The following is a 144,179-nucleotide window of genomic DNA, read 5'->3' as shown; positions in this document are numbered from 1 at the left end:
TTTTTTTCGATGTGTAAAGGAGGCGTGGATTTTTAAAGAAATATTTTTTTTCGATGTGTAAAGGAGGCGTGGATTTTTCAAGAAATATTTTTTTCGATGAATTTTTAAAGAAGTATTTTTTTTCGATGTGTAAAGGAGGCGTGGATTTTTAAAGAAATATTTTTTTTCGATGTGTAAATGAGGCGTGGATTTTTAATAAAAATATTTTTTTCGATGTGTAAAGGGTGGCGTGGATTTCTTTAATAATCCACGCCACCCTTTGGTGGCGTGGATTATTAAAGAAATATTTTTTTCGATGTGTAAAGGAGGCGTGGATTTTTAAAGAAATATTTTTCAAGGACAATATAAAAAGGCGTGGATTTTTAAAGAAATATTTGTTTTTCGATCTATAAAAGAGGCGTGGATTTTTAAAGAAATATTTTTTTCGATCTATAAAAGAGGCGTGGATTTTTAAAGAAATATTTTTTTTGATCTATAAAAGAGGCGTGGATTTTTAAAGAAATATTTTTTTTCGATCTATAAAAGAGGCGTGGATTTTTAAAGAAATATTTTTTTTCGATCTATAAAAGAGGCGTGGATTTTTAAAGAAATATTTTTTTCGATCTTTAAAAGAGGCGTAGATTTTAAAGAATATAAAAGAGGCGTGGATTTTTAAAGAATATTTTTTTCCATCTATAAAAGAGGCGTGGATTTTTAAAGAAATATTTTTTTCGATCTTTAAAAGAGGCGTAGATTTTAAAGAATATAAAAGAGGCGTGGATTTTTAAAGAAATATTTTTTTTCGATCTTTAAAAGAGGCGTAGATTTTAAAGAATATAAAAGAGGCGTGGATTTTTAAATAATATTTTTTTCGATCTATAAAAGAGGCGTGGATTTTTAAAGAATATTTTTTTCGATCTATAAAAGAGGCGTGGATTTTTAAAGAATATTTTTTTCGATCTATAAAAGAGGCGTGGATTTTTAAAGAAATATTTTTATCGATCTATAAAAGAGGCGTGGATTTTTAAAGAAATATTTTTTTTCGATCTATAAAAGAGGCGTGGATTTTTAAAGAAATATTTTTTTTCGATCTATAAAAGAGGCGTGGATTTTTAAAGAAATATTTTTTTCGATCTTTAAAAGAGGCGTAGATTTTAAAGAATATAAAAGAGGCGTGGATTTTTAAAGAATATTTTTTTCCATCTATAAAAGAGGCGTGGATTTTTAAAGAAATATTTTTTTCGATCTTTAAAAGAGGCGTAGATTTTAAAGAATATAAAAGAGGCGTGGATTTTTAAAGAAATATTTTTTTTCGATCTTTAAAAGAGGCGTAGATTTTAAAGAATATAAAAGAGGCGTGGATTTTTAAAGAAATATTTTTTTTCGATCTTTAAAAGAGGACTAGATTTTAAAGAATATAAAAGAGGCGTGGATTTTTAAAGAATATTTTTTTCGATCTATAAAAGAGGCGTGGATTTTTAAAGAAATATTTTTTTCGATCTATAAAAGAGGCGTGGATTTTTAAAGAAATATTTTTTTCGATCTTTAAAAGAGGCGTAGATTTTAAAGAATATAAAAGAGGCGTGGATTTTTAAAGAATATTTTTTTCCATCTATAAAAGAGGCGTGGATTTTTAAAGAAATATTTTTTTCGATCTTTAAAAAGGCGTAGATTTTAAAGAATATAAAAGAGGCGTGGATTTTTAAAGAAATATTTTTTTTCGATCTTTAAAAGAGGCGTAGATTTTAAAGAATATAAAAGAGGAGTGGATTTTTAAAGAATATTTTTTTCGATCTATAAAAGAGGCGTGGATTTTTAAAGAAATATTTTTATCGATCTATAAAAGAGGCGTGGATTTTTAAAGAAATATTTTTTTCGATCTATAAAAGAGGCGTGGATTTTTAAAGAAATATTTTTTTTGATCTATAAAAGAGGCGTGGATTTTTAAAGAAATATTTTTTTCTATAAAAGAGGCGTGGATTTTTAAAGAAATATTTTTTTTCGATCTATAAAAGAGGCGTGGATTTTTAAAGAAATATTTTTTTCGATCTTTAAAAGAGGCGTAGATTTTAAAGAATATAAAAGAGGCGTGGATTTTTAAAGAATATTTTTTTCCATCTATAAAAGAGGCGTGGATTTTTAAAGAAATATTTTTTTCGATCTTTAAAAGAGGCGTAGATTTTAAAGAATATAAAAGAGGCGTGGATTTTTAAAGAAATATTTTTTTTCGATCTTTAAAAGAGGCGTAGATTTTAAAGAATATAAAAGAGGCGTGGATTTTTAAAGAATATTTTTTTCGATCTATAAAAGAGGCGTGGATTTTTAAAGAAATATTTTTTTCGATCTATAAAAGAGGCGTGGATTTTTAAAGAAATATTTTTTTTCGATCTATAAAAGAGGCGTGGATTTTTAAAGAAATATTTTTTTTCGATCTATAAAAGAGGCGTGGATTTTTAAAGAAATATTTTTTTTCGATCTATAAAAGAGGCGTGGATTTTTAAAGAAATATTTTTTTTCGATCTATAAAAGAGGCGTGGATTTTTAAAGAAATATTTTTTTCGATCTTTAAAAGAGGCGTAGATTTTAAAGAATATAAAAGAGGCGTGGATTTTTAAAGAATATTTTTTTCAATCTATAAAAGAGGCGTGGATTTTTAAAGAATATTTTTTTCGATCTATAAAAGAGGCGTGGATTTTTAAAGAATATTTTTTTCGATCTATAAAAGAGGCGTGGATTTTTAAAGAATATTTTTTCGATCTATAAAAGAGGCGTGGATTTTTAAAGAATATTTTTTCGATCTATAAAAGAGGCGTGGATTTTTAAAGAATATTTTTTCGATCTATAAAAGAGGCGTGGATTTTTAAAGAATATTTTTTTCGATCTATAAAAGAGGCGTGGATTTTTAAAGAATATTTTTTTCGATCTATAAAAGAGGCGTGGATTTTTAAAGAATATTTTTTTCGATCTATAAAAGAGGCGTGGATTTTTAAAGAATATTTTTTTCGATCTATAAAAGAGGCGTGGATTTTTAAAGAATATTTTTTTCGATCTATAAAAGAGGCGTGGATTTTTAAAGAATATTTTTTTCGATCTATAAAAGAGGCGTGGATTTTTAAAGAATATTTTTTTTCGATCTTTAAAAGAGGCGTGGATTTTTAAAGAATATTTTTTTCGATCTATAAAAGAGGCGTGGATTTTTAAAGAATATTTTTTTTCGATTAAGGGTTTTTATTTATTGTTTAATGGTCCAATTTGGAATACTGTTTAAGATGAATCCGACCCAAAGTCTGAGCTTACCTTTCTTAATATACAAAGACATTGTTGTTTTTTTATTTCCTCAATACTGTGCCCTGAATATCTTAAAACGAACTTTGTGTTTTTTGGAAATCTTTCAAAAAAATACTTAAAACGTGTCTAATCCAAAGATATATACTTTTTTCTCTAGCCATAGACTAAGTTAACCGCACACATTTTTACACAAGTACAACAAAAAATAAACATCTGATTGATTACTTCCACATAGGTATTTGAGTGTTGACACTAGGCAAACACATCAACGAATCAACGAACACACCACACATTCATGTTAGTCTGTATGTGTTGATGTAAGTACAAGTTATCGATTGAAGTGTACATTTTGGGATAAAATGATGGCTAACACTTAAATAAAGAAATCAAAGTTGCGTACTTAATGTACATGTGTGTGTGTGTGTGAGCAGTTGAGTGATTGAATTCTGTCGAGTGTATGTGTGAATATCTGTGTAACGAGTATTTGATTGAAATTTTGTTAAAGGAAAGTTATTTCAAGTTTTACAGAACATTTGGCATTGGCCAACAATATCCAAGTACCAGTAGGGTCAATAAAGACATCATGAGGTGGTATCCTATCCAATCTTCACATATTTACATTTCCATTTTTTGGAAAATGTGTATATGAAGAACATGTACGTACCAAAAGGAGGCAGAATATTTGACATAATTTCTAGTTTGTTCCATCCTTTAGGCTACCTCCATTGCCTATTTGCTTTACGCCAATACTCTGCAGCAGACACGGAGAGACAGTAAAAGTGACTGGCTGACTGACTGGTCATTGGATTGAATCCTAAGGGTGCGTATATTAAGATACTAACGCCCTTGTATTTATCGCCCAACATGATGTACGGCTTTCGTAAAGCCTCAGGAAAGATTTCTGGGTTTATGAACTTCATTGATGGTTTGAGTTGGGGAGGTTGGTTTCATGGTCTGCTGGTCTGTAATGTTACCCTTAGGCTGGATCCAATGTTAAACGGTTTTGGTGTTGAAAAAGTCATTTGCATAAGCAACTCTCTGCTTGGGCGTAAATGATTGACGGGCATACACAGGCATACATAATTATAATTTTATATATCATTCTCGTACTATCTACATTTAAAGGTTGCCAATAATTCTGAAGTTTACTTTCAATACAGTCAGAAATAGATCACATTTTTGAGTGACATTTGATACAGTGGTACATTCCAATTATGTAAGATTCAGGAATATTTGAGTGCAGGTGAATGTAGTAATAAAGGGTGGCCGTTTCATTCAATTAAATTTATTTGTTAAGTTTTTTTCAATAGTTATTTAATCACAAAATATTTTATTTTCGAACTAAAGAGAGGGATCTTTTTAAAATATTTTTTGGAACTAAAACAGGCGAGGGTTTTTAAAGGGGCATGTATTTTAAAAGCTTTTTTCTGATCCATAAAAGAGGTGTAGATTTTTAAAGAAAAAATTTTATCCAGAAAAGAGGCATGGATTTTTAAAGAAAATGTTTTTCTGATCCAAAAAAGAGGCATGGATCCACTAAAGAGGATTGGTTTTTTAAAAATATTTTTTGTGATCCATAAAAAAGGCGTAGATTTTTAAAATAAAATTTTTCTGATCCAGAAAAAAAGACATGGATTTTGTAAAGAAAATGGTTTCTGATCCAAAAAGTGGCGTGAATTTTTACAGAAACATTTTTCTAAACCATACAAGAGGGATGGATATTTAAAAATATTTTTTTTTTGATCCATTAAAGAGGAGATTTTTTATTTTTTTTTCTGATCCAAAGATTAGACGTGGATTTAAAAAAAAATCTGACACTAAAAAAATATATTTATCTGATCCATTGTTTTTTTTTTTTTGTAAAACAATTATTTTTCCAATATCCAAAATAGTATTTTTTCAAGTATTCAAAATATATTATTTTATAAAGAAATATGTTATTCTAGTTTTGAAAAATTTTATAAAAAAAAAACCAGTGAGCGGAGCAGTATAGTCGGACGGGGCCGACCATACGATACCCTACACAACTACCACGGAACTCGGATGTTTATTCCGATTCCCTTCACAGTGGGTTGTGTTGTGATGTTTGCCTATATTCGACTAGAAAACACACAAAAAATTAAGTTTTCGGTCCACTTCATCCCAAAATTATTATCTGATCATCGCCGAAAATTATAGGCGTTGTCTTTAACCATAATTGGAACTTCATGGAAAATGTTAAAGGGATCAGCGCTATATTTCCGCCCTCTAATGTGGCAGATAAATAATATCTGAATACGTAAGCACCTATAAATATTTACGTGTAACTCCCACATCCGAGTACATACGACAATAAAATTGGTATCAATTCAAAGGTCAACCACTTCTCTTGGATATACTATCAACTTCTCGGGTCTATGTCCTTCAGTGGAAAATATATACGCTATAGAATACAAATGTTGTCATTTTTCACACAAAAGTTAGGGTCCATATTGTTATGGTAAATATTTACCGATCTCTATCCAAACAGGCATGCTTATTTCTTGGCCCGATCCCCTTCTCCATGCAAAAATTCGCGGTGTTTGGGCCATAATTGCGGGCTCTGGAGCGACCAGAAAAACCAACAAAAATAAAGGTTTTGGTCCATTTCATCCCCTAAATATTAACCGATCTTTTCCAAAAACAATAGGGGTCTTCATTGGCCAGAACTGGTCCTACATGAAATATTTCGTGGCCTGTGTCGTGTTTACAAATTAAATGGACGGACGGACGCACATGTCTAGATCGATTCAGCTAGTCGAGATATGACGATCGGTATTCTTAAAGGTGGGTATAGGACCAATATTTCGCGGCGTTACAAACTCGCATTTATTATCCCATTTGGATTTAAATTGGCACAAGTCACTTATTTCGCCCAAGGACGAACCCTATTGAAATTAGAGAAAATCGGTTCAGATTTATATATAGCTCTCTAATATTAGTCCGATTGAGAAAAAATTTTGCACAGAATACTGAATCAGGTCCAGACTGATGTCTGCGAAGTTTCATAAAAATCGGGTCAGATTTATATATAGCTCCCATATACAGTTTCCTCCGATTTTTTATGAATGATGCACCAAATTCCTAATATTTGTCCGATTGGGATAAAATTTTGCACAGAATACTGAATTAGGTCCAGACTGAGCTCTGTGAAGTTTTGTAAAAATCGGTTCAGCTTTAGATATATCTCCCATATGTAGCTTCGTCCGATTTTTTGTGATTGATACACAAAACTCCCCATATTTGTTCGATTGGCACAAAATTTTCCACACAGTACAAAATTAGGCCTAGACTGATGCCTGGAAGAAGTGGAAGCAATTTTTCATTGATTTTAGAATGGTATGTGTATGAGTTTCTTCAATTGGTTCAAATATTTATCTAGATAGCAAATTTAATTTCGCCCGATTCCATCTCAATGGTATTCCAAAGATTTTATGTCTGTTCTACCTACAAGATATTGTAAATATTAACATCTGCTGTATGTACCCAAAGTAGTAAAGGGTATCATATAGTCGGCCCTATCCGATTTTGAAATTTCCTTACTGGCTTTTACTTTACAAAAAAACTTTATAAAACAAATATTTTGTAATGTATCCAAATAAAGTGTATATGTATTTAAATCTAGGTCATTTCATCATATTTTTTACATCATATGTAACTTAACGTAATATCTAATTCTGAAACATCAATATAATACCTTATAATTCCATAAAAAAAAGAAAAAAATTCTCTTGAAATCCATCAATAAATTGCCCGCATATTTCTCTAAGAAATTGCTACAAATCATTCATTTAATACATTTATTTGCATCTATACCTCTTGTTGTTGTTGTTGTCGTTTTCTTTCTTGTTGATTTGTCAATACGCAATCATAACTTTATTATCGCAAAACCAAAATCCCCACCCACACCTCACTTATTACAACTTTATCGGAATTCTGAATACACAAAAAAAAGTATTTCACAAGAAATATTCTTGAAAAGTAATTTCCTTTTCATCTCAATCAAATAGGACAACAAAATCGGGTGTAAGTGAAGGACAATAGCAGGTCATGGGGATAACTTTGCTATTACAACTGGTGGTGATGGGTGTTTGTTTGGATAGGAGGAGAACGGCAACAACAAAAACAAACTTTGTTTTCTGGTCCTTATCCGGTCCGAATCGATATGATTGAAGTGAACTCTGTAAAACTCTTTGACTCGGTACAGATGAGAGGCCAATCGAAGGAAAGGCGGACGAAGGGACAAGCAGTCAGTCATATTCTGTAATACAGTGGGGTACACGGGAAGTAAAATAACCAGAAATAGAAAAAAAACTCTTAAACGTATTTACTGGTAATCATGCGGGTTAAACTTTAGTCTTGTCTTTTTAATGTTGTTGTTGTATTTGTTGTTTGTTTTTATTCAAACTTCTATTACACAGATAAGAACACACAAAGGACGGGGAGTGGGGTGTAGATACAAATATTGATAGAAAATAATTCCATCATAAAAAAGAATAAATATTAAAAAGTTTGACCGTTGCTCTGGCTGTTGTCAACTTGAATAACAAAGCAATTTCGTTGTTTCTCTCTCTCCCTTTTGCCATAATCATGCTTTGTCTTCTTCTAACATCATTTTTAATGAAGTATGTCAAAGCGCTTGCGAGAGTGGGAGCTAAAATCATAACGAATATGGAAACGGTAAAAAATTGCTAAAGCAAATTTATTGCAAAAACAAAAAAAAAAATTATGGTCTTTCTCAGAGGAGAAAGAACTAAGGATATTCCAGTAAAGGAGAAGATGTACGTTATTGGGGTGTAACGAAAAAACGACTGAAAATTATTTTAAATTAAAAAATAATAATAATAAATTTGATTACCAAATACTTTGCAATTTCTGGGACCAGCCGAAGGAGTGAGATTAAATATATATATATATATATATATACTAGAATAACATATTTTAAAGAGTGGGTTCTTAAAAATCTAGCAAATTCTATACAAAATTTGGTGTAATTTTTTACCCTTTGTACTCTTGTAAAATTTCCAAATTTCAAATATAGCTTCACCCAAATCCAAATAAAGTAGCAGTTAGTAAACATTAATATAAATTGCCATAACTGCCTACATTAACAATCATAAATACGAATTTCCACACTTCCCACATACCACAATCTTAATTTCAAATTTTCAGGATTCTATCGGTTCACCTAAATTCAATTTGTTTCAAATTTAGTGTCATTTGATACACATGAAATCCAATGAAAATCTTATTACACAATTTCAAGATTTCAGCTCTATCGGTTAGCTGTACCAAATCCTTATGTCATTTAGTACACATTAGTAGACATTTCCAAAACTTCCTACATACTCCATTCGAATACCCCAACAGTGGCCCTAACCACAATTTGGTACAAATTAATACGAATGTCCAAAACTTTCTACATAGCCCAATCCTACAACCCGACTGTGATCCTATCTTCAAATTTTAAGATTCTAGCTCTACAGTTTACTCAAATCCACATTTGGTACTAGTTTGAACACATTAGTACAAATTTCCAAAACTTTCTACATATCCCAATCCTACAAACCAAAAATGGAACCCTAACTCAAAATTTCAAGATTCCAGCTGTATTGATTCACCAAAAATTTAAATTGTACAAAAGTTAGTACACATTTGTACGGATTTTCAAAACTTCCTACTGCACCCCAATCCTACACCCCCACAGTGATCCTAAATCCAAGCTTCAAGATACCAATTCTATCGGTTCGCCCATAATTCAAAGTACAAAATTTGGTTCACAGTAGTACAAATTTCCACCACTTCCTACATACCCCCGATTAGGATTCAAACTCTATCAGTTCACTCACAATTCAAATTGTTCCAAATTTAGTACACATTAGTACCAATTTCCAAAACTTCTTGCATACCCCAATCCTACCCCCTACACTGATCCTAAATCCAAGTTTCAGGATTCCAACTCTATCGGTTCACCCACAATTTAAATTGTACCAAATTTAGTACATAGTAGTACGAATTTCTAAAACATCATACACCACCACAGTGATCATAAATCAACATTTCAGGATTCCAAATCTATCACTTCATCCACAATTTAAATTGTACCAAATTTAGTATACATAGTACACAATTCTTAAACTTCCTACATACCCCAACCCTACACCCCCACAGTGATCCCAAATCCAAATTTCAGGATTCCAACTCTATCGGTTGCCTCACAATTCAAATTGTACCAAATTTAGTACACATTAGTACTAATATCTAAAACTTCGTACATATCTCAATCTTAAACCTCAACAGTGATCCTGACTCCAAATTTCATGATTCTAGCTTTATTGGTTCACCTAAAATTCAAATTGTACCAAAATTTAGTACCCATAAGTATTAGTTTTTTAAACTGAATCCAGACCCTAATCTCACACGCCTACAGTGATCCTTACTTCAAACTTCATTGTTGCCGCTCTATCGGTTCCCCAAATCCAAAGTGTACCGATTATAGTACGATTTAGTACTTTTCGTACACACAAGTAACAAATATCCACAACTACATTCATATCCCAATCCTACACTTCGACGGTTCTTTTAACTTCAAATTCCAGAATTCCAGTACGAATTGTATCTCCAAATTAAATTTGTACCAAATATAGTACCATATAGTACTTTTCGTACACATTAGTACACGCTTTCAAAACCATATCCTTAAATAGACTCTACTTCTGAACCATAATTCACACTCCAAATTTCAAGTTTTTAGCGCTAAATGCTACAGAATTGTACAAAATTTAGTAGATTTTCGTATTTTTCGGATAGTTATAGTTCGAATTTCCAAAAATCCTTTGGTACATCTATCCTACACTCCATCAACGAGTTCTACTTCCACCGGTTCGCCAAATAAAAATGGTATCACATTTAGTACGTTTTAGTACATTCTAGAACGAATTTCCAAAAACCCAGCCTTATCTGTCACCTTTACACCAAGAGTGACCCTTACCCAAAATTCCAAGATTCTAGCTTCAGCCGTTTCGTCTGGACGTTGATAAATCATTAAACCAATCAGTCAACCACATTACTCTTATTATTAGTATATATTAGTATAGATTAAATTTGTACCAAATATAGTACCATATAGTACTTTTCGTATACATGAGTACACGCTTTCAAAACCATCTCCTTCAATAGACTCTACATCTCAACCCTAATTCACATTCCACATTTCAAGTTTTTAGCTCTATCCATTCACATGCTACGAATTTGTACCAAATTAAGTACATTTTAGTACTTTTCGGAAAGTTATAGTTCGTATTCCCAAAAACCCTTTGCTACACCTATCCTACATTCCACAGTCAATTTCTAGCGCTTTACTCTTGGTATCACATTTAGTATACTTTTCGATACATACAGACATAAAATTTTTAAAAATATTTTTCATTAGTACAGATACATACATACATGGAATTTTTAAGCAAGCATAGACGTGGACTTTTTAAAAATATTTTTCAAGCACTATCTATAGGCGTGGTTGTACCACATACGCGGATTTTATAAAAAAAAATATTTCTTTTGTGCTGTACACACAAACGTGGATATATTAAATATATTTTTTCTAGATGTATCGAGTCATCCCATTACATTTCCCTCTTCAGTTTTATTTAACTCAGGAGATTTTAGTAATGGAGAAGTTTTTTTTTTAAGGAGGAGGAGAAGGAGGACATAAAATGTTGATGACTGACGACTACTAGAGATACTTACCCCAACACGTCCATTATCATATTCTCTGCTCGCTTGAATAGTCAATTTTGCTTTGGAATGCATGGCATCCGACAGTGAATTTCTTTGATGTGTTGACGATGATGTGGAACCTAACATCGAACCGTTCGCCTTCGCTGCCCCGTTGCCGGACGCCGATGATGATTTGCTGCGAAAGCAAAATTCTATGATGGCCACAAAGACGGCCACCAATAGACCGCCGATCAGTATGTAGAAAATTCCAGCTACATTGCTGAGCGATAATTCATTGTGTGACGTTTCCTGATTGTCCTTGTTGAGGTTGCATTCGGTTTTGTCATACCACCATTTATTGCGCAATTTTATCAGTTCGCCGTTTTCCTTTAGCGACAGTACGGCTAAATTAATTGGATCCCTGGGATATGGCACGGTAGATGGTAGGCAGTCGTCGTGGTCGTTGTCGTCGAGATGATTGTGAACAATACGTGGTAATAGTAATTGTAGTGTAGCATGGTCGTCGAATAGTTGGCCGACAACAATTGTTGTGGAACATACATAAGGCACAACGGTGGTTGTTGTTGTTGGTGTAGAAGCAGTTATTGCCATCGTTGTCGTTATTTTGTGCAATGACCCCCAAAGAAGAACCCAATGAAAATTACAATTGTTTTGTTGTCAATGTCCATGGTGTTGTTGTTGGGAGTGATGTTGATGATGGCCCCAGCCATAATAATGATGTTGTTGATGTTTTTTTGTTTGTTTTCGTCATGTTTGTACCACCAGAACGGAATGGAACGTGGACGATGTTGATGGTTGCAACGTTGTTCAAGTTGGATGTAAATGATGAATAACAATAGGTTTTGTTGGAAGTCGTCAGGACACCAAGACACCAAGTCATATCATAGGTTTGGTATACAGCAACCGACCAGGTCATTTCAATGTTGTTGGTAGTAGTTAATATAGGAGCGCGATTGAATGGAATGAGTAGTGGTGGTGGTGGTAGCAATTCACCATTCATGTTGATGACAATACACATATGAATTTATGATTTCCATTTTGTTGGTGTCGTTGGTTGTTGTAAAGTACCAACATAAAAATCATGATGCATTATTCCACAAGGATCAAAGAAGAATGGATGTACCGGCGAATATATGGAGAAGACGTTAATTTTACATGTACGGCAGGCGTAGAGAAACAGGCATTCCAAATGAATACGCAGCAAATTGTTGTTGAAATTGAAACGAGAAAGAATTCTTATTTTAATTGATGATCTTTGTACATGTCACTGAGCAATGACAATAAAGAAAGAATATGGAGAAGATGAAAAAACAAATGAAAATAGGAAAATACATAAAAGTAATAAGACAAAGAGAGCTAATGTTCGGAAAAGTCATATACCATATCATTTTGAAAAAGGTTGGAAATGTATCTTCACAAGGTGTACCACAAGCCTGTATATTTTTAAATATTTTCAAGGGGGTCCCGTGATTTTTTTAAATATATTTTTTTAATATTTAATCCACAGGCGTGGATTTTCCTACAATATTTTTTTTCCAAAACTACCACAAACGTGAATTTTTAACAACTACTTTTTTTCCAAATCTACCACGGGTGTAACATCTACCACAAGCCTGGATTAAAAAAATCTACCACATTTTGTTAACATGTACCACAAGCCGTGTATTTTTAATTTTTTCCAACATATAGCACAGCCGTACATTTTTTATTCCCTACACAACTACGTTGTCAGGGTATTATAGGTTTGTGCAGCCCAAAAGTTTGTAACGCCGCGAAATATTGGTCCTAGACCCACCTTTAGGTATACCGATCATCATATCTCGACTAGCTAGACATGTGTGTCCGTCCATTATAATTTGTAAACACGATGCAGGCCACAGTTATGGAACAATCTTCACGAAATTTTGCATGTACGATGGGTTCTGCCCAATGAAGACCCCTATTGTTGTTGTTAAAGATCCGTTAATATTTAGGGGATGAAATGGACCAAATACTTAATTTTTGGCGGTTTTTCGGGTCGCTCCAGAAGCCGCAATTATGACCCGTACATTGCGAAATTTTACATGGAGAAGGGCATCGGACCAAAGAATGAGCATGCCTGTTTTAATAAAGATCGGTGAATATTAAGCGGGTCAAATGGACCCTGTATGGCGTATATATTTACTCCCGGTGGACATACACCTGAGAAGTTAATAATATATCCAAGAGGAGTGGTTGACCTTTAAATTGATACCAATTATATGATCGTATGTACCCAGATGTGGGAGTTACACTTAAATATTTGCAGGTTTTGACGTGTTCAGATATTATTTAATAACCCATTACCACACTAGAGGGCGGAAATATAGCTCTGATATGTTTGAAATTTCCCATGAGATTCCAGTTATGGTCAAGGGTAACGCCTATAATTTTCGGTGATGGTCAGATAATAAATTTTTTGATGAAGTGGACCGAAAACTTAATTTTATGTGTTTTTTCGAATCGATATTATTTAGTAACCCATTACCACACTAGAGGGCGGAAATACAGCACTGATGGGTTTGAAATTTCCCATGAGATTCCAGTTATGGTCAAGGGTAACGCCTATAATTTTCGGCGATGGTGAGATAATAAATTTGGGATGAAGTGGACCGAAAACTTAATTTTATGTGTTTTTTTTTTTTTTTTTGAATCGATCTATAGGCCACAATCGAAAGCCGAACATCACACGGTGAAGGGAATCCAGACAAGTAATTAGAATGACTGTCACAAAATATGTCAGTGTAAGGAAGAGGTGCTGTTGACCTCTAATCGGGCAACAAGGTGTAGATATCACAAAATGTTGCACAGGCTTGGAATAAACATCCGCAGAAACTAAGAGTTCAGTGGTAGTTGTGTTGGGTATCTTATTGTCGGCCCCGTCCGACTATACTGTTCCGCTCACTGGTTCAAAAATACTTTTACAAAATCTACAATAGCCTTGACTTTTTAAAAATATTTCTTCAAATTATTTGTAAACTTTTTTCTAACCTACGACAGGCATTAATTTTTTAGAAATATTTTTTTTAAGGAATGAGATAAATTTTTAAATTTAAATTAAGAAGTTGAAATTGTCATACCTAACATAACATCCTACCTCCTCTATGTCATAGTAAAGATAAAGTACAATCGACTTGTAATAAATGAAAAAGCATAACAAACAGAATACGAACTTGCGAACGTACGGAATTAATCTTCCTCATACGCACACACACAATGTTTGCCTTATAAGATACCTGAAAAAAGGTACCAATCTCATCTCAGGCAAAAGTAATAACGAAAATGGACAACACAACACAAACCGAACTCAAATATAACATTCATTTCCATTCCATGGAAGGAAAAAAAGGTACCACCACTTCAGCTAATACGGGCGGGCTTAAGATTTACATGTAGAACGCAAAAGGAAATATTGAATGCATATAAGGTTTTCATATCTCTCACGTTGACCTCTTTGGTCCGTGTTTCGTATAAAATATTTATTGCCTTGTAATCCTATTACACATTTTCACATGGGTTTTGATGTTCATCTTCCCTCCCACACAACATAACCTGGTCAACAAATACTTTGGTACAGTCCACAAAAAAGATGAAAACAAAAACGAAATAAGAAAGGCTTCGAATGTCTTCTGCCAATTCATTGTGTACTCACTTGAGCGGTGATCCAATTGGTGTGGCTATACCAAACCCCTTTGTATCCAGATTACGTCCCACCTTCATTGTATCGCACGGCTCCCGGGCATTTACATATTCATTCTTGGGCGATTCCACCAGCAGGGCATATTTGCCTTTTGAGGTACGGACACGTCGTATGCCCTCATCGTAGGTGCTGACGAAGACATGTTTGCGTGAGTTCATATACTCCCACATTTTATTGTGCAAACCGATTTGGGATCTCTGCAAAGAGAAAAAAAAACACGAAAAGGAGATGAAAAAGAATAAATATAAAAAAGAATGTATAAATAAATAAGTGGTAAATCTGCAAAAATCACCATAAAAGAGAGGAGCAAAAACCCAAGCACTTTTTATGAATTGGCAAAAAATTAAATTTAAATTTATTTCTCAAAAATTAAGAAGCTTAGTGAAGTTCAATAAATTTTCTATATAAGGGGTTTTAGTCAAAAAGGGATGCTTAAGGAAAATGGTGTTGTTGCTGTTACTAAAAAAATATATATAGAAATATGTTTCCATTAATTTGCTTCTAATTGCTCTTTATCCAAATTCAAGAAGAATGAAAGATATACCGCTTGGCTTCAAAGTGAAGTTGAAGTCCGTATATAAGTGGGGATTTTTTAAACTATTTCTTGGAGGTCCACCTAATAAGGGTGGCTTTTTTAAAATTATTTTTTCAAAGTCCAACGGTAAGCGTGGATTTTTATACCCTATATAACTATGTTGTCAACTATGTTGTAACGCCGCGAAATAGTCCTAAACCCACCTTTAAGTATACCGATCATCATATCTCTACTAGCTGAGTCGATTTAGGCACAATAGAGGCCACAGTTATAGACCAATCGTCACGAAATTTTGCATGTAGGATGGGTTCTGGCCAATGAAACCCCCTATTATTTTTGGTAAAGATCGGATAAGATTTTGGGGGATGAAATGGACCAAAAACTTAATTTTTGTTTGATTTTCTGGTTGCACCAGAGGCCGCAATTATGGCCCAAACATCGCGAATTTGTACATGGAGAAGGGGATCTGGCCAAAGAATATGCATGCCTGTTTTGATAAAGATCGGTGAATATTTAGCGGGTCAAATGGACCCTGACTTTTGTGTGAAAAAATGAGAAAATTGTTATTCTATGGCGCATATATTTACTCATGAAGGACATAGACCCGTTTAGTATATCTAAGAGTAGTGTTTGACCTTTAAATTGATACCAATCATATTGTGGTATGTACTCGGATGTGGGAGTTACACTTAAATATTTACAAATGCTTACGTATTCATATAGTATTTAGTAACCCATTACCATACTAGAGGGCGGAAATGTAACCCTGATCGTCTTGAAATTTTCCATGAAGTTCCAGTTGTGCGCAAGGACAAAGCCTATAATTTTAGGTGATGATCAGATAAAAATGTTGGGATGAAGTGGACCGAACACTTAAATTTTTGGTGTTTTTTCGAGTCGATCTATAGGTCACAATTAAAAGCCGAACATTACAAGACAACCCACGGTGAATATCGCGAAATATTTCCAAGCTCAGAATATATAGAACCACAGAAAGTTAGAGCTCCGTGGTAGTTGTGTGGGGTATAGTATGGTCGGCCCCGTCCGACTATACTGCTCCGTTCACTGGTTTTAAAAGTACTTTTTAAGGTCACTAACACTAAGCGTGGATTTTTTTAAAATATGTTTTAAGGTCCAACAATAAGCGTGGATTTTTTTTAAATATTTTTTAAGGTCCAACAATAAGCGTGGATTTTTTAATATTTTTTTAAGGTCCAATAATAAAAAAACACGTATCTTTTTTAATTTTATATGCCAATTTAAAACCATGGATCAAAAATAATTCCTACAAATGATTACAAGATTAACATTTTTTTGTTGCCATAGAAATTTAGAATTTAAATTTTTTTCAACAATTTTCTTCTTATAACCCAAAGTAATGAGACTTTACTTAAAAAATTACATTTAATTAGAAATACTTTGATGTGTTTTATATTGTACTTTTCCGAAAAAACACAAATACTGAAAGTAAAAATCCAGGGCAAGACTACATTAAAAATGGCCTTATCAATTTTTCATTCAAACAAACATACCAACAGACAGACATCGAGTTTTCCCAAACACCATACTCTAACTTACTGAAAATTCAGACATATCATCATTAAATTAAATTAAATTCGTATTAGGGTAAGAGGAAGAAATACTCAGAACTACCCACACTCTTCTCCTTTCTACCATAAACAAATGAACATTTAAATTGACACACACCCTCACAAAAGTACACATGCACACACACACATTGATATGCCTCAATCAACTGTAAGAAAACGGAAAAGATTTTCTGAAAATCATTTCCCAGCAACAACCATCCGACCGACAGTATACTAAGACTGAAAATAAATCGGTTTGGGGTTAGCAAAACAAAAATCCAACATGTGTAAGGAACAAAAAAAAAAAAAAAAAATACCAACGAGTCAAACTCATTCCTTTTCGGCTGGTCCCACCACTTTTTTATTCCACATCCTGACATAGTAGCATTGAAGATCATTTTAATTTAATTTGCTTACAACCATCATCGTACCCTCAGTACACGACAAACATCCGCTTATGTCGAATGGCAGTTTCCGTTTTATACTCGTATGTGTAAATATAGGAATATAAGCTAGGGGGTCTTATGGAATAAAAAAAGAACAACAGGCAAACACACACACAGAGCATTTAGGTTTAGCAGAGGATGGGGTGTGGACATTGGGGTGTAAGGGAAATTTTTAATTTTGAAAATTGTCATGGATTTTTAAAAATCAAACTTTGCGAGATTTTCTTTAATATATATGTTCATTGAATAAGTAGGTATGCAAGAGGCGTGGATTTTTACCCCTTGGTGGACAATGCCATACTTTCCCCACTATATTGCCCATATTTTTTTTTTTTTTTAAATCAAAGAAAAAAATAAAAAATTGGCGGTTGGCAATGTTAATCATTTAATTTGTTCCAAGTAGATTTGTTTACATCAATTTTTGAATATGATATCTCTCAAATGGCCGCCTCTGGCGTTGATGACGTATTGTGCCCTTTTTGCTGCATTTTCCATCGTTTTTGCCAACATTTCGGCCGGAATAGCGGCTATTTCTTCACGAATGTTGTCCTTGAGCTCTTCTACGGTCCTTGGCTTGTTAACGTAAACCCTTGACTTCAAATATCCCCACAAGAAGAAGTCAGGCGGCGCCAAATCGGGCGAACGCGGTGGCCAGTCCAAATCACCACTTTTCGACATCAAACTGGGATTCAGCCTGACTATTTTGCAAAAACAAAAATACAGGGTTGCCCATTATTTTTTTTATCAAAGAAAAAAATAAAAATTTGGGGGTTGGCAATGTAAATCATTTAATTTGTTCCAAGTAGATTTGTTTACATAAATTTTTGAATATGATGGCCGCCTCTGGCGTTGATGACGTATTGTGCCCTTTTTGCTGCATTTTCCATCGTTTTTGCCAACATTTCGGCCGGAATAGCGGCTATTTCTTCACGAATGTTGTCCTTGAGCTCTTCTACGGTCCTTGGCTTGTTAACGTAAACCTTTGACTTCAAATATCCCCACAAGAAGAAGTTAGGCGGCGTCAAATCGGGCGAACGCGGTGGCCAGTCCAAATCACTTTTTTTTGACATCAAACGGCCCGGAAACAAATTCTTCAGAAAATCGATTGTTATGCGACTTGTGTGCGGTGGAGCGCCGTCTTGTTGAAACCAGAACTGCCTCATACGCTTTCGATGAATAATTGGCATCACAAAATTGGTCATCATGTCGCGATAACGCTCCTGATTGATGGTAACAGCATGGCCATTTTCATTTTGGAAGAAAAACGGCCCAATGACCGTTTTCGCACTAACGCCACACCAAACTGTGACTTTTTCGTCATGAAGAGGCACTTCTTGAATCTCCTGAGGATTTTCAGTGGCGTAAAAACGGCAATTTTGCTTATTTACGGTCCCATTCAATGTGAAATGGGCTTCATCGGACATGATAATTTTGTTCCAAAATTGCTCATCATCTTCGGCCATTTCGATGACTCTTTGGGTCCATTCCAATCGACGAGGCTTGTCCGCAGGCAACATTCTTTGCGTCAATTGAATTTTGTACGGGAACAAATGCAAATCAATGCGAATAATCCGTTGTAAAGTGGACCGAGCAATGCCCAACTGCTGAGAACGGCGTTTCTGGGATGTTCTTGGGGACCTCTCAACACTGACTCGTACGGCAGCGATATTTTATTGATCGACTTTTATATGGCCTCTTCGGATTAGAAAGAGCCTTACCAGTCGAAAATGTTTCGTATAAACGCTTAATGGTGTTCTTAGAAGGCGCACTTCTCACATTTTTTAATGTTTTAAAAGCACGTTGAGTTTTCACAATTGACTTCTTCTGTTGAATGTAAATTTCAACTATTTCAGAGCGCACGTGGCGTGTATTGGTTCATGGTAAAAATCTGCTTGGACTGACGCTTTAAACGCGGTATGTCATTAAGTGATGAGACATCTCTGTCAAAAGTTATGGCGTTGCCAGATGGGTCCGTCGAATATGGACAACCCTGTATATGTTTCGAAATTAACAGTAGGTTGGGATTTTTTAAGGTTTTTTTTTCAAGTATCTAAGATGCAAAAATTTTGTTTAAAATGTTTTAATTTTGTGCAATTATCCAAGATATCCTAATATATTTGTATATTGAAAGGATATCTCCACATTCCACATAGTTCAGTGCTCGTTGGTAAAATCAAGCAATTTATTAAAATCCCTTGGAATTTTCAAGTACATTTTTTTGATATCCCCAAAACAGTAATACACACTCTCACATGTAGCACATACAACCAACATAACATTCACATATGAATGTGAAATGTATAAAAGGAATGTGATTGCATGTGTGTGTGTATGCGTGTAGTTATTGTATTATACATTTATGTTTATGAGCATAAAAGATTATTTTGGCTGTACAAATGAGATAAATTTGACGATGGTAGGGAGTGAGGGAGGGAGGGCGGTTGAAAAAGGTTTATGGTAGAAAACTAACTGCATGAAATGTGCGAAATATCATGTTTACTGTTTTCTCAACACAGCATTAACAATTTTCTTGTGATTGGGTTTCCCTCTTTGTGTGGGATCACCAAAGTGAAAAATATGCTTATTTCTGATTTTTGCTGTTCATTTTTTGTTTTCCTTTTTTCGGTTTTCCGTTTTGGGGGCATAAAGTGTGGAAGGAATTTTTCATTATTTCTTTGCCATCGTTACAACCACAAAATCTAAGGGGTTCTTTGAGTATTTCATTGAGAGTTAATCAAGGATATCATATTGTACGATGTATAGATTCATGGGGGAATTATGTGTTCTTATTACCGTACATGTGAATGTTTTTCTTTTTTTATTTGGAAATTAATAATTCATAATTGATGATTGAAATTAAATGGAGATTACAATTTTCTTTGGCAAGGTAATGAAAAATTGATAAATCATTTTGTGTTTTTAGAAGAGTAGAGTGTATAATGTTTTTTTAAGGACCAACAACTTCGAGACTTTTTAAACAATATATTTTCAATTTAAGGAATATTTTCGTTAGGTAGGTCCTAAACAGCATGGGGTTTTAAAGAACATTTTTTTCAAGGACTCACACAAGCGTGGATTTTTTAACAAACGTGGATATTTTTTAAGAATATTTTTTCAAGAGTCATTTTTTCAGAGTGGATTTTAAAATAGATATGTTTTTAAGGGTCATAATAAACTTGGATTTTGTAAAGAAAAAATTTTCAAGGATCATAAGAAGCGAGGATGTTTTAAAGAATTTTCTTTCAATGATCTTAAGAAGCGTGGGTTTTTTAAAGAATATTTTCAAGGGTCATAAGAAGCGTGGATTTTTTTTAAACGGCGTGGATTTTTTCAACGGCCATAAGAAGCGTGGATTTTTTCAACGGCGTGGATTTTTTCAACGGTCATAAGCGGGGATTTTTTCGACGGTCATAAGAAGCGTGGATTTTTTCAACGGTCATAAGAAGCGTGAATTTTTTGAGCGGTCATAAGAAGCGTAGATTTTTTCAACGGTCATAAGAAGCGTGGATTTTTTCAACGGTCATAAGAAGAGTGGATTTTTTCAAAGGTCACAAGAAGCGTGGATTTTTTCAACGGTCATAAGAAGCTTGGATTTATTCAACGGTCATAAGAAGCGTAGATTTTTCCAACGGCCATAAGAAGCGTGGATTTTTCAACGGTCATAAGAAGCGGGGATTTTTTCGACAGTCATAAGAAGCGGGGATTTTTTCAACGGTCATAAGAAGCCTGGATTTTTTCAACGGTGGATTTTTTAAAGAATATTTTTTCAAGCGTGGATTTCTTAAAGAATATTTTTTTAAGCGTGGATTTTTTAAATAATATTTTTTCAAGCGTCGATTTTTTAAAGAATATTTTTTCAAGCGTGGATTTTTTAAAGAATATTTTTTCAAGTGTGGATTTTTTAAAGAATATTTTTTCAAGAGTGGATTTTTTAAAGAATATTTTTTCAAGCGTGGATTTTTTAAAGAATAATTTTTAAGTGTGGATTTTTTAAAAAATATTATTTCAAGTGTGGATTTTTTAAAGAATAATTTTTAAGTGTGGATTTTTTAAAAAATATTATTTCAAGTGTGGATTTTTTAAAGAATAATTTTTAAGTGTGGATTTTTTAAAAAATATTATTTCAAGTGTGGATTTTCATTTTTTTTTTCAAAGGTCGTGGGTTTTTTAAAAAATATTTTTCAAGCCTGGATTTTTTTAAAGAATATTTTCTCAAGCGTGGATTTTTTAAAGAATATTTTTTGAAGCGTGGATTTTTTAAAGAATATTTTTTCAAGCGTGGATTTTTTAAAGAATATTTTTTCAAGGGTCGAGGATTTTTTAAAGAATATTTTTTCGAGGGCCGTGGATTTTTTAAAGAATATTTGTTCAAAAGTTGATTTTAAAAGAATATTTTTTAAGCTTAGATTTTTAAAGAATAGTTTTTTAAGCTTGGATTTTTAAAGAATATTTTTTTAAGCTTGGATTTTTAAAGAATATTTTTTAAGCTTGGATTTTTAAAGAATATTTTTAAGCTTGGACTTTTAAAGAATATTTTTTCAAGCTTAGATTTTTAAAGAATATTTTTTTGAGCTTGGATTTTTAAAGAATATTTTTTTAAACTTAGATTTTTAAAGAATACTTTTTAAGCTTGGATTTGTAAAGAATATGTAATGGTAATAAAAAATGTTGATTGTTGAAAGAATATTTTTTCAATGGCCATCAGAAGCACGATTTTTTTAAGGAATATTCTTAAAATATCCATAATGAGATGCATGGGTATTTTAAGAATATTTTTGCGAGACCGTTGGATTTTGTTAAGAATATTTTTTTTTAATCACACAAGCAGGCGACTTATTTTTTGCAAGAAATACATTTTCGTAGATTATCATACGTTTGGATTTTATAATTTCTTTTAAATTTCCGCATAGCTATCAATTTACTACAAGCTTGTCATTGCTTTGTCTCACTCTTTCCCCCAGTTTGGCCCTTATGGAAATATATCGTTTTAGAATGACATAAAAGCATTATTGCATTGCCTTTAAAAATTCATAAAATCAAAACATTTGCAATACCATAAAATATTGCAAAAACAAAACACAACAACAAATCAGCGACACGTCAGTGAAAGCTAACGCTGAACGATATAACGTATGGCTCTGGTATGTTAATACGATAGACACCAGTCGACAGGACGATGACAGCGTCAACAGTTTTGCCATGATATGCGACACTCTCGCTCTCACTCTCATGCTCCTGCAGCAGCAGATAAAAGGGCTCAAACAAACCGGAAAATATTTCATTGCTGCTGCTGTTGCTGACAATTGCCAGGCCTTTAACTGGAGAATAGGAAAACGGGGTTAGCGGTGTTGGTTAGCTGGATGGCTGACTGACTGGCTTGGTTGGTAGACTCGGCTGCTAAACTCAAATATCTGTGATGTGGGCTTTGTGACAAGTAAATAGGCTTTTTGAAATGCGTGTCACAGCATACATTAAATGAGAGCGCAGAGATTGTCGTTTGCATTTCCTTGTCAAAACTAATTGCACCGCACATCAGTCAAATGTCACAACGGCGAAAAAACACAAACAAAAATAGAGTTTCTAGCTCCGCCGCCAGCCAGCCAAAAGTCCTTTTGGCTGTGTTTCTTATTTTCCTCAACTGAATGCAGTGTTCCACAAAATATTTGTTTTCTGTCTTAACCAAAGCCATCTCTGACATCTGGGTGTGTGTGTGATTGTCAAACCCAACCCCAAACGGAGCAAAAAATTCTCAATTTTGTTTTATTTTTTGTAGTTGGCTATGGGGATATGCAAATTGTTACGGATGCAAAATGATTGGAATGGAAGTGAGAAAGTAGAGAAATTATACTGATTGCACAAACGAAAAAGCCAAGTGACACTGCACTGCAACGGATGACGAAAAAGAAAGTCGAATGCATATCAAAAAAGAAAAAAAAACACAAATATTGGGATCAATAATCGAAATGGAATGCTGAGAAGAAAGTTGTCAAGAGACAAGAGCGGTAGAATGGTTTGTCGTTATAGAAAAGATTTCAATTTACTAAGTTTTATGATATCATACTGCAGACTGTGGCAACTTGAGTCCCAGTGTACGAGTGCGTTCATGTACGAGTGTGTGTACGTTTGTATTTTAAAAATTTAAATTGAATTGTCAAACAGAAAACTAAAATGTTGATGAACCCATAAGAAATGTGTCACATGGTTCAATTGCATATTGAGGAAATGGATTGTTTTATATAAAAGATTAAATTCAATCACAAGGAATAATGGAAGAAAATTTTGCTGACGGATAAGGCGATTCAGAAGCAAAGGATAATTTTTAGAGGACGTTTAAGGGGATATTTTATAAATATTTTTTTCTAGGACCCATACAAATATGGATTTTTTGAGGGATATTTGTTCACAGGAAAGTTTGGTAAAAGAGTATTTTTTTCAAGGATTTTTAAGCAATATGGGATTTTTTGAATATTTTTTAAATTAATTTCTGACATCAACAAAGGAGTGAAGATTTTAACAAATATTTTTTCTAGGACCAAAGATGCGTTAATTTTTTAAAGAATATTTTTTCTAGAACCAAACAGGTTTCGATTAAAAAAAAAATCAAGGAGCCAACAAGGCGTGGAATCAAAAAATCAAGGAGCCAAGAAGACGTTTTTTTCTAAAAAAATATTCCAGAACCCCTACAAGGTGAGAATTTTTTAATCAAACAATTTTAAAGGACCCTTTTTTTAAAGAATATTTTTCCTATGTTAACATAGGTTATCTTTAAAATATGTTTAAATGGCTACAACATTGTTAAGCATTGCTATTCATCCATTTGCCCCTCACGTTTTAAACCCCCAACAACTATTTAATATTACTCACCCGAAAGAAATCCCACGTCGAACCATGCAACAGTGTACCATATTGAACTTCTGTTTGCATAGCCAAATCCTCGGGGGAATTTATTGGTGTAACCATTCGTTCGACCGTAAGAAAAGCTGCCAAATTGGCTGTATACGATGAGATGAGTATGAGGGTAAAGAACCACCATACGGCACCAACAATACGACCAGATATTGAACGCGGTGATATGTCACAACCCTGCTGCATAAAGGCGGCCAATGAAAACCAAAACGAATTTAAAATGCTAAAATCATTGACAGCTGCGGATGCTGGTGGTATAGCGGGGCCGCCTACCACCCCCGTGGCACCTGGCGTTACGGCTGGCATCGGACCGGGTACTGGTACACCGCCAATGATACCCGGTGGTTGTTGATTGGCAAGTTGGTCATGATGAGCATGGTTTTCTATAAAAAATAAAGATAGGGGAAACAATTTTATTTCAGAAAAAAAATAAGCTGTCTTTAAATACAAATAAGGCATAATGTAATGGAAATCGTTTAGTAGTTTTTCATTGAAATCGTATGTGTTCTTTAAAACTGATGCCAAAATTTCTGTGCTGCAAAAAAAAAGTAAAAACTCGGAAAAGGGTGTGTTCGCCACGTCCCCCTTTTGTATGTATGTTTGTGATTTTTTATTTTTTTTTTGTGGAAAGGAACTTGGTTTTTGTCATTGCTCTTTCTTAAAACTCATTTCAAGTTGCAAGAGCTGCACCATATGAATTTCAACATCTGGTCGAAAACATACACAAACATATAGCCATATTGTTTGGCATATACGTCATGATTTAGAAACTATTCATTTAGCTGTACTTTTGCCTACATCTGCTGAAATTGGCATTGTTCCTCTGTGTGTATGACATTTTCTGGATTTTAAAATTTCTTTGAGAGATTTCCTTGGGCTTAAATACGCATGTTGAAGTATTTTATTTAAAGGGTGTAGAGCCTATTTTTTAAAACATATTTATGAATTGCAACCAATGAACGTGGAACTTTTAAATTTTTGAACAACTACCGAGGGCACTATATTAACCACTTCGAATGGGCGTGAAAATTTAGAACTATTTTTAAAAGAACCATCTATGAAAGTACATAAATAATAAATAACCAGTAGGGAAAGTAGTAAAGTCGAACTGGGCCGAGTATATGATACCCTTCACCACTTTGGGTATGTGCTACATATGTCTCCTAACAAAATCCGCCTTTTCGAAAGTACATTGACATGACATTGAACAAACTAGAATATGTGAACTGGAACCTATACTAAATTTCATTTCATTCGGGCAAGTTTAGAGTCGTTTGCGTACAATGGGACAAATTTATGTAAATCGATTTTATTTATAGTCTCAATTTGATACGTTTTTCGGATCAAACAGTGCGACATTTACCAAAAATCCATCGAAAATACAAATGGGAGCTACATTCATCATTCTACATTCAATTCAGTGCCCTGTGCCAAATTTCGTGCAAATCGAAGGCTATCTAGGGACTTTGGTGCATCATTTCTATTAAATCGGACGAAAATATATATGTGGGAGTTATATCTAGATTTGAACCGATTTTAACGAAACTTAACACAATTCAGTACGCTGTGCCAAATTTCGTACCATTTACATAAAATGCTATATATGGGAGGGTGCTATATCCAAATATGAACAGATTTTCACTAAACTAAGCATACATCACTCTAGACTTAATTCCGTACGCTGTGCCAAATTTCGTGCAAATTCGGACGAAAATATATATGGGAGCTACATCTAAAGCTGAAACCGATTAGCACACATCTTTCTACACTCCATTCAGTACGCTATGTCAATGTTCGTGCAAATCGAAGGATATATAGGGACTTTGGTACACCATTTACCTAAAATCGGACGAAACTATATATGGGAGCTATATCTAAATATGAACCGATTTTGTCGATACTTAGCACACATAATTCTATACCCAATTCAGTACGCTATGTCAAATTTCGTGCAAATCGAAAGATATATGGGGGCTTTGGTGCACTATTTACCTAAAATCAGACGAAACAATATATGGGAGCTATATCTAAATCTGAACCGATTTACCCCAATTTCAATAGGGTTCGTCCTTGGGCCAAACAAATGAGCTGTACCAAATTTCATCCAAATCGGATTATAAATGCGACCTGTACTTTTTTTACAATTTTATACCAACAGACGGACATAAAATAAAAGCAGTGAGCGGAGCAGTATGTCGGACGGGGCCGACCATACGTTACCCTACACAACTACCACGAAACTCTTACTTTCTGGATTTTTACTCCGAGTTTGGGCAATATTTCGTGATGCCCGATTAGAGGTCAACAGCACTTCTTCCATACGTTGGCATATATTCCGAATATTACTAATGTTTAGTACAATACTTCTAATTACTTGTCCATATTCCATTCACCGTGGGTTGTTTTGAAACTCTCGAAACTCGAAAAAACACAAAAAATAAGTTTTCGGTCCACTTCATCATAATATTATTATCTGATCATCAACGAAAATTATGGGAATTGCCCTTGACCATAACTGGAACCCCATGGAACAGTTCAAAGCGATCAGCGCTATATTTCCGCCCTCTAGTGTGGTAACGGGTTACTAAATAATATATGAATACGTAAGCACCTATGAATATTTACGTGTAACTCCCACATCCGAGTACATACGACAATATAATTGGTATCAATTTAAAGGTCAACCACTCCTCTTGGATATACTATCAACTTCTCAGGTCTATTAGGAGTAAATATATACGCCATAGAATACAAATTTTGTAATTTTTCACACAAAAGTCAGGATCCATTTGACCCGCTAAATATTGACCGACCTTTCTTAAAACAGGCATTCTCATTCTTTGGCCCTTCCCCATGTAAAATTTCACGATGTTCGGGCCATAATTGCGGCCTCTGGAGCGACCAGAAAAGCCGACAAAAATTTTGTATTTGGTCCATTACATCCCCTAAATATTAACCGATCTTTACCAAAAACAATAGGGGTCTTCATTGGCCAAAACCCATCCAACTTGCAAAATTTCGTGAAGAATGAACCATAACTGTGACAGGTGTTATAATTAAAGAAGTTTTAAAATTTGTAACATCCTTCCTCTCATTACCTCCCAAAAAATATTCAAAGATATGGTCTAGTGCATTTAAATAGTTCCACGATTCTCCCCATATGAATTTAAATTGCTTATGGCCCAGCGGCATTGATAGTAGTTATCTGCGGAACGTTACGTTTGCGTTTCCCCCTTGATATTTTAGGCGAACATTTTTTGTTTGGTTTCACAAACACATCCACATTTTGCAGTCCTTTCATAGCTCCAATAGTTTGAGACACGATACTGATATTTTGATGGCAATGCTGTGCCTTTGACTATTTTTTCCATGTTGTTTTTTTTTTTTTTTTTTTTGCATTTCTCACGACTTCACAGGCAACATCTCTTGTGTTGTTGAGAAATTCAACGACAACAACAGCAACAACTAGAACAGCTTATTCATAGCAATGATGTCTGGCTAGATGTTAACAAGTTGTACATATGGATGCTATGAATTCTGTGAATAATTTGTGTAAGTGTGTGTGCATGCATGTATGTGTTGTTCATTTGTTGTATTTTTGTTTCTTTGCTGTGAGAGCGAGTGTGTGTTGTTTGTGTGAGCATTGCCTTGAGGTTATCGTCGTGCTTGGCATAAAAATGTTTTATTTTCTTGTATTTCTTTTTTGTTTATTTTTGTGTTTTTTTTTTTTTGTTAACACACATACGGGCCTCTCTGTGTTTGTGTTGTCTTTTTGTTTACTCTGTACGTTTTTTTATTTCTTTCTTTTCAGTATCTTTACGCAAAAATTAAATTAAGGCTCACATTCAGGCCAGGCTATCATTATTGCAAACACATGTGTGTATGTGTTAGTTACTAATACATATGTATGTGTAAACATGCATTTACACAATTTGTGTGCTGCTATAAACCAGCATTCTACATAAGAATCTACTTGAATGTACAACAAATTCCGAAACAGCCGCCCTCGACTGCGCCCCTCCAAAAAAAAATGGACCTGCCAGCATAAGTCAATTTAGCATGCTGACAATGATGACGATGAGTGATTTGAATTTTCTGTTTATTTTGCTGTACATTCGTGTATTTTGTTGTTGTTTTTTTTTGTTTGTTGTTATTGAAGGTTGAAACCAAGTGGCAACATTTTCTTTTACACACACAATCGTATATAAATTTTTTTCATTTCTCTCGTCGGATGCCAGACATCGAAATGTCCTAGGAGGTTTCATGACAAGAGAAACACCAACCAACAACAACAGCAGCAACGTGATACAAGAATGTCACGCACAAGCGTGTATTAAAAATTACACTTCATGCGTATGACTTGTAAAGACGTGAGTAAAACACGACACAGGCAACACATTTATTTGTCGACATGACATTTGTTGCATAAAGATTTTGTTTTGCCCATTTTCCCCCTCAACTGCGCACAAAAATTAAAGAATTCCGGCGAGAATATTTTACGATAAAGTATTAAATTTTACTCAAGAGATAAAATAAAAAAATAATATAGGTTATTAGATAATTTATTAACCACATATGAGGATGCCAATTATTGTTATTATGAAATTGTTAAATAATTTGTTGTTTTACAGTGTTTAGAAATTAAAACATTTTCCCAAGGGGAAAAAACATATGCGGATTTTTTGAAGAATACTTTTTTTAAGAGACAAAAGAAGTGCAAATATGCTAAGTGACCAGGAGCAGATTGGTTAAATAATATTTTAAGGAGCGAAGTTGCAAGGATTTTAAACATGATTTTTAAAGGATAATTTTTCAAGGACTCATACAAGGCGTGGATTTTTTAAAGAATCTTCTTTCAAGGACTCATACAAGGCGTGGATTTTTTAAAGAATCTTTTTTCAAGGACTCATACAAGGCGTGGATTTTTTAAAGAATCATTTTTCAAGGACTCATACAAGGCGTGGATTTTTTAAAGAATCTTTTTTCAAGGACTCATACAAGGCGTGGATTTTTTAAAGAATCATTTTTCAAGGACTCATACAAGGCGTGGATTTTTTAAAGAATCATTTTTCAAGGACTCATACAAGGCGTGGATTTTTTAAAGAATCACTTTTCAAGGACTCATACAATGCGTGGATTTTTTAAAGAATCATTTTTCAAGGACTCTTACAAGGCGTGGATTTTTTAAAGAATCATTTTTCAAGGACTCATACAAGGCGTGGATTTTTTAAAGAATCATTTTTCAAGGACTCATACAAGGCGTGGATTTTTTAAAGAATAATTTTTCAAGGACTCATACAAGGCGTGGATTTTTTAAAGAATGTTTTTTTTTAAAGAATATTTTTTCAAGGACTCATACAAGGCGTGGATTTTTTAAAGAATATTTTTTCAAGGACTCATACAAGGCGTGGATTTTTTAAAGAATATTTTTTCAAGGACTCATACAAGGCGTGGATTTTTTAAAGAATCTTTTTTCAAGGACTCATACAAGACGTGGATTTTTTAAAGAAATTTTTTTTTTTTAATGACTCATACAAGGCGTGGATTTTTTAAAGAATATTTTTCATTTTTTTAAAGAATATTTTTTCAAGGATTCATACAAGACGTGGATTTTTTAAAGAATATTTTTCAAGGACTACCATAAGGCGTGGATTTTTTAAAGAATATTTTTTCAAGGACTCATACAGACGTGGATTTTTTAAAGAATATTTTTTCAAGGACTCATACAGACGTGGATTTTTTAAAGAATATTTTTTCAAGGACTCATACAAGGCGTGGATTTTTTTTTTAAAGAATATTTTTCAAAGACCCATAAAAGGCGTGGATTTTTTAAAGAATATTTTTTTCAAAGACTCATACAAGGCGTGGATTTTTTAAAGAATATTTTTTTCAAAGACTCATACAAGGCGTGGATTTTTTAAAGAATATTTTTTCAAGGACTCATACAAGGCGTGGATTTTTTAAAGAATATTTTTTCAGGGACTCATACAAGGCGTGGATTTTTTAAAGAATATTTTGTCAGGGACTCATACAAGGCGTGGATTTTTTAAATAATATTTTTTCCGGGACTCATACAAGGCGTGGATTTAAAAAAACGGGGACTCATACAAGGCGTGGATTTAAAAAAACGGGGACTCATACAAGGCGTGGATTTTTTAAAGAATATTTTTTTCAAATACTCATACAAGGCGTGGATTTTTTAAAATTTTTTTCTAGGACTTATACAAGGCGTGGATTTTTTAAAGAATATTTTTTCAGGGACTCATACAAGAGGCGTGGATTTTTTAAAGAAGATTTTTTCAGGGACTCATACAAGGCGTGGATTTTTTAAAGAAGATTTTTTCAGGGACTCATACAAGGCGTGGATTTTTTAAAGAATATTTTTTCAGGGACTCATACAAGGCGTGGATTTTTTAAAGAATATTTTTTTCAAGGACTCATACAAGGCGTGGATTTTTTTTAAAGAATCTTTTTTTCAGGAACTCACACAAGGCGTGGATTTTTTAATGAATATTTTTTTTCAGGGACTCATACAAGGCGTGGATTTTTTAAAAAATATTTTTCAGGGACTCATACAAGGCGTGGGTTTTTTAAAACATATTTTTCAGGGACTCATACTAGGCGTGGATTTTTTAAATAATATTTTTCCAAGACAAACAAGGCGTGGATTTTTTAAAGAATATTTTTAAGGACTCATACAAGGCGTGGATTTTTTAAAGAATATTTTTCAAGGGACTCATACACAGGCGTGATTTTTTAAAGAATCATTATTCAGGGACTCATACAAGGCGTTGATTTTTTAAATATTTTTCAATGACTCATACAAGGCCTGGATTTTTTAAAGAATATTTTCTTAAGGACTCATACAAGGCGTGGATTTTTTAAAGAATATTTTTTCAAGGACTCATACAAGGCGTGGATTTTTTAAAGAATATTTTTTCAATGACTCATACAAGGCGTGGATTTTTTAAAGAATATTTTTTTCAAAGACTCATACAAGGCGTGGATTTTTTAAAGAATCATTTTTCAAGGACTTATACAAGGCGTGGATTTTTTAAAGAATCATTTTTCAAGGACTCATACAAGGCGTGGATTTTTTTAAGAATCATTTTTAGGACTCATACAAGGCGTGGATTTTTTAAAGAATCATTTTTCAATGACTCATACAAGGCGTAGATTTTTTAAAGAATCATTTTTCAAGGACTCATACAAGGTGTGGATTTTTTAAAGAATCATTTTTCAATGACTCATACAAGGCGTAGATTTTTTAAAGAATCATTTTTCAAGGACTCATACAAGGCGTGGATTTTTTAAAGAATCTTTTTTCAAGGACTCATACAAGGCGTGGATTTTTTAAAGAAACATTTTTCAATGACTCATACAAGGCGTAGATTTTTTAAAGAATCATTTTTCAATGACTCATACAAGGCGTAGATTTTTTAAAGAATCATTTTTCAAGGACTCATATACGGCGTGGATTTTTTAAAGAATCATTTTTCAAGGACTCATACAAGGCGTGGATTTTCTTAAAGAATAACAATAACATCCTCGTGAGTTAAAAACCAGTAAGGAGAGTAGTAAAGTCGGACTGGGCCGACTATATAATACCCTTCACCACTTGGGATGTATTGTACATATGTATCCTTACAATTACATGTCAATGTGCCCTCGACGGAACATGCTCATGTCTTTCTGCAACTTATGCTAAATTTATTTTTATTTGGACAAATTTATGTAAAATCGTACGAATATATAAGTATATGTGGTAACTATTTCGAAATCTGAACCGATCTTCCCGAAACTTATCACACATCATTCTAGACTCAATTCAGTACGCTATGCCAAATTTAGTGCAAATCGAAAAATATATAGGGACTTTGGTGCCCCATTTACCTTAAATCGGACGAATCTATATACGGGAGCTATATCTAAATCTGAACCGATTTTTACGAAATTTAACACACATCGTTCTAGACTTAATTTAGTACGCTGTGCAAAATTTCGTGCAAATCGAAAGATATAAAGGGACTTTGGTGCACTATTTACCTAAAATCGGATGAAAATGTATATGGGAGCTATATCTAAATCTGAACCGATCTTCTCGAAACTTGACACACATCATTCCAGACACAATTCAATCTGAACCGATTTTTACGAAACTTAGTACACATCATTCTAGGCTTAATTCTGTACGCTGTACCAAATTTCGTGCAAATCGAAAGATATATAGGGACTTTGTTGTACCATTTAACTTAAATCGGACAGAAATATATATGAGAGCTATAACTAAATCTTAACCGATTTTTCCCTATTTCAATAGGGTTCATCCTTGGGCCACATAAGTGAGCTGTGCTAAATTCCATCCAAATCGGATCATAACTGCGATCTGTACTTTGTTTACAATTTGACATCTACAGACGGACGGACGGACATCCATAAATCGACTCAGAAAGCGATTCTATGCATGTTCTCAAAAGGAACCATGTGTCTATCTCGTTTCCTTTTGCCTGTTACAAACATATACACAAAGACATAATACCCTGTGCCACAGTGTGGTGAAGGGTATACAAATTTTATTATTTTTGTTATTAATTTGTATAACTCACCTGCTGGATATTGAACAATCCGCCATTCGTATGGTGAAAATCTCGATACAAAGAATAGAACAATGCTGACACCAATGTAGCTGAATATTACGCTCACCTGTAAATTGAAAAAAATATCATTTTAAAAATTAAAACTACAATTTATATTTATTAGAAAAACAGTTTTTTCTTTAAATAAGTTTTATTATATTTCTTTAAATAAATTAATTTTCTAATTTCTGTTTCCTTCACCTATAGTCCTATTATTTGAACATACTACATATATGTTGACCAAAAAATATATAATAGGCAACTAAATGCCATTGTTAGCATTGTAATATTTTCATATCTGTATTCTTCTTTCAGCTCACAATAAATGTCTATTCTACACATGGCTCTTGAAAGCTTGTAGTAATTTCTTTGTAATATACCCCAAGGTCTTATGTGTTATTATCATACCTTTGTTATAACTATGGGAGTAATAACCGTACAGATGTACACTCACACATATGTCCACACACACACCAACATTGATTGAAACAAATTATTCTAGTACATGTCCCTACTAAATGCTTATGAATATAAAATGGAATATCCAGACGCAACCCAACAATAGGTTTGTGATACCTTCATTAGCAACGACTTGTTTTCAAAAGAAAAGAGAAATTGAAAAACAAAGAGAAAAAAATTCTATGCAGCAAGGTATGAGGAATAATAAAATATCACATTGAGATATCACATAAAAGTAGACGAGGAATACACCGAACAAAAACTATTTATTAGATGAGGAAATTCAATAAGACCAGCAAACTGTGTGACACATGAACAGCTGTTGATATCCAACTAACAAAGAAGATACACATTATATTGTTCTTTCATTTTACAAATGACCTTGATATTAGGAATATTTTATTACCAAGCTTAAGCCAGAGGCAGAACGAGAAAGTTATAGAAAACTGGAGGGGTGCGTACACATAATGTATAACACAAAATAACAATGTGCAGAAAGCCATATAAAAATGTATAACATGGCTAATGTCATTTTATCTCCTTAACATACATATTGTATACACATACATACGAACGTACATATGAATATGTTAGTGAAAGTAGAATACAATCACTCCTACTCAGATATCACCGTACTATATTAGATATCATTGAATAATATTACCGCTTATGGGGGATCCTAGGACTTAATTTCACTGGTTACTGGTTACATTTTACCCAGTATACCAAGGATTATTTTCACAAAGTCCTTATTAAATATAACAATACATTCATGCATATATGTATTACAGTAAGGAGGAATATAAATAGCAACATTAATTTTGTATTGAATTTCGGTTATCGATTTTTTTTGTTATGAATAGAAATAATTTCAAACTTCAGTTTGCAACTAAAACGCAAACGGAGGGATTTTTGTGTGTCCGGTGGATTATTTTTGTAAACAATACAGGCCACAGAAAAAAAATTTTGCATGTAGGATGTTATAAATGAAGACCCCTATCTTTTTGGAAAAGATCGGTTAATATTTAGGGGATGAAATGGACCAAAAACATTATTTTTGTCGATTTTTCTGGTCGCTCCAGAGGCCGCAATTATGGCCCAAACACCGCGAAATTTTGCATGGAGAAGGGGATCGGGCCAGAGAATAAGCATGCATGTTTTGATAAAGATTGAGCGGGTCAAATGGACCCTGACTTTTGTGTGAAAAATGGCCAAATTTGTATTCTATGGCATATATATTTACTCCTGGAGGGTGTAGACCCCAGGAGTTGATAGCATATCCAAGAGGAGTGGTTGGCCTTTAAATTGATACTAAATATAGTGATGTATCTACTCAGATGTGGGATTACAGTCAAATATTTAGAATCCTTTATTTAGTAACCCATTACCATATTAGAGAGAGAAATATCGCGCTGATGGCTTTGAAATTTTTCATGAAGTTCCAGTTATAGTCAAGAACAACGCCTACAATTTTCGGTGATGATCAGGATACAATTTTGGGATGAAATGGACGGAAAACATAATTTTTTGTGTGTTTTCGAGTAGAGTATAAACCGAAAATCACAACACAACCCACCGTGAAGGTAATCTGGACAAGTAATTAGAAGGACTGTATTGAATATTCGAAAAAAGTAAGAAAGAGGTGTTGTTGACCTCTAATCGGACAACAGGGGGCAAATATCACGAAATACTACTCAGACTCAGAATAAACATCCTCAGAAAGTTAGAGTTCGCGGTAGTTGTGTAGGGTATCGTATGGTCGGCCCCGTCCGACTATACTGCTCCGCTCACTGGTTTTTTGTTATGAATAGAAATAATTTCAAACTTCAGTTTGCAACTAAAACGCAAACGGAGGGATTTTTTGTAAGGTGGATTATTTTGAAACAATTGTGAAGAAAAAATGAATGTATAGTTATAAGAAAATCTTTTTGCAAGTATCAAATTTAAGGGACCTTAATGAGAACAGAAGATTTTCTGAATGAACCAATCCTGAATTTTTTGCACAGAATATTATTACAGCCGATTTTTATACCCTTCACCATACTGTGGTACAGGGTATTATGTCTTTGTGCATATGTTTGTAACAGCAAAAGGAATCGAGATAGACCCGTGGTTCCTTTTGAGAATATGCATAGAATCCTTTTCTGAGTCGATTTATGCATGTCCGTCCGTCCGTCGGTTGATGTTAAATTGTAAACAATGTACAGGTCGCATTTATAATCCGATTTGAATGAAATTTGGCACAAGTCACTTATTTGGCCAAAGGACGAACCCTGTTGAAATTGGAAAAAATCGGTTCATATTTTATGATTTTAGGTAAATGATGCACCAAAGTGCCTGAAAATTATTTGATTTTTACCAAATTTGGCATAGCGTACTCAATTAAGTGTAAAATGACGTGTGCTAAGTTTCGTGAACATCAGTTGAGATTTAGATATAGCTACCGTATATAGTTTCGCCCGATTTTAGGTAAATGGTGTACCAAAGTCCCCATATATCTTTCGATTTGCAGGGAATTTTGCATTGTGTACTAAATTGAGTCTAGAATGAATGTGCTAAGTTTCGTGAAAATTGGTTCAGATATATTTATATATATAAATTGTGCACTAAACACCCAATTTGGCCCCAGTTTGGCCGACTGGCACACAATTTTATACAATGTACTGAAGTTACTACAACCTTTCGTGTGTCAAGTTTTCTTGGAATCGGTTTAGATTTACATATAGCGCCTATATATATTTTCAACCGATTTTAACTAAATGGCAAGTTTCCCTGAAATCGGTTCAGGTATTGAAATAATATAAATCATCTCTGGCAGCTTCATATATAATTTCGTTCTATTAATGTTAACAAAATTTAGCATAGGTTGAAGAATTGCATGTGTAGCGATTGATCTTGGTCGGTTTGCATATAGATAAAGATCACATATTTAAGTTCGTTTAATTTCACGTCAATGTTCCTTCGAAAAGGCGACGTCCGTCAGGATACATATGAGGAATATACCCAAATGGGTGAAGGGTATCATATAGTCAGCCCAGACCGACTTTACTACTTTCCTTACTGGTTTATAATAATATATTTCTGAAAATTCAAATAGGCAAGAATTTTCTGAAAGAATATTTCTTATATAGATATAAGAATAGATTTTTTTAAGAATGTTTTTAAGTCCCAAACTTGTGTGGATTTTTATGAATATTTTTTATGGTTTGGGGTTTTTAACCCCAAATATTTTTTTGCATGGACCAATACAGGCGTGGATATTTTAGAATATGTTTCAAGGATCTTTACAGTCATGGATTATTTAAGGATCTTTACAGGGGTGGATTCTTAAAGGAATATTTTTAAGGATCTTTACAGGCGGGGATTCTTTAAGGAATATTTTTTAAGGATCTCTTCAGGCGTGGATTCTTTAAGGAATATTTTTTAAGGATCTTGACAGGGGTTGATTCTTTAAGAAATATTTTTTAAGAATCTTTACAGGCGTGGATTCTTTAAGGAACCTTTTTTAAGGATCTTGACAGGGGTGGATTCTTTAAGGAATATTTTTTAAGGATCTTTACAGGCGTGGATTCTTTAAGGAATATTTTTAAAGGATCTTTACAGGCGTGGATTCTTTAAGGAATATTTTTGGAGACCCACAGAAGGCGTGGATTCTTTAAGGAATATTTTTGGAGACCCACAGAAGGCGTGGATTCTTTAAGGAATATTTTTGGAGACCCACAGAAGGCGTGGATTCTTTAAGGAATATTTTTGGAGACCCACAGGCGTGGATTCTTTAAGGAATATTTTTTAAGGATCTTTACAGGCGTGGATTATTTAAGGATCTTTACAGGCGTGGATTCTTTAAGGAATATTTTTTAAGGATCTTTACAGGCGTGGATTATTTAAGGATCTTTACAGGCGTGGATTCTTTAAGGAATATTTTTTAGGATCTTTACAGGCGTGGATTCGTTAAGGAATATTTTTTAAGGATCTTTGCAGGCGTGGATTCTATAAGGAATATTTTTTAAGGATCTTTGCAGGCGTGGATTCTATAAGGAATCTTTTTTCAAGCATCAATAGGCGCAAGGCGTAAACTTTTTAAAGAATTTTTATACAAGGAAGCAAAAAGTATGGATTTACTATTTTTTTCCAGGAAGAAAAAGGCAGGATTTCTTTAAGAATGTTTTTTAAGCATCAATTTACTGCATGGATTTTTTAAAGAATATTTTTTTCAAGCATCAATTCATGGAGTGGATTTTTTAAAGATTATGTTTTCAAGCATCAATTTCAGGCGTTGATTTTTAAAGAATATATTTATAAGAATAAATAATATTTATTGATATTTATTGAAGTATCAAGGACCAATGCGTGCGTTGTTTTTTTATAGAATATTTCAAGGACCCAAACAAGTATGGACTTTTACAAAAGTAAATATAATTTTTCAAGAACCCAAACAAATTGTTCATAAGTCTATATTTTACGACAACAGCAAAACTATGACTCATCGACCCCAAGGTGTTTGGATCAAGTCCGTTTTATACCATTTGCAGTGGATTTACAAGTGTCCGTCCAGTCATGGTGGTTGGTGTGCAGGATATGCCCGATATGAGCAATGTGTGTCTGCAACACAAATACGCTTATTGTTAATGAACCTTTCAGAGCGTGACTTACGGACGAGCGTGGATTTTTTACAGAACACTTTTATATTCACCTTACTTTGGGTGACTATTTTTAAGGACATTTTAAAAGGTTCTTGCTAAACACAGAATTTTAAAGAATATTGAATATTTTTTAATATATCAGAACAAATATTTTCGATAAATAAACTTCAAATTCGTATCCGAAACATTCATAATCCCAAAATAGAGAATGTTCATTATCTATATTTTGCTTTCAAATTCAAACATTTAGAAAAAAATATTTTTATTACCAGAATGTTTATCTTCACATGTTCCTTCTCAGTCCTCTTCCCAAATACCCAAGAGAATTCTCAGCTAACATTGCTTAGGGTTTGGTGACAAAAGGTACTAAAACAACAACAACGACATAAAAATAAATGTTATTCATTTAATTTATGTCAAATTACTTGTTGTTACTTTAACAACCCCCACATGCAATTGTACTTGTTACTACATTACACAGTATATACGGGATTTGCGCTTCTGTGTGCGTGTGTGTGTTAAGGATTTTGTTATTAGCAGCTCCGACAAGCTTACCCTCCCCTCACAACGAAAAAACGAAAGAAACATGTCTTAATGCGACAAAAGAAGAACTTCCCGAAATGAGCTTAAAAATACGACGGCATTCATGCTTGCTTATTCAAATCCAGTTAACTAAAATATTATTCATAAGGCTGATTATGTGGTTCGTGTAGGTGTACATGTGAAATTATATGTGTGTCACTAAGACTACTGACTGGCATACCAAGTCAAACACAGTCCCCTTGCTGTCAGCGCCTTTGTAGGTAATTATTTTTTGGGCTGTTGCTTTAAAGGTGCTCCTTCTGTGACGCATACGTACACATGTATGTGTAGCAGAGTTCATACAAACTCACTTATAAACAGGTAAACCTTAATTAGTATGAAAATTCATTTCAAGGAAGGGTATTTAAACAGCAGCAAAATTTGTTGGATGATGGCTGACAACGACCTTCTTCCCGTTATTACGTATTTCATGAGCATCTTGTTGTTGTTATCTCATATCCGTTTCCGTGATTTGTTGCTTTAATAATGAGTATATTTTTTATATTGCTGGGGTATAAGCCCATACAAAGCAGAAGTTAACAGGGCAAACGTATTACGACCTGCCGTGTAATGAATTTTTATTTAAATTCTAATTTAATGCATCGTTTTATAATTATTTTGTTATAAAAAAGTAACATTTTCGCAATTACGTTTTCGTTGTTGTAATCCCTGTGAGGCGTTGACAGAAAATGAGTTAGCACGTGAAATTAATGTTTGTAGTTATAAATTAAACGTTAAGTGGTAATGAACAACAATTTTAATGAATGGATGAGAAAGGGTGGCATTAATGAAAAATATGACCCTGTAGAATAATATATAAAAGCAGCGCTTAAAATTTAATTATTTTTCTTTAATAAATTATTGTGTTTAAACCTCTAATCCCTGGTATATCGACACAACATTTCAGTGTCTATAAGGGTCCTTGTAGAAAAAAAAATCATTCTCAAATATCAATGCGCAGCATTTGAAAAACCATTTTAAACCCGTAAGGAAAGTTGTAAAGTCGGACGGGGCCGACTATATTATACCCTTCACCACTTTGGGCATATTTTACATGAAATTGAACGAACTTAAATATGTAAAATATGGGAGCTATATCAAAATCTGAATCTGATTTTCATGAAATTCAACACACGTCATTCTAGACTTAATTCAGTATGCCATATTTCGAGCAAATCGAAGGATATATAGAGACTATGAAACACCATTTATTTTAAATCGGACGAAAATATATATGGGAACTATATTAAAATCTGAATCGATTTCACGAAATTTAACAAACATCACTATCATTCTAGACTAACTTCAGTGCGCTATGCCAAATTTCGTGCAAATCATAAATGTGTAGGGACTTTGGTGCACTATTATATATATATATATATATATATATATATATATGGGAGCTATATCTATACCTGAACCAAAACATAGCACACATCCTTTTAGGCTTTATTCAGTAAACTGCGCCAAAATTCCGTGGAAATCGAAAGATATTTAGGGACTTTAGTGCACCATTTACCTTAAATCGGACGAGATTATATATGGGAGCTAAATCGAAATCTCAACCGATTTTCACGAAACTTAGCACACAGCATTTTAGGCTTAATTCAGTACGCTGTGCCAAATTTTGTGCAAATCGAAAGATATTTAGGATCCTTAGTGCACCATTTACCTTAAATCGGACGAAAATGTATATGGGAGCTATATCTAAATCTGAACCGATTTTTTACGAAACTTAACACACAACATTCTGGGCTTAATTCAGTACACTGTGCCAAATTTCGTGCAAATTATAAATGTATAGGGACATTGGTGCACTATTTACCTTAAACCGGTCGAAAGTATATATGGCAGCTATATCCAAATCTGAACCGAAACTTAGCACACTTCATTTTAGGCTTAATTCAGTACGCTGTGCCAAATTTCGTGGAAATCGAAAGATATTTAGGATCTTTAGTGCACCATTTACCTTAAATCGGACGAAAACACACAACATTTTAGGCTTAATTCAGTACGTTTTGCCAAATTTCGTGCAAATCGAAAGATATTTGGGATCTTTAGTGCGCCATTTGCCCTAAATCGGACGAAAATATATATGGGAGCTATATCTAAATCTGAACCGATTTTTACGAAACTTAGCAGATATCATTTTAGGCTTAATTCACTACCTTGTACCAAATTTCGTTCACATCGAAAGATATTTAGGGACTTTAGTGCACCATGTACCTTAAATCGGACGAAATTAAATATGGGAGCTATATGTAAATCTGAACTAAATCAATGGGGTTCGTCCTTGGGCCAAATAAATGAGCTGTGCCAAATTTCATCCAATTCGAATCATAAATGTGACCTGTGATTTGTTTACAATTTAACATGGACAGACAGACGGACGGACATGCATAAATCAACTTAGGAAGTGATTCTATGCATATTCATAAAAGGAACCATGTGTCTATCTCGTTTCCTTTTGCCTGTTACAAACATATGCACAATATCCACGTTCTGTAAGGGACCTTAAAACGTTCCCTATGTTGGTCCTTCAAAAATTTTAAAGCTACGTCATGTGTTGGTCTTTGAAACATATTTAAAATAAACTCCGTCTTATGTTCGTCCTTAAATCCAGCCTTGTTTTTAAAAAAAATATTTTTTAAAAATCCACGCCTCGTATTGGCCCTTGAAAAGTATTTGTTTACAAATCCAGACACTGTATTTTTCCTTAGCAATTCCACGCCTTGTATTGGTTCTTTAAATATTCGTTAAAAAATCCAGTCCTTAAGGGGACCCCCATTCTCGGGGTCAGATTTTTTTTTTATTTAATTCGAATCTACACTAATTCAAGAATGTCCCTACAAAATTTCAAGAGAAAATCTCGAGAACTCTTGAAGATATAGCCGATTAATTGGTATTAACAAGCATTGATATTGATTTACCAGCCCATTGAAAATCTTGAAAAATTAAAATCGATAATGGGGGGACACTTAATTGCCCCTTAACAAATATTATTTAAATCCACGCCTTGTATTGGTATTGGCCATCGTGCTTTGCAGTGGTCCTTGAAAAAATATACCTTGTGGCTCTTTAAAATAATATTTACAAATACACGAATATTGCATTCAAAATAAAAACTTAATAAAAACTAAATTTCATATTACTTATGGTGCAAGCAATTTCTAAAGACCACTTATTGAAGTATAGATCAGTATTCTCTTGACGCTGTATTTACTTTAGAGACTGTTGTTGCAACTACAACATCATACAGCTGCTGTTCGCAATGTTGCAACAATCCGCTTTGGAATACAAATGAGAAAACTTTACAATTTACTTCAATAAAGTTTATGTTTGCGCTTTTCAGTGGTTGTTGCTGTTCTTGTTGGCGTATTGCCGGACGCACAACGCATGAACTTTTATAATCTTTTGTGGGCAATGTTTTATTCTTGTAGTTGCCAAGCTGCGAAAGTAAGACGACAAAGAAACACAAAACAGAAAAATAATATTGGTTCTGAAAAAAAAAAAAATGGAGAGCTTATAAACTTCAATATAGTAAACAGTACAGAAGTTGTTGTTGCTACTTCTGCTCAACTTTTGCTTCAAAGAATTAACAATTTAAAGCGAGAGCCAACCGTAAGAAAACGTCGAAATGGTTGCCATTAATACCCAGAAAAAAAGAAAAGGAAGACGAAATCTACGATGGACGAGGACAATTACTTGATTCATTCGATATTTTACCATGTTTGAGAATTTCATCATAAACCAACCCACCCCCTCTACGCCTTTAATCGTATGCTTTTTTAGGCCAAGATTTCATTTCATTTTATGAGTAAATTCTACAACAATGATTTCGTTGTTGTTGTATTTCCACAAAAGAATAACTAACAAAATTCAAATTGAATAAAAAAATATTTGAGAACCACCCCACCATTTCATTATTACGTTAGGTAATTGGCAAAAAAGCAAAGAAGAAAAAATATCTTTAAAACGTTTAATAGTCACCAGGGGAGTGAGAGTGTAATTTTGATAACAAAACAAAATTCTAGCTGCTGATATATGTCTGGAAAGAATTTTGTTGTTTTTTCTGTAATCACATAAAAATGGGGACAGAAATGAAAAAAAAAAAAAACGAAACAATAGACAAGTGCTTCATGGAAACCCTCCATTTATTTTACAATATATGAAAGTTGGTAAGATTTTTAAAGATTCTGTTGAGTCAAAGTCTACGATTTGTAAATTATCCGAATAAAAAAAACGGGGGGAATAGTTTTGTTTGCTATTTGAAGTATGTGGAATTTGTTTAGTTTTTGTGAAGCATAAAAATGATTTTGCAAAAAAGGGCATCACTTACTATCCTTTAAGAATTAATGTTCACTCCTTCTAGTACATCTAACATGAAGTGTTAACATTTTGACAACATGTAAACCAGCAAGGAAATTCGTAAAGTCGGACTGGGCCGACTATATGATACACTTCTTACTTTGGGTATATTCTACATATGTATCCTAAAAGACGTCGCATTTTCGATAGAACATAGACATGCAAATTGAACGATCTTAAATCTAAATTTAACCCGATTTTTTCGAAACTTAAAACACGTGCTATGGTAAGGACAGATTTCCATTTCAAAGGCACGAAAATACCCATGAACATGCAGAACAACAGCATGAACTTTGCAAATATATATATGAAGATTTAAAAACGAAGAAAAATATTTTACAAAAAATGTTTGCTGTTGTTTTTTGTGATCAAAGAAAAGTTCTTATTTTTGATGGCGGGCATGATCGGTTATATAGTGAATGCCAGATATGTCACAGACTGAGAGTATAAATCTGTTGGCAGCACCGGCTGACATCTTTTTTATAGTTTAATTAAATTTACTCGTTCTTTTTTAGTTTTCTAAAATCAATTCAACCGTTTTATCTTATATGAATATATCCTACTATAATTTTTGTTTATTTTATTGTAAAAATTCCACTTTTGTCAAATCGGAAAACACTATTGCTCTCAAAAACAAATATTTTTTTAGTCCTTACCCTAATTAATAACATTTTCCAACTAATATTTTCTAATTATTAAAATCCGCTTTTAATTAATGGCAAATATTTTGCAATATTAATTGCTATTGATATAAAATTCTCATGATTGTTATCGAAAAATGAAAAAAAGAAAAAATAAATTATTGGAATATATTTTATCCCTTAAATAAAAAACTCTACTTGAAAACAAAACGCTTAATATATATATATATATATATATATAAATCTAAAATGAACTGCCAACTCCACCCAGATTTCCTGCGACAAAGGATTCATAAAACTGAATACGCCCGGTGTTTGTTTGACTGGTTTTTTAATCATAATTGAGATGCCCAGCGACATAAATGGTTTGCTGAAATCAATGACACGTTCACGTTCGGCAGTAATTGTCATGGCAGCGATGGCAATATCCGCTTCCTGTTATAAATACACACAGACGAACAAAAATAGAGGGGAAAAAAGGACATGTAAATGTGTGAAAAACTGTAATGTTTTAATACAAAAAAATAAAAGCGAAACAAAAAAATTGTTCAGAGGGAAAAAAAGAAGTGTAAAGCTGGTCCTGATACCAGCTACAAAAAAGTGTAAAAATAAATAAAAGCTCACTTACCCTTCGCACCAGTTCGCCCACCATGCCATCCCAACCACCTTGGATTTTGGGATTTTCTGAACCATATAAATTATCCTTAACCAAACGCATTTCATCTGCAGGAACAGCAACAACAGGGAAATGATGACGACCAGGATAATGTATGAAAAAGAATTCGTAGAAATGGACAAGTGTTAATGATGGATGTTTAAATTAAATACCATTAACAACAAAAACTCTACCTAGGAATGGGCGACCACGTGACCACATGAGTCACGTGCCAGATCTGTACACTGGCCATCACCCTCACTGGGAGTCATGGGGTACGATATACTTATTATAAATTAAACGCTTTGTACTTACAATTAATGCCAAGCCTTTTGGCCAACAAATCAGCCAAGTCTTTACAATAGCCTTCAAAGCGATCATTGCCCACCAAGGTCTCACCACCAATGGGTCGCTTCTCCATTATGTAGGGCTCTTCCAGTACTGTCGTCACAATGTAAGTACGATTTTTCTCTATTTCGGCATGGGGCTTCAGGCGTACATATTTTGCCGACAGTGGTTGGAGGCCAGCCTCATCACTCCATTCGGCCACCTTGACCATGGCACTGTTAACGGTCATTTCGACGACATGCAGGGTATAGTTAACACGTCTCCCATCATCGTTGAATTTTATGTCACCGGTCAGACCTTCAATTTCCACCTGTAATGAAGCAGAAGCAGCAAATTGATTGGAAGCTATACCGACAAGAGAAGACCAACGAACAAAAAAACCAACACATCTATGACTTGACTCCTTAAGCTGTGAGTGAGTACTGGGTGGTATATTTATATATGTGGGAGTTGTTATAATATGTCGGTGTGATAGCATTCACACAGGACATTCAGGAAGCTGCAATAAATGAAAGGATACCGAGGACAAAAAAAACATACTGGGAATTAAGTAAACGGTAAATGACACATCAATTAATTTTTATTGAGCCTTCCAGACAATTTCATTTCATCGAGTCCTGTGAGACATAATTATGCCATGGATATTTAAAATAGCTGTCTTATACAGGCGAATGTTTTATTCTCTACTTATATTTTCTTGGCACGTTTCTTTTTGGTGTGATCGGTTTAAAATCATTTTTTAAAGATATTCTTGAAAGGAAAACTTTAAATGTAAAAATGTGAGAGTTGTACATAAGATGATTTTTCAAAGAAAACTACACCGATGGAAAGGTTCACTAATAGGCGTGGGTTTTTCAAAGGCCTTCTAGGTTATCCAATAGGCGTGGGTTAAAAAAAAAATTCAAAGGCCATCTAGGTTCTGCAGTAGGCGTGGGTTTTTCAAAAAAAATTTCAAAGGCCTTCTAGGTCCTCCAATAGGCTTGGGTTTTTCAAAAATATTTTTTCAAAAAAAAAAAAAAAAATTCAAAGGCCATCTAGGTTCTGCAGTAGGCGTGGGTTTTTCAAAAAAAATTTCAAAGGCCTTCTAGGTTCTCCAATAGGCGTGGGTTTTTCAAAAATATTTTTTTCAAAGGCCTTCTAGGTTCTCCAATAGGCGTGGGTTTTTCAAAAATATTTTTTCAAGGTCCTCCAATCGGCGTGGATATTTTAAATATATTTTTTCAAAGTACTTCAAAAGGTACTTCAATTGAAGGACCTTGAAAAAATATTTTTAAAAAATACACCACCGTCGGAGGACCTCGAAAAAATATATTGCATGAATTCTACACTTCTATTTTATAGCATTTTTAATAATTTTGAAAGACAATGCGAGCTATTAAATTCCACTCCATGTTTCGCTTCTGCTGATGTAAAGTGGAGTTTTCTCATTTACATAATGTTCGTAAAATTATTCATAGAAAAATTGTCCACCGGTTGGGTTTTTCCTCTCCACCACTCCACTTCAACAATCTACCCCTTCAGGTGTGTTCACACTCACACAGCATTATTAGTGTTGTTGTTGTTTTTGCTCTTACTTACCTTTCTCAAATAGCGTGAAATTTTATCACCATGCTCCCAGGGGGTAACCCAACCCTTGCCAGTGTTACAGTCCAATGGACGTGAAGCACTGCCGCCACCACCACTACCTCCGCCGCCCATTCCACCGCCACCTCCACCATTCTGTGAGCCAGCCATAAGACCGCCAGAATTTGACAAGCCTGAAGCATTAGCAGATGTGGAAGCTGCCGTCATAACTGTCTGGCCGCGACGGATATTGTTTCGAAATTGATCGGGTTTTTTGCGTAAGATTTTATTAAAGGCCTCCACCAAAACAAACACCGCATCGTACATAAGGGCTGCCTGGGCCTAGAGTAAACAAAATAAGAACGTTAATACAATATTCGCTTGAACAAGCATGTTTAATGATGATTATACGCCAATAGCGGCCATTAGCTGTGCGCAGGGAAAAAGGGGTGAAGGAGGAGACGACAAAGGCACGCAACAAAAAGCTACTGGGTGTTATGTAAATATTTAATGAGTTATTTTTGTAAACAATCTAATATCCATTTCATGTCATAACAAAAAATCCCAGCTAAAGAAAGGACGGCCGTGCCAATCACCATCAACATTATTATCAACATGGTTGTTGTTTTTTATTGTCTTTCGTTGATGATGATGATGTGGCTATTGTTGTTCATCCTACTTTACGCTGACAAGGATACTTGTCGTCCTCATCACCCCAAAAATATTTTTGACATTTGTTGGCTTTGTTCACATTGGCAACCACAATAACTTAGATTCAATTCCTCGAAATCTCAATTGTCAATTAGAAACTTACCGATATTGAATCTCTGCCGGCTCCAGTTGACACTGTCGGATCCAATCGTTTCCAGCTATCATAGAAATCCTTGACCAAACGGCGATTTGTATCGACCAAACGGAAGCCAGTTATGTTGATGGCACCGAATTCAATTATTTCACTTTCCCAGCGATCATCCATTACCTAAATCAAAAGTGAATCACCAAACACAGAGACAGACAGCAGCAACAATAACAACGGGGGAAAAAGAGAAACACGAAACATGACAAAAATGTGACAGCATAAATAAGAGATTTTTCAAGTGTTTGACATAGACATGTTCATACAAAAAAAGGGAGGGAATTTTTAGTGGGATATTGGAAAAAGGATAAAGGGAAGAAAACAGGAAGTAGTAACCAGTTTATAAGATTGTGATTTTTTTTAATCTGAAGTGTGTCATAATTGTCGTGAAATTGAGGAATATGAAATAAAAAGTCGACAAAAATTAAAAACCAAGATTTTTCCAAAAAAATAAAATAAAAATAAATCTCCGCATTGTTAATAAATATATTTGGAATTAAAAAAGAAATATTTTCAACAAATTCAGGCCCTTAAAATAATTTTTAAGAAATCCTTAGTTGTGGATCATTCTACACCCTTTGACTGGTCATTAAAAAATATAAAAAAAATCCACAACCAGGGTCTGTCCTTAAAAATATTTTAAAAAATCCACGCCTTTGGGTGGTCCTTAAAACTATTCCTAATTCTCAAAAAATATAAAAAAATCTAGCCTTTAGATGGTCTTTAAAAATGCTGCTTAAAACTATTTTTAAGAAGTTCCACACCTATTGCTAGTCCTCAAAAAATATTAAAAAAATCTCGCCTATAGCTGGTCTTTAAAAATGCTGCCTAAAAATATTTTTAAACCAGTGAGCGGAGCAGTATAGTCGGACGGAGCCGACCATACGATACCCTGCACAACTACCACGGAACTCAAATTTTCTGCGGATGTGTATTCCGAGCCTGGGCAATATTTCGTGACATTTGCACACTCTTGCCCGATTAGAGGTAAACAGCACATCTTCATCACACTGACATATTTTCCGAATATTACGAGTATTCAGTACAGCTATTGTCCAGATTCTCTTCACCGTGGGTTGTGTTGTGATGTTCGGCTTTCATTTAGGGTCTATAGATCGACTAGAAAATAACACACAAATTTATGTTTTCGGTCCACTTCATTCCAAAATTATTATCTGATCATCACCGAAAATTATAGGCGTTGTCCTTGACCATAACTGGAACCTCATGGAACATTTCAAAGCGATCAGAGTGATAATGGGTTAATAAAAAATATACGAATACGGAGATACCTGTAAATATTTAGGTGTAACTCCCACATCCGAGCACATACAACAATATAATTGGTATTAATTTAAAGGTCAACCACTCCTCTTGGATATATTATTAACTTCTCGGGTCTATGTCCTTCAGGTGTAAATATATACGCTATAGAATACAAATTTGGTCATTTTTCACACAAAAGTCAGGGTCCATTTGACCTGCCAAATATTGACCGATCTTTATGAAAACAGGCATGCTTATTCTGACCTGATCCCCTTCTCCATGGATAATTTCACGATGTTCGGGCCATTATTGCGGCCTCTGGAGCGACCAGAAAAACCGACAAAAATTTAGTATGTGGTCCATTTCCCCTAAATATTAACCGATCTTTCCCAAAAACAATAGGGGTCTTCATTGGCCAGAACCCATTATTCATGCAAAATTTCATGAACACACATGTGTAGATCGACTCAGCTAGTCGAGATATGGCGATCGGTATACTTAAAGGTGGGTCTATGACCAATATTTCGCGGCGTTATAAACTTTTGGGGCTGCACAAAGCTATAATGCCCTTACAACATAGTTGTGTAGGGTATAAAAATCCACGCATGAACATTGAAAATATATTTATACAAATTCCGAGCTGGAAAAACATTTCTAAAGCAGTGAGCGGTGCAGTATAGTCTGACGGGGCCGATCATACGATACCCTACGAACTAAAACGGAACTTTAACTTTCTGCGGCCGATATATACGCCAGATTGACATAGACATTTTGTGTGTCATTTTTCACACAAAAGTCAGGGTCCATTTGACCCGCTAAATGTTGACCGATTCCCTTCTCCATGTAAAAATTCGCTTTCTTTGGACCATAATTGCGGCCTCCGGAGCGACCAGAAAATCAGACAAAAATAAAGTTTTTGGACCATTTCATCCCCTTAATAGTAACCGATCCAAAAATATTGGGGGTCTTCATTGGCCAGAACCCATCCTGCATGGAAAATTTCGTGAAGATTGGTCCATAACTGTGGCCTGTATCATGTTTACAAATTATAATGGACAGACGGACGGACGGACACACATGTCTAGATTGACTCAGGTAGTCGAGATATGACAATCGGTATACTTAAAAGTGGGTCTAGGACCAATATTTCGCGGCGTTACAACATAGTTGTGTAGGGTAAAAAATCAATTAGAAATTTGAAAACTATTTCAGAAATCATTGTTTCAAACTTGAAAAATATGCCTGGACTTTGAAACATGTTTTTCTTTTAATTCTCGACTAGGGCTGATGATCGAAAATATATTTTAAAACTTTCTCGCCTATGGCTGGTCCTTAAAATATGATGTATGATATGTTTGTGTTTGCCCGTTTTTGTTTATTTGCTGGCAGAAAAATGGCCTTATTTGTTAATATCCGTTTTCCTGAGGATGTTTAGATTTTATGTGAAAATGTGTTTATTTCATATCCACACAGTTACATACCCACACAAAATGATAAAATGGTGTACATAAAATGGTGAAATGCATTCGAGAGGTCAAAAAGGTATATAGTGGACAGAGGTGGGAAGGGAGGGGGTATCTGCTAAATAATACTTGTTTATTTTACCACATGTCAGCTGGTATTCGAATGTCAGTATGGTTTTGTGTGTGTGTTTTTTTTTCTACTTACCAAACCACTGAGCAAATAGTGATATGTGCGGCGACCCAACGATATGTCCCGTACATGTTGGATTAGAATCTCTTTGGCCATTTCCGTTGGACAATCGAGCACAATGTATTTGTTGGTGAAACGACTCAATTCCTCCAGTGTGTGCAGGAAGTCAATGGCCATGGTAACATTGGCAATGCGCTTAACCATCTCAACTTGAAATGATTCATTTCCGGGCTTTAAGCCCTGGTAGATTTGTTGCAACCGCAAAAGACCTTGAATGGAAAGAGAGAAATAAAGTCGATATTAGATATGTTACAAATCCTGGCATACAAGAATGTTATTGGGGCCAGAGGGAGGGGATTATTATAAGCAATGTAATATGTCCGGCGTTTTGTGTGTTGCAGCCCAGTCAGAGAGAACACCAAATGTTAGCCATGTTAAAATGTCACAATGACAAGAACATTTTTATGTTTTGTTTCACAAAATACAAAAGGAAAAAGAATATCAGACAAAAAACCCGGAGCCATAAACAAAAGCAACTGGGGAAACAAAAGACAATAGAATCCCAACAAGCAAATGAATGGCGTCAAATCTAATCAAAGACTCATTTATTTCAATTTTCTATGAAAGTCGATAACCATTGTTTCCAATTGAGCACTACCACCATCACCATCACAACTACTACTATATTCTGGCCCTCTGTGATCTTCATGTGGTATGGCCAGCCATGCGACTGCATGGCTCGTTCTTACATCCTGCAAAACATTGATATCCATACAAAGGCGACGACTCACGTTTCCTGCCAAAGGGTTTTGCTGCTTCTGTTGGGAAATTCTTTTTTGTTTGATTTGGGATGTGTTGAAGTCATCATCATCATCCGCAACATGGTGCTTGCTTACGAATCTACTCTCTTTTTGGTTATGTGTTTGGTGTGAGTCCGAAGTAAATCTATGTATATGCCAACGTCAAACAATAACCATTTACCAGTGTTCGTGTTACTCTTGGGTATTTTTTTTCCTTAAATGCCTTGTCTTAACAAATGTTGTTATTTTAGAAGAGTCTGTGTTTCGTGTGTATGGATTTCACTTCATCGAAGCTACAATCCCAACATGTCGCTTTTTCGACTAGTGTTGGGTCCACTTGCTGCGTCGCCTCGGTTTTTCATCGAAAAAAAAATCCCAAAGAAAAGTGGTTACCATCAACACGTTCTTTGTTATGTTTAATCAATGTTGCTGATGACAATAATCTTCTGTATTGGGCATAAGGTGAAGGTGGTGGCCATGCCAGTGGGTTAGCTGGTCCATCTTGGTGATGATGCTTTTGTCTCTGTATGTCAACTGGTATTGTGTGCTGAGTTCTTTTCTCTTTTTCTAGTTTGTAGCATCATAACAGAACAATCGACTTGTCTTCGAATCTTTTTATCCTTGACTTTTCCAAATATGTAAGAGAGTTTTTCCGTCCGCAAAGGGGGAATAGGGAAACATTCACTTCTTCCTACTATGCTATGTAATTTTTTGGGCCAATTTTCTTTTCATAACTAGTGAAAGGAAACAAATGACAACAGGCCTGATTCTGTTTATAATATATATACAGACATGGACTTAAAAAAATAAGAATTTTTTCTAGGGACCAAAAATTAGATTTTTTCAAAATGTTTTTTTCAATGTTTGAACTATTTTTAAAATAAATGTTATTGTGTTTTTTTTTTTTTTACCCACGTCTATAATAATTGCGCACTCAAAAATATTAAAAAAAATCTGCGTATGTAATTGAACAATAACAACTTTTTTAAACCAATCATCGGATCAGTATTGTCGGACGGCCCGACCATACGATACCCTACACAACTACCACGGAAATCTAACTTTCTGCTGATTTTTAGTTCCGAGCATGGGCAATATTTCGTGATAGTTGCACCCTCTTGCCCGACTAGAGGTCAACAGCACATCTTCCCTACACTGACATATGTTCCGAATACTACTAATATTCAGTACAGTCTTTGTAATTAGTTATCCATATTCCCTTCACTGTGGGTTGTATTGTGATGTTCGACTTATAATTGTTTCCTATAGATCGACTCGAAAAAAACAAAAACAATTATGTTTTTTGGTGCACTTTATCCAAGAATTATTATCAGATCATCACCGAAAATTATAGGCGTTGTCCTTGACCATAACTTGAACCTCATGGAACATTTCAAAGCGATCAGAGCTATATTTCCGTCCTCCAGTGTGGTAATAGGTTACTATTAATACGTAAGCACCTGTCGTCTTGGATGTACTATCAATTCTCGGATCTATGGCCTTCAGGGGTATATATACGCTTTAGAATACAAATTTTGTCATTTTTCACACGAAAGTCGAGGTCCATTTGACCCGCTAAATATTGACCGATCTTTATTAAAACAGACATGCTTAATCTTTGGCCCGATCCCCTTCTCCATGCAAAAATTCGGAATGTGGGACCATAATTGCGGCCTCTGGAGCGACCAGAAAAACCTACAAAAATTAAGTATTTGGTCCATTTCATCCCCTACATGCAAAATTTCGTGAAGATTGGTCCATAACTGTGGCCTATATCGTGTTTACAAATACACATAAAGGTGGATCTAGGATCAATATCTCGTGGCATTACGAACTCTTGGGCCTGCTACAAAGGTACGTAATTGGGCGTTGAAAAAAAAAATATTTTTAAAAAATCCAAGCATTGAAGAGATTCACGCCTACTTTTGGACATTAAAAGAATGTTTTCAAAAAATTCACGACTACAGAAGAAAAAAAAATAAAAGTTCGTGCAAACAATTTGACCTGAAAAATATAATTGGAAAATCCACACGTATAACTGGACTTTGAATACACATTTTGAAAAAATGTACCCAGGAAAATATGTTAAAAAAAACTACAATTCGAAGAGGTTCTTGAATAGATATTTTTAAAAAATCGACTCCTATAATTCGACCTTGAAAAATAATTAAATAATAATTTGTAAAAAAAAAAAACTCAATTCTCCGAAGCGGTAATTCAATAAATATGTTTCAAAAATCCATACATATAATGGGTCCTTAAAACATATTTACAAAAAAAGTGAGCTTCATCACCGCTTCCAACTGGTCCTTAGGAATATATTTTTGAAAGAAATCATTCATGGATTTTTGCAAAATATAATTATGTAAAATCCAAGCTGACGGCATGTCCTTGAAATAATATTTAAAAATCATATCGCATATAAAACTTGTTCTGGAAAAGGATTTTTAAAACATTAAGGTTCCAATTAGGACATTACTTTTTTTAAAAAATCAACTCTTCCAAGCTTATCCTTAAAAGATATTTTCTTCCCAATACTACTAACCTAGACTGTTTCCATACATGTCTATATCTTTCATTTCCTCATATGTATGTCAATGTGTGTATGTATGTGCTGCTTGTGTGTGGTTTACACAATTCCGTTAAGTAGCTTTTGTTTTTACTATCGCACACAAAACACAAAAAGGATTTTAGATTTGTTGAAAGCAAACGTCATTGAGGGAACTATCATCCACGCACAGATAGTTTCATTCGTTCTTTGTTTCCTTTTTTCCTATTTGGCTTTTTTTTTTTTTTGTCCAGTAAACAAAGAAAAAGAGGAAATGAAATGTTCTCCATTTGTTACACTCTCTCTATGTGTGTGTGTTATTAAGTTACGAAGTTTCGAATAAACAGGAACTGAGAGCAGAAAAAAAATCAAGGGAGAGGAAAAAATTGATTTTCAATTTGGCGAAAATTTGAACAATAGTACGTCAGTAGTATGATTTCTCTTCGCTTTTGTTTGTATAAGGGATTGCCTCCCACTGGAAAATGGAAATGTATGCCAAATCCGTGATATGAAAAATGAAAACCCATATTTTTGTTTACTTATGGGAGAAAAAAAGGCACAAAAAGTGGGGCGGGACTTTACTTCAGTTTTTTTGCCATCAAAAAATTGACGCTGATTTCCTTGATGTAGATATGTAAGCCGGAATATATAGGTATATTCGTAAAAAAGGGAAATATTTGCATGTGTTGCTACGCTACACTCTTTTGCGGTCAACCACAAATGTATGTGTATGTGATGTGTCACATTTCATGTGCATGTATTTGATCCCTCATGCAGAAATCAATAATAATGATCATCATAATGATAAACTTTATTTGTGTGTAAGGAAAAAATCTATTTGAGCCGGAAAAAGGGTCAAACTTTTTGTGATATGATGCCGAGAAAAGTTTTTTTTCCGATTATTATTAAAGGGACAAAAGTTTTTGATCCCAAGCTGATGATTGCGTTTTGCCTTGTGCCCAATGAGAAGATGGAATTACCATTGACATATAAATGTCAGATGACATTTTCATACATGTAACATAATGGGTGTAATGGTTGTTTAGATGTCAGTAAAAGTGTTTAGATGACAGTAAAACTAAAAAAGAACTCTGAGAACAATAGTTTAAAATTGTAAAAGAATTTTTTTTAAAGCACGAGGATTTTTACAAATATATTTAGGTATTATAGGCGTGGATTTAAAACTATTTGTCAATATCCATCTAAAGGCGTGGAATTTTTAAAAATATTTTTTCAATGTCCGTCTATCTAAGGCGTGGAATTTTTAAAAATATTTTTCAATGTCCGCCTATCTAAGGCATGGAATTTTTAATAATAGTTTTTAAATTATCAAATACAGGTGTAGATTTTTTAAAATATTTTTCCAATGGCCTAGAGGCCTGGATTTAACAAAACATTAAAACACAAAAAAATCAAGATCCACTATATGGTGCTGATTTTTAAAAAATAATTTTCAATATTTTTAACCCGAATAGAGCTGTAATTATTTATTTCGAATTGTGGGACAAAACTTACAGCGGCTCTAGATTGTGGGCAACTGAACTCAAAAATTTGATTTGTATCCTTCACCACACTGTGGTACAGAGTATTATATCTTTGTGCATATGTTTGTAACATGCAATCGAGATAGACCCATGGATCCTTTTGGGCATATGCATTGAATCACTTTCTGAGTCGATTTATGCATGTCCGTTCGTCCGTCTGTCCGTCTGTTGGTGTTAAATTGTAAACAAAGTACAGGTCGCATTTATGATCCGAAATGGATGAAATTTGGCACAGCTCACTTGTTTGGCCCAAGGACGAACCCTATTGAAATTGGGAAAAATCGGTTCAGATTTAGATATAGCTCCCATATATATTTTCGCCCGATTTAAGGTAACTTGTGTACCAAAGTCCCTATGTATATTTCGATTTGCACGAAATTTGGCACAACATAATGAATAAGGTCTAAAATGATGTGTGCAAAGTTTCGTGAAAATCGGTTCAGATTTAGATATAGCTCCCATATATAGCTTCGCCCGATTTTAGGTAAATAGTCCACGAAAGTTCCTGATAATCTCTTGATTTGCACGAAATTTGGCACAGCGTAATAAATAAGGTATAGAATTATGTCTGCCAAGTTTCGAGAAGATCGGTTCAGATTTTGATATAGCTCATATATATACTTTCGTCCGATTTTAGGTAAATAGTAGAACAAAGTTCCTTTTTGTTCTTCGATTTTCACGAAATTTGGCATAGCGTACTGAATTAAGTCTAGAATGATGTGTGCAAAGTTTCGTGAACATCGGTTCAGATTTAGATATAGCTCCCATATATATTTTCGTCCGATTTGAGGTAACTGGTGGACCAAAGTCCTTATATACCTTTCGATTTGCATGAATTTTGGTATAGGGTACTGAATTAAGTCTAAAATATTGTTGCTAAGCTTCGTGAAAAGATCCATGGGTAGGCCGATTGACACAACGTACTGATGGAATGTAAATAAGTCTCTGGCAAGTTTCCCCGAAATCGGTTCAGATATAGATATATAACAAAAACGTGTCGTCTGTTAGGATACATATGTAGAATATACCCAAGGTGGTGAAGGGTATCATATAGTCGGCCAAGTCCGACTTTACTACTTTCCTTACTGATTTCTTATCAAGATAATCGACAGAATAAATTTTTGGGGCTGTGGCCGTATGTTTACACTAGCACTGCTCGGTTACAGGTTTCAGGATGATGTATTGATCGTATTATGAGTGTGGCCATATGGTCACGCTAGCACAACTCGGGTTAAATTTTTCAAGTCATTCTAAATGCATGGATTTATTATTTCCAAAAAAAGTCTACATGTTTATTGTATTTTATTTTTTCCCTCCCAAAAAATATCTACCTCCTATGAAGTTTTTAAATTAAATATTTACAATTTTTACAGAAAATTTGTAAACATAACACTGAGAACAGAATTTTATCTTGAAAAAAAACACACACACCCAAAACATCATGTCTGCTCTTCTTCCGACATGTGTCATATTCCTTGTTACTGAGATTCCAACATTATATTTACACATGTAGAACGAACATGAACAAAGTGATGAAATCTATTTTCAATTATTTCTATAAAAAAGAAAAATAATATTTTAATAACATATCTGTGTGAATGACATTCATTTTTCAAGTAAACAATATAATATTTTTCATAAATTCGTAACCCGCTAAACTAGAGTAATGGAATTATTACATAATAATAATTTTCTTTCATTTCTTAAACATATTAAATTACATTTCAGTAAATCACGACAAACTGTTACAAATCAATAAACTACCATGAAATTGTTATCTAACACACATACATAATAACAGGCAATTAAATTTCCTCCAGCCCATTACCCATAAACTTTCATTATCTTTCATTTGCAAAATTTATTACAAAGAAGCCTGAACTATTCCTACACATAATTTCAATTATTTTTGGTAATATAGGGAATATGTGTATGTATGTGTGTGAGTAACTGTGTCATTTGGCCACGCATAAACATATATTACAACACACGCACACACACACACATAGAACAATATAAATGTCCTCCCCCAGCATATATAATGCTACACAATTCAATTGGCAATTCTTTTCAATGGTGTTGTTTTAGAACAACAACACAAAACCAGTGAGCGGAATAGTACAGTCGGGCGGGCCCGACCATATGATACCCTACACAACTTCCACGAAAATCTAACTTTCTGTGTTACTACCATCTGAGCTTGGGCAATATTTGCACTCTGTTGATCGACTAGAGGTCAACAAATATTTCTAATATTTAGTACAGCTTTCCTAATTAATTGTCCAGATTCCCTTCACCGTAGGTTGTATTGTGATGTTCGGCTTTCAATTGTGGCACATAGATCAGCGGTCGGCAACATATACATATGCATTTGTTTGGTCACACAGACACAAAGTGTGCGAGAGTAACTTTCGCTCTCTCGACAAACTTCGTCTGCAATAATACATTGCTACGATCAAAATCATAAAAACAAGCGATAGCACAACCACCTTCATCAACTGCTCAAACGAGACTGATTGGTGGTTGTTTACGCTCGCGCTTTCTGTGAGTGGCATGATATAGATCGACTCGAAAAAACACAAAAATGTTTTGGATACACTCCCAATATTTTTTATCTGATCATAACCGAAAATTATAGGCATTGTCCTTGACCATACCTGTATCCTCATGGAATATTCCAAAGCGATCAACGCTATGTCTCCACCCTCTAGTGTGGTAATGAGTTACTAAATATTATATGTATACGTAAGCACCTTTAAATATTTAAGTGTAACTCCCACATCCGAGTATATACGACAATATAATTGATATCAATTTGAAGGTCCAGCACTCCTCTTGGATATACTATCAACATCATGGGAATATATCCATCAGGGGTAAATCTATACGCTATAGAATAAAAATTTTGTACTTTTCTCACAAAAGTCAGGGTCCATTTGACACGCTAAATATTTACCGATCTTTATCAAAACAACAATGCTTATTCTTTGGCCCGATCCCCTTCTGAATGTAAAATTTCGCGATGTTCGGGCCGTAATTGCGGCCTCTGGAGCGAAAAGAAAAACCGACAAAAAATAAGTATTTGGTCCATTTCATCCCCGAAATATTATTCGATCTTTGCCAAAAACAACAGGGGTCTTCATTGGCCAGAACACAACCTACATGCAAAATTTCGTGAAGAGTGGTCCATAACTGTGGCCTGTATCGTGTTTACAAAATAGCATGGACAGACGGATGGACACACATGTCTAAATCGACTCAGCTAGTCGAACCAAAAACTAAATTTTTGTCTGATTTTCTGGTCGCTCTAGAGGCCGCAATTATGGTCCAAACATCGTGAATTTTTACAAGGAGAAGGGGATCGGGTCAAAGAATATGCATGCCTGTTTTGATAAAGATCGGCCAATATTTAGCGAGTCAAATGGACCCTGACTTTTGTGTGAAAAATGACAAAACTTGTATTCTATGGCGTATATATTTACTCCTGAAGGACATAGACCCGAGAAATTGATAGTATATCCAATAGGAGGGGATGGCCTTTAAATTGGTACCATTTATATTGGCATGTGTACTTGGATGTGGGAGTTACACTTAAATATTTACAGTGCTTACGTAGTCATATATTCTTTAGTAAACCATTATCACACTAGAGGCGGAAATATAGCGCGGATCGCTTTGAAATTTTCCACGAGTGTTCAGGTGTGGACAAGGATAACGCCAATAATTTTCGGTGATGATCAGATACTAATATTGGGATGCAGTGGACCGAAAACTTAATTTTTGTGTGTGTTTTTTTTTCGAGTCGATCTGTAGGCCACAATTGAAAGCCGTACATCACAACACAACCCACGGTGAAGGGAATCTGGACAAATAATTAGAAGGGCTGTACTGGATATTAGTAAATATCAATTAGCAAAAATAGAGAAATATTGCCCAAGCTCAGAACAAAGAACCACACAAAGTTACATTTCCGTGGATGTTGTGTAGGGTATCATATGGTCGGCCCCGTCCGATTATACTGCTCCGCTCACTGTTTTTTTTTTTTAATCCACAAAATTTAGCTGGGCACTAAAAAAACTTTTTTTAATCCACGCCTATAGGTGGATATTACAAATATTTAAAAAAACAATGATTTTTTTAAATCCCCACCTATAGATGGAAACTGAAAGAAATATATGGGACATGTCTAAAGCCTTTTCAAAATTTGCCAACAACATTTATTTTTAATTTTTTTTTTTTTTTTTTAAACAATCTACTGCCAAAAATTCAATTAAATTCATCTCCTTTGTGTTAAAAATTATTATATTTTTCAAATAAAAACTAAAACTGAAATCTATTTATATGTTTGCTCAGTTAATGGAACTACTACAACTCTCTAATATTATAACAATACCCATTGATACAGTATTCACTTTGATGCTGTCATCTCTGGGAAATAACACAACAAAAACTTGGCTATAGAAAACAATTTTCCAATACAACAATGTCCGTAAAACAATGCTCAGTTCATTTCAAAAGAAAACTAAATCTGAACTGAACTTTCAAGTATTTGTACATAATATTTAACAACAATGAGTGCATGAATGAATAAATGCATCTTTATGCCAGTGAATGGAAGCAAAACAACTATAGCAACAATAATGTATGTGAAACAAAGTGACTCCCCATGTCAGAAAGTCATTTCAAAAACTAAACTCAATGCAAAATGCTTTCAATTCAAAACCGTTATTATTTCGAAGGATCCGAATGAAGCTGATGAGAATGGTGATGTCTTTATGGTGATAGGAGGATGGAATCTTAGAGTATATGTATACATTATACTTTCAATCTCCACTCAATGAAAAGTCATGGAAACACAATTTTTATCAACAGCATTGGTGTACGTACTTGATTTTTTTAACGTTTGACAAGTCTCCTGGAGACGTAGATTTGTTTATAATACTTTTCTACTCTCTATAAATTGTGGAGAGTCAAGACACAGGCATACATTTATAGAAAATATTTTTCATGGCCATCTATAAGGCGAAGAATTATTAAAAATATACTTTCAGGGCCATCTATAAGGCGTATATTTATTAAGCATATTTTTTCAAGGCCCTCTATAGGACATAGATTTATTAAATATATTTGTAAGGGCATATATAAGGCGTAGATATTTAAAACTATTTTTTATTTTTATTTTATTTTTTAAACCCCTCTATTAGGCGTAGATTTCTAAAAACCTTTTTCATAACCCTTTATTAGACGTAGATTTTTAAAAATATTTTTTTCAATGCTCTCCGTATGGTGTAGATTTCTAAAAATATATCATCTAAACAGCCGCTCTAAGTATTTGGCCACATCCTCTTCACCTTGTAAAATATGTGATGTTCTGCATATAATAATTGCCTCTAGAGTGACTAGAAAATCTGACAATATTAAAGTTTTCGGTTCATTGCACCCCCTGAATGAAATCTCAACTTCACCGAAAACTATAGGCGTCGTCCTCGTTCATGTACAATTTCAAAGCTATTAGCCTGACAGTTCCGTCTTCTAATGGAGTAATAGTAATACTACACACATAGTCACCTTTACTTAATTACCTATACCTCCCACATCAGAGTACATGCAGTCATAAGTTTGGTATCAATTTGAAGGTCAACAACTCCTCTTGGATATACTATCAACTTCTCGGATATATGTCCTTCAGGAGCAAGTATATAGCCCCAGAATAAAAATTAAAATTTTGTAATTTTTCACACAAAAGTCAGAGCCCATTTTACCCGCTAAATATTGACCAATCTTTATCAAAACAGGCATGCTTATTCTTTGGCACGATCCTCTTCTCCATGTAAAATTTCAGGATGTTCGGAGCAAAACTGCGGCCTCTGGATCGACCAGAAAAAACCGACAAAAATTAAGTATTTGTCCATTTCATCCCCTAAATATTAACCGATCTTTACCAAAAATTCATTGGGCCGAACCCATCCTACATGCAAAATTTCGTGAAGATTCGTCCATTACTGTGGCCTATATCGTGTTTACAAATTATAATTGACAGACGGACGGACGGACACACATGTCTAGATCGATGCAGCTAGTCGAGATATGACGATCGGTATACTTAAAGGTGGGTCTAGGACCATTTTTTCGCGGCGTTACAAACTCTTGGGGCTGCACAAAGCTATAATACCTGCTCTGCGTATGGCGTAGATTTCTAAAAATATTTTCTTTCAATGCTCTCCGTATGGCGTATATGCATTAAAAATGTTTTTCAAGGTCCTCTAGATACATTAATTGTTATACCCTTCACCACACTGTGGTATATGTTTGTGGTATATGTTTGTGGTATATGTATGTTTGGTGTGCATATGTTTGTAACAGGCAAAAGGAAACGAGATAGACCCATAGTTTCTATTTAGAATATGCATAGAATCAATTTCTGAGTTGATTTATGCATGTCCGTCTGTACGTCTGTTGGTGTTAAATTGTAAACAAAGTACAGGTTCGATTTGGACGAAATTTGGCATAACGTACTGAATTGAGCCTAGAGTTTTGTGTGCCAAGTTTCGTGAAAATCGGTCCAGATTTAGATATAGCTCCCATATATAGTTTCGTCTGATTTCATGTAAATGGTGCACCAAAGTCCCTACATATCCTTCGATTTGGACGAAATTTGGCATAACGTACTGAATTGAGCCTAGAATGATGTCTGCCAAGTTTCGTGAAAATCGGTCCAGATTTATATATAGCTCCCATATATTTAATGTAAAGGGTGCACCAAAGTCCCTACGTAGCCTTCGATTTGCACGAAATTTTGTAAATTGGGCATCAAACTCCTCATGTTAGTCATATTGACATCAAATTTTGTACAACGTACAAAATTGGGCATAAAATAACGTAGTTGCGTTTTCTAGAAGTACATACATAGCCCAACGGATGACCTATTTATATTTGTTTGAAGTCGATTTACATACTTTTGGCTCATTGTAACAAACGAATGATATGTTTTTGGATAGATCTAGGTAGATTGCCATTTAGATAAATACCACATATTTCATTTCATCCAATTTCTTGTTAATAGTCCCATAGTGGTGAAGGGTATCATATAGTCGGCCCCGTCCGACTTTATTACTTTCCTTACTGGTTTTCTTTTGAAAGCCCTCTATATGGCGTAGAGTTTTACAATACTTTTTAACGTACTCTATGAAGCGTATATTTATTGAAAATATATTTTCAATTCTCTATATAAGGAGTTGATTTATTTATATATTATTCAAGGCCCTTATTATTCACCATAATTTTTTAAATACTTCTTCAGGACACTACATAAGAAGTAGATTTCATAAACTTATTTAAATCTACTGTTCTTTAACAAAATGCACTCTTTTGAAAACAAGATGAACAATGTTTGCCCAACTAAGACTTCCATGAAATGCTAGAATACAATTTCAATTATGTTTAACAAGAGCAAGTATTTCAATTACAACCACAAGTTGTAGACACAATATGTATGTATATATGTATAAATTGTTAGTATAAATTTTATTTTTTAATTTTTTTGCAGCTCAGACATCAAGTATCTGTCTTAGTTGTAAAAGCAATTAAGTCTGGCTGCATATTGTTTTCTTATTTGTGTGTAACAAAACACCAATAAGTGAATTAAAAATAATGGAAGAATTGTTATACAGGGTTGCCATGTCGTATTTAGTTTAGCAAAAATATTATATTTTAGTGTTTTGTTGGTCCATGAAAAATATATATTTTTTTAAAATCCACGCTTAGAGGTCTGTTGGTCCTTGAAAAATATTATTTTAAAAAATCCACGGTTAGAGGTCTGTTGGTCCTTGAAAAATATTATTTTAAAAAATCCACGGTTAGAGGTCTGTTGGTCCTTAAAAAATATTATTTTAAAAATCCACGGTTAGAGGTCTGTTGGTCCTTGAAAATTATTACTTAAAAAATCTACGCTTAGAGGTCTGTTGGTCCTTGAAAATTATTATTTAAAAAATCCACGCTTAGAGATCTGTTGGTCCTTGAAAATTATTATTTAAAAAATCCACGCTTAGAGATCTGTTGGTCCTTGAAAATTATTATTAAAAAAATTCACGCTTAGAGATCTGTTGGTCCTTGAAAATTATTATTTAAAAAATCCGCGCTTAAAGATCTGTTGGTCCTTGAAAATTATTATTTAAAAAATCCACGCTTAGAGATCTGTTGGTCCTTGAAAATTATTCTTTAAAAAGTCCACGCTTAGAGGTCTGTTGGTCGTTGTAAAACTATTCTTTAGAAATCAACGCTTTAAAAAGTCCACGCTTAGAGGTCTGTTGGTCCTTACAAAATGTTATTTTAAAATCCACGCTTTTTGGACATTTGTTCCTTGAAACATATATAAAGAAAATCAAGCTCAGTCGTTGGAAAAAGTATGTTCTTCCTTATAAATCCATACTTAAAGTTATGTTGGTCCTTTAAAGATATTTTCTAAAAATTTCCTCAATTTCGGCCCAAATTTCTTTACTCCATCCGGTTCAATGTAATTGGAACACAGTAACTTTGTCCTATGCAAACGACATGAGAGCTTCAAAGCCGGAAATAGAAGCTCCAAGCAAAAATCCTTTTAAAATTTCTAACAACTAACCAAGCGACTAGCTGGCTGATAGGTTCATGTATCCTTGGTAGGTTAGAATTTATGGCAAAAGAAGAGATAAAAAACAAGTACTCACTCTTCAACCGGGCAATATGAGGTCTTAAAAGGCTGATGCCACTCTTCGGCAAATGAAAAAGAAAAACAAACTAATGTTTGGCCACTGCCCGAAGTAGAAAAATCCAACAACAACTACAACGAGGAAAACTGCCCGTAAACGAATATCCTTGTGGCAATAAAGGCAACTTAACTTAATGTAAATGTGAAGAAGTAGAGTAAACAATGAAGATGGGGAAAGAATAAGAGGAGTAGCAGAACAAACCATAGATGGGAAAAAGTAGCCATTTCAGCAGAAAAATAAGAATAAAAAACAAGTGTTAACTTGGCCGACACACCAATTCATTTACTCCCACTAGACTTTGTGTTTTGCCAAATGGCGAAAACTATAACACACGCAAGCAAATAAAATATGGATATTAAGGAGGGAGATAATAATAACCTTCAGATACACTTGAGGCGGTAAACAAATGTTGTACCTCCCTCCCAGCAACTCATTCTCCAGTCCATTAAACTACCGCCTCCACATCCACCATTTAAATAAAGCCGTCTCTAAAATACGTGTGTATTGGTGTCGCTGCAACAACTAAATAAAATAAAATTGCCTTGTAAAAGTTGTAAATGTAACAAACCGGAAACGGAAGTTGTATATCTACGAACAACAACAACTTTATGGTATTGTACAGCAAATGTTGTAGACTATCGATCCAAAAACACGCCTTCCCATTGTCCTTAGCCTTCCGGTGCTACTTCACAAAACAAAAGTGCAAGTGCTAAAGAATTCATTTGTTTGCTCTATTTCCCACTCTCTTTCTCATCTTCCATACACATTTTCTTTCTATTTGCCCATTCACTATCAATCGGAAGTGAAAGGCATGATTTTCTTAGCGGAAATTCGTGAATGTTAAAAGTTGGTCTATTGTACTTGGTAGAGCTGGTGTAATTTAACAAATTGGCATGTGAGGTAGAAATATTTAAAGGGAGCACACAATTTAATATTCTTTCAAAAACCATTGTGGATTTTTTAAGAATATTATTTCAAGAGCCGAAACAGGATTTGTAAATGAATATTTTTTAAGGACCAATATAAGGCGTGGATTTCTTAAAGTATATTTTTTTTATGGACCCAAACAGGCGTGTGTTCTTTAAAGAATATTTTATGGACCCAAACAGGCGTGGATTTCTTAAAGTATATTTTTTTTTATGGACCCAAACTGGCGTGGATTTGTTAAAGAATATTTTTTATGGACCCAAACAGGCGTGGATTTTTTAAAGAATATTTTTTATGGACCCAAACAGGCGTGGATTTTTTGAAGAATTTTTTTATAGACCCAAACAGGCGTGGATTTTTTAAAGAATTTTTTTATAGACCCAAACAGGCGTGGATTTTTTCGAAGAATTTTTTGTATAGACCCGAACAGGCGTAGATTTTTTGAAGAATTTATTGTATAGACCCGAACAGGCGTGGGTTTTTAAAGGATATTTTTTATAGACCCAAACAGGCGTGGATTTTTTTGAAGATTTTTTTTATAGACCCAAACAGTCGTGAATTTTTTAAAGATTTTTTTTATAGACTCAAACAGGCGTGGATTTTTTTGAAGAATTTTTTTTTTTATAGACAAACAGGCGTGGATTTTTTTGAAGATTTTTTTTATAGACCCAAACAGGCGTGGTTTTTTTAAGATTTTTTTTATAGACCCAAACAGGCGTGGATTTTTTAAAGAATTTTTTATAGACCCAAACAGGCGTGGATTTTTTAAAGAATTTTTTTTATAGACCCAAACAGGCGTGGATTTTTTTTAGAATATTTTTTTATAGACCCAAACAGGCGTGGATTTTTTAAAGAATTTTTTTTTATAGACCCAAACAGGTGTGGATTTTTTTAAGAATTTTTTTATGGGGGATTTTTTTTAGGAAAATTTTTGTGGACCAAAACAGGCGTAGATTTTTTAAAAAAATAGTTTTTATGAGCCACTATTTTTTAAAGAATATTTTATGGACCAAAACAGGCGTAGATTTTTTAAAAAAATATTTTTTATGAGCCATTATTTTTTAAAGAATATTTTTATGGACCAAAACAGGCGTAGGTTTTCTTTTTAAAAAAATATTTTTTATGGAACCATAAAAGCATATTTTTCCAAGGACCAAAATACAGGTGGATTATTCAAAGAACATTTTTTTTAGTACCAAATAGGCGTGGACTCTTTTCCAAGGCCACGATGGCAATGGATTTATTTAAGAATAATTTTCTAAGACCCAAATGAACGTGGATTTTATTGGAATATTTTTTTAAAGAATTCGTTCACAAAAGACCCAAACAAGCATTGATTTGCTAAAGGCGAAAAAAGGTCTAAATTAAAGAAAATTAATTGTTCAAGGTCCCAAACAAGGCTATTTTTAAAATAATTAAAATAAGCGAGGATTTATTAAAGACTATTTTTTGCTGGCCCAAACAAAGGTTTATTTAATAATCATTTTAAAACGTCTTGTCTTTCATCTAAGAATGTTTCTCCATAAACTAAATATTAAATTGTAAATGCTTTTATTTCCTTTCTTTTTTCCATTTCTCTACATATATTTTACGAAAGTGTTTTCTCATATCACATTTCGTAAAATGGTTTTTTAGCTTAATTTTCATTTTTCAAAAGCACACTTCTCGAGCAAAAATGTTTATGTATGGGTGTGTGCGTAATAACACTTACCACTCTCTTACTGGCATCCATTAGTAGATGGTTTCGAATATTACATGTCATATATCTCTGTATGTGTGTGAGCGAGTGTGTGTGTATGTGTATGTATAGAAGAAGAATCTTAGTTATGTATTTAACGATCCCTACCCTTCATAGATGGAATAGATTCTGGAATTGAAGTAAAAATACCGGATAAAAGAGCATAACTCCCTCTTTTTATCTGTGGTCAAGAATGCTTTACACCCGACCATACCAGTCAGTCAACCAAACCCAACAACCATTACCACCGTTCACTTGTTTATGGTCTGAAACGAATAAAACAGCCAACGAACAAACTATCCAAACTATAATGTTCCACTTGGTAATATTGTTGCCCCAACACCAATCCCGATATTAAAACTTCTTCTTCTTTTGTTGTTGTTGATGCTAGTAGTTTTCTTGGCACAGCGTGTGTTCTGGACGTCGGTGTCGGTATGGTTGTGAGTTAGGAGGAATTATGTTCACATGGCGGTGTTCTTGTGGTCCTGACTGCGTGAAGATGTGTGTGTTGCTGCATTCTCCGGATGTGCTCCATTTATTATGTTGCATAGTCTCAATTTTTTCCGGCTCACATTTTTCACCATTCTTATTTTATATACTATTTATTATATAATGTTGCCAAAGTAAAATAAAAAAGAACTAAAAATACCAAGCAACATAGCCAGAGCATCAGTCAGACACACATGTGTTCCAAAGAAAAAAAAAACACACACACAAATTTATGTTTAATCTTTAAAGTGGTAAAAATAGGATTTTCTAGAGGTTTAAATTAGCTTCTTGAAATGTTCCGATTAACAGAATCTTAAAGTGATTATTTAAATAAATGTAAACCAATTATATTGGTCCTTTGGAAAAAAATTCTTTAACAAACCCACGCCTAATATTGGTCCTTGAAAAAATATTCTTTAACAAACCCACGCCTAATATTGGTCCTTTGAAAAAATATTCTTTAAAAAATCCACGCCTTATATTGGTCCTTGAAAAAATATTCTTTAAAAAATCCACGCCTAATATTGGTCCTTGAAAAAATATTCTTTAAAAAATCCATGCCCAATATTGGTCCTTTGAAAAAACATTTTTTTAAAAAATCCACGCCCTATATTGGTCCTTTGAAAAAACATTTTTTTAAAAATCCACGCCCTATATTGGTCCTTTGAAAAAATAATCTTTAAAAAATCCACGCCCTATATTGGTCCTTTGAAAAAAATATTCTTTAAAAAATCCACGCCTTATATTGGTCCTTGAAAAAATATTCTTTAAAAAAGCCACGCCTTGAAAAAATATTCTTTAAAAAAGCCACGCCTTGAAAAAATATTCTTTAAAAAAGCCACGCCTTGAAAAAATATTCTTTAAAAAAGCCACGCCTTGAAAAAATATTCTTTAAAAAAGCCACGCCCTATATTGGTCCTTTGAAAAAATATTCTTTAAAAAATCCACGCCCTATATTGGTCCTTTGAAAAAATATTCTTTAAAAAATCCACGCCCTATATTGGTCCTTTGAAAAAATATTCTTTAAAAAATCCACGCCCTATATTGGCCTTTGAAAAAATATTCTTTAAAATATCCATGCCCTATATTGGTCCTTTGAAAAAATATTCTTTAAAAAATCCACGCCCTATATTGGTCCTTTGAAAAAATATTCTTTAAAAAATCGACGCCCTATATTGGTCCTTTGAAAAAACATTCTTTCAAAAATCCACGCCTTATATTGGTCCTTGAAAAACTATTATTTAAAAACTCCACGCCTTATCTTGGTCCTTGAAAAACTATTTTTTAAAAAATCCGCGCCTTATATTGGTCCTTGAAAAAACTATTCTTTAACAAATCCACGCCCTATATTGGTCCTTGAAAAAATATTCTTTAAAAAATCCACGTCCTATATTGGTCCTTTGAAAAAACATTCTTTAAAAAATCCAGGCCTTGAAAAAATAGTCTTTAAAAATTCCACGCTTTATATTGGTCATTGGAAAAGTATTCTTTAAAAAATCCATGACTTCTTGATGCTTCAAAAATATTTAAAAAAAATATTAAAAAAAATCAACTCCTTTTTCTTTCATATGAATTCTTTCACCATGAAGTGTTGCACCATTTAAATTGTCATTGTTGTTAGCAACCACATGTAAAATAAATTGACGTTAAGCTACATTGCACTTCTGGCACCAAAATCCTGCAGCTATATACCGTAGCATAAGCAGCGACATCAGCTAAACAAATGCAATTTAACATGAAACTACAAGTTCGCATCCTTTACCTTTAAGAGTCGGTGAGTGAAGGGTAGAGGTTGAACTGGCATTTCTTTGCAATGGACTCTGCTTCGAACGTGTCCCTCGTTACAGTAGTATGAAGATGGGCCCTGTGTGTGAGGAATTACTATGGAATTAACTTTTTTCTCACGGCCTCCCTTTGTTTCTTATATTGCCATTCCATTCTATTTGCTGTTCCAAAGAACAGCAGCTGGAGTAAAAATATCCTTTGTATTTTATAAATAACCGTTTTGTATGCAAAAGAAATATAAAAAAAAAAACAATTCTGACGTGGCATTCATCCGACATGCTTGAGTTAACTTCACACTAACATTGAGGCCTGTTGTGTGTAGCAAAAACAAAAACAACACCAATGCAGTAGCAGTAGCAACATAACGAACTCGTTTCCACGACAGAGGGGTCTACGATCCGAAACGACCCGAGTCTTACTCGGCCAACGTCTGTCACCTCAGCCCGTTGTGTAAAAGCAATAGGGCTGCTACAACAACAACAACAACATAACGAACTAGGATAATGCTTAGGTGAGTGAGAATGTTAACCATGTGTAGAGGTGAACAATTGTGTGCAAGTGTATGTGTGTGCGTGTGCGTGTGTGGGAGTGGAAATCTTATCGTTGTCATGAATGAATAGCAGTTTTAGTCCATAGAGATGAGGTTGTTGTGTTGTGTATTACTCTCGTATATGCAGTTTTCTATTTCTTTTTTTAAATTGAGTTGACATTTGTATTTACCAGTTGTGGCATAAACATTTCTAAAGGACACAACTCTCATGCTATGCAATTTAGTTTGTTTTTTATTCCACTCACAAAGGAATAAACAAAATAGGAGAAAAAATAGAATTATATGCAAAACCTGAGAACAAAGTCAAGGGTTGTGCCAAGGTTACCTATAGCCTGACAGCAAACAAACCATTCGGCCTTTCACACATGTGCGAAAAGAAAGGTAGGTAGTTATTTTTTTGCTGTTTGCAACATTTACTTCATTCATATCAGCGGGGTATTCATATTAAGTGAATTGTGAAAAGAGTGAAACTTGACAAAGAAAAGACGTGGGCTGCTGTTTGTTGAAGGCCAACTACCTGTAAAAAGTTCATTTGTCTGACAAAGAAATAGAAATGATGAAGAATTCTGCAATGCAATGCTGTAGAAAAAGCGTAATGGAAAGATTATTACTTGCTGATATCGCCGAGCAAAATGTATGAGAATATTGATTTTCTTTGTCATTTGAAGGATGAATTTGAAATAAAGGATGTGAAAATGAAAAATTAATAACATACATTGGCTTGGATTTTTTTTAAATCAAGGACTTACATAGTTGTGAATTTTTTAAATATTTTATTGCCCAAATATAGTCGTGGATTTTTATACCCTTTACCACACTGTGGTACAGAGTATTATGTCTTTGTGCATATGTTTGTAACAGGCAAAAGGAAACAAGATAGACACATGGTTCCTTTTAAGAATATGCATAGAATAATGCTGATCAAGCATGGGAACTGGTGTCCCTGTTTACATTGTATCAATAAGCTCGTTCTCTGCGTGCATGTCCGTCCGTCCGCTTGTCCATGTTAAATTGTAAACAAAGTACAGGTCGCATTTATGATCCGAATTGGACGAAAATTGGCAGAGGCCACTAATTTAGCCCAAGGGCGAACCATATTGAAATTGGGAAAAATCTGTTCAGATTTAGATATAGCTCCCATATATATATATATATATATATATTCGTCCGATTTAATGTAAATTATGCACCAAAGTCCATATATATCTTTCGATTTGCACGAAATTTTGCATAGCGTAATGATTTAGGTCTAGCATGATGTGTGCTAAGTTTCATGAAAATCGGATTTAGATTTATATTTAGCTCCCATATATATTTTCGTCAGATTTAATGTAAATGGTGCACCAAAGTCTCAAAATATCTTTCGATTTGCACTTGAAATTTGGCACAGCGTACTGAATTAAGCCTAGAATGATGTGTGCTAAGTTTCATGAAAATCGGTTTAGATTTATATATAGCTCCCATGTATATTTTCGTCCGACTTAATGTAAATTGTGCACCAAAGTCCCTATATATCTTTCGATTTGCATGAAATTTGGCATAGAGTTCTGAATTGGGTCCAGAATTATGTGTGCAAAGTTTCGTCAAAATCGGTTTAGATTTATATATAGCTCCCATATATATTTTCGTCCGATTTAATGTAAAAGGTGTACCAAAGTCCCTATATATCTTTCGATTTGCACGAAATTTAGCATAGCGTAATAAAATTGGTCAAGAACGATGTGTGTTAAGCTTCTTGAAAATTGGTCCAGATTTAGATATAGCTCCCAATATATATTTTCGTCCGATTTAAGATAAACGTTGTACCAAAGTCCTTATATATCTTTCGATTTGCACGAAATTTGGCATAGCATACTGAATAAAGTCTAGAATGATGTGTGCTAAGTTACGTGGAAATCGGTTCAGATTTAGATATAGCTCCTATATAATTTTTCTTCCGATTATTTGTAAATTGTGCACTAAAGACCCAAAGTTTGACCGATTGCCACACAATTTTGTACAATGAACTGTAGTTAATATATACACTAATCACTAGCAAGTCTCGTTGAAATTGGTTCAGATTTAGATATAGGTGCACAAAACTCCTCATATTTATCAAATATTTATCCTAATAATCAACTGGTGTCCAATTGATATTTGCTTAAAATTGATGTACATACTTTTTTGTCCCATTGTAAGAAGCAACTCTATATCTGACCAAATGAAAAATTTTGTATCGGTTGCAGAATTACATGTTTATGGATCCAAATTAATTTTACTGGTTCTTCAAAAATGCGACGTCTGTTAGGATTTATCTGTTGAATATACCCAAAGTGGTGAAGGGTATCATATATTCGGCCCCGTCCGACTTTACTACTTTTCATTACTGGTTTAAAAATATTTTTCAATGGCCAATATAAAAAATAGTTTTAAAGTCCAGCTATAGGCGCAGATTTAATAAATAAATAGTTTTGAAGATCCAGTTATACGCTGAGATTTTTCCAGGTTTAGTTAAGTCCGTGTTCCTTTACAATTAAGGGTCTAACCATGGATTTTTTGGAAAATATTTACTGAAAATGATATTGGAATATATTTTAAAGATAATATTTTTGGAAACTTTGTTATTTTTTAAAGTATTTTAAAGGTATGCTACAACCACACTCATATGTTCTGAGTGTTCCAGAGAATTTGAAATAGTTAATGAAATATTACGAAAATAATTAATTTGATTATTACATCAAAAAATGTTATAATTATATATTATTTAATATGAGGAAATATCATTAATATAATAAAATAATTATTCAAAAACTTTTCAATGAAAATAATCAATTAGTCTGGAGTCTATTAAATTTCATTTTGAAGAAATTATATATTTAACATCATTTAATCATTGTCTGGCAAATTTGTAGGTTACGTGTGTGTGAGAAATGTGTTTGTATTTATTTTGCCAAATGATGAATACCATTCCATAGATGTATGTGTTATGCTATTTGGAATGCCAGAAATAAATTCCATTTAATTATGATTTCTAATCTATGTCAGACATTTCTTAATGACTACAAAAATTTGACTTCGTTAGCTGTCCATCGTCTCCCCCTCTTCTATAATGGATATAAATTTTATGTTACGAACTCTCAACAGATTGTCCATTAATCAATAGTCCCCTCTCGCTTTCTCGCACACACACACACACACACTCGTTATTATGTTGTGTGTTTTTATGGTATTTCATTGCATGGCTGGCATGTGTATTTCCTTCATTATCATTGAATTTGTTACCATACATTGACATTGAAGATCTTTGCTACATTTGTATGTGATTTTTTCCGTTCGATTATTTTTTGCTTATTAAAGCTGTGAAAATAATAGCTGGCATCCTTCTCGTTATGAGAAATCTGTAGAAGCAAAGTTATGCTGAATTATTTTCTTACATAAATGTTATTTTGTTATTATATTTACTTTATATATTAATAATAAATATACACATCAACATTAATATTAGTGAAGGACAAGAAAGAGAGAGAGAGAAATAAAGAAAAAATAAAATCCCTACAATCTCGGCATGATGATTGTTATTTATACAACTAAGTGTATTTGCTTTTGTACATCTGAAATTTTTTTTATATACCCAATGTGTATATTTACGTACATATATGAGTATGTGAGTTTTATTTGTATATCAAATATAAAAACACATGACTGCCAAAGTTGTACATTGGGTTAAGGGAAATTTTATAAGGATGGAGTAATATTTTTCTAAAGACTGGCTTTATTAGGCAGAGCGTAATGAATGAGGTCTAGAATGATGTGTGTTAAGTTTCCTGAAAATCGGGTCAGATTTAGATATAACTCCCATATATATTTTCGTCCGATTTAAGTTAAATGGTGTACCAAAGTTCCTATATATCTTTCGATTTGTATGAAATTTCGCATAGCGTACTGAATTGAGTCTAGAATGAGGTGTGCTAAGTTTCGTAAAAATCGGTTCAATCGGACGAAAATCTTTTGATTAGCAAGAAATTTGGCACGGTTTAATAATTTATATATATTTTCGTCCGATTTTAAGTAAATTGTGAATGAACAAAACTCCTCATGTTTATAAGATATATATCCAAATAATGCTTTAAATTGATTTACATATTTTTGTCCCATTGTAAGAAGCAACTCTATATTTGACCAACTGAGAAATTTAGAATAGGTTGCAGAATGACATGTTTATGGAGCCAATTTCATTTTACTGGTGATTCAAAAATGAGACGTCTCTTAGGATTCATCTGTTGAATATACCCAAAGTGGTGAAGGGTATCATATAGTCGACACCGTCCGAATTTGCTACTTTCCTTACATGTTTTAAATATAGGCGTGGATTTTTATACCCTACACAACTATGTTGTCAGGGTATTATAGCTTTGTGCAGCCCCAAAAGTTTGTAACGCCGCGAAATATTGGTCCTAGAACCACCTTTAAGTATACGGATCATCATATCTTGACTAGCTGAGTCGATCTAGATATGTGTGTCCGTCCGTCCGTCTGTCCATTATAATTTGTAAACACGATACAGGCCACAGTTATGGACCAATCTTACCGAAATTTTGCATGTAGGATGGGTTCTGGCCAATGAAGACCCCTATTGTTTTTGGAAAAGATCGATTAATATTTAGGGGATGAAATGGACCAAAAACTTTGTTTCTGTCGGTTTTTCTGGTCGCTTCAGAGGCCGCAATTATTGCCCAAGCACCCCGAATGCATGGAGAAGGGAATCGGACCAAAGAATAAGCATGCCTGTTTCGATAAAGGTCAGCCAATATTTAGCGGGTCGAATGGACCCTGACTTTTGTGTTAAAAAATACAAAATCTTTATTCTGGGGGCATATATACTTGCTCCTGAAGGACATTTACCCGAGAAGTTGATAGTATATCCAAGATGAGTTGTTGAACTTCAAATTAATACCAATATTATGAGTTATCCATAATTAGATAAAGGTGACTATGTGCCTAGTATTACTATTACTCCATTAGAGGACCGAAAATCTCGCGCTAATCGCTTTGAAATTGTACATGAAGTTCCGATTATGGTCAAGGACGACGCCTATAGTTTTCGGTGAAGTTGAGATTTCATTCAGGGGGTGCAATAAACAGAAAACTTTAATTTTGTCAGATTTTCTAGTCGTTCTAGAGGCAATTATTATAGCAGAACATCACATATTTTACAAGGTGAAGGGGATCTGACCAAATACTTAGAACGGCTGTATAGATGATGATCGGTCAATATTCCGAGGGTGAAATTAACAAAAACCTAAAGTGACCAAATATAAATAAGTGCAAATATCACAAAATATTACCCGGCTCAGAATATAGAACTGCAGAAAGTAAGCTTTTCGTGGTAGTTGTGTAGGGTATAACATGGTCGGCCCCATTCGACTATACTGCTCCGCTCACTGGTTTAAACGTATTTTTATTGACCAGCTATAGCCTTGGATTTTTAATATTTTTTTTAGCAGCTATAGGTGTGGATTTTTAATATTTTTTTTTTTACCAGCTATAGACGTGTATTTTTTTAATAATATTTTTTATTGACATATGGGTGTGGTTTTTAAAATACTTTTTATTGACCAGCTATGGGAGCGGTTTTTTTCAAATAATTTTTGTTGACCTGCAATAGGCGTGGATATTTTAAAAATATTTTTTATTGACCAGCGTAGATTTGTTACGCCTGGAATTTTTAAAAATATATTTTATTGACCAGCGTAGATTTTTTACGCCTGGAATTTGTAAAAATATGGTTCATTGATGCTATAGTGTGCATTTTGTACACATATTTTTTTATTGGCCAGATATAGGCTTAGATTAGGCGTTAATATTTTAAAAATATTTTTCGAGGTCTGCCAATAGGCTTGTATTTTTAAAAATATTTGTTCAAGATCCACCAATTGACATGTATTTTGAAAATATATATTTTTAAATATATTTTATTGACAGCATAGGTGTGGATTTTTAAAAATATTTTTTCAAGATCCACCAATTGGCGTGTATATGGGGTAATTATTTTGGGAAATCGCTATGATATCTAGTTAATTTTTAGTTGTGAATGGTTGTCATAATTTAATAATTTAATTTATTTTTGTCTTGGAGTTTTTTTATTTCCCCATAATTTGTAAAAACATAAATGACACAAACAAATCCCCTGTGAATTACTGTCCCACATTGCAAGGAAAAAAAAATAACGCAGTACTGTTTTTTATTGCCACGTCTGCATGATGTCCACATTGCGTCTCTCCATATTGATGATCATTCACACTGTACATTATATATTTTTATATATATATTTTATGTAGATTATGTATGTATGTTGGTATATATTATATATGTACATAAGTGTTCCACTTACCATCGTGGGAATCATACAGATAAATTATTTTACGCCAACCGTAAAATTGTATTGTATCGATGATTGCCTGATGATAGTCCGGACGCATACTAATGGCAAAGTCGAGAAAACCGGATGATGGTGTAAGCACCTGCAATGAAGCGAGAAAATAAATTATGAATAACTGTGTCGGATGTTTTGTTTTTGCTGCATATGTATGTATGTTTTTTTTTCGATTTTTTTCATATACGTACAAATTAATAAAATGTTTATTTGGCAAAACAAAATCAACAAAACAATTAAGTAAAATAAATATTAATTGAATGTTAAAATTGAGGTAAAATGTTAATTGATTACAAAGTAAATTTCATTGGAAAGATATACCAGAATGTGGCTAATAACATAAAATTTAGTGAATAAAAATTATTTTAAAAAAAATTAGTTTTTATTGAATACTAAAAAAAATAATACTTGTATAAAATATATTTCTATTTAAATATTTAATCAATTAACGATATAAATTTTTACTTATAAATAAGGATCTGATCCAGCAAAAATAAAATACTCAGATCATATACGTAATATATATGTATCAATACTATGTTCCAGTTGTTGTGCCACGGTGACGTATAATTTACACGACACCTAAAATAAAAAAACGTATACGCACTATTATACCCTTGACAACATTTCGTGGAAAATTTCTGTATATTGTATTTATCCTCCACCATCGGGTGAGGTTCATATTCAAATTGTATTTATGAAATTTGATACTTGATCCGAATAAAATTCTATGCCGATGTAGGCGAGTAAGCCAATCCGTTGAAATATCAATAGAGCTCGCAATATTTAAAATATAGCTTTGAAAATTTGCATATACCTTTTTACTTCTCTAAGGATTTTAAGTTTTGGAAATATGATATATCGGTTTAGATTTTTTATGGCCCTCGTCCTCTTTTTTTTTGGATATTTTGAAGATTTTAGTAGAATTTATGAAACAAAGAGTCTTTAAATTGATATTTCTTGAAGGGTGAAAAACATCTTTACAGAAAAGGCCATATTTGGGTATAAAGATTTCCGCAATGTCGAAGAGGTCCGGCATTTTCTTAACAAAGTTGCTGTAATTTGGCATTTTGAGTTCATGGAGGGCGACACAAAACTATGTGGCCATATAGGCCCTCATTAAATATTGGCCAGTGCTAGCCCCCAATTTTCGGTAATTTAAATGTCGAAGTCGCAATTTCTAAAGGAAGTAGCTGTAATTTCGCATATATTCAGTATTTTGGTGGTTGCATTTTTACAATTTTAAAAAGGCTTTAATTTGAAATTTTAGGTTCTTGGATAGAGACATAAACAATTCCAAAAGCTGCTCAATTCAATAAAGTCTAATTTTGGTATCTTTAAGGTTTCTGTGGTGTTTTCCCACAAAGATGGATGTAATTTGGCATTCCGGTTTACTGGAGGGTGGCTTTTTGCAGATTTTGACATTTTCCCAATCGAAAAAGCTGTAATTTCCCATTTCGGGTTCTGGGTGTAAACCAAGAACCTTGCAGACAATTTTCGATGTAGGCTACATATAAACATCTAGCCCCATTTTTAGTTTTTTTAGCTGAATATTTCACGGTTCTCCAGCGGAGTGTTGATAATTTAACATTAATGATTTTTACAAGAGAAAAATATCACTGCGGAAAATGTTCTCATAGGTCCATGTTCCCAAATAGACTCCATAAGGTTTACGCCAGTTTTCCATCCTGAATGTCGGTAATTTAGTATTTTATTTTCTCAGAACATAGACACCATTCAAAAGAAATTGCAATGATTTAGTCCCCATGGTCCCGACCAATTTAAGGAATTGCAAATTTTTATATCTTTGAAAAAATCGATATCCCCATGCTTAGGAAAGGTGTTTAGAAAAAATTTTGGTATCGGTCACAAGCACCTGGCACTTGTTCAAAACTAAGTTGTCAGGGCTTTGTGTCGCCGCAAAAAAAAAATGGCTCTATACCCAAATTTTAGTATACCGATCTTCATATCTCGACTACCTGAGTCGAACTAGACGTGTGTGTCCGTCCGTCTGTTCAATATAATTTGTAAACACAGAGTTATGAATTAATTGTCACAAAATGTTGCATGCAAAACAGTTGCATGATCCTTTAATATTTAGGCACCAAACACATTATTAAAAGCCGGACATCAAACATTTTGTATGGGGAAGGGGATATAGCCAACTTATTACAATGGCTGTTTCGATAATGATCGGTCAAAAATTCGGGGGGTCAAAGGTGTCAAAAAACAAAATTTAAATCGGAGAAGATTCCAGGATAAGAAGGACGATATGTTAACCTCTAATTGGCGAAGAAAGGCAAATATCGAGAAATATTTCCGCCGAATATAGATCCGAAGATAATTATAGTTCAGTAAAATAGAATACCATATGGTCGGTGTGTAAAAAAACTAAATTTAAATCGTATGGCGTAAATATGCACTACCATAAATATGATTCGGAGAAGCTTCCAGGATAGGAAGGAAGATATGTTAACCTCTAATTGGCGAAGGAAGGCAAATATCGAGAAATATTGCCTCCGAAGATAATTATAATTCAGTAAAACAGAATACCATATGGTCGGCCTCGTTCGACTATACTGCTCCGCTCATTTGGGTTTTCAACAATGTGGTCTTAGACCTTTTGTGCCACTATGTACTATTTACGGAACGTGATAATGATGGATTTTTTTATCCCTACAATAAAAATTCGTTCTACAATCAATAATAATTTATAATAATAAACTCCCATTAATTTCTGAAATTCTCTAAGTATGTTATATAACAAAAAAAAAAAAGATCCGTTTTAATAAAACGATTATTATATTTTTGACATCCATATCTTACGCCTAGTTATTTTCCTTTCCTTTTTTTTTGGCTCAGACAATCCGAACAAGATTGTCTGAGCAAAATTATTGTTTTATTTGTTCCCTTCATGGCAAATCCATTAAAAATGAAATGTTACATTGTTGTTGTTATTGTTTGCTGGTATCGCGCGGCTGCCAAATAATATCCCACCGATATTATTATGAAATATTTTTAAGCAGTTTATTTGTTTGTTATTAAACTAGTAAACCAGAGCTATTGGCAAATGGTTTTGCTGTAACGTTTTTATACCTCGTCCATGGCAACTTATACAGCATTATTGTTGTTTCTTCTTCTTCTTGTTTTTGTTAAAATAAATGGCAAAATCCACAAATCATAATAATTTTATGAAATAAATGACCATCCTCCGCGTGGAAAGCCCATGAGAAAACATTGGCCATATAAATCTAGGGTAGGATAAAAATTGTTACAAATAATGTGCGAAATAGCTAAGTGCGGGAGAGCGTGCATGGGGAAGGTTGTTACGAAACGGTCGACATCAAATAATAATGATGACATTTTGGATAACGATAATTTAATGACAATAAGTACAATTTCTGGAAAATGACAACAAGAAGAAATAAACAAAGATATAAAAGGAACCAAATATGAAACATTTTTATTTTCTTTCCCTATCTCGCGAAGAATAAAATATATTTCAACAATAACAGCAATTACTAGCCGTATCGGAGGAAACCTTTGTCAATTTATTTTGTCTTGTTGTATACATTTTTTTTGATCATGTCAAGAGTGGACAGCATTTTCTTGGAAAGTGACTTGTTAATAAAATATTTAGCAAACAATACATTCTCTTTAAATAATAAAGTAGGACCCTATAAAAATGAAAGGGATAGGGCCTTTAATTGCAATTTTTTGCAATTAAAGGACAGTTCCATACTTTTTTACTTGGGTGACAAATTTTCAAAATTTTGACCCGTTATGAGGGAGGTACAAGAAGTAGTAGTAGTGGGGGTCCCACATTTTAGCTAAATAGGTTGTAGAAAGTTTGGTTCAAATCGGATTTATTTTATTTTAAAATAAATATTCAGCAAAATTTTGATCCTTTTTTTTGGGGAGGTACCAGAAGGAGTGGTCCGATATCACCCATCTTTGAAGAATAGATAATAGGTTGTAGAAAGTTTGGTTCAAATCCGGTTTATTTCATGATATAATAAATTAAATTTTCAGCAAAATTTTGACCCTTTTGTGTGGTAGGTACCAGAAAGAGTGGTCCGATATCAACCATCTTCGAAGTTAAACGAAATCGTTTACTTTCTTCTAGATTTACGGAAATTTGTAACTCGATTCCACTTTGTCTGAAACGGAGTTGGTTCATTGAAACTTGGGGTGTAAACCAGTATTATAAAAAATATTCTCTCGGACGGGGCTGACCATATGATACCCTACACAACTACCACGAAAAGCAAATTTTTGCGGTTCTATATTCTGAGCCTGGGTAATATTTCGTGATATTTGCACTTATTTATATTTGGTCACTTTAGGTTTTTGTTAATTTGACCCTCGGAATATTGACCGATCATCATCTATACAGCCGCTCTAAGTATTTGGTCAGATCCCCTTCACCTTGTAAAATATGTGATGTTCTGCTATAATAATTGCCTCTAGAACGACTAGAAAATCTGACAAAAATTAAAGTTTTCTGTTCATTGCACCCCCTGAATGAAATCTCAACTTCACCGAAAACTATAGGCGTCGTCCTTGGCCATAATCGGAACTTCATGTACAATTTCAATGCAATCAGCGTGACATTTCTGTTCTCTAACGGAGTAATAGTAATACTAGGCACATATTCACCTTTACCTAATTACGAATAACTACCACATCATCAACTTCTCGGGTATATGTCCTTCAAGAGCAAGTATATATGCCCCCCGAATAAAGATTTTGTAATTTTTCACATAAACGTCAGGGTCCATTTGACCCGCTATATATTGACCGATCTTTATCAAAACAGGCATGCGTATTCTTTGGTCTGATCCCCTTCTCCATGCATTCGGGGAAAAACCGACAAAAACAAAGTTTATGGTCCATTTCATCCCCTAAATATTAATCGATCTTTTCCAAAACCAATAGGGGTCTTCATTGGCCAGAACCCATCCTACATGCAAAATTTCGTGAAGATTGGTCCATAACTGTGGCCTGTATCGTGTGTACAAATTAGAATGGACAGACGGACGGACACACATGTCTAGATCGATTCAGCTAGTCGAGATATGACCGTCCGTATCCGTATACTTAAAGGTGGGTCTAGGACCAATATTTCGCGGCGTTACAAACTTTTGGGGCAGCACAAAGCTATAATACCCTGACAACATAGTTGTGTAGGGTATAAAAAAATTCTCACCTTCCAAGGGTCGAAACGAATAAAGTCTTCAAAATACCGAAAATGGAAGATGGAGGGCATTAATGTATTTCGATTAAAATGAGGCTATAACTTCACTCAAAAATCTAGGTAGGTAGTCCAGGCATCACTTCCCCGTGTCAAAATTCGGGATAATTATCACCCTTAGAGCTACAAGAAAAAAAAGAAATAAGTTTTTGGTCATAACCGAACAATTATTGTCAATTATTGCGATTAGATCGGCGAATACGCATAGCTCAAGATATGTAAGGTTCATCTAGGACTAATTTTTTTTGTGATGATAAAAACTTTTATCCCCACAAATACATGGATGAACGTTGAATCCAGTTTCATATAATTTTGACACACTTTAATATTTTTCTAAAGTCAAAGTTCTAAAATTGTATATGTGGGTCAGTATTGGTGCGTTAATGTGTGATAATTCGGGGTTCGTATTCGGGGTGGAAATTCGTACTATATGGCTACGAAAAGAGTACTTGAATGCACTAAAAATACGATAGCATTAATATTGTGCAAGCGGAAGGGCAAACACTAAAATTTGTGCTTTCCACATAGAGCTTAGAGTTTACGTACTAATAGTGTACGAAATGTACTAAAACGTAGCAGCTTTTTTTGGTATCGAATAAAGAAAAAGTTAAATAATCAAATTTCGTTATGTGGGATTCGGTTGGAATCGGAAATTCGTACGGAAATTCGACCTTGTAGTACAAAATGTTTCAAAAAGATCAAGATTTGGATTTTTTACTTTAAAGGTATGCAAATTAATTAATTATTTTTGTTTGGTGTTCGAATAGAGTTGAATTAGATTTGAAAAAAGTCCAATGAATAAAATCAAAATTTTAAATATGGCGAACATCTTTTTTAGAAAATATAATCCATTTGTAATATTACAGACATTCTATTCACCTGGAAATATTTTTTTACTTTTCCTACAACACCCTATTCAAAATTTTACATTCATCTTCTTATGTCAAATCTGAATTGAAAATTGTTGTCACATCGCTGACATTGACACAAGTAATAAATCATTTGGATATAACATTTCAGCCACGGGGAATTTTGTTTGTAAATGAAAAAAAAAAACAACCAGACTTCAGTTCAAATACATATATATGTATTTAAAAAAAATCAAAAAAATATTTTTTAAAGGAAAACAAAAAATAAAGAAATTCATACTATTTTAATCAATTTTATATTTGTTAACAATTTTTTGTATTTATTTTACTTACTTTTTCCGGAAACCAGGGCGTCACAAATGGCATTTGAAATGTGTTGCTGTACGAATGCAGGGTGTCAAAAGAATCCGGCGAAACGGCGCCCAACATTGAGTAAACGCCTCGTGAAAATTGATTGCATACTGGTTTCGTGGGGGTCGTACACAGAAAAGCCACAGATGAAGGTTGCATTTGATGATGATGATGGATCCGATGTGAAATGGCAAGAAAACCAAAAATGAAAAAAAGAAACACATTCAACATAAATATCAGTGCAAATCAAATACACGCACTTTAATTCATACAAATTGGCTTGGTCGCAATAGCTGCAAGCCTTTTCAAAAACAAAACCAAAAGCAAACCAATGAGCGGAGCAGTATAGTCGGTCGGGGCCGACCATATGATACGCTACACAACTTCCACAAAAATGTAAGTTTGTGTGGTTCTATATCTGAGCTTGGGCAATATTTCGCGATATTTGCATCCTCTTGACCGACTAGAGGTCAAAAAATATTACTAATATTCAGTGTAGCCCTTCTAATTAATTGTCCTTCACCGTGGATTGTGTTGTGATGTTTGGCTTATAATTGAGGCCTATTAATCGACTCGAAAAAAACACAAAAATTAAGTTTTCGGTCCACTTCATTCCAATATTGGTTTCTGATCATCACCAAAAAATAAAGGCGTTGTCCTTAACCATACCTGGAACCTTATGGAACATTTCAAAGTGATCAGCGCCATTTTTTTTTTTGCTCTCTAGAGTGGTAATGGGTTACTAAATAATATATGAATACGTAGGCACCTGTAAATATTTAAGTGTAACTCCGACATTCGAGTATATACGAAAATATAGTTGGTATCAACTTAAAGGTCAACCACTCCTCTTGGATATTCTATCAACTTCTCGGGCTTATGTCCTTCAGGAGTAAATATATACGCCATAGAATACAAATTTTGGAATTTTTCACACAAAAGTCAGGGTCCATTTGACCCGCTAAATATTGACCGATCTTTATCAAACCAGGCATGCTTATTCTATGGCCCGTTCCTCTTCTCCATGTAAAAATGTTTGGGTCATAATTGCGGCCTATGGAGCGACCAGAAAAACCGACAAAATTAAGTATTTGGGCATCCCCTAAACATCAACCGATCTTTACCAAAAAAAATAGGGGTCTTCATTGGGCAGAACCCATCCTACATGTAAAATTTCATGAAGATTGGTCCATAACTGTTGCCTTTATTGTGTTTTCAAATTATAATGGACAGACGGACGGACACACATGTCTAGATCGACTCAGCTAGTCGAGATAAGACGATCGGTATACTTAAAGGTGGTTCTAGGGCCAATATTTCGCCCCGTTACAAACTCTTGGGGCTGCACAAAGCTATAATACCCTGACAACATAGTTGTGTAGGGTATAAAAATATGAAAAGAAAGCTTTCACTCAATCAAACACACAGACACACACACACAATAGTCATCGACCCAAATTCTATGATGGAAGAGAAAGAGAAAACAAACAACAAATAAGGGAAATGAAATAAAGGCCCTCCTCCCTTCCACTTCAAACTCCCTACAATGCCCCCTTTTCAGCACAGGAAAAAAACATGGCACTGAAATCTGTTACAAATCTACACGAGAAGACAGGAAAATAATTAAAAGCAAACATAAAAACGGAATTATACAACAGATTTCAATACTAAAAATAGAAAAAAAACAGATCCAAAAATAGGACAGTTGGAAAAAATGCAATGTAATTTTTCACTGTGTCTCAGCTCGTTCCAAACACACAATCAGGACCTTAAATATAATTAATGTTAAAGCGTGTTATGCGTATCATGACAAGCGACCGACAACGACGACTACGTCGACCATGAATGACGTGGCCGCCACAGTTCATTGTTCCACGTTCCTCATGGCATAAAAGTAATGCAACTTAAAAATGGAAAACGGGGAGAAACAAAAACAACAAAAAATGCTAAAAGTATACGTGCGTGTTTTTTTCTTTCTCTCTCTTTCATTCGTTGCAACTTGACCTCATTTCATCTCAGGAAAAGTACAAACAACAGTAACAACGAAAAATGTAACATAACATTAAACTTAATGGAAAACGCAACGTACTTAAACGCGATAGCTTAAATGCATCCGCTGTGTTAATGACATCCACGTAGGCCTGCAATTCGAAGCGCCGCGAGGATACATTTAGATTGTGATTTAACATGGCATATTTGAAGGCCGACTGAACCTCATCTGTTCCTTGTTCAAAGATGGCACCTGTAATGAAAAAAACAGAAGCAGATACTCATAAGTAATTGACAAATAAACAAAATGAGAAAGAAACAAGCGGATAAATATCAAAGAAACCAGTAAGGAAAGTAGTAAAGTCGGACTGGGCCGACTATATGATACCCTTCACCACTTTGGGTATATTCTACATATGTATCCGAAAAGAGGTCGCCTTTTTGAAGGAATTTTGACACGAAATTGAACGAACTTAAATATGTGATTTTTATGTCTTTCTAGAACCTATGCTAAATTTCATTTCAATTGGGCAAGTTTAGAGTCGAGGGACTTTAGTGGACCGTTTACCTAAAGTCGGGCGAAACTATATATGGGAGCTATTTGTAAATCTAAACCGATTTTCACGAAACTTAGCACACATCACTCTAGACTTAATTCAATACAATATGCCAAAATTCGTGCAAATCAAATGATTTTCAGGGACTGTGGTGCACCATTTACCTAAAATCGGGCGAAACTATATATGGGAGCTATATCTAAATCTGAACCGAAACTTAGCACACATCATTCTAGGCCTAATTCAATAGGCTATACCAAATTTCGTGCAAATCGAAAGATAAATCGGGCGAAACTATATATGGGAGCTATATCTAAATCTGAACCGATTTTCACGAAACTTAGCACACATCATTCTAGACCTAATTCAGTAGGCTATACCAAATTTCGTGCAAATCGAAAGATGTTCAAGGACTTTGGTGCACCATTTACATAAAATCGGGCGAAACTATATATGGGAGCTATATCTAAATCTGAACCGATATTCAGGAAACTAAACACACATCACTCTAGACTTTATTTAGTACACTATGCCAAATTTCGTGCAAATCGAAAGATATATAGGACGAAAATCGGACGAAAATATATATGGGAGCTATATCTAAATCTGAACCGATTTTCACGAAACATAGACCTAATTCAGTAGGCAATAACAATTTTCGTGCAAATCGAAATATGTATAGGGACGTTGGTACCCACTTTTACATTAAATCGGATGAAACCATATATGGGAGCTATATCTTAATCTGAACCGATTTTCTCCAATTTCAATAGGGTTTGTCCTTGGGCCAAATAAGTGACATGTGCCAAATTTCATCCAAATCGGATCATAAATACGACCTGTACTTTGTTCACAAAAATACATGGACGGACAGACGGACGGACATGCATAAACCGACTCAGAAAGTGATTCTATGCATATTCTCAAAAGGAGCCATGGGTCTATCTCGATTATTTGTGCCTGTTACAAACATATGCACAAAGACATAATACCCTGTACCACAGTGTGGTGAAGGGTATACAAATTGTTCGGTCACTATTATAAAAAATATGTTACAAGGACCCAAAGGATTAAAAAACTACTATTATTATAGGCTTGGATTTATAAAAACATATTTTTAAAGGGGTAGATTTATAAAAAAAATTATTGTTATACGTGAGCACATAATGACCAGTTGTCGTTGCAAACAACTCCGCGATTCTATTAAAATAATGTGTTTTCAAGACCTTGAATTGGTAAAGTTTTCAAATTATTCCACACCATTATATGTTCTTTTAATTTTCGGGGCACTATTTCATTTTATCAATGGATTGGTGTTTCATTCCGCCTCACCCTCCCCCACAAATCATTTAAAACTTTATGCATTCGAACTTTTACAGCGTACACACTAATTATTCAAGAATTTCATTTGACACAGCATAGTGATGATGCCTCCCTATATTTACAATCTCCATTCCAAACTACCATTCAAACAGCAATCAACGAGAACGAGGGGGAATTACGAAGGAGAGCGAGAAAGAAGAATTAAATTCCCATTGTATTGGGTTACGTTTATTTTTGTACGAATTTCATACAATGTTAGGCAATCGTAAACGAAAGTTATGATGAATATTTCTGTTTCGTTAAAGTTGTTGATTGTAGTTCATGTTGTTGTTGTAGCCGTTGTTGTAGTGGTATAAACGAAACAATTCGTTTTGGCTTCGCAAACCATTAAAACTTTGGTCAGTATGTAACAGTTTTACTTTTTATGGCCCCAATGGATCACCGAGAGAGCCAGGGTGGAAGTGGTAGGGAACAGGGTTTGACGAAAGGATTGAACGAGGAGCGGGTCGGGTGGCATGGTAACAGATTCTCTGGATTGGCATACATCCTTTGGCTCGCGGTTTTTATTATACAACAAACCTGAAAAGTGTTCCGTGTAAAAATGAGAAATGTTACAGCCATTCATTGTTCGTAACATCAGTCAAAGTTCAAACTAACTTCCAGAGTACCAGACGAGAACAAAAACTAGTAAAAATATCCATACAACAATACAATAATCAAAAAGTTTTTTTTATGTTGAACTTTGTGTTTACCACGATTTCCATTTCACTCTGTACATCACTCGGCCGAGGCACAGTGAAGGCCACCATCAAAATGATGGAAAAGCAAATTAAACACAAAGGATTTTTGTAGTTAAAAATTGTTTTGTTTGTCAGTTGGTTGGTTGTAACAACAACCCGCATTGTTGGTTGGAATGCTGGTTGGTGGGCTGGGTTGGCTTAACAGCTCGTTCGCTTCGATTCGCTTTTATTTGGTATAAAAATGAAATGAAAACAACAACAATGTGAAAATTAATTGAGGTTTTCAGTTTTTCGTTATGGTTTTATTTCAGAATCCGGACTGTCCGGAAGAGTATTTGTATGGAATTTTTTAAATGGGAACATATTAGTATGGAAACGCTTTAGGATAAAACGGAAACTGGTTAAAGTTTTGCCATATAAATTGGAACATTTGATATGTACAGCGGTAAATTTCAAAATATTAAAGAAACAATCAAGCTTTTTTTAAGCTCTTGGAAAAAAATACTTTTACAAAATTCTAGTCCTTTGAAATATTAAAAAAAAACTATTATAGAAAATATTTTATAATGTATCCTCCCAATTAGAAGTTTCTTGAAAATATATATTTTTTAAATTCTCCTCCTAAAATTCCCTTTAACTTTTGTAATGAATAAAGGTCTTTAGAAAAATGGAGAACTTACAGTAAATAAATCCACGCCATAAGAAGGCCACATTTTTTTTAATTACGCCTTTAGAAGTTATTTTTTCTTAGCTATTTCATAGTAGGTTGGGTTTTCCGCGAGTGGGCAACTAACCCGACGCCTCAACCCATTTTTTTATAGTTCTTATGGGTGAACTCGCGGCACAAGGTCAGCAGTTAAAGTAGGAAAGGACCTATCGGAGCCCTTCAATACCGAACGAGGATTCAGACAAGGTGACAGTTTGTCGTGTGATCTTTTTAACATTCTACTGGAAAAGGTCATACGAGACGCAAAGGTGAACGCCGATGACATCGATATAATGGGTCGAACATTGCGAGCGGTAACAACCACCTCTGCAGCTCTTGGGGTGTTTGAGAGAAAAATTCTCCGAAAGATCTACGGGCAGATCTGTGTCGACGGTAAATATCGGCGTCGAATGAACCACGATTTATACGCGGACATCGACATAGTCAGTCGTATTGAGCTGCAGCGACTACGGTGGCTAAGCCATGTTGTGCGGATGAATGAAGATGCCCCAGCTCAAAAGGCATATAAAAATGAGCCTACTGATGGTTCCCGTAGAAGGGGAAGTCCACGAATTAGGTGGAAAGACCAAGTAGAAAACAACATCTTGGAACGTGGTCTTCCAAATTGGTGGACTTGCGCACAAGACCGACGCGCTTGGAAATCTTTTTTAAGCTCGGCTTACGGAACAACCGTTCTGTAACAAGCCAGTTAAGTAAGTAAGTAAGCCTTTAGAAGTTTCTTCAATATAATTTTTAAAGAAAGTCTTTGAAAATATTTTGTTAATCCACACATTTAAAATCCTGAACCAAAATCCTAATCATTAGAAAGATTTTGAAATTAATTAAAATATTTAGTTGGTCTTTCAAAAGTATTAAAAAAAATCAAGCCTGCTATGGACTTTAAAAAATATTTGTAATAATCTCACGCTATAGGAAGCACCTTGAATTTTTATTTTTTTATATCCAACCACGGAATGTCCTTAATTGTATATGGTTTAATCCGCGATAATTCATCAATTTAGAACCAGTAAGCGGATCGTTATAGTCGGACGGGGCCGACCATACGATACGCTACACAACTACCACGGAACTCTAACTTTTTGCGAATTTTTATTCCGAGCCTGGGAAATATTTCGTGATAGCTGCACCCTCAGCACCTCTTCCTTACACTGACATATTTTCCGAATATTAATAACATTCAGTACAGTCCTTCTAATTACTTGTCCATATTTCCTTCGCCGTGGGTTGTGTTGTGATGGTCGGCCTATAAATGTGGCCTATGGATCGACTCAAAAAAAAAAAAAAATAATTCCAAGAAATTAAGTTTTCGGTCTACTTCATCCCAAAATTATTATCTGATCATCGCCGAAAATTATAGGTGTTGTCCTTGACCATACCTGGATCCTCATGGACTATTTCAAAGACATCACCGCTATATTTCCGCCCTGCAGTGTGGTAATGGGTTACTATACAATATAAGAATTCGTAAGCACCTGTAAATATTTAAGTGTAACTCCCACATCCGAGTTCATACGACAATATAATTGGTATCAATTTAAAGGTCAACCACTCCTCTTGGATATACTATCAACTTTTTGGGTCGATGTCCTTTAGGTGTAAATATATATGCCATAGAATACAAATTTTGTAAATTTTCACACAAAAGTTAGGGTCAATTTGACCCGCTAAATATTGACCGATTTTTATCAAAACAGGCATGCTTATTCTTTGACCCGATCTACTTTTCCATGTAAAATTTCGCGATGTTCGGGCCATAATAACGGCCTCTGTAGCGACCAGAAACACAAAAATTATATATTTCGTCCATTTCATCCCCTAAATATTAATCGATCTTTACCAAAAACAATAGGGGTCTTTATTGGCCAGACCCCATCCTACATGCAAAATTTCGTGAATATTGGTCCATAACTGTGGCCTGTAGCGTGTTTACAAATTATAATGGACAGATGGAACACATGTTTAGATCGACTCAGCTATTCGTGATGTTCGGGCCATAATTACGGCCTCTGTAGCGACCAGAAACACAAAAATTATATATTTCGGCCATTTCATCCCCTAAATATTAACTTATCTTTACTAAAAACATTAGAGGTCCTCATTGGGCCGAACCCATCCTGCATGTAAATTTCGTGAATATTGGTCCATAACTGTGGCCTGTAGCGTGTTTACAAATTATAATGGACAGACGGGCGGACGGACACACATGTCTAGATCGACTCAGCTATTCGAGATATGACGATCGGTGTACTTAATGGTGGGTCTAGGATCAATATTTCGCGGCGTTACAAAATCTTGGGGCTGCACAAAGCTATAATACCCTGACAACATAGTTGTGTAGAGTATAAAAATCCAAAACATCTCTGATATTTTAAACGATATTTCTTGAAAACGAATATTAAAGCCTGAGCACCGTTAGCAGAAGCTCCCAGATAATTTTTCCATTCGAATGCGTATTGCGGTAACATTCATTAAAGTTATTTTGTTACTTTTTGGTAAGTAATTTTTTCTATGACTACTGCCACAATTCGCCTAGAGTCCAATACGTAACGTCGTCGTAAGCAATGGTCTTGAACCGCGGATTTAAACGCATTGTTTGCCGCGGAACAAAACATTGTAAAAAACATCCAAAGAAAAGCAATAACAACAACAAACATATATAATAAATCTATACAAAAAACTAATGGTTTTTTTAAGTGAAAAAGTCGGTGGGAAATATTGCCAAGCGAAAAAAGATATAAAGCAGGGCCTCACTGGCGAATGCGTTGAGTGAAAGAAAAAGTTTGTTTCACATTCCGCTTTTTGTGTGATATCTAAACTGTGTCATTGCATAAATTTCACTAACATTGTTGTTGTTGTTCTGTTATTCTATTTTTATAAATTTGTTGCGAAATGTAGAACAAAAAACCCCTACTAGAAAAAAACGTTCGTTGTTTTGAGGGATACGAGAAAACAAAAAACGAAACTAAAATAATCAATTTGGGTGAAATTTCAAATACAACACAACACACACTCTCACACTCTCCTATGTGCATGTAAGAGTGAGTGTGTTGGAGTATTTGTGTATTTTAGCGTTTTTCCCGATTTAATCTGTGATTTTTTGTTTTAGTTTTCGCTTTTTGTTGCCGTTAGTCGACTATTCATCATCAGTAGATACAATGTAAATTTGGCTTCAGTTTTTGTTTGTTTGTTCGGACGGTCGGTCGGTCGTCGAGGCATAGGGAAATTGAAAGTTTGTGCTCCACATTGATGCCATTACACAAGATGGTGTCAAAAAGTTTAGTTGTTTTTTCTGCAAATTTTATTTACAACGTTAGTTTCAACATTTGTCGTAGCCCAGGGTAGTGAAGTTAAACAATTTTTGTTGACACTTTTTTGCATTTTTTTTTTTTTTTTTTCTGCACAAATATTATTTTTTAATGGCATTTTGTGGTTTAAACATAAATCTATTTAATTGTGTCAATGAGAGTGAATGGTTCAGTTTTTATCAGTTAAAATTTGCAGGAATGTAAAAAATAACGACAGCAAATTGATTGGAGTTTTTAATTAGAAATATTGTTTGGTTATATTTAAGTGGATTCAATTGATATTTAATTTTTATTTAGTGGTTTTAATTTGCATTTAAAAAATGGTAAATTATGTTTATGTGTATTATGTACAATGTATTAAATTTTATAAATTATATAAATCAATTTATATCAATATAAAAACCAGTAAGGAAAGTAGTAAACGGACTGGGTCGACTATAGGATACCCTTCACCACTTTGGGTATGTTGTACATATGAATCCGTACTATTGCATGTCACTATTCCCTCGAAGGAACAGGCTTATGTCTTTCTTTCTATGATAAATTTAATTTTATTCGGGCAGATTTAGAGTCGTCTGCGTACCATGGGACAAATTTATGGAAAATGATTTATAGCAAAACTGATACACGCTATTCGGAACATCGCATTGTTAAAAATTTAATTTCAATTAGGCATCCGTTCGAAATACATTTGGAAGCGATGGCTGAATCTGCATCAATTTCAACAACGCCATCAAGTCTCAATTTGATACGTTGAGCAAAATTTCAAAAACGATTTTAATTTTTCAAGATTCAAAGGGCTGGTAAAACAATGCCAATGCTTGTTAAGGTATGTAACTTTGCATATATATATATATATATATATTTGAAGATGTAAAAGAAAAGAAAAATAATTTACAAAAAAAAAAAATTATAGTTTTGTTGTTGTTTTTTGTGATTAAAGAAAAGTCTTTATTTTTGATGGCGGGCATGATAACTCCTCACTGGAACATCAGAATCCGAAAATTCCAACGTTTACATGTCTGTCGTATGATATATTGACTATATATTCCATTGGAAAAATATTTTAGGAAAATCGCCGATTTTTGATCAAAAACCAAGTTAAAAACTAAGAAAGTTCTTCACCGATTGGCTTCATCCTAGTTCATACGATAGCTATACACTCACAGAGAAACGTGTAAAAATTTGGAATCGATTGGCTTATTAGTTTTTGAGTTATCGTGCCCGCCATTCGTTTAGAGAAAAACGCGTTTAAAGTTTTAGAAGCCCTTCAGCCGTCACTTGCTGCTGACAGAATAAATCGGCTATATCTTCAAGAATTCTTGAGATTTTCACTTAAAATTTTGTAGGGACATTCTTGAATTAGTGTAGATTCGAATTAAGTCAACAAATTTTTTGGCCCCGAGAATGGGGGGTCCCCTTAATCGAACAAACATTAGGAGTTTAGTGCACCATTTATGTAAAATCGGACGAAAATATATGAATATGTTGGAGCTATATCGAAATCTGAACCGATTTGCGCGAAACATAACACACATCACTCCAGACTTCATTCAGTGCGCAATGCCAAATTTCGTACAAATACAAGGATATATAGGGCCTTTGGTGTACCATTTACATAAAATCGGACGAAAATATATATGGGACCTATATATAAATTTGAACCAATTTTCCCTAAACTTATCACTCATCATTCTAGGTCTTATCTAGAACGCTGTGCCAAATTTCGTGGAAATCCAAGGATATATAGGGACTTTGGTGCACCATTTAGATAAAATTGGACGAATATATATATATATATATATATGGGCAATATTGCCAATTTTTTAATATTCCATTTTCAAAAAATCAGCTTTTTTGTTTTTGTGGCACATCAATGATTTTTGGTACACATATACAGAAAAATGTTCTGACTCCGAAACCGTTCGCGATCAAATTTTTGGTTGATGCGCGCAAAAGTTATCGAGGTTTTAATTTTGGGCATAAGAAAAAAATCTTAAAATTACGCCGTTTATTATATTGACCAAAAACATTGATATATATCTTCCTCCGTAAAATAAGAGTATGAATATATTATAATAATCACGATAAAGTTGCACATATTCGCGAAATATGAGAAAAATAAATAATATATAGCAGATTACATCAATATTTTCAATATATTAATGACATACACACACCTAAAAATTAATTTAAAAATATCTACATAATCTAAACACCATGATGAATCAAATGATATCAAAATCACACAAGTCCGTGTAGCGGTTTCTAAATCACAGCGACAACAAAACAAGATATTGAGGAAAAATATTTGTTTTTGGTTCGAAAAAATAATATCATCATATTTATTTTTTTAATTTTATACAAGAAATTTCAGAAAAAAATTTTGGGTTTATTCTGCTATTTTACCCGAATTTCGCCGAAAAATTGTCATATATAATAATAATCACTTTTTGTGTATAAGTATACGCCTTGCGGATTATATCAAGACCCTTCCGATAAATCTTAGAATTCTATAAATAGGAATAAATATTAAAATAAAGTAATATTATGAAATATACATTTTAAATTGCGTGTAAATCGCGTAATTCTCAAAATCATTTGATGCGCATGCGGTTTCCAGGAAGGTGTGCACCCTAAAAAAATACATCGATTTATACCGATTTCAATGAGGTCCATTAAGAACCATGGATGTGCCAGCTCACACTATTTTTGAGATACATTGCGTCTAAATCGCGTAATTCTCAAAATCATTTGATGCGCATGCGGTTTCCAGGAAGTACTGAAATTTATCTTCCAATCCATATATATTTTGCGAAATTTCATTTGACGGCTAAGATGTGCCGCACGTTACATTGAAGTACGCAAAAAATCGTAAAACGCGAATAATTTCCGAAAACTCCATATGCCATTAACGCGCATCCGATTTCGGTGTGCACCCTAAAAAAAATACATCGATCTATACCGATTTCAATGTGGTCCATTAAGAACCATGGATGTGCCAGCAAAATCTATTTTTGAGATAAATTGCGTACATCTCTCTTTCGGCTGAAAATTTTAAAGTTCTCTTTTCGAAAAAGATCAAAATCCGCATGAGGTCATTTATTGAAGCTGAAATGATACACAGAAAACGCAAATAAATCCGCGATATTTTCAAAAACATTTTTTGCCAAATTTCGTGTTTTTGGAAGGCCAGTTCCCGCCGTTCTAGTAGATGGATTTCCACGTAGAAGATTTTATATCATCCGAAACGTAAAAAACCTTATTGATCGCGAGTACCCATATCATTCAGTTGACAGATCTAAAAATTTGGCCCGAAAAATAGGTTTTTTAGAATCTTGATCGCACAAAATTCGCACCTTCGGATGAGTATTACTCTGAAGCTGTGCATACTACATACACAAAATACATATCAAATTACGCAGATTCGCGACTACAATAATCTTTTAATCGATTTTTATAAATTCCTGTTTGCGCATTAAAACTAGAAGTAAAATTAAAAAAACACTCAAAATCGAGCTTCAAAATGTCAGCATCATTTAAAAGTAGATGCAGTGAAAATTTTGAAAAATGACACATAAGGGGCGTAGTCCCCATTTTGTTGGCTTCTAGTTTTTTTTTTTATTTTGACACGAAGACCTTGCAATGAGTGGCTTAGTCACAAATCGATAGAGAACATAAAAAAACTGGTTCGCCTCAACGTGTTTTTACACATTTTTTTACATTAATGTATACACAGCTTCCACCAAAATAATGTTTGGAAGTCAATGTCATGAACAGTTTGCAACGACAGATCAATTAACACAAAACTATTCACTTTTTTTCATATACTTAAGTATTTCCCGAGTTATAAAGGGGTGAACCCCCGCTTCAGCTATGTTAAAAAATTGGCAATATTGCCCATATATATATGTGAGCTATATCTAAATCTGAACCGATTTTCATGAAACTTAACACACATCACTCTAGACTTAATTTAGTACGCTTTGCCAAATTTGGTGCAAATCGAAAGATATATAGGGACTTTCGTGAACTAATTACCTAAAATCGGACGAAAATATATATGGGAGCTACATCTAAATCTGAACCGATTTTCATGAAACTTAACACACATCACTCTTAATTCAGTACGCTATGCAAAATTTGGTGCAAATCGAAAGAGATATAGGGACTTTGGTGCACCATTTACCCTAAATCGGACGAAAATATATATGGGAGCTATATCTAAATCTGAACCGATCTTCATGAAACTTAACACACATCACTCAATTAACCCAAAACTATTCACTTTTTTTCATATACTTAAGTAGTTCCCGAGTTATAAAGGGGTGTATGTTAAAAAATTGGCAATATTGCCCAAATATATATGGGAGCTATATCTAAATCTGAACCGATTTTCATGAAACTTAACACACATCACTCTAGACTTAATTTAGTACGCTATGCAAAATTTTGTGCAAATCGAAAGATATACAGGGACTTGGGTGCACCATTTACCCTAAATCGGACGAAAATATATATGGGAGCCAGGGACGTACGCAGGGGGGCGGCCCGGGGGGCCCGGGCCCCCCCTTGAAATTAATTTTTTTCACAGTAAATTTATGTTTGCAACAGCGAATTTTTTCATTTTGTACTACCGGGCCCCCCCCGAAATGAATTCCTGTGTACGTTGCTGATGGGAGCTATATCTAAAACTGAACCGATTTTCACAAAATTTAGCACACATTGTTCTACGCTTAATCTCGGATGTGGGAGTTACACTATTGTATAGTAACCCATACCACACTAAAGGGCGAAAAATTAAATGAGAAATCATGACGTTCCTGTTATGGTCAAGGACAACACCTATAATTTTCGGCGATGATCAGATAATAATTTTGGGATGAAGTGGACCGAAAACATAATTTCTTGGATTTTTTTTTGAGTCAGTCCATAGGCCACATTTACGGCGAAGGGAATATGGACAGGTAAGTAGAAGGACGGTACTGTATATTAGTATTATTCGGAAAATATGTCAGTGTAAGAAAGAGGTGCTGTTGACCTCTTATCTGGCAAGAGGGTGCAACTATCACGAAATATTTTCCAGGTTCGGTATAAACATTCGCAGAATGTTAGAGTTCCGTTGTAGTTGTGTAGGGTATCGTATGGTCGGCCCCGTCCGACTATACTGCTCCCCTTACTGGTTTAACCTTATTTTTAGAAACAGCTTTAAGCCGGAATTTGTTTTTAGCATCTTGGAACAGTTAAAGTCGTACAAATATTATTCTCGACCAGACTATAGGTGTATTTTTTTAATAATATTTATTTTTTACGGTTTTCAGAAATTTACAATATTTTAATAATGTTATCGACGTTTGTTTGCCTTTTGATCCTTAATTATCATGTCTGCTATAGTCATAGCCTTATTAAAAGCCATTTTACTGGCCCATAATTATTTTTTTTTTCTTGTTGGAATTTTTCCCCAGACATATTTAATAACAGTTAATTATTAATAACAATATCATTGAAAATTGTTTCATGTTAATTAATCCGACAATAAAGAGTTTATATTAAAACCTTTTTTTAATATGTCTTCGTATGTATGTTTGTATACATTGCTAATGAATGCATAAATATTCTACTGCGTAGTTTATTAACAAATTATTTTTGAATTTATAATTTGTATACGGTTGAAGGGAAATATCTGCATATTTATGTGGAAAATTATGTTGCTGTTTCATATAAATTGGAAATTATTTAATAATTTTTTTGGATACATAATTAAATTATTCTTAAAAATACAAATAAAAGGCATTATGTAAATGTAACAAATATTTAATACGATTTTAAGTGTATATCATTTAACAGATATTGATTTTTTTAAAATCTAAACATATGTAAATTCTATACCTATAAAGGAGGATTTTAAAAAAAGTTATGTCAAGCTCCAAATAAAATAATATTTTTTAGAACCATATACAGGCGTGGATTTAAAAAATATTTTTTTAAGCGCCCTGTGCCTGAGTGGAATAAAAAAATTCAAGCAACTTATACAGCCGTGGATTTTTTTTTCAAATATTTTTTTGAGCCCTATAAAGGCGTGGAAATTTAAAAAAATTTAAGAACCCTATACAGGCGTGGAGCACAAGTATTTTTTATCATATTGTAACTAGCTGAGTCGATCTAGACATGTGTGTCCGTCCGTCTGTCCATTATAATTTGTAAACACGATAGAGACAACAGTTATGGACCAATCTTCACGAAATTGTGCATGTAGGATGGATTCTGGCCAATGAACACCCCTATTGTTTTTTGGTAAAGATTGGTTAATATTAGTGGATGAAATGGACCAAATACTTAATTTTTGTCTGATTTTCTGGCCGCAATTATGGCCCAAACATCTCGAATTTTTACCTGGAGAAGGGGATCGGGCCGAAGAATAAGCATGCCTGTTTTGATACAGATCGGTCAATATTTAGCGGGTCAAATGGGCCCTGACTTTTGTGTGAAAAATGACAAAATTTGTATTCTATAGCGTATGTATTGGCCCCAAAGGGCGAATAGAAGTTGATAGTATATCCACGAGGAGTGTCGTATGTAGTCAGATGTGGGAGTTACACTCAAATATTTACAGGTGCTTACGTATTCAGATATTATTTGGCAACCCATTACCAAATTAGGGAGCAGAAATATATTTTCCATGAATTGCCAGTTGTGGCCAAGGACAACGCTTATAATTTTCGGTGATGATCAAATTAAAATTTTGAGATGAAATGAACCGAAAACTTAATTTTTTGTGTGTTTTCGAGTCGAATATAATCCGAACATCACAACACAACCCACCGTGAAGGAAATCTGGACAAGTAATTAGAAAGGCTGTACTGAATATTCGAAAATATAAGGAAAAGGTTCTGTTGACCTCTAATCGGGCAAGAGTGGGAAAATATCACGAAATATTACCCAGGCAAGAGGGGGAAAATATCTCGAAATATTACCCAGACTCGGAATTAGAGTTCCATGGTAGTTGTGTAGGGTATAGTATGGTCGGTCCTTAAATTGAAGTAAAATATTTATTGGAGAATCTAGAAGGCCTTTGACTATTTTAAAAAATCCACGCCTATTAGTGAACCTTTCCACGTCAAAACGTCTGTCCATTATAATTTGTAAACACGATACAGGCCACAGTTATGGACCAAATTTTGCATGTAGGATGTGTTCTGGCCCATGAAAACCCCTATTGTTTTTTGGTAAAGATCGGTTAATATTTAGGGATGAAATGGACCAAATACTTAATTTTTTGGCCGTTTCTCTACTCGCTCTAGAGGCCGCAATTATGGATAGAACATCGCGAAATTTTACATGAAGAAGGGGATCGGGCAGAAGAATAAGCATGCCTGTAAGCATGTTGATAAGGATTGGTCAATATTTAGCGGGCCAATTTGTCCCTGACTTTTGTGTGAAAAATGACAAAAGTCGTATTTTATAGCGTATATATTTACCCTACATAGGCCCAATAAGTTGATAGAATAGCCAAGAGGAGTGGTTGACCTTTAAATTGATAGCAATTATATTGTCCTATGTACTCGGATGTGGGAGTAACACTTAAATATTTACAAGTGCTTACGTATTCATATATTATTTAATAATCCATTACCACACTACAGGTTGAAAATATAGCGCTGATCGCTTTAAAATTTTACCATGAGGATCCAGATATGGTCAAGGACAACGCCTATAATTTTCTGTGATGATCAGATAATAATATTGGGATGAAATGGACCGAAAACTGAATTTTTTGTGTTTTTTTTTTCGAGTCGAAAAAATTGCAAGCCGAACATCAAAACCCAATCAACGGTGAAGGAAATCATGAAGGGATGTACTGGATTTGGCTGTACCTCTAGTCGGCCGAGAGGGTGCAAATATCATGAAATATTGCCAAAGCTCAGAATATAGAACCACAAAAAGTTAAAATGTCGTGGAAGTTGTGTAGGGTATCATATGGTCGGCCCCGTCCGACAATACTGCTCCGCTCACTTGTTTTTTATTATTTTCAACCTTTTTTATATTTTTTCAATGCTATTCGATAAATCCATAATAAAAATAAATAAATAAACCCAAAAAATAGAATGTTGAACATAGACCGCATCAGCATTCCAGATGGCTACACTGCAAGTAAATCTACAAACCGCAAATACAATGTGGCTAATATTTGGTTTTCTCACTCTATCTTTCCTCTGTTCACTCTTCACATTTTTTTTTTTTGCATTGTATTAGTCAATTATTTCGATTTTCAATAGATTTTCGATTATTTTTTTTTTGTTTTTTTTTTTTTATTTGGCACATTGGCTAATAACAAATACATTGACAACCATTCCATTGTTGTTGTTGTTGCTTTTCAACTAACAACAATTAAAATACTCAATGTGGTTTTAATTATTTTATCCCCATACACATTTGACCACAAAGGACCTTGGTGCTCAGATGGGGAGAGGGAGGTTGGGAAGTAGTAAGACCAAATAACAAAATATATTATTTTTGCAGCAAATGCTACTACTGCATACAATTACACTGGGTGGTCTACTTATGGCCATAACCTAGTCTAACCGGGTCAACACTAGCTAAACATTTTCAGCACCGAATCGAAAAACAAAGGACCGGATAGGACAACAAAAACACCAAATTACACCCAATTATTTATGTAATTTCATGTATAATGAACAATTTTGTAGCCTTTTTGTGGCCGGTCAAAGTGAAAGAGAACGACGAGCCTGCCAGTCGGTCGGTCGACCGGTTGCCTGGCGGAATGCCTGACAGGAACAAAAAATGCAGATAAACAAAGCAATTGCTGTCGTTGGAAAATGTTATGCTTTTAGTGCCATGAAAATAAATAATTTTATTTATGCTCTCTGTAAATGCTGGCTAGTGTTATGCAAAACGCTCGCATGCCCGGCGTTTACAGATAACACGAAAAAACAAACACACACACACACAAAACGAACTAAAATAATTTGTTAATGTGTGCATTTGAATATTGTCGATGGCAACGGGGGCGGCTGCATCTAAAGTAGTCAGAGGATATCTTCTCTTAGCGTTTTGAAATTATTTTTCGTAATTATAACAAAAGGATGAAACATTATTTTTATTAATTTATTCCTGATGTTATATAAGCACGACTGTAGATGGTGTTGAAAAAATATTTTTTTATATTCCACTTTTTATAGGGAGCCTGAAAAACTATTTTTAAAAAAATTATACCTTAAAAATCCACGGCTATATAGGGTGCTTGAAAAAATATTTTTAAAAGATTCCAGTAGCCATTTTTAATTTTATGTTTAAAACCAGTTAAATTATCCCTGATGTTATACACAACTACCACGGAACTCAAATTTTCTGCGGATGTTTATTATATATTTTTTTTAAACCCTCCCCGTTTTTAGGTAAACAGCACCTCTTCCTCACACTGAATATTTTTAAATATTAATGTATACCTATTGCCCAATTCCCTTCACCGTGGGTTGTGTTGTGATGTTCGGCTTTCATTTGTGGTCTATAGATCGACTCGACTTATCAACTTCACGGGTCTATGTCCTTCAGTGGTAAATATATATGCTATAGAATACACATTTTGTCAATTTTCACACAAAAGTCAAGGTCCATTTGACCCGTTAAATATTGATCGATCTTTATCAAAACAGGCAAGTTTATTTTTTGGCCCGATCCCCTTCTCCATGCAAAATTTCACGATGTTCGGGCCATTATTGCGGCCTCTGGAGCAACCAGAAAAACCGAAAAAATAGTATTTGGTTCATTTCATCCCCTAAATATTAACCGATCTTTCCCAAAAAAGTAGGGGTCTTCATTGGCCAGAACCCATCCTACATGCATTTCGTGAAGATTGGTCCAGATTGTTTAAAAATTATAATAGACAGACGGACGGACACACATGTCTAGATCGACTCAGCTACTCGAGATATGACGATCGGTATACTTAAAGGTGGGTCTAGGACCAATATTTCGCGGCGATACAAACTGTTGGGGTTGCACAAAGCTATAATACCCTAACAACATAGTTGTGTAGGGTATAAAAAATCTAAGCCTGTACATGGAACTTCAAAAATATTAAAAAAAAATCCACGACTTTAAATGTTTTGAAAACCGCCATTTTTAAAAAATCCAGACAACGATTTAAACACAGCTACCCTTTCTAGTATTTCCAAAAAATCCTAGCCTAAGGGATATCCCTATAAAGAACTGATTCTACGCACACACTCACACAATAATCATCGTATAAGCTTAGACTATTATATTTCTCCGTAACGCTATTGTTTATGTCCTTCTTTCATTTTTAGCTTGAAGCATGAATTTCAGTTACACAAATAGCGAAAAACTAAATATAAATAAAATTACACAGACACACAACATAGAAACAAAAGCACAATAAACATAAATTTTAATAAAAACATATAAAGCTCCGTTTTGGTTTTTATTTTGCAAGGGCTTCTGCGTCCCCACAAAAACCAAAACAGGCAGACAAAGACTGAAAGCAAGCAAGAACGCAAGGAAGGAAGGAAGGGCTTATGCCAAAGTGGTGAAACCTATTTCCAACCAGGCAAAAGCTATAAAAACACACCGAATGGTTTAAAAAGAGAGAAAAATGTAAAAAAAACACGCACACACACACACACCAAGTTTTCCAACACATTTACCAAGTTTTCCAACAGAGAAAGAACACATAATAGATACAAACACACCGTGAACTCATTGCACGTTTTTGGCCTTGTTGTATGAGTATTGGAAACAGCAATATACGCATACGAAATTTTATCCTTCCGTATTTTGTAGTCCTTAAACCAACTTCTACCAAGGAACAGATGCCCAACCAGTCTAGATCATTGTTAAGCCCTTACATCTCCTATAATCTATGAAGGAAATCCTCCTGGGGTTATCTTAGGAACAAACAAAAAACACACACTCACATTGTCTAGGAATGTGTATTTATATAAACGAGCATTTGCACATGTGTGCTTCTTAAAAAAAAAATACATATATTCTTATATTTCTGCTTAAGGATCAACACTTTTTCAGGAATTGAAGCGAATGTAAAATGACGCTGAACTATTTTATATTTCCCATGTTTGCCGTGCCGAAGAAATGGCGTATTTGGGTATTCCCCATATTAAATCGAAATGGCGGTTGTTTGAGAAACGTGCTTGGCAAAATGCTGAAGCTAGCTATTCAACAAAGTATTTGATTTTTAAGATATTATTTCTTAAAGGGAATAAGAGAGGATAAGTATTAGGTTGGTGAAAAAGAAATCCTTTTTATGGCCGATTTTTTAAGCGTGGATTTTTTTAAAATATTTTTTCAAAGTCCACCTATAGGCGTGGATTTTTTAACTGGACCTTAAAAATATTTTTTCAAAGTCCACCTATAGGCGTGGATTTATTATTTAAAACCAGTAAGGAAAGAAGTAAAGTCGGACGGGGCCGACTATATGATACCCTTCACCACTTTGGATATATCCAACAGATGAATCCTAATATATGTCACATGTTTGAAGGACCAGTAAAATTAAATTGGATATATAAACACGTCATTCTGCAACCTATACTAAATGTTTCATTTGGTCAGATATAAAGTTGCTTCTTACAATGGGACAAAATTATGTTAATCAATTTAACCCTACGGTCAATAACCAAAAAAGTATACGTAGATCAATAACCGTGGTACATTTGTACCCATCCAAAGATAGCTCTGTAATTCATTAAAAAATTGGACTGTCGTGAGGTTTTTTGTTTTAAATTAGTCTATGCGGATCTGGTCTAGATGTAGGAACACAAAATTATATATACATTAAAATAATATATATTTAAATCCATGATTACATAATAATCTATCTAAAACAATCATAGTAAATTCGTTATAGCTTTCGAATGTGTTAAGCTTTTTTTGTTATTTTTTTATTGGGATCTTATTTAGGTGTTCCTCAACCCCTCTGCAAATTTTTGTGGTCCTAGACAACATGGGGCCATCAGGGCGACTCGTGGAAGTCAGAAACTACCCTGGTTTTCCTTTGGTACACAGGGACTAAAGCAACTATTTTTGCCAATTATTCACATTTTATGAGTTTAGAGATTGTGATTGGGGCATTTTTAAGACTATTTATTACTTTAAAACATTATTTAATGTTTTTTTATATATTTACGATAATTTAGGATTGTAATAAATCAGACTAATTCGATTATAGAAAACGTTTCAGGCCCAATATGAAGAATAATTGGATAATTACGGACAATTATCATTGTTTTTGTCCCTGTATACTAAGGGAAAACCAGGGTAGTTTCTGACTTCCACGAGTCGCCCTGATGGCCCTATGTTGTCTAGGGCCAAAATGCAAAGGGGTTGAGGAACACCAAAATAAGATCCCAATAAAAAAATCACAAAAAAACCTTAACCCACTTTGAAAGATATATAATTTACTATGAATGTTTTAGATATATTTAAGCATTTTTAAATATATATTATTTTAATGTATATATAATTTTGAGTTCCTACATCTAGACCAGATCCGCATACCTATTTAAAACAAAAAACCTGTTAGTCCAATTTTTTAATGAGTTAGAGAGCTATCTTTGGATGGGTACAAATGTACCACGGTTATTGATCTACGTAGGTAATAACTTTAAAAAATTGAAAAAATAATATATACTTCCAGAATGATTCCTCAAAATTTGATCCAAATATCTCCGTTATTAAAAATTTTACAGCATTTTTATTCAAAAAAAGGTACAAATGTGCCCGGTTATTGACCGTAGGGTTAAAGCGAATATCAATCGGACACCCGTTGATTATTTGAATAAATATCTGATAAACATGAGGAGTTTTGTGTACCATTTACTTAAAATCGGACGAAAATATATATAAAAACTATATCGAAATTTAAACCGTTTTCATCGAAAATTGTCACAGGTTTTGAGTTCTTGGTGCATCATTTCCTTAAAATCGGGAGAAAATATATATGGTAGATCTATCCAAAATTGAACTGATTTCAACAAAATTTTCCACATGCTACATTATATTAACTTCAGTACGTTGTGCAAAATTTTGTGTCAATGGGCCTAACTAAAATCGGACGAAACTATATATGGGAGCTATATCTAAATCGGAACCGATTTCTACGAAACTTGGCAAACGTTAGGCTGAAGCAGATCAACCCTGTTTTATTCAAAAATTATTTCCTATAGGCTAAAGAATCATTACCCACGCTTGTCCAAGTCGATGGACTAGATCATAAGCTGGAAGCCAACATTATTGTAAATCTTGTTGTTTCCAGTTTCTTCAAGGTAATATTAATTTCAGTACGTTGTGCAAAACTTTGTATCAAACGGCCTAATTTTGGGCTTTTGTGCACCTTTTACTTAAAATCGATTAAAACTATATCTACGAGCTGTATCTAAATCTTAAACGATTTCAACAAAACTTTCAGCAAAACTTGTTCTATTATTTTCCGTAGGTTGTGCAAAATTTTGTGCCAATCGTACCCACCTGGGAAATATTGTGCAGAATTTATATTTAATTTCTAGGTTAAACTAACTTCAAAACTCTGTGCAAAATTGTGTGTTAATGTTGTGTAAAATCGGACGAAAATATATATGGGAGCTATATCTAAATCTCGACCGATTATCAGGAAACTGAACGCACATCATTTTAGACCTAATTCAGTACACTATACCAAATTTCGGGCATATCGAAAGATATATAAAGACTTTGGTGTACAATTTACATTAAATCGGATGAAAATATATATGGGTGCTATATCTAAATCTGAACCGATTTTCAAGGAAACTTAACATACATCATTCTAGATCTAATTCAGTACATTGTGCCAAATTTCGTGCAAATATAAAAATATATAAGGACTTGGTGTACCATTTACATAAAATCGGACGAAAATATATATGGGAGATATATCTAAATCTCGACCGATTTTCAGGAAACTGAACACACATCATTTTAGACCTAATTCAGTACACTATGCCAAATTTCGTGCAAATCGAAATATATATTGGGACTTTGGAGCACCATTTCCATTAAATCGGACGATAATATACATGGGAACTATATCTAAATCTGAACCGATTTTCAGGAAACTTAACATACATCATTCTAGACCTTAATCAATAGGCTTTGCCAAATTTCGTGCAAATATAAAAACATATAGGGACTTTGGTCTACCATTTACATTAAATCGGACGAAAATATATATGGGAGCTATATCTAAATCTGAACCGATTTTCAGAAAACTTGAAACACATCATTCTAGACCTAATTCATTACGCTATGACAAATTCCGTGCAAATCTAAAAACATATAGGGACTTTGGTGTACAATTTACATGAAATCGGACGAAAATATATATGGGAGCTATATCTAAATCTGAACCGATTTTCAGGAAACTTAAAACACCTCATTTCAGACATAATTCATTACGCTATGCTAAATTTCGTGCAAATCTAAAAACATACAGGGACTTTGGTGTACCATTTACATAAAATCGGACGAAAATATATATGGGAGCTATATCAAAATCTGGACCGATTTTCAGGAAACTTGAAAGACATTAAAACATATATAGAAAATATTTATGGGAGCTATATCTAAATCTAAACGATTTTTCGGGAAACTTAACACACATTATTCTAGACCTACATCATTAGGCTGTGCCAAATTTTGTGTAAATCGAAGGATATACAGGGACCGTTTACATTAAATCGGAAGAAAATATAGATGGGAGCTATATCTAAATCTGAACCGATTTTTCCCAATTTCAATAGGATTCGTCCTTGGGCCAAATAAGTGACCTGTGCCAAATTTCGTCCAATTTGAATCATAAATGCGACCTGTACTTTGTTTACAATTTAACATGGACAGACAGACGGACGGACATGCATAAATCGACTCAGAAAGTGATTCTATGCATATTCTCAAAAGGAACAATGTATCTAGTTTCCTTTTGCCTGTTACAAACATATGCACAAAGAGGTAATACCCTGTATCACAGTATGGTGAAGGATATAAATATTTGTTCAATGCCCACCTATAGGCGTGGATTTATTATATAAAAATATTTTTTTTCAAAGCCCACCTTTAGGAGTGGATTTTTAAAAATATTTTTTAAGGCCCAATTATTTTAAAAATCTTGTTCAAATAATTTTTAAGGCATTGATTTTTTTTTAATTTTTTTAAAGGTTTTTAAGAGATAATTTTTAATAATTACTCTAAGGCGTAGATTTTTTAGAAATAATTTTCAGGTATATATTTTTTTTCAAAATAGTTTTCAACGCTTAATTAAAATCGGGGATTTCAAAAATACACTACTTCAACGTTAAATAAACGTCGCTGTTTTCTTAAAAAAAATAGAGACAAGACATTGTCAGATTTTTTAGAAATAATTTTCAGTTATTATTTTTCATTTCAATGGGCTGTGCTTGTTATTTTAACTTTGCACATATATATTTGTTTTAATTTACAAAAAATTTTTGTCATTGTTTTGTTGTTGTTTTTTGTAATTGAAGAATCCTTATTTTTGATGGCGGGCATTTCAAAAATAAAATTCCAACGGTGTTAGAAAGAGTACATGTCAACGTTAAATAAAATTAACAAAATGATGGACCTTTAAAAAATTATTTTTGGAAAATCGCCGATTTTTTACCAAAAACGAAGTTAAAAAATAAGGAAGATCTTCACCGATTGGCTTTATCCTAGTTCATACGAGAGCTATACACTCCCAGAGAAATGTTGCAAAATTTGGAACCGATTGGATTATTAGTTTTTGAGTTATCGTGCGTTTAAAGTTTGAGAAGCCCTTCAGCCATCACTTGATGCTTAAATCGGCTATATCTTGAAGAGTTCTAATTTTCACTTGAAATTTTGGGGAGATTCTTTAATCAGTATTTTATATAAAAAAATTTTGAGAAAAATTTGTATTTAATAAAATTAGAAAATTTTTGGCCGATTGGCAAACATTGCCAACTAATTCCAACGTATTTTAAATTCAATTCATGGATTTTTGTTAAATTTGATTTATTTATTTTTTTTAGTTATTGAACTCAAAACATTGTCCTCCATTGCACGAATTTCACGTCTCCTGGGTGAACAAATCTCCCGATACGTGAATGCAATCGCTGTGCATGAAGCAGAATGAAGAAAGAAATGAATAAGCGAATCAACGAACGAATGAATGAATTGAATTGACTGATCCGATTTGAAAATACATTTTATTTTCTCTTTCAATTTCATTACAATGAATGAAATGTAGCATTCAATTGAATTTATCTGCACTGCAACAACAACGACAGAAATATCGACTTAGATAAAATTCAAATGTGTACAGAAATTGTTGTTCATTGAAAGGAAACGATAGCAGATTTCAGGGGATAGATGTGACAGTCGTTGTACTTTTAAGTACAGGGGAGGGGATATTCAAGTCCACAAAGAAGTGATTACAATTGATACAAAATAATTTTGAAGTACCAAAATTTAGGAAATTTGTTAAACTAAAAACAAGTGAGCGGAGCAGTATAGTCGGTCGGGGCCGACCATATGATACCCTACACAATTTCCATGAAAATCTAACTTTCTTTGGTTCTATATTCTGAGATTGGACAATATTTCGCGATATTTGCACATTTTTGACTGGCTAGAGGTCAGAAAATGTTACTAATAATCAGTACAGCCCCTCTAATTACTTGTCCAGATTCCCTTCACCGTAGGTTGTGTTGTGATGTTCGGCTTTCGACTCGAAAAGTACAAATAATTAAGTTTTCGATCCACTTCATACGAAAAATTATTATCTGATCATCACCGAAAATTATAGGCGTTGTCCTTGGCCACAACTGGAATCTGGAGCGACCAGAAAATTGGACAAAAATAAAGTTGTTGGTCCATTTCATCCCCTAAATATTAACCGATCTCTACCAAAAACAATAGGGGTCTTCATTGACCAGAACCCATCCTACATGCAAAATTTCGTGATGATTGGTCCATAACTGTGGCCTCTATCGTGTTTGCAAATTGTAAAGGACAGATGGACGGACGGACACACATATCTAGATCGACTCAGCTAGTCGAGATATGACGATCGGTATACTTAAAGGTGGGTCTAGGACCAATATTTCGCGGCGTTACAAACTCTTGGGACTGAACAAAGCTATAATACCCTAACAACATAGTTGTGTAGGGTATAATGAAACATTTGACATGTTCCAAGATGGGTGCCACCGGTTCACACGGTCGTTCTTAACCCCTTTAGCTTAAAAAAAAACACATTTTCGTCAAAAAATCTTTTATAGTTTTCATTTCGAATATCGGTAGGTTCAAATTCAAAATAATTCAAAATAACTCTCCATCCTTTCAAAAACAAGAACGAACTATTCATAATCGTAAAGCAATAACTTGGTCTTGCTCTTCTTTTCACGCCATAAACCAGTGACTGAGAGAGAGAGAGTCACGTAGAACTACTAAGGCACTTTCGAATTTGCCATATCTTCAATAAACTGAAAAAAACCATCAGTTTATGGTTCTACGCCACCTGGTGCTACTGGGCTACAAGTAGGGCCATATAAATGGAAAATACATTTTTTCACTTGACTGTAAAATGTTGAAATGGCAAAGGGTTCAGAAGCAAAGGGCAGGTGTGTGTATGAACACCATACATATCACCATTTACTAACCAGAGAAGAAAAAGAAGGGTGCTTTAGTGCAACCTCTCCCCAAAGACCTACTTATGATATATATGAGATTTTTTCTTCGAAATGTAAGAGTTCGGCTTTATGTTATTTGTATGTATTGAGAGAACAAGTATTGGAACAAGGATTGCTGCAACTCTTGGGTTTAAATTCTTAATGTCTATGCACCAGCAGCAGTTGTCCAGACCTGCCAAAGTCCTGCAGTTCTTCCATAGTTTTGAATTTATTCAACCAGTCAGACAAGCAGTCAGGCAGCCAACCAACCGACCAGCCAGTCTCTTCAACATCCAGTCGGTGACTAGTCTTATGGCTATGGTAACCATAAGTTGGACATGTGTTGTTGTTGTTGCAATAACAACACACAATCCATATTACTGCATTCATGTGTTTGTGTTTTTTTTACATTTTCCCCCAAAAAAGAAGACCATAGAAGAGTGTATGTATATGTGTACAATATTTTCATGGTAGTCAAGGTGAAGTCTGTCATAGAAGTAGAAGACCATTTATGTTCATGTTCTGCACGAAATATTATTGTGAATCTGAGTTCTAGTTTATGTAGAAAAGTACAATTTCATAGACTCGTATATTGTATGCATGCAGATACATAAACACACACACTCATACCGACACGTATAGTGCAAAGAATGAAATTGAATACAGAAGAAGATATGCAAGTAAATGTGTATGCAAGAATATGTGTGTTCAAAAAATTTATGTGAAACATGATTTATACACTACTAACTAGACAAAAGATTTCAATTTAATTTTTTGGAGAATTTGTTGTTTTTTTTTTCTTTTTTGATTTTTTCCTTTTTTTGTAATATTTTTTATTGTGTAGATATTTTCCATAGGCAGTAATTTAGAGTGAAGCTGTGCAAAGGACACGTGTGTATGTTAGAAGAAAAATGTTTAATACCAGTATAATATTTGTGTCTCCACATGGGAGAATATCCTCTGTGTGAGCAGTGATTAATGTCGCTTTAATTAAGGAGTATTATTCTAAGTACATATATAAAGGGAATAAGTTGTTGGTTAAATTGAAAAGAATTAAATGCTCGGTTTAATAATTCATTAATATGCTTTTAAGAGCTTGGATTTTTCTAAATTTGTTTTTGAAGCTATTTAACAGATTTATTTAAGAAATATTTAAAGGTATATTTAAACCAGTGAGCGGAGCAGTATAGTCGGACGCGGCCGACCATACAATTCCCTACACAACTATCACGGAAATCTAACTTTCTGCGGATTTTTATTCCGAGTTTGGCAATGTTTCCTTATTGTTGCACCCTGTTTCCCGATTAGAGGTCAACAGCACCTCTTCCTTACACTGATATATTTTCCGTATATTACTAATATTCAGTACAGCCCCTCTAATTACTTGTCCAGATTCCCTTGACCGTGGGTTGTGTTGTTATGTTCGGTTTATAATTTTGGCCTATAGATCGACTCGAAAAAAATGAGTTTTCGGTCCACTTCATCCCAAAATGATTATCTGATCATCACCGAAAATTATAGTCGTTGTCCTTGACCACTACTGGAACCTTATGGAACATTTCAAAGCGATCAGATCTATATTTCCGCCCTCCAGTGTGGTAATGGGTTCAGTACGTAAGCACCTGTAAATATTTAAGAGTAACTCCCACATCTGAGTACATACGACCATATAAATGATATCAATTTAAAGGTCAACCATTCCTCTTTGATATACTATCAACTTCTAGAATACAAATTTTGTCATTTTTCACACAAATGTCAGGGTCCATTTGACCCGCTAAATATTGACAGATCTTTATCAAAGCAGGCATGCTTATTCTTTGGCCAGATCCCCTTCACCATGCAAAAATTCGTGGTGTTTGGGCCATAATTGCGGCCTCTGGAGCGACAAGAAAACCGACAAAAATTAAGTATTTGGTCCATTTCATCCCCTAAATATTAAACAATCTTTACTAAAAACAATAGAGGTCTTCATTGGGCCGTACCCATCCTACATGCAAAATTTTGTGAAGATTGGTCCATAACTGTGGCCTGTACCGTGTTTACAAATTATAATGGACAGACGGACGGACGGACACACATGTCTAGATCGACTCAGCTAGTCGGGGCGTTACAAACTCTTGGGGCTGCACAAAGCTATAATACCCTGACAACTTAGTTGTGTAGTTGTGTATCAATATAGACTTTTTATACCCTTCACCACACTGTGGTACAGAGTATTACGTCTTTGTGCATATGTTTGTAACAGGCAACAGGAAACGAGATAGACACATGGTTCCTCATGAGAATATGCATAGAATAACTTTCTAAGACGATTTATGCATGTCCGTCCGTCTGTCCATGTTAAATTGTAAACAAAGTACAAGTCGCATTTATGATCCGAATTGGATGAAATTTGGCATAGCTCATCTATTTTGCCCAAGGACGAACCCTATTGAAATTGGGAAAATCGGTTCAGACTTAGATATAGCTCCCATATATATTTTCGCACGACTTAATGTAAATGGTGTATCAAAGCCCCCACATATCCTTCGATTTGCACGAAATTTGGCATTGCGTACTGGATTGAGTCGAGAATGATGTGTATAAAATTTCTTGAAAATCGGTTCAGATTTAGATATAGCTCACATATATAGTTTCGTCCGATTTTTGGTAAGTGGTGCACCAAAGTCCCTGAAAATCATTCGATTCGCACGAATTTTGGCACAGCGTAAAGAATTAAGTCTAGAATGACGTGTGCTAAGTTTCGTAAAAATCGTTTCAGAGTTAGATATAGCTCCGATATATAGTTTCGCCCGGTTTTAGGTAAATGGTAAAGTTTTTATATATTTTCCGATTTGCACGAAATTTGGCATAGCGTACTGGATCGAGTCTAGAGTGATGTGTGTAAAATTTCTTGAAAATCGGTTCAGATGTAGATATAGCTCCCATATATATTTTCGCCCGATTTTAGGTAAATGGTATGCCAAAGTCCCTATATATCTTCCGTTTTGGACGAAATTTGACATAGAGTAGTGAATTAGGTCGAGAATTATGTATGCAAAATTTCTTGAAAATCGGTTCAGATTTAGGTATAGCTCTCTTATATAGTTTCGCCCGATTTAATGTAAATGGTGTACCAAAGTCCCTACATATCCTTTGATTTGCACGAAATTCGGCATAACATACTGGATTGAGTCGATTAATGTGTGTAAAATTTCTTGAACATTGGTTCAGATTTAGATATAGCTATACACGTTTTCCCGTTCTTGAGCAGGACCCAAAATATGGCCATTAGGAACAAAACTTGCTGAAATTAGTATAACCTAACCTGTGACATGTTTCTTAGAAATCGGTCCATATTTGAATATAGCTTCCATATTTATTTTCATTCGATTTTAAGTGAATGGTCCACCAAACTCCTCATGTTTGTAATATTGACATGAAATTTTGCACAACGTACAAAATAAAGCATTTTGATATTTGCTTTAAATCGATTTACATAATTTTATTCAATGTTTATGGATTGATGTAAGTCGGTTCACATTTAGATAAAGGTCACATATATTAGTTCATCCAATTTCATGTTAATGGCCCTTCTGTTAGGATGCATTCGTTTAATATACCCATAGTGGTGAAGGGTATCATATAGTCGGCCCCGTCCGACTTTACTACTTTCCTTACTGGTTTAAATTATTTCAGAGCGTGGGTTTCCAAAAAAAAATTTATAAAATATGTTTGTGAAATTAAAAAAAGAATTCGATTTTTTTTTTAAATTAACGTATTTTAATATCTTATTTTATTAGATACATTTTTTTAGTTTTTTTCTAAATTTAAATCTTTGACTGAGAATTATTCTCAAAGCGAAAAATTTTCTCCCAATTTCTTAACCAAATATGATTTCAGCATCACAATTCACAATTCCACTTGTTTAACACAAATAAAATCTAATGCAATATATATATATATATATAGTTGACACATTTTTTATGTAAACCTCGCCTCTACATTAGTGTACCTAGTGGCATATTTTGGTAGCAGCACATGCTTCACGTGATGTTAACTAAAATATCCTGACTGTATCAGCAAAGTTGCTGCAGTTAACAACAACAACAGCAAACAATATTATAACACTTTTGAAAGCTTGCCGCATTTTTGTGGCCAGATGCTCGACTGTATGTTAGTATTAATGTGTGGATTTATCTGTATGTTGGTGTGCATTAAAAGCAAACTATGAAACAAAACAGCCCTGCGGAAGTGAAATATTTATATAGCTCTATGTATGTATACCTATCTGAACATTTAAACATACACACACACACAAAATACTTAGGTTACATTTTCAAGTGTATTTCCATGAATTTCTATAGTTACTGGTGTATGTGTCTCTGCCTGTCTGTGTGAGTGAGTGCATTTGAGTTCTATATAAAATTAAATACATGTATGGACATTTTTAACTGAAAATGGCACACAGCAGAAAAATAAACATACAATACTACACGTATATGCAGATGGTGTATTTCGTATGTTTGTATATGATTCCTTTGGGGATATGCTGGCCATGCCAGGCCACACATTTGTTTGAGATTTTAGAAAGGATTTATTTTTTTGTTTGGTATTATTTTACGGTTACTCTGATGCTGATGTTAAAACAGCCCCCTAAGCCAAAAGGATAAAAAACAAGCAATGCAATGCTGTTAAACTTTTGGTATTCCCTACACCAAAGTGTTTGGTTTTTATGATAAAAGATTTTGATTTCTTTTATAAAATTTTAAACGCGTAGATTTTTTAGAAGATATCTGTTAATTTTTTAAAAATTTATCTCAAAACAAAAAAATCAATACCTAGGCTAAAAAATTGATGACAAAGGATATATTTTTAATTTTTTAAGGATTCTCCAAGTGAAAATTTTAACGAATATTCAACAGATCAAAAATAGAAAATATAAGGCGTAGTTTTCTTACGAAATGCATTAATTGAATAGAGAAATTGTTTTCGATTTTGTGAACAAAATCTTAAAGCCCAATTTGTTTAAGAGACATTTTTGAAGAAATGGCATAAAAATTCTCTATACTATATGATACCCTTCACCACTTTGGGTATATTCTACATATATATCCTAACAGACGTCGCGTTTTTGTTATATATATATATACAAATGATACCGATTTTCACGAAACTTTGCACACATTATTCTAGACGTAATTCAGTACGCTATGCCAAAATTCGTGTAAATCAAAAGATTTTCAGGGACTTTAGTGGACTATTTACCTAAAATCGGGCGAAACTACATATGGGAGCTATATCTAAATTTGAACCGATTTTCACGAAACTTAGCACACATCATTCTCGACCTTATTCATTACGCTGTGCCAAATTTCATCCAAATCGAAAGATATATAGGGACTTTGGTACACCAATTACCTTAAATCGAACGAAAATATATATGGGAGCTATATCTAAATCTGAACCGATTTTCATGAAACTTAGCACATATTATTATAGACGCAATTCAGTACGCTATGCACAATTTCGTGCAAATCAAAAGATTTCCAGGGACTTCAGTGGACTATTTACCTAAAATCGGTCGAAACTATATATGGGTGCTATATCTAAATCTGGTCCGATTTTCAGGAAACTTTGAACACATTATTCTAGCCCTAATTCATTACACTATGCCAAATTTCGTGCAAATCGAAAGATATATAGGGACTTTGGTTCATCATTTACCTTAAATCGGACGAAAATATATATGGAAGCTATATCTATATCTGAACCGATTTTCATGAAACTTAGCACATATTATTATAGACGCAATTCAGTACACTACGCACATTTTCGTGCAAATAAAAAAAAATCCAGGACTTTTGAGGACTATTTACCTAAAACTATATATGGGAGGTGTATCTAAAGCTGACCCGATTTTCACGAAACTTAGCACATATTATTCTCGACTTAATTCAGTACTCTATGCCAAATTTCATGCAAATAGAGGGAAACATTGGTACACCATTTACCTTAAATCGGACGAAGATATATATGGGAGCTATAACTAAATCTGAACCGATTTTCACGAAACTTAACACACATCATTCTCGACCTTATTCATTACGCTGTGCCAAATTTCATCCAAATCGAAATATATATAGGGACTTTGGTACACCAATTACCTTAAATCGAACGAAAATATATATGGGAGCTATATCTAAATCTGAACCGATTTTCATGAAACTTAGCACATATTATTATAGACGCAATTCAGTACGCTATGCACAATTTCGTGCAAATCAAAAGATTTCCAGGGACTTCAGTGGACTATTTACCTAAAATCGGTCGAAACTATATATGGGTGCTGTATCTAAATCTGACCCGATTTTTACGAAACATAGCACACGTTATTCTAGACCTAATTCATTACACTATGCCAAATTTCGTGCAAATCGGCAGATATATAGGGACTTTGGTACAGCATTTACCTTAAATCGGACGAAAATATATATGGAAGCTATATCTATATCTGAACCGATTTTCATGAAACTTAGCACATATTATTATAGACGCAATTCAGTACACTATGCACATTTTCGTGCAAATAAAAAAAAAATCCAGGACTTTTGAGGACTATTTACCTAAAATCGGGCGAAACTATATATGGGAGGTGTATCTAAAGCTGACCTGATTTTCACGAAACTTAGCACATATTATTCTCGACTTAATTCAGTAAGCTATGCCAAATTTCATGCAAATAGAAAGACATTGGTACACCATTTACCTTAAATCGGACGAAGATATATATGGGAGCTTTATCTAAATATGAACCGATTTTTCCAAATTTCAACAGGGTTCGTCCTTGGGCCAAACAAAGAAGCTGTGCCAAATTTCATCCAATTCGAATCATAATTGCGACCTGTACTTTGTTTACAATTTAACATGGACATACAGACGGACGGACGGACATGCATAAATCGACTCAGGATGTGATTATATGATTCTTCTCAAAAGGAACTATGAGTCTATCTCGATTATGTTTGCCTGTCACAAACATATGCACAAAGGCATAATACCCTGTACCACAGTGTGGTGAAGGGTATAAAAAACCAAGAATTCTCAAAATAGAAGATTTAATTTATATATATATATATATATATATATATATTTTTTAATATTTTGAAGATTTACCGATATAATTTTTTAAAAACCATATTTTGAATAATTATAAAAAAGTAAATTTTTTAAATATATTATTCTAGAATATTATTTTTATATATTAAATTTTTTTTAATATTGAAATATTTGATTTTTTTTTCGATGATTTTTTAAATGAAATATTTATGTAAACTTTCACCACAAATATTATTTGATGATTCCTCAAAGTATTAAAAAATGTCATGTAGTGCCTTTTAAGATCGGCCATTACTATCCGTGTCCTCGGTTTACTTTTGCCGTATAGAAGTGATGGGTGTATGTGAGTACCTTGCTACACTCTACCACTACATTACTCTAAAAGTGCTATCGCGTTAAAAAAAGAAAATAATAAAAAACAAGAAATGGCATTTCTCCCTGGCTAGTAGTAGTCGTAGATTTTAAGTGCATCCAGAACTACTAAAACTACAACAAAAACAAGGAGCTTTAAGATGTATTCACTTACCTAATGGAATTTTCTCGGTTAATGATGATGGCTGAGCCTCGGCTCCCATTAGTGAGCGCTGAAATAGATGAAAACTGGCAGTGGCTGCTGCAGCTGCTTTTTTTGTTGTCGTCGTCGTTAGTGTCGTTAACGTTGCGGGAGTTGTTGTTGTTGTTGGCAGCAATGGCAGCCATGAATTGGTGACTATTATCCATAGCACCGTACAAAAATGTAAACCAAGAGGCATTTTGTTGCAGTTCCACCGTTGCAGGGAATGTGTGGGTGTGCGAAGATGTGTGAGTGGATGTGTAGGTTAGTTAGACTTATACGCTATAGCTGCAGGCTGGATATGATGACGATGGTGATGATGCTGCTGCTGTTGGACTAGTTGTGGATTTAAAGGGTGGCTGTAAGGCTGCAAAAAGCCACCACTTAAATGTTGATATTATTATTGTAGACGTCGTTGTTTTTGTTGCTGCTTTTTGTGCTTTGTTGTTCTTGCTATTTTTTTGTATTATATTTAACTGGATATAATGTGGCTCACGCGTTTTCAACACTTTACTGGCAGTGTTCGTTATGGCAGTTGTTGTTAGTTTCGGTATTTTATATATATATATATATATATATTTTATTTTTGTTTTTGCAACTATTGTTGTTAAGCTAACAGTGACAACGATGCTTTATAATGACCTCAATGCTGCTCACAAAAAAAGAATAACACACGATATTCGAGTATTTGCAGGTATTTGTAATTTAATCACATTCTCTGGCCAGGATCCTCGGTACGGAATTTTGGGTTTTGTTAGTCTATTTGTTTGCAAATCAATTATGAATATCCACAGCGTATACTCAATTATGAATATTTAGGACATTTTTGTATATATTTTGTTTACACTTTTAAATGCAGAAGAGAGAAAAATTAATAAAAAGTTATTTTTTTCGCACAACATTAACTTGAAATGGCATTTTAATTTTGTATTACAATTCATTGTTTCATGGTAATTTTTGTTTTAAAGGCTTTCAAATGATTTCGAAGCATTAATTATAAATGGATTTTTTTGCCAACATTAGTTTTATTAAGTTTTTTTTTGTGTCACTGGCAGCAATTAATTAATTTTTCAATTTTTATAACAGTTATTGTTAATAATGATTTCGAGTTATTTTTTCCACTTGACTACATTTTAGTTTTTTTTTATTTCAGTTTTTATTCATTAATATTCACAAATTCGCAGAATCCATTTAAATTAGCTGTAAAAAACAGTAATAGAAATACGTTTATTAATACAAAAATTTAATATTAAATGAATTAAGGAAACAAGTGAACAACTATGTATTGCAATATAATTTTTCTCTGGACACGGGTCACATGAGTCATGTATAATTTTGGTTATAAATTCTTATTCGAAGACCACAACTATTTTTTCAAGAACCAAGGAAATAATCATAAGCGTAAATAGTTTTTCAATGACCTTCCTCAAACGTCGACTTTCTTAATTTTTAAAGAATTCAGACAATTCTTGATTAAAAAAAAAAAAAAAAAAAAAAAAAAAACATTCGAGAACTTGCCATAAACGTGAATTTTTATAGAAATATTTTTTAAAAATATACTTTTTAAGAACAAACCACAGCGTGGATCTTTTTGCAACTAATTTAAAGACCCTTACATAAGCATAGATTTTTAAAAATTTTAAAATATTTTTAAGGTCCCTACATAAGCGTGGGTGGGCGTTGGATAATTTAAAAATATTTTTAAGGGCCCTACATAAGCGTGGGTTTTTTAAATAAATATTTTTGAAGGTCCTACATAAGCGTGGATTTTTTATAAATATTTCTTAAGGACCTTACATAAGCATGGATTTTGTATACATATTTCTTAATATAAATATTTCTTAAGGACCCCACATAAGCGGTTTTTTTTTTTTTTTTGAAATATTTCTTTTTTTTAAACTATTAATTATGGACAAAATTCCAAAGTGGGGTTTTTTAGAATTGTTTTATGGACTAAATTTAAGCCTGGATTTTTATACCCTGCACCATAGTATGGAGGGTATATTAATTTTGTTTTTCCGTTTGTAACTCATCGAAATAATCATTTCCGACCCTACAGCGTAAAATTCTATGACGATATAGCCATGTCCGTCTGTCTGTCCGTCTGTCTGTTGTAATCACTCTGGCGTCTAAAGTAATGGAGATATATCGCCAAAATTTTGCATAGTATGCAGGCAGGTCAAGTTCGAAGATGGGCTTTATCGGTCCACGTTTAGGCATAGCTCCCATATAAGGGTACCCCCAATTTTCGGTATTTTGAGGTTCTTGAGCGCGTTTTTCAGCTGAATTCGCTGAAATTTGGTACATTGAGTTCTTATTGGGCAGTAAATCTCTCCACTAAAAATTATAAATATGGGTCCATATTTTCGAATAGCCCCCATATAAGGGTACCCCCAATTTTGCGATATTTTGGCGGAGTTTGATCGCATTTTTCGACGGAATTCGCTGGAATTCGGTACATTGAGTTCTTATTGGGTAGCAAATCTCTATACTAAAAAATTATAAATATGGGTCCATATTTTCGGATAGCCCCCATATAAGGTTACTATTGGAGATATGCATACGTATGTGTTACGTTCTGGCAACACACACACATAAGGTCAATAATACGTAATTAGAAGAGCAATTGCACGCACATGTGTTGTACCTACTTCATGTGTTGAAGGGAGGTTTCGTGCATAGTAAAGTAGAAAAAGAAGATCACTCTCAATAAAGACGCCACAGAGAAAACAACTGCATTTCATTCAAGAGAACGACATCACCAATAGTAGAGATAAAATATTATATCACTCTAGCGTTACCCCCCAATTTTCGGTATTTTAGCGTTCTTGAGCGCGGTTTGAACCGAATTCGCTGACATTTGGTACATTGGGTTCTAAATGTCTCCACAAAAAATTATAAATATAGGTCTACTTTTTCTGGTAGCCCCCATATAACGGTACCTCCAAATTTTCAGTATTTTGGTTTTGATCGTATTTTTCCGCCGAATTAGCTGTAATTTAATATTTTGAGTTCTTAATGGGTACCAAATCTCTCCACAAAAAAATATGAATATAGGTCCATTTTTTCCGATAGCCCCCAAAAATTTGTGAAGTTTGGGGTTCTTGAGTGCATTTTTCAACCGAATTTGCTGCCATTTTGGTATTTTGTAGTCGTAAATGGTAACAAATATTCCTTCCAAAAATTATTAATATGTGCACCCTTTTTGGGGTAGTCCCCATTTAACCCCCTTTTTTATATTAAAATGGTTATTTGATTTGTTCCGCGTTTTGAGTTTGGTTCTAAGACTCGAATGTAATCATTTCACCTTTGGAGGATATCGAGATAAAAAAGTAGAACGTAAGGTTCAATAATGAACTGTAGCCCGCATTTAGATCTAGACCCTGTATGGAGGTTACAGAATGAGTGGACCGATATTCCCCATCTTCGAACATGAACTAAGATTGAAAGTAATAAGAAAATGGACAACGTTTTTTGTTTTTTTTTTTTTTTTGAAACGGATTTGGTCCAAAGAAACATGGGGTCTAGAACCAATATTTCGATAAGCCACTTTTTCACAGTGTTAAAGTGTATGCACCCTCATTTCTGAAATTCGATTACACCGACATTTCTTAAAAGGGATTATGTACCTTTTTAGAAATGTCGGTATAGGTCCACTTTTTGGTATTTTCCCTATATTTTCATTTCAAGTACCTGTCAGTATATCTATCGTGGATGGTATTCAAAGTTCGGCCCGGCCAAACTTACCGCTTTTTCACTTTTTTTAATACTAATTGTGGACTAAATTCAAAAGTGGATTGTAATTTAAGCCTGGATTTTTTTAAATATTAACCAGTATTTTTAAAGACTATTTTGTTTAATAGTATAATCCTGCATTTTTTCTTTTTTCAAAGAATAAATATAGATTTCACTTTTTTATATATTTATTTAAGGACGAAATAATACAATTGTTTCTCAACTTGGCTGTGACTTTAGAAAAATGTTGTGGAATTAAATATAAACCTTATTAATTTCCCCCATGTCACATTTAATATTTGTCATTGATTCTTAAATGTGATGCGTTGTCGCGTAACAGACAAATACATAATAGAGTCACGTGTTTCCTACACCTGTTTTGAAATCAATGCTTGCATTTATATTTCCCACGGGTAAATTTTGTTCGTATGGCAACAACATCTATACCGGAGTAACATATCAGACTTTTTTTTTCTAATATTTACTTTACACTGCGATTTATACATATATGACATTCATCGCTAATAGCTCGGCAGAAATTGAAATAAAAAAAAATATATATGAAAAATGACCTTTATTTATCTGTAAGACTTTAAATAAAATCGACAAATTTTAAAAATATTTATGTTTAATTCAGGCTTGTGTTTTTGGAAATAACTAAAAAAATAAAATATTTTAACTTTTAAAAACCCTGGGAAAGTCCTTTAAAAAAACATTCGCAAATATCATCAACCGCAAATCTGCGCCTGAATCTGGAATTATTTATAAATTATTCATAACTGTTATGGTCCTTTGTAGAAATCTTGGTACTTTGCAAAAAGTTCATTATAATCATTGCCTATATTCTTAGAAATACATTTATCTTACAGGACGATCTACTCTTATAACTTCGAGAAGGCTCTAGGATAGTTCTTATGGATCTGATTTGTAAAAAAAATTCTTTAAAGGGGTATTTACAAAATATTTTTAAAAATTAAAAAATTCACGCCTTGAATAAAAATATTTTTATAATACGGCTTATAGCAGTAAATTTCTTTTGAGAAAATGTTATTGTTTAAAAAATCCGCGCTCGTAATGGTTAAGGTCCTTTGAAAAAATATTTTTAAAAAATCTCCCATATGTTAGTGAATATATTAGGTGCAATTTTTTCTTCAAAAAATCCTCACTGAATGTCCTCCGAAAAATAGTCTTTAAACAATTCCCACTGAAGGTCCTCTGTAAAAAAATATTCAATAAAAAATCATGCTTGTAGTGGTGAAGGGCATTCAAAACCAGTATGGAAAGTAGTAAAGTCGGACTGGGCCGACTATATGATACCCTTCACCACTTTGGGTATATTCTACATATATATCCTAACAGACGTCGCTTTTTTGAAGGAACATTGGCATGACATTGAACAAACATAAATAAGTGATCTCTATCTATATCTAAACCGACTAACATCAATCCCTACACATGTCATTCTGCAAACTATGCTAAATTTTGTAAATCGATTTAAAGCAAACTTGACACACGCTATTTGGTATGCTGCACGGTTTAAAATTTAATAGCCATCAGACAGACATTCATTGATCACTTGGTGTACAATTAACATGAATGGGTCGAAATTATATATGAAAGCTATGATATATCTATATCTGAGCCAATTTAAAGGAAACTTGCCAGAGATTAATTTATATTAACTTCAGAACGTCGTGTCAGTCGGCCTAGCTATGGATTTTTAGTGACCTTTAAAAACGGACGAAAAAATATATATAGAAAAATTAGTACACATCATTCTAGACTTAATTCAGTAAGCTATGCTAAAATGCGTGTAAATCGAAGGATATATACCCTAAATCGGACGTAAGTATATATGGGAGCTATATCTAAATCTGAACCGATTTCCATGAAACTTAGTACACATAATTATAGACGAAATTCAGTACGCTATGCCAAATTTCGTGCAAATCGAATTATTTTCATGGACTTTAGTGCATCATTTACATAAAATCGGACGAAAATATATATGGGAGCTATATCTAAATCTGAACCGATTTTCACGAAACTTTGCAGATACCATACTAGACTTTATTCAGTGCGCTAAGCCAAATTTCGTGCAAATCGAATGATTTTCAGGGACTTTAGTGCACCATTCACATAAACTCGGACGAAAATATATATGAACCTATTTTCACGAAATTTTGACTTAATTCAGTAGGCTATAACGAATTTCATGCAAATCGAAAGATATATGGGGACTTTTGTGCACCATTTACATTAAATTGGACGAAAATATATATAGGAGCTATATCTGAACCGATTTTTCCCAATTTCAATAGGGTTCGTCCTTGGGCCAATTAAATGACATATGCCAATTTTCATCCAATTCAGATTATAAATGCGACCTGTACTTTGTTTACAAAAATACATGGACGGACGGACAGACGGACATGCATAAATCGACTCAGAAAGTGATTCTATGCATATTCTGAAATGGGTCTCTCTCAATTCCTATTGCCTGTTACAAAAATATGCACAAATACATAATACCCTGTACCACAGTGTGGTGAAGGGTATAAAAATATTCTTTAAATAATTCTCGCTGAAAGTAATTTTAAGAATTTCCTCAATATCTCGTATATTTTGGTGAAGGTCCTTTGAAAAACAAACTTCAAATAATTCACATTGAAAGCCCTTTGTAAAAATATTCCTTAAAAGCACCTTCTGTAAAAATATTCCTTAAAAACACATTTTTGAAATTCCTTCGAAAAGTATTCTTTAAAAATCCGTAAAACAACCATGCTTATTGTGGTGAAGATCCTTCACCATCAAAATGGTCTCTAAAACATCCATGTTTATAGGGGAGAGGGTCCTTCGAAAAAATGGTATTTATAAAGTCACCCTTGATTTGGTGAAAATCTTTGGGAAGACATTTTCTTAAAAAAAAGTTGCGACTAGTGGTGAAGGTATATAGGTTCAAAAATCTACGGGTATAGTGAGGTCCATTGTAAAAATATTCCTTAAAAAATCCGCTCTCTTTTAAAATGTTATTTAAAAATTCTGCGCTTAAAGTGCTTTGACAAGATCTTTAAAAAATCCACATTGAAAGTCATTTGAAAAAATATTCTTAAAAAACAAATCCACGCTGCAGGTCCTTCAAAAAATGTTTCGTTAAAAAATCCACGCTGAGGGTCTTTCTAGAAAACCATATTCACGAAAGTCCTTTAAAAAATTTATGTTTATAAAAATTCTCGCTTATGTTCTTGACATCATGGACATTTTACAAAAAATCTGTTAATCCCTGTAAGGACATTTGCGTTTGGTCACTACCTTGGATGTATGCAGTTACCAAAAGTCGGTCAAGATTTTTATTTATATATTGCCAATATGTACAGATGGTGTGGATGTGTTGTGTCACATTTAATTAAGCATGCTGTGCAGTGTTCATATGAAAACATCTACCAGTATTTATAAGTACTCGTATGTATGGATGTGTGTATATATATAACATGGAAATAAAAGTACGCATCACCACCAGCGGCGAAAGGGAAATAATTTGAATGGCATGACAGCAGCACCGGCAGAGAAACTGCTACACGGCGAACATGATACGACAACAACAAGCACCGTTACATTTACAGCAATAATAACAACAACAACAATTATTATTACACCCACCCACACATACATAGGTTTGGGTGTACTCGTTGCATGTACTTCCAAACCTTGATAGTTTGAGAGAAATTGTATTTATTTCATGTTTTCAATTATAACGACGAACACCAAAGACCAAAGAGACGAACAAACGGAGCGTCTGTCTGACACACGTTGAAAATGTGTCACACACCATGTTTCTACTGTTCAGAGTGTGTGAGCATGGTGCCTGACTGGTACAGATGTAAATATACTCATATGTTGGTGGATCGGGATGATTCAAAGCTAAAACAAAAGTTTAGTGGTGCAAGTTGGGGACACAGCATTGTAACGGTTCTGTTCTGTTGGCGCCGATGAGTACCACCTGAGTGGCGATGTGTGATTTGGTGTTTGTATAACTGGGTAAGTGGAGTGCGTGAGTTTGTTTTTCACGTGTGAATGCCTTCACATCTATAGAGACATGGAGTCGTATCTCAATATTATGCTGTCGATACTTTTGCCGTGTTTTTGTTTTTGTACACTCTGTGAACTTTAGAAAAAGAAACATACGAATGTACGAACGAATGTCCGTCCAACTGTATGAATGAAAAACATTCGTTCATACATGCATAAATGCAAATGGTAAATATTGAACTCACACAAACACGCGCATAACATTTCAACGAACTCAAAACTAACAGGAAGTGAAGTATCATACAAACATGTGAAATTCGTGGCAAAAACAACAACGCACTCACACACACACGCACCTACATCCGTAATATAACAATGAATGAATGTTACTTAATATCCGTATGCGTGGTTTACTTTAATAGTTCAAATAAACATTACGGTTGGGTGCAGCAACGTACACAGGATTTCATTTCGGGGGGGGGGGAGGGGCCCGGTAGTACAAAATGAAAAAATTCGCTGTTGCAAACATAGATTTACTGTGAAAAATTTTCATTTCGGGGGGGGGGGCCCGGGCCCCCCGGGCCTCCCCCTGCGTACGTCCCTGGTTGGGTGTGTGCATGATCTGGCGTATTTTTTTTTTTTTTTTGAATGGGTTATTGTTTGTATATTATGCCCAAAAGTGTCGAATTTTTAAGAATCACCTTAAAAAATCCTCACTGAGGGTACTCCGAAAAATTGATTTTAAACTATCTTCGCCGAAGGTTCTTTGTAACGCTTTTGGTGGAAAAAAATATTCTACAAAAAAATCCTCGTTGGAGGTCTCCGAGAAATAGTGTTTAAACCATTCTCGCTGAAGGCCCTTTGTAAAAATATGTCTCGAAAAATACACGCGAAAAATATTCTTTAATTCAATTGGTATGTTAATTGGAAATTCCAAATCACACATTCCGTCGCTAAAAAATATTGCCAAGACCATTAAGGACCCGCCACCGAAATTTCGTTTTAAGAAATATCGTGGTTCCTTCCGTAATCTCCCCAATATGTCTTCATAGTTGATTTTTTCGGATGAGAAAAAATTCAATCTTGATGGTCCAGATTGTCACTTCAGCGATAATACAGGAGTGATTATCGATGAAGTGACTGCAAGATTTGCGAAAAAAATTGATAGACAGTATGTTTGATAGAATTATTCCAAATATGAGAGACTCTACACATTATTGATAAAAGTTATTTTATTATACCCTACACAATTATCTTGTCAGGGTTTTATAGCCTTGTGCAGCACAAGAGTTTGTAACGCCGAGAAATATTTGTCCTAGACCCACCTTTAAGTATACCGATCGTCATATTTCGACTAGCTGAGTCGATCTAGACATGTGTACCCGTCCGTCCGTCTGTCCATAATAAGTTGTAAACACGATACAGGCCACAGTTATGGACCAATCTTCACGAAATTTTGCATGTAGGATAGGTTCTGTCTCGGTAGAGATCGATTAATTAAGGGGTTGAAATTAACCAAATACTTAATGTATTTGTCTGTATTTCTGGTCGCTCCAGAGGCCGCAGTTATGGCCCAAACATTTCGAATTTTTATATGGAGAAGGGGATTGGGCCAAAGAATAAGTATGCATGTTTTGATAAAGATCGGTCAATATTTAGCGGGTAAAATGGACCCTGACGTTTGTGTGAAATATGACAAAATTTGTATTCTATTGCGTATATATTTACTCCTGTAGGACATAGAACCGAGAAGTTGATAGTATATCCAAGGGGAGTGGTTGGCCTTTAAATTGATACAAATTATATTGTCGTATGTACTCGGATGTGGGAGTTACACGTAAATATTAACAGGTGCTTACGTATTCGGATATTATTTAATACATCATTAGGGCGGAAATACTGCGCTGATCGCTTTGAAATGTTCCAAGAAGTTCCTGAGTTGGTCAAGGACAACGCCTTTATTTTCCGGTGATGATCAGATAATAATTTTGGGATAAGTGGACCGAAAAAAAATCATTTTTAATGTTTTTTCCGATTCGATCTATAGGCTACAATTATAAGCTGAATATCACAACACAACCCACGGTGAAAGAAATATGGACAAGTAATTAGAAGGGTTGTACTGAATATTGGTAATATTTGGAAACCGCAGCAAAGATAGAGTTCTGTGGTAGTTGTTTAGGGTATCGTATGGTCGGCCCCGTTCGACTACTGCTCCGCTCACTGGTTTTATTTAAGTTTTTTAAAAATAAATTTATTTAAATTTATGGTCGGCCCCGTCCAACTATTCTACTCTGCTCACTGGTTTTATTTACGTTTTTAAAAATAAGTTTATTTAACTAAATTTTTGTTGAATAATATGTGGGTCGGTCCATATGGGTATATGGTTCATTTTATTTGTCAACTAACAAAGTCATTTACGAAACTATTTTTAAAACATCCACTCTTATAGCGGTGAAGATCCTTCGAAAAAAAGGTCTTTAAAAGCCCACGCATTATTTTTATAGCCTCAGTCATATGGCTAATGAGAGTATAAAAACTTAAAACGCAAAAAGGTGCCGCATTGAAATGTTGTCTTTAAACCCCATTTATCTTTGGACGTAATCCGTATCAAAAAATTCGGAGTCGATTTACGAATATCCGTCTGTCTGACTGATGAGCACGATAACTCTCGAAGGGGGTAATCAATTTCTTCCAAGTAGGTAATATCGGCCCTCTCCTTCTAGTACCTCCCCCCATAAGATGGTCAAAATTTTGCATTATTTTCTTTACTAATTATCTTTACTAAGCCTATATTATGTCCGAAGATGGGAACAATTGGTTCACTGCTTCTGGTAACTCACCCACAACTGGCCAATATGTTCAATATTTACAAATTCAATATTAGTTGAAAGGATATGGACCAAATTTTACGCAACCTATTATTTTACTTAGCTCCGGAGAAGTACGGAGATGTGACACGTCGGCCCCTCCTTCCTTCTACATTTTTTAAGAACTTAAAAAAATCAATTCAGTACCCTATACCAAAATTCGTGCAAATCGAAAGATATATAGGGTCTTTGGTGCACCAATTAACTTAAATCGGATGGAAATATATATGGGAGCTATACCTAAATCTTAACCGATTTTCACGAAACTTGGCAGACATCATTTTCGATCTTATTAATAACTCTGTGCCAAATTTCGTGCACATCAAAAGATTTCCAGGGACTTTAATGGACTACTTACATAAAATCGGTCGAAGCTATACATGGGAGCTATATCTAAATCTGAACCGATTTTCACGAAACTTGGCAAACATCATTCTAGACCTTATTCATTACGCTGTGCCAAATTACGTCCAAATTAAAAGATTTCCAGGGACTTTAGTGGACTATTTACCTTAAATCGGGCGAAGCTATATATGGGAGCTATATCTAAATCTGAACCGATTTTCACGAAACTTTGCACATATCATTCGGGACTTAATTTAGTACATTGTGCCAAATTTCGAGGAAATCGAAAGATATATAGGGACTTTGGTACACAATTTATTATTATTAGGGACCACAAAGTTGTGTATTTTGCAGAGACGATTTTTTCAGGGACCATTTCGCCGCAAAATTTCCAAGGAGTTTTTTTAAACACATTAAGCTTTAAGAGATGGTGTAAACTTTTTAAGGATAACTTTTTTCACAGGACATGCAATATTATTTAATTATTTAACGATCCCCTAAATCTGAAACGATTTTTGCAAATTTCAGTAGGGTTCAACCTTGGGCCAAATAAATAAGCTGTGTCAAATTTCATCGAATTCGAATCCAAAATGCGACCTGTACTTTGTTTACAATCTAACATGGACAGACAAACGGACGGACATGCATAAATCGACTTAAACAGTTATTCTATACATATCATGGTTTCAAAAGGAGCCATGTGTCTATCCCGTTTCCTTTTGCCTGTTACAAACATATACACAAAGACATAATACCCTACTCCACAGTGTGGTGAAGGGTATACAAATTGGAAATTTTTGCAAAAAAATCTTAGATTTATCCTACCATAGTTATGTAGCTGCAGAATAATCGCCTTAAAAGGCGATGTAAAATGAATTAATACTTTGAACATATTTTGTAAAGGACCAGCACCATAAGAGATACCATACCGATGTGGATTTTTCAAGGAATATTTTACAAAGAAAAAATCGTTGGATTTTTCACAAGATTTCTTAAAGGACTATTACAGACGTGGATTATTTACCTAAAATCGGGCGAAGCTATACATGGGAGCTATATATAAATCTGAACCGATTTTCACGAAACTTGGCAAACATCATTCTAGACCTTATTCATTACGCTGTGCCAAATTACGTGCAATTGAAAACATTTCCATGGACTTTGGTGCACCATTTACCTAAAATCGGACGAAAATATCTACGGGATCTATATCATAATCTGAACCGATTTGCACGAAACTTTGCACACATCATTCGGGACTTATATATATATACATATAAATTTCGAGGAAATCGAAAGATATATAGGGACTTTGGTACACAATTTACCTTATATCTAAATCTGAACCGTTTTTTCCCAATTTCAATAGGGTTCGTCCTTGTGCCAAACAAATGAGCTGTGCCAAATTTCATCCAATTCGGACCATAAATGCAACCTGTACTTTGTTTACAATTTAACATGGACAGACAGACGGACGGACGGACGGACATCCATAAATCGACTTAGGAAGTGATTCTATGTATATTGTCAAAAGGAACCATGGGTCTATCTCGATTATTTTTGCCTGTTACAAACATATGCACAAAGACATAATACCCTGTACCACAGTGTGGTGAAGGGTATAAAAAATAGTGTTGTCTCTGTTTCTGTTGTCGTTGGTAATTTATATTAATATATGCTGCTACATATCGAATTTATATCGAATCCCTGTAGTACATGTTTACGAAGTATCGCAAAATTTATGACTTTGGTAAAGTAAATGTTTGTCGATATTGTTGTAATTAAAAAAAAAATTTAACTCGCTCTTTGTTGAGTTGTTTACAGAAATTGTCATTAGCAGTTGTTGTAAGTTTCGTGTTTTTTTGTTTTTTGTTTTTTTTTTTGCGTTTTGAGTTTGTTTTCGCAATCACAGGGTATGCTTTGTATTATGTTCGGGCTTTCAACGAATTTTATTTAATATGTTTTCATTGTTACTGAATTATAACAAACGATAATGGTATCTGTTTGTTTTATTAAAAACAAGATATATATATATATATATATATACATAATGACAAAATGGTTGGACTAAGGGATATTTTAGTTTATTTTATGTTGGTAAAGGTATTGGGAAGGATTTGATCAAGCTCATTGTTTGTGGATAATGCTTTTGATGGTCTATATATTATTTTCGCTAAAGGTTGAATAAATATGTATTCGATAATGATTTTACAAAAAAAATAAAACTCATAAATACAAATGGTGTTTATGTCATATAAACAAACAATAATAACGTCCATATTTATAACAAAAGGAGAGGACCCGGATGTGTGAGATTTATAATTAATATTGTTTAATACATTATTGGAAATTGGCAAAATGAAAATGAATTAATTAATATCTGATGTTGAATGGAGCTAAGCGAGTATAATGCTTTTGTTTAATATTTTTGCAGAATTTTATTATTATTAGGGACCACAAAGTTGTGTATTTTGCAGAGACGATTTTTTTCAGGCACCATTTCGACGCAAAATTTCCAAAGAAATTTTTTAAACACATTAAGCTTTAAGAGATGGTGTAAACTTTTTAAGGATAACTTTTTTCACAGGACATGCAATATTATTTAATTATTTAACGAACTCCTAAAATCTAAAACGATTTTTGCAAATTTCAGTAGGATTCGACCTTGGGCCAAATAAATAAGCTGTGTCAAATTTCATCGAATTCGAATCCAAAATGCGACCTGTACTTTGTTTACAAATTAACATGGACAGACAGACGGACCGGCATGCATAAATCGACTCAAACAGTTATTCTATGCATATCATGGTTTCAAAAGGAACCATGTGTCTATCTCGTTTCCTTTTGCCTGTTACAAACATATACACAAAGACATAATACCCTGCTCCACAGTGTGGTGAAGGGTATAAAAATTGGAAATTTTTGGAAAAAATAACGTCTTAAAATTTGGAACCCATTTTTAACAGTCTTTCAGGTATCTGAACGCTAATCGTAAAAATACTGCTTCGAGAAAAACACAACAAAGTGTTGAGAAATGTTTTCGCTGCATTTTTCAAACAAAAATATTTTTTTTTTATTTTTTATTTGATCGCCTTAAAAGGCGATATTTTTAACATATTTTGTAAAGGACCAGCACCATGAGAGATACCATACCGATGTGGATTTTTCAATGAATATTTTACAAAGAAAAAATCGTTGGATTATTCACAAGATTTGTTTAAAGGACTATTACAGATGTGATTTGTTAAAAAATGTCGCGTCAATAGCATAAGGGATATATTTTTCGAAGACTCTTACAGGTGTGGATATTATAAAAAAATGTTTACGGAATATTAAGGGTGTGGATTTTTCAAAGAATTTCCCGTTTAGGGACATAGGTTTTTAGGAAATATTTTTCAAAGATCATTATAGCCTTGCATTCATTAAATATAATTTTTCCAAGGAGAATTAAAAAAAACATTTTTGTTCGAGGTCAATTACAGATGTAAATTTTATAAAGAAAACTTTTTTCAAGACGTGTACCACACTGTGGTACAGGGTTTGTAACAGGCAAAAGGAAACGAGATAGACACATGGTTCCTTTTGAGAATATCCATAGAATCACTTTCTGAGTCGATTTACGCATGTTCGTCTGTCCGTCCGTCCATGTATTTTTGTGAACAAAGTACAGGTCGCATTTATGATCCGATTTGGATGAAATTTGGCATAAGTCACTTATTTGGCCCAAGGAAGAACCCTATTGAAATTGGGAAAAATCGGTTCAGATTTAGATATAGCTCGCATATATATTTTCGTCCGATTTAATGTAAATGGTGCACCAAAGTCCCTATATATCTTTCGATTTGCACGAAATTTGGCACAGCGTAATGAATCAGGTCTTGAATGGTGTGTGTTAAGTTTCCTGAAAATCGGTCCAGATTTAGATATAGCTCCCATATATATTTTCGCCCGATTTGAGGTAAATGTTTTACTAAAGTCCCTTAATATCTTTCGATTTGCACGAAATTTGGCACATCGTAATGAATTAGGTGTAGAATGGGGTGTATTAAGTTTCCTGAAAATCGGTTTAGATTTAGATATAGCTCCAATATATAGTTTCGTCCGATTTAATGAAAATGGTCCACCAAAGTCCCTATATATCTTTCGATTTGCACGAAATTTGGCACAGCGTAATGAATCAGGTCTTGAATGGTGTGTGTTAAGTTTCCTGAAAATCGGTCCAGATTTAGATATAGCTCCCATATATATTTTCGCCCGATTTGAGGTAAATGTTGTACCAAAGTCCCTTAATATCAAATTTTAAATGATATGGGTATCCATTATGATTCAAACTGTGCAAATCGTAACATTTTTTTCCAAACCTAGACCAATTACAACCTTCTGGTACTTTTTCAAAAAGAATCAAAATTTTCAAAATTTGTAAATCCAGTCCGAAGTTGAAACCCCTTCTTCTGATTCGTTCTCCTCAAAGGGTCAAAATTGTAAACACTTGCACATTTCATATGAGGCGAATGATGTAACCGATTTGATCCATCGATTGCAAATTGTAATGCTCTTTACCAAACCTACATAAAATCCAAAGATGGGGTCTATAGGGCAACTTTTCATGGTAACTTCTCACACGTTGTTAAATTTTGAACTGAGGAATTCTGTATGGTCTTAACCTGGTTGATATTAATATATATGTATATATATATCCCTCAAAATCTTTTGACACAATTTTAATAAAATAAAAATTGTTCCGTTTCGCCAGTGACAACGCTGGCCTTTGAAAACCCGTATAGCATACAAAAGTCAGGATATGTGCTGAGGGTATATAAATATCGGCAAATTGTTTTTTCTTCTATAATTCACTTTATCCCATAGTAACATTTTTAAGTTTCCAATTAACTTTAAAATTAGTCCAACCGTTTATGCAAAATTAATTTCCATGCTGAAAAAAGAATTATATTAATACCATTATTGATAATGGATTCTCTCTCTATCATATTACCGGATAGATGAAGCGTAAACTAAAAATTTTTAATTGATACAAAACCAATAACAATGTAATTTTACAAATTACATTACGGGTCGCAGTAGCCATTCAAGCGGAAGGGTATGCCGTTTATTTCTGCTGCATTTAATTAAATAAAAAAACAGAAAAGAAAAAAAAACTGATTTGAATTAAAATTATGACTATCGCTGACAAGGGAGAGTTTTTTTATTTACTCTCCTACTAACTAAGGGATATATTTCCATGTGTCATTTGGGGAATGGTAAAATAACATACGTCAGCAAATCATTATTAAATGTTGCGGATATGTAAACAAGACCGTCAATTAATTTGAAATTATAAAAGAAGAAAAAAAGGAAAAATATAAACCTTTAATAAAGTAACAGACGTTGAATTAAAAAAAATTATATATGTTTGGATTTTTTTTATACAAATATTTCTAAATTGTTAATATTTAAAACATTGTTTAACGAACACAAAAGACGTAGAATTTTTGCACACACGTTTCCAATATGCTTAGGATGTTTTTTATTGAAAATGAGATATATGGTTTCACATGTTTATATATCCCCTATAAGAGTTCAGTTCGGAAAGTTCTTGGTTCAGTTCGGAAAGTTCTTAGTTCTGAATGTTGCGCATCCGCATTTTTTTACAATGAAAGCACCCATTTCTAATTTTTCCATTGTAAAAAATTGCGGATGAGTCTTTTTTGAACACCTGTTTCTATATGAAGGAGTTGCCAGATCGTAAAAATTGTGGATGCGTATTTTTTGAACACCTGTTTCTATATGAAGGAGTTGTCAGAATTTGAATCTACACTAATTTAAGAATGTCCCTATGAAATGTAAAGTAAAAATCTCCTCTCTCTCTCTCTCTCTCTCTCTTGAAGATATAGCCGATTTATTGTGCTAGCATCAAGTGAAGACAAGATGGTTTCTCAAACTTAAAACGCATTTTCTCCAAACAGCATTTTCGCGAATGGAGGGCACGATAACTCAAATACTAATAATCCGATCTATTTCAAATTTTGGACGTTTCTCTGTGAGTGTATAGCTTTCGTATAAACTGGGATAAATCCAGTGGGTAACCAATCCCGAACTATTTGGGGTTCAATGGGTAATAGCTTTGGCTATGAGTCTGACCAAAGGTTTTTCGGTAGCACGGGTGTCAGGGGCCCCTAGGTCCGTGGATCTAGCCTGACAAGTTGGTGTTGGCCCCCTGGGGAGCATCGTGCTGGCTGTGGTTTAAACCCAAATCACGGGTAAAGTTTTGACTTGGTGTGGAGTTGCACTGCAACCGGGGTGCCTGACCCTTAGAAAGGCAGGAGTTTTAGATAGGCTCCGCACCTCATCCGAGGATGTGATTTCGTCCAAATACGTGTGATCGTTTGGTACCTACACCTCGGTGTCGGAGCGTTGGTTGTATTAACTGGTGTTTACAGCACCGTGGGGTAAGGCCGGCTGGCAGAAATAAAGGTTTCTAACACCCGGCTCCGCTCCTCATCCAAGGAATTGATCACGTCCAAATACGTGTGATCGTTTGGTACCTACACCTCGGTGTCGGAGCGTTGGTTGACGCGTTCTATTAACTGGTGTTTACAGCACCGTGGGGTAAGGCCGGCAGGCAGGTACCAACGTATTCTAAATATCTCTGGAATAAATCCATTCGGTCAAGATCTTCCTTATTTTTTAACTTGGTTTTGTGGTAAACAAATAGGCGATTTAAAAAAAAAATTAAAGGTCCGCCATTTTGTTGATCCAAGTTCATACGTTCAGACATGTACGCTTTCTAACACCGCTGGAATTTTCGGATTCCGATGTTCCAGTGGGGAGTTATTAAGCCCGCCATCAAAAATAAGAACTTTTCATTAATCCCATAAACCTAACAACAAACCTAAACAAGTTTTAGTATTAATGTACCAGCCAATTGGAAGTCTTGAAAATTTAAAATCGAGAATCCCTTAAACCAAACTTTGCACAATCGAATATGTTAACCAAAATATATCGTGTTTAAATATAAAACCAACTCAAGGGGTCCGATTCCATTCCAATCCAAACATGCCACAACATAATATTTTTCAACAAATCCACATCACGTTCGAAGGTGGGACACATTGCTCCTCTCCTTCTGTCACCTCTTCTACAAAGAATAAAATAAAAAATTCTATTTCATATCGAGCGGATGAAGCATCCGATTTGATGCATTGTTTTGAATGCAAAATCGGACGATTTTAGGTAAATCTGAACCGGTTTTTTAGGAAACTTAACACTCATCATTCTAGACCTAATTCATTAAACTGTGCCAAATTTCGCGCAAATCGAAAGATATATAGGGAATATGGTGGACCATTCACATTAAATCGGACGAAAATATATATGGGAGCTATATCTAAATCTAAACCGATTTTCATGAAATTTGACACATCGTTTTAGACATAATTCCGTACGCTATGCTAAATTTCTTGCAAATCAAAGGATATATAGGGACTTTGGGGCACCATTTACCTTAAATCGGACGAAAATATATATGGGAGCTATATCTAAATCTGAAACGATTTTCACGAAACTTAAAACACATCATTCTAGACCTAATTCATTACGCTGTGCCAAATTTCGTGCAAACCGGACGAAAATGTATATTGGAGCTATACCTACATCTGAACCGATTTTTCCCAATTTCAATAGGGTTCGTCCATGTGCCAAATAAGTGACCTATGTCAACTTTCATTAAAATCTGATAATAAATGCGACATGTACTCTATTCACAAAAATACAAGGACGGACAGACGGATATGAGTAAATCGACTCAGAAAGTGATTCTATGAAGGGTATAAAAAAATAAACACCCTGCCACTGGAAATTGATTTTGAAAAATGTCATAGACTGAGGCTGTATATCTGCCGACTACATGGACTCCTTAATAATATATTTTTTTTGAAATAAGAGCAGATACATAGATTTTTTTAAATAGTTTTTGACATAATATCTTTTAGGGTAAAAAAATTTTAAATAAAATATTTATTTTTTAAGATTTCCCACTTTCAGGCAAGTGCAATGTCTTTTATGATTTGGTTTGTCTCAAAGCCAATTTAGATTTTTAAATCATTTGCCATAAAATTATAACAAATAATATAAAAAAGACATTGGTTTCTAAATAAAAAAACACAAGAAAAAAATAATCCCTCGAAAAGGACATTAACATTTGTCCCTAAAACACGCACACACCCAATTCAACTTTAGATTAGCTAAGCAAACAAATCGAAGAAAAAAAAACAATCCCACATATATTTGTCTCAAAAGTTTTTATTATTTGTTATTTTCTTTCTTGCCCACTCCCTGATTCATTATAAATAGATAACGATAACTGAAAATCTAACAATGTTAAATTTCAAATAAATAAAAAAAAAATAAATAAAAATCAGGGCTAAATAAACTCTCTACCCCCACTCCGATTTCCCCCACAGCAATCCAACTTCTATTTGGCGTATTTATTTATGATTTTTTTTTTCGAACAAAATCATGGCTTTTACACTTCAATACACAACTGGTTGGTCTCTCAATTCGTTGCGCTTCGAAGAGGTTATCTCTTGACCATAAATCTGTCTTCAATAACCACCCCGCCGACCAGGCAAATGAAACAAACAAAATAGAAAACAACAACAAAATGCCAGGCAAAAAAAAACAAACATTTTCCACAAGGTTGTTGAAGAATCCTTAAAACAATTTTGGAAGGTTGTTGAAGCCTTGGGCAAACCTTCAAAACATCGTCGCTTTGACAAACATCGAAAATAAATTTGCAATTTAAATTAGACAGAAATTTGGCTTGAAAGAAATTCAAAGTTTATAAAGTAGTCACTTTTAATGAAGACTGGCGGCAGAGGTATTCTTCTTCTTCTTTTTCGTCGTCCCATCTATTTAATTTAATTTGCAAGTTTAGTCAAGAAGTCAACTTAATTACCCTTGTTTAATTTTTTTCAATGAAAGCTTTAAGTAAACACACATTTGTTTGTATGGGCGTATGGCAAAGTTTGTAATTAAATGCCAAAAGAATTTCACATGTTTATTGCGCGCACACACACACCTACATACAAACATATGCATATTAGAAGCTATAACATTTAAAGGGGCTTAGACCATTTTTGTGCCCACACTAACAGTTAACAACTGTGAAATATTGAACCATTTTGTTTGCCAAGACTTCTGTAGGTCATTGTTAACAAAAATTGTCTTAATTAACTTTAATCTACTAAATAATCCTGTTAGTTATAATAAATCCTTAGTTATAATAAATCCAATTAGGTATTTGTGCTGAGGATTCTCGCAAAGGATGTTGTTAACTGGAATAGCGAATTCTGAAGTGTGGTAATATTGTAATGAAATGAAATTGAAAAAGAGCGTCATTGGATAGTATTGAGCCACTCAGTGGGCACATCGATTAACCCCGTAAAACGATAAGTTGAGATGATGATATGAATTCAACTATATAATGCTGTTTGTACAAGGGAACTCTTTTTTTATATTACAAATATGAAATCTAATACCAAGGACCTTGACATCTAAATTTAATTTTTTTTAAGTGGAGTAAATCGATGTGTTCATTCAATTATAAAATGAATTCGGGGAAATTTTTTTTTATTAAAATGTGACAAATCAGTGTAAGGGTATTTTGGAGAGTATATTAATTTTGTCACCCTATGTCCTATGTAGTATATAGTTATCCTGGCATTTTGAAGATGGAACAGTTTTTCATTTAAAAAATTATAATTTGTCAAAGTTAGGGTTTGGAATATTGAGGAATGTCATGATTATATCACATAGGATTCACCTTTCGCTTTGTAGAACGTAATGACGTTTTTTAATAAACAAAGAGATGACCATCTATACAAAGTAGCAGGAGAAGTTGCCCTACAGACCCCAACATCGAATTTGATGTAGGTTTGGTAAACATATTACAATGTGCACAGTTTGAATCAAATCGAAAAAATTCATTCGCTAGACTTTGCCTTAAAAATTGTCAAAAATTGTATAATTTTATTTGGGTGAAAGGCTTGAACTGGTCGGTTCCATCTAGGATTGGTAAACAAATTCCGATCATCACACATTACACAGAACTGCTAATTATTAGTTTGGTCTAAATTTCCATTCAAATCGGAGCATCTGATTAGATTAGTATTATACAAAAAAACTTCAGAAAATTGTTGACCATTTTGTGGTGGTAGTACCAAGAGGAGTATTCATTTAAAGGAACCCCCCATCTCCCCTCCACCATATAAATATTAATTTTGTCATTCCGTTTGTAACTCATTGACATATTCATCCGTCCGTCCGTCTGTTGTAATCACGCTATCTTCTGAAGGAATTGAGATAGGGTGCTGAAATTTAGCATAGGGTTGTATTTTGTCTGCAAACAGGTAAAGTTCGAAGATGGGCTTTGTCGGTCCACGTTTAGGCATAGCTCCCATAAAAGGGTACCCCCCAATTTTCGGTATTTTGGGATTCACCGTTCATATAACGGTACCTCCTAATTTTCAGTATTTTGGGGATTTTGATCGTATTTTTGCGCCGAGTTAGCTGTAATTTAGTATTTTGAGTTCTTAATAGGTCCCAAATCTCTCCACAAAAAATTATAAATAGAGGTCAATTTTTCCGGATAGCCCCATTTATAAAGGTATCCCCAATTTTCGGTATTTTGGGGTTCTTGAGCGCGCTTTTCAACCGAATTTGCTGCAAATTGGTATTTTGTAGTCGTATACGGCACCAAATCTCCCTATCAAAAATTATTTGTATTCGCCCCATTTTGGGGTAGTCCCCATATAACCCCCTTTCCTATATTAAAATGGTTATCTGAATTGTTCCGCGTTTTGAGTTTGCATCTAAGACTTTAATGTAATCATTTCACCTGCGGAGGATGGTTTACATAATCCCTTTTTAGAAATGTCGGTATAGGTCCACTTTTTTGGTAGGCTCCCTATATTTTCATTTCTAGTACCTGTCCGTATATCTATGGTGGAGGGTATACAAAGTTCGGCCCGTCCGAACTTAACCCGCACTTGTTTATTCACTTGCTTATTTTTAATAATAAATTACAAAAAATAGTTTGTTATTGATTTTTTATGATTAAAGAAAAGTCCTTATTTTTGATGGCGGGTATGATAACTCCTCACTGAAACATCGGTATCCGAAAATTCCAACAGTGTTAGAATTAACAAAATGGAGGAACTTTGATTTTTTTGCAAGATTATTTTATTTTATTTTAATTTTTTTTGTTTTTGTTTTTTTTTTTTGAAATCCTATTTTTGACAAACTAAGTTATTTTTGAGAAACTAAGTTAAAAAATAAGGAAGATCTTCATCGAAATTTGAAATCGATTGGGCTATTAGTTTTTGAGTTATCGTCCCCGCCATTCGCAAAAACGCTGTTTGGAGAAAAATGCATTTAAAGTTTGAGAAGCTCTCTTGCTGTCACTTGATGCTAACACAATAAATCGGCTATATATTCAAAAATTGTTGAGATTTTCACAGGGACATTCTTAAATTAGTGTAGGTGCGAATCAAATCAAAATACAAAATTAATTTTATTGAAACCTAGACTGGGAGATCTAAATTTTACAATGTATAAAGTTGAAATAAAATCGGTTACTTTCTTAGTGAGTAATCGTGCGGACGACCAATTGTAAATCGACTTCAAACCAAGATGGGGAATTTCGATGAGACAAGGCTGTGGATATAAAAATATCCTTGGTCAAATTAAATCCAGTGTGTTCAAATGTTTATATTTTACACATGGAGTTAAAATTTATTCAAGAATTACCATATTCCGCTGCCTGATTTGGACTAAATGCATTTTAGACTATATAAAGTCGATTTATAAATGTTAAAGGGTGTAACTGATTGTTTTTAAACTTTGCACACAGTAAGATTTTTGTCATGCTTTTATCAAGTTACACCATGGGAAGCTTTGTCCACCTTACATTAATTTTAAATTGGTGACTATCGAACAAGACACACTCCTCTTGATGTTTCACCCACAAAGAGTCTATTAGAAAGCGTATGGAGTATCGGATTTCAAAATTCTGATTTGCATGTAATTTTTTCAATTTTTATACAATCGACCGATTATCAGAAAAAAAACTTCAAGTTTAATTCATGTAAAACTTCGTGACGTACAGGTCATAATTGTGGCATCTAGGGCGGCCAGATGAAAACAGCTAAAATTAAAGATTAGAGGTCTTCAATGGCCGGAAATGGAATGGAATATTTCGTGACAATTGGTCCATAACTGCGGCTGTACTGTGTTGAGAAATTATAAACGTCTGCCGGAGGACACACAGGTCTACATCGGACACACAGGTTTAGATCGACTCAGCTAGTTGAGATATGACGATCGGTATACTAAAGTTGAAAAGGCCGACAAAAACATACGACTATTGCGTTCTTGCCAAAGGCAATCCAAAATGTTTTGAACAACATTTTTATTAGAATATTTAGATAACAAAGTATATCATATCGTCGATGGCAAAAAACAAAATAATAATAATAACCACTGAGCGGAGCAGTATAGGCGGACGGGGCCGACCATATGATACCCTACACAACTACCACGGAACTCGGATGTTTATTCCGAGCCTGGGCAAATATGTTCGGCTTATATTCGACTAGAAAACACAAAAAGATTTTATTCTGATCATCACCGAAAATTATAGGTGTTCCTTGACCATAATTAGAACTTCATGGAAAATTTCAAAGCGATTAGCGCTATATTTCCGCCCTCTAATTTGGTAATGGGTTACTAAATAATATCTGAATACGTAAGCACCTGTAAATATTTAAGTTTAACTCCCACATGCGAATAGATACATCAATATATTTGGTATCAATTTAAAGGTCAACCACTGCTCTTGGATATATTATCAACTTATCGGGTCTATTACCTTCAGGAGTAAATATATAAGGCATAGAATTCAAATTTTGTAATTTTTCACACAAAAGTCCATTTGACCCGCTAAATAATGACCGATCTTTATCAAAGCAGGCATGCTTATTCTTTGGCCCGATCCCCTTCTCCATGTAAAATTTCCCAATGTTTGCACAATAATTGCGGCCTCTGGAGTGACCAGAAAAACCTACAAAAATTAAGTATTTGGCCCATTTCATCCCCTAAATATTAACCGATCTTTACCAAAATCAATAGGGGTCTTCATTGGCCAGAACCCATCCTACATGCAAAATTTCGTGAAGACTGGTCCATAAGTGTGGTCCAGGACCAATATTTCACGGTGTTACAAACTCTTGGGGCTGCACAAAGCTATAATACCCTGACAACATAGTTGGGTATAATAAATAGTTGGGTATAATAAATAAAAACGAAAAACAAGCACAAGGATTCGAGATAGAAGGTGGATATATTTTACTCTCTTGCAAGGGTCAAAATTTTAGAACATTTATAAATCTCATATAAAACTAATTGAAGATCCGAACTGAACCACAATTCATAAAAGCAATATATTTTTGTTAAGCCTATATGAAGTCTTAAAATGGGACTCATCGGTCCACCCCTTCTGGCACTGGCCTCCCCACAATATTTAAACATTTGGAAATGAAGGTAACCTGTGTTGACGGAATCTATCGGTCTACGTCATAGAGTCAACATTTTTAAAAATGTAAATCTCATATAGATCATATTGGATATACGATTTGATCCTAAGTTTGTACTGTTGGTCGATTCCTTCGGAATCGCCCCAAATAAGAAGCCACCTTTATGCATACAACCACCTTTATTAATACAACTATAGTATGAAGCGCATGAAGTATGCGATTTTAGTTCAAAATTTGCACATCCAAATATTTATCTTGTAATACTTATGCTTGGCCTAGTGGAAGTAACACAATTAAAGAAAGGTGTAATCTGAAACTATCTGCCTTTTCCGTAATTAATCAAAATAAAAATTTTTAAACAATTTAGTTTTAAAAACATAAAAAATTTAGAAATATTTTTTCTATTTTTTAAAAAGCAAAAACAGGTCTCTTACCAAACCTAGATCGAGTCCAAAACTGGACTTAGCAACCTAATTTTAGTAGGTGTATTGATCTATCAGCAAATCTGTCTGGTATTTTATAACTAAAGGGCTATCCTATTAAATTATCCTTCCTTTGGAGTATATAATTGGGGATTAAGGCGCAAATGTAAATAATCTGCACTTTCGTACAGTCTGTTAAGAATTTCAACAATAACTTTTCTATATATTTTTTTATAATTTTTCCCCATGGGGGGTTTTTTGAATTTTATAGCTCATGGACAATTTTCTTAAGAATTGTTTTCCCATTAATTCTTATAATTTACAACATTTTATTCATGTTTGCAAAAGGTATTCCCATTTTTGATGCCATTACACAAAAGGGACAACATATTTTATTTTTAAAAGAGATATTTATCTAAAATTTAGCACCTTCATTTAGGTTGTCAACGGAAACCAAAATAACATTTAAGGAAAGGAAAAAAGAGCAGCAGACAAAAAAATCTCCCCACTCTATATTTTTGTGGTTTTCCACTGTCCAAAATAAAATTCCTTTTTTTTCATGAAGCAAATTTTTGTCACGCTTTTCATATTATCAGCCGAAGAATTAGGGGCAACATAAAAAAGGCGCGTGGGAAGATGTTTTGCTATTTTGTCCGTTGTTGTGGCTTTTAAAACACACACAAAAATATGTTGTTCAAGATAAGAAGAAAAGAAAAAAAAAACAACAAAACGAAATTGTGTAGAAATATTTGTTATTTTCCTACTGCTTCCAGTTATTTTCTTCTCTGTGCTATTGATTTTTATCTTTATGTATAATTGCTTTGTTGTTAAGGGAATAAACATAAAATACTAGCAAAATACCATATCTATACAAACGCACACACACATACACAGAGTGAAACATGTTCTCATCAGATGGCAATGTCCTTTGATATGTTGGCTAAATGTCACCGAGTTATCCTTGAGTGCTGCAAATCTTCCTTCAATAGGGGGAGATGGTGTGTGGGTATTAAGGTGGCAGGCCTTTATAAATTACTGAATTTATCTTTTTATTTACTATTTATATTTTTTCACTTGTTTCCACAAAATACAAATATCATTTGAAAAACTTTCACAGGAAAACACTTGCACTGTTTTGATGATTTTTTTATTTTTTATTTCAATTAGCATTTGTTCCACCGCTTCAAAATATTTGCTAATTATTTATGTCGTGTTTTCTTTACACACCTTTGTATATTTGGTAAATTATTTTCATGCATATTCCTTCAACATTTGCTTTGCTCTAAATTAAAAAAAAAATACACACACTCAGTTGGAAATTTTACCAAAACTTATTATTTATTTTTCCATGACACACACACTCTCACGAAAAAAAACATACACACACATATATAAAGAACACCCGACCCGGACGCTTGTTTGACTATATATTTATTCGTTTCTTTCTATAGCCTCTTCCAAAACAAAAAAATGCTGCACACCACTTTGTTTCTGTGTGTGTGTGAGTGTTTTTTGTAAAAGAAGAAATTTTTGTCAGATATTGATCAGAAAAAATTTCTTGTTTGATTTGTACCCGTATCTCCGTATTACCGACCGTTACATTGCACGTTCTAATAAGTACTAAAAGTATTTTAGAATTTTAACGTTGTTTAAACCCCAAAAAGGCCGATTTGTTGTTTTTGCACACCGTGATAAAAATGAAAGCTCACAAGCAACAACAGCATCCAACCAGCCAGCCAGTCCACCAAGTCATACATAAAACAGCATCTCCATCATCATTGCTCTCCACATAAAAATTCCACACAGACACGGGATGAGCAGCAGTAGTTGTGTTAAAGAAGATGCCGAAGTTATTGTGGCCAAAAACCGAAGAGCAGCAGTAATAAACCATTGTTGATAATAACATCTTTTGTATGTTTGGGACAATTTCCTTATGCTCTTTTTTACTCTCCCTCTCTCTCGTTCTCTGTGTTTCCTCATATTTACATCACAGGGATTTACAATTATTACAGAGAACTTCGTCTTACCTCGCCGAGTTGTGGCTTTCGTGTGGCCTATGCTTGTGTGGTGGTTTTTTTTCGTTAGCTATGAGAAAGCTCAGTACTCACAAATACACCAAACATCATACACCAACAGAGAGTACTAATATGTTTTTAGTACATTACAACGGATGCTGTACTACTGATGACCAACATGCGCTTTTTGTCACTAACATGGAAATGTTGATTTTACTCTTTAGCTCTGTTAAAAGTACTCTTATGCGCCATTACTCTTCGCCAGTTCTCTTATGTCAATCGTTAAAATTTTTGGTTTTTAGTACAAAGTGTATACATCTGTTGTGTGTGAGGTTTTTTTTCTAAACAGCATATTTTGGTTTCGGTGCAATGTTACTGACCTACTAACCGTTTTCAAGTTTACTTCATAGCTGAGCTTCGGAGTAGCACATCGCAGCATCGTAGCCAGTATACGCAGCTGTATTTTTATTTTGGTATTTTTTTGGAGAATGTTTGTCTTATGTTAATCATTGTTTAGAGGAAAATAAGAGTTGTTGACCACCCACCCCCACACCTTACACATACGTAGATGATGCCGGTAATGGTTCTGGATTTGTTGAAAACAATTAAAGTTGTTCTAGCTCACTATGGTCGCGTAAGTATTATGACTTAGAGAAAAATATTTCAGAATATATATTTAAAGAGGGGAAGGAAAATTATTTTTTTTTTTTTAATTTTAAAAAATATGGCAAATAGACTGAGGGCAATAAATAAAATAAAAAGAAATGTTACCGACAGCTATTCCCATTTGAGATATTAGTATAAACTTATCCTGAACTAAACTATACTTTATTGTGACTGTTTGGGGGGATGTAGCAATGATTTTTATCATATTATTTTTTTGTTTTTTTTTTTTATTAAAGGTTTGATAATCTGTAAGGAAGTATCGAAATAAGTTGCTAAATAGTCCACATGGTAAAAAAATATATATTATTATCATTATGACCATTCTGTGGTAGTGAATCTATATTGGCCATCGGTGGGGAATATTACCATCGGCGAACTGTATTTATGTTGGGATATTTTGATTTCCAAAGTTTGAATGAAATTGGTGACTCCTTTGGAGAGATATCTGAAATTGGAAAAACCATTTTGGGTCTTTCCAACTTCAGTTCTTTGTAATATAGTATAGTTTTTGCGTAAGAACATTTTGTGTGGAATAGTTACGGAATGGCTTTTCGAATGGTAATATTGAAAATGTTTAAAGGGGAAAACTAGGA

At 34.0% G+C, this 144,179-nt stretch overlaps 1 protein-coding gene across 1 annotated transcript; it reads right to left on the bottom strand.

Moving 5' to 3' along the window:
* Positions 1–24,159: 24,159 nt before the first annotated feature.
* LOC133322065 (glutamate receptor 1-like) lies at positions 24,160–115,967 on the bottom strand. Its single transcript, XM_061531130.1, has 12 exons — positions 115,889–115,967; positions 83,990–84,142; positions 81,883–82,010; positions 75,385–75,514; positions 49,905–50,158; positions 46,929–47,093; positions 46,130–46,456; positions 44,519–44,861; positions 44,177–44,271; positions 43,816–43,983; positions 32,826–32,922; positions 24,160–24,602 (listed from the first exon to the last, which is right to left on the bottom strand). Exons 1-12 carry the CDS (start codon positions 115,935–115,937, stop codon positions 24,160–24,162), a joined length of 2,352 nt encoding a protein of 783 aa, XP_061387114.1. The 5' UTR covers positions 115,938–115,967.
* Positions 115,968–144,179: the final 28,212 nt, after the last annotated feature.

This window comes from Musca vetustissima, unplaced genomic scaffold, assembly GCF_032173495.1.
Source record: "Musca vetustissima isolate MV318-11 ecotype Yass unplaced genomic scaffold, APGP_CSIRO_Mvet_v1 utg3935, whole genome shotgun sequence".
Classification (NCBI taxonomy): domain Eukaryota; kingdom Metazoa; phylum Arthropoda; class Insecta; order Diptera; family Muscidae; genus Musca; species Musca vetustissima.
The sequence above is the reverse complement of the archived record's forward strand: the minus strand, read 5'-3'. Positions and strand labels throughout refer to the sequence as shown.

What these genes read in the sequence shown, in the direction of transcription:
- LOC133322065 (XM_061531130.1), bottom strand. Translation starts at nt 115,937, where the DNA reads ATGGGAGCCGAGGCTCAGCCATCATCATTAACCGAGAAAATTCCATTA. An exon ending in ACTATTTGCTCAGTGGTTTG is followed by an intron (nt 47,094 to 49,904) that starts GTAAGTAGAAAA and finishes CTTTTGATTTAG; the next exon opens with GTAATGGATGATCGCTGGGA. An exon ending in CTTTGTCGCAGGAAATCTGG is followed by an intron (nt 32,923 to 43,815) that starts GTGGAGTTGGCA and finishes TTCAATTTACAG; the next exon opens with GTGAGCGTAATATTCAGCTA.